The following is a 144,179-nucleotide window of genomic DNA, read 5'->3' on the forward strand; positions in this document are numbered from 1 at the left end:
AGGCACAATGTGAAGTTTATTGCTATTAATCACGAGTGGCCATATATTGCTATTATTCTTCTACTTAAGGAAATAAGAAAATAAGTGTTTTTAAACATAATATTATTAGCCATATGCAGTAAACAATAAGAACAATTAAAAAAAAAGTCCATATATGTTTGCTAATATAGATTAAAAAAAGTAAATACATGTAATTTATGCCAACAAGGAGGAATTTTGTTTTGTATCCATTATTCCATCACAAAAAATGATTTTTGAAGAAAAAAATAGATCTCATGGAAAACCATTCAATGCCTAACTATTATGCAAGATGATTTAACATTTTATTCAAATGTTCCTTTTTATACAAATAAATTAATAATTCAAAGGTCATTCTTTTTTATACAAATAAATTAATAATTTTTTGGAATTTTGTTTTCCTCTCAACGACTAGTATGGTTAACTTTAGTGGACATTTAAAGGGAAATATGCCAAATATACAAACGTAGAAATTCGTACAAATGACCTTGCATCTATAAATAGAAATAGAAATATCATATATATTTTCTATAAATAAAAATACAAATAACCATATGTTCTTTTAGTTTTTCATTGGATAAATTTTTGAAAATTTATTATTGAAAACTTATTTTCTTATAAGATTTCAAACTTTTCTGTGTGTGTGATTTATATTATTATTGTTTAATTAACATATTCGTATTTTTATTATTTTTGTAATGAAATTTTCAACCAAATATGATTACAAAAATTTTATAATTTAATTTTTATAAATTTTGTGAGCATTTAATTATAAAATAAAATAAAATTATAACAAACCTTCCAAAAAAAACCAAGATCAAAATCTTTGGAGACAAAAATGGCTAGAAAACAGGAAAAAGAAAAAATCATCACTTTTAATAATCATGAAGATTCCATTTTTTCCCTTTCTTCCTATGCACTTTTTGCTAGTTATTAATAGAAATAGAGACGAATCACATGTATTTTCTATAAATAGAAACACAGAGAACCACATGTACTTTTAGTTTTTCATTGGATAAATTTTTGAAAACTTATTATTGAAAACTTATTTTCTAATAAGATTTCAAACTTTTCTTAGTGTGTGATTTATATTATTATTATTTAATTAATATATTGGTATCTTTATTATTTTTGTAATGAACTTTTCAACCAAATATGATTATAAAAAATATGATAATTTAATTTTTATAAATTTGGTGAGCATTTAATTATAAAATAAATAAAATAAAATGATAAAAAACCTTCCAAAAAAAACCAAGATCAAAATCTTGGGAGACAAAAATGGCTAGAAAACAGGGAAAATGAAGAAATCATCACTTTTAATAATCATGAAGATTCCATTTTTTCCCTTTCTTCCGATGCACTTTCTGCTAGTTATTACTTGAATATTCCACCAAAATGATTGCCATATCCAAATCTGACTTTGCTTGGGGTTGGTCTTTGTTTGAATCAGAATTTCTGATTCATGGCTCTCTTTGTTTGTGCAACCCCATTTGGTTAATCATGAAGATTCCATGTTTTCCCTTTCTTCAAATCTGACTTTGCTTGGGGTTGGTCTTTGTTTGAATCAGAATTTCTAATTCATGAGCTCTCTTTGCTCCTGCAACCCCATTTGGTTAATCATGAAGATTCCATTTTTTCCCTTTCTTCCTATGCACTTTCTACTAGTTATTACTTGAAGTTGGTCTTTGTTTGAATCAGAATTTCTGATTCATGAGCTCTCTTTGTTCCTGCAACCCCATTTGGTTAATCTCAAAGATTCCATTTTTCCCTTTCTTCAAATTTGACTTTGCTTGGGGTTGGTCTTTGTTTGAATCAGAATTTCTGATTCATGAGCTCTCTTTGTTCCTGCAACCCCATTTGGTTAATCATGAAGATTCCATTTTTCCCTTTCTTCCTATGCACTTTCTACTAGTTATTACTTGAATATTCCACCGAAATGATTGCCAGATCCAAATCTGACTTTGCTTGGGGTTGGTCTTTGTTTGAATCAGAATTTCCGATTCATGAGATGAGTTTGCTTGCTTGGGATTGGTCTTTGTTTGAATCAGAATTTCCGATTCATGAGCTCTCTTTGTTCCTGCAACCCCATTTGGTTTTTCTTACCATTTTGTGCTGAAGGAATTCCTTCTTAAGTCCTCTCCCCATCATGGTAAATATTTTTTTACTAGTAATTACTTTCCATGTTATGATTACCCTTAGTATCTTTAGAATGGATATCTTCCTCAACTTCCTACTCTGATTCTGCAAAGTCAATGTGTTGCTAGCCTTTCTTTTTCCGAGCTTCCCCCTTTTTCTTCTTCAGGTGTTCTTTGGCCTATGGACATGAATGAATACTATAGGTGACCTATTTGAAAATAAATGCAACATCTAAATGTTGTATTTTCATAATCCAAATTTTGGTTCCATCCATATTTTCCATTTTTCAGTAGTATGTTGTATGGTAAGCCTTTGCTCAAATCTATGTCTATACAATTCTCTTCCCAAAAATTTGTTGTGATTAGATCTTTTGGAAAAGAGCACTCTCCTTGCAGGAATTCCCTGAGGAAAACAAGTCCTACTGCAGGGTACCCCTTTGATAGGGCTTGTATAGATTCTGATCCTTCAAGCTCCTCAAATGTATTCACTAGAACCCAATCTGCCTTATTCTGGATTTCTCTTTCATAAACTTGTGTATGAAATATGAGATCAGAAGAGTATTCCTCTCGATAAAAAGAACGAAGATCTTTTGGCAAGAGTGGCAGGATACCTGGTAGACAAGTGATGAACTTGGTGGGATTTTTTACATCCTCTGCTGCAAAAACAAACAGGGGATAATCAGTGATGTTGAGATTGGAATTGGGGAAGCTTTGGAGAGTTTCTAAGGCTTTATCAATGCACTAGGGTTAGCGTGGAATTCTCCGTCTTTACTGAATTGAAGATGGATGTCGCATAATTTCAACAAATGATTTAATATAATATCGAATGTCTAGTTTGTTTGCCAATATTTAAATTAAGCAGTGTGGATATGGCAATCATTATTACAATACAAGATATAAGACTGATTTAAAGATTTGTGCTTTCTCTGCATCACTCAAAAGATTTCATGTGTTTCTTTTTAAAGCAGCAAATGTGTTTTGTTTGTTTTGTTTATGATCGGTGCAGCTATGGATGGTATTTCACCTTTATACAAGGATGGATCATGGTGGGAAATAGGTGGGTTTTGGACACAAATAAACCCTCCTCCTGATTTCTTTAGGGGTTCTCTGCCCAAGCTTCCATGGGAGATTATGCCCCCTGCTATGAGTCTTATCTAAGTGTAGAGTTGAGTCTTTGGGTCGTAGAGTAGGAGAGGGCTCTGCAGCTGAATGCGTAGAGGCCTAGTAATCCGCAGCTGAGTGCAAAGACCCCTACAGCTAAGTGCGCAGGGCGAGTTGAGTCTGTAACTTTTGGAGAAGTAATAAAGAGAAGTTTTACATCATTTCTGTGTATCTTTTTCTTGTTTTGCACATTGTATGTATCGGATATAAATTGCATTTATATTGTTTATATGATGTGTGAATGTATATGAATGTGTTAATAAGGGAATATACAATAAAGTATTTGTTTATGCGAAGATAACTAATTGTTATAAGAAGATAAGTAAGATACGGGGTGTAACTTGGGGAAGTAATGCAAATCGCTGCTTTAGTAGCGCAAAAGCACCTCACCCCCTAGTTAGGGCTACACGAAGGCAATTATAACAAATCGTGAAGGCCTCGCATGTCAGGATAGTGCGCGAAGTGACCTACGCGAAGGTATTCACAGTTGGACTAAACCGACCCCTCAGACATCTCAAGGGTGTGAAAACTTGGTTCCAACATCCCCCCATACTGCTTTGGGTGAGACCTCAGTGCGCGCTCCAGGAGTTGTTACCAAAAAGGCCAGTAGTACAAGGATTTGTTTGGCTAATTCACTCCGAACCTAGGTCAGGCCCCCTCAAGCCAACAGAGTTAGTTTGGGATTCTGTTGAGAGAATATCTCAACTTCCTTATTCATCTTTGGAATCTATTGGATCTCAATCCAACTATATATTTCTATAATATTTGTAAATGAGTTAGTGTGAAAAATAATTTCAAGTGTGCAATCCGATTTTCTAGTATTTATGCAAATTAAGTGAACATTTTTACCACCTTCAAATAGTGCCAAATAATGATATAAAATATTTGGTTCAATATAATAAAATATCTTTGAAATGAACAAATCAAATATGGTACATCCATAAATAAATAAAAATAAAAATAAAATAAATAAATAATATGATGTCCTTGTTTCATATTTTGTTATACAATACTTATAAGAAAAACAAATTAGTATATTTTATGTATTAATAATAAACAAAGTTTTCTCAAATAACCTAAATATTCATTTTATAAATTTCTCTTAAACTATAATGTGCACTTCATCCTCATAGCAAGTTTGGATCTCTAAAATGTAATGCTTTTTTTCAAAGAATCACTATGCAATTAATGACAGTACCTCTTAAATTTTTTTTGTTAAGAATTTAATTTCCTAATTTTTTAATTCAGTGTCAAATTGTATTCATATTTATTAGAATGGAATTGGATCAACCATCAAAATTTACTAGCATCCATCAAAATTGGATTGGATGAGGATTTTGGCCATATTCATCATCAAAATTTATCCATATCTACTCAAATTACATTGAGAGATGGAGATAAAGGAACTAACATATCTACTCAAATTACATTGAGAGATGGAGATAAAGCAACTAACGTAGTTATCAAGGTACTTTATAAATGTATTTATTAATTTTTGTTTTTCGTCAAGAATTTATTTCCCTAACTTTTTAATTCACTGTCAAATTATATGTCATATTTATTATAATGGAATTGGATCAACCATCAAAATTGGATTGGATGAGGCCTTTGGTCATATTCATCATCAAAATTTATCTATATCTACTCAAATTACATTGGGAGATGGAGATAAAGGAACTAACATAGTTATCCAAGTACTTTATAAATGTATTTATTAATTTTGTTTTTATTAATTTTTTGTTGGATGCAGAGTATTACAATTTCCAATTTATTTTTTACTTACAACATTTGCTTTTTGAAGATCACATTGAGATTTAACTAGAATATGAATTTATTTTTATTAATATAGCCAGCAATAATATATAAATCAAAATTGTCACTTATTAATTGATATTGATCGAGTGGTGTGAATATCAAATACACTATTACTTGAAAATAAATTTATCAACCTCAAATTTTCTAGAAAATCTCAGCGTGTACCTTTAATAATAAAGCATAGTTTTGACACGCAAAATAAATTTATCAACTTCAAATTTTCTAGAAAATCTCAGCATGTACCTTTTACAATAAAGCATAGTTTTGATACGCAAAGGAGTCAAAGAATTTACCTTGTATTTAGAAAATCCAAAGAAAAATGGACAAGTACTTTGACCAATTTGCAGATATATAGACACTTTGACAAGGACTAGGCAACCAACAATAGGCTAATAATTGTTGTGTATGCTACTATATATACTCCAAATATGAGAAATATATCCCAAGTTATATAACATTTGTTAATATATTGATTTTGCAGATAGATAGACACTTTGACAAGGACTAAGCAACCAACAATAAGCTAATAATTGTTGTGTATGCTACTATATATACTCCAAATATGAGAGATATATCCCAAGTTATATAACATTTGTTAATTTGTTGATGGGTGCATAATGTTTACCCCTCCACAAGTTTGACTTAATCAATGCAAGTCAAACTCATTATCTAAAGCCCAATATTGTAGAGAAAATGTTATCATATGGGTAATGCTTACATCATTATAGGTAGGTTTTAAGGAAAAAATGACTTATAATAAAGATAATATTAAAAAATCAATCATAAGAAACATGTTAGAAAGTGGAATTTGAACTTAAACAAGTAACAACTTATTTCCTCTTAATAGATAGTTAATAGAGTTACAAGATTAAATATCTTTATTCATATGAAAAATATATTTTGATATACCAAGTATAATATAAAAACTAATATAAATATATTTTCATATACAAGTATAATATAAAAACTAATATAGATGGGAGGAAAAAAAAATACCATATTTACCATTAACAGAAATACAAATACTAAAAAGATAACATTTTCATAAAATATTGTTATAATACAGGTAATAATATTAAAATAATAATCAAAATTAATGTGTTTATATATCTATATATTTATAAAATTTATAGATAAAATTTACCTAAACATAACAGAATAATAATTTGATGTTAACAGAGTTACATTCAATTAACCAAATATCTTTATTCATATGAAAGGGAGATTTTGATATATAAGTATAATATAAAAACTAATAAATTTATATATAAAATTTACCTAAACACAACAGAATAATAACTTTATCTTAACAGAGCTACATTCAATTAACCAAATATCTGTATTCATATGAAAGAGAGATTTTGATATATAGATATAATCTAAAAACTAATAAATTTATATATAAACTTTACTTAAACACAACAGAATAATAACTTTATGTTAACAGAGCTACATTCAATTAATAAATATCTTTATTCATAAGAAAGAGAGATTTTGATATATAAATATAATATAAAAACTAATATAAATAGAGAGAAAAACAAAGATAATAGAGTTCAGGCTTTTGTGATCCATATCAAGTTAAGAAAGATTCTTCGGCGAAAATCACATGGAATATCATTTGTCGACGCGTTTCGAACCAACTAGTGTGGTTCATCGTCAGGACAAGAAGAAACAGATCCAGCTTAGCATGATAAATAGTCTGAGCAGAGTCTCCAACGGCTAAATTAACGGCTAATTTTGACCTTAGGACCCAGGTCAAATTCTTATTTACTAATTTAATGATATTATTATAATTATAATTATTATTATCTTTCTTATGGAAATAAGTTAAATTAGGTAAAAAGGTTGGTTTAAAAAGGGAATCTATTTATTTATTTAAATTATATATATATATATATATATATATATATATATATATATATATATATTAGGTTATAAAGGTAGGATTAATAATTATAATGGTTGGTTAGATAATTTATTTATTTATTTATTTTTTATTGAAATTATTAAATAATTATTATTGGTATTATATATATATATATATATATATTAATTAAAATCATAAGTTGACTAGTATTTTTATTCATATTATAAGTTGACTAGATAATAGAATACCTAAAAATAAATATAGAAATAATAATTTTATTTATATTAATTTTAAAATAATAATAATTTTATTTAATTTTTATTAATAGATAAAAGGTAATTAAGTTAGAAAATCAAAGATAACTATTATAAGTTAATGGGAAAATTAGTAAATGCCTCAACAGAATATATAAATAAAATAATGTTAATTAAAAGAATCATTTGATTAATAATTTAAAGTTAGTTAAATAAATGACCTAAAATAATAATTTTATTTCCATTTTATTAATATAAAAATAATAATTTAATTTAAATTTCATTAATAAATAAAAGGAAATTATTACCATAAGTTAAAGGAAAAAGATATAATAAAATAAATTAATATTATTTAGAAGAATCATACAGAAAAGGTAAAAAAGGACCTTATAAGAACAAGGAGGCCAAAATTGGTTAAAAATGTAAAGGACATCAAAATAAGAGGGCTACAAAATATCAAAAGTTAGAAAGAAAGGAGAAAACAAAATAAAAACTACACTAAAATAAAATAAAAATAAATTAGAAAATAAAGAAATGAATTAAAAAATAAAATAAAAATAAAAATAAATAAATAAATAATAAATAAAATAATTATATATATATATATATAAAATAAAATAAATTAGTTAAAAATAAAGAAATGAATTAAAAAATAAAATAAAAATAAAAATAAATAAATAAATAATAAATAAATAAATAAAATAATTATATATATATATATAAAATAAAATAATAGTAACGAAAAACGACAAAAAAAACAAAGATATCATAATATAATTAGGAATAAAATATTTATACTTATAATATATTATATAAAATAGTGTTATAACACAAACATAAATATTTAATTAGTATGTTTATATCTCTATATCTTTATAAATTGTGAAGTTTGATTTCTGAAAAGTTGAGTGAGACTACAAATCTCACCGGCCCATATCCATTTTATATGATTAAAAAACTGTATTAAATATGATCTACTTTCCGAATTTTGACTGATAAAATTGAAATAAATCCACCTACAAATATATCAACGCACATCTCAAATTTAACTATACCAAATCAAACTTATGACGAAGACCAAGAATAACTTGGTAAACACTATTAACCCAAAATCCACTTATCGGCCCCGAAAATCTCGTTTAATGCCAATTCCAGCCAATTCCATTTCAGAATTGCTATTTGGCAATAAGGTGGAAAGAACACGAACATCAAAATTAAAGTTCTTTTTGAAGTATCCACCAGTGAATCCCAGCTCGACAATCTTGGTTTATAATTAATTGAAGTAGATTTAGCAGCATTTTTTCACTGCAGAAACTTCATATCTGGTATCACTGGATTCATTATATGTGTTTTATGACTAGACTAGTTTAGGCCCTAATTCTGGACGTCTTTTATGACGCGAGTCCTTCCCCAGCATTTTATAATAGAAAGGAATGGGTGGAGGATTTTCGACATAAGAGATAAAGGGGGAGAAACTAAAGGCAAGACAAGGCTTGAACTCAGTGCGGCAAGCCATTTGTATCTATACGCGTAGTGCTTGTTTCAAAGTCTTTTTCTTTGATTCATCCAGTGTATTATTAACCAAAAAGCCTAATCTTCTGCACCAGAATCTGCATTTTTCTCAAAATGAAGCAAGTCAGTAGATCGAGAGAGCCAACGTCCAAGACTCGCCAGAAGCAGATCTGAGTTCATTGAGCTGTAAGAATGTACAAAAAGAAAGCTATATTTCATGATTTCAAAGCTTGATTTCGTCATGAGAAGCTTTATTCTTAGTTCCATACAATTTCAATGCACGGGAAGAAGGATTTCACATAAAACAACAATGTGAGCCTCCAAAATGTGATATTCGTAGAAAGTTAGGGTCATTTTAACCGGCCGTAATCCTCGATTCAACAGAGCCGCCGCCGCCTCCTTTTTGATCCGTCATCTTTCCTGTACCCCATCATAAATCTGGGCAAGCTTAACAGAGAATTCGCTCTGGTCAGACCATCCAGAGCGGACCATTCATCTGTAGCAATACATTCACCAAGGCTCCGACGCGCATCTTTATCATCGTGACTCTCTTTGTCTAATAGCTTTTCTGAATCAGTATTGTTAGTACTCGTAGCAATACATTCAGCATTGTTTCTAGAAGCATCGGATACCTCTTGTATTTCTTTAACATTTACATCTTTTAGTGTCAAATCGTCAGAATTGCCATTTGCAAGAGGGGAGAGAAAAGATTCCGAGTCGACATACAAGCATACAACCGCACAGTCATCGGCCCTCGAGGTTGGGAATTTACGTTTCCATGCACGAACAGCTGTCTCAACAACCACTTTTGCTGCAGTTACCCTAGAAGGTGCAGAAGAAACGATGCTAACAACTTCTTGGTTTGATAGAACATCCCAAACCTGTGCCATTCGCAACATTCTTTGCTAATTTTACCAAAATATCCAATCAAAGTGAACATATAATGCAGTGCTAAACTAAGATGAGTGGAAAAAACAGCATACTTAGCCAAAGAAAAGACAGGCCAAAGTTAAGGTTTTACCCCGTCTGTTGCAAGCACAATAAATTGGTCTCTATTCGTTAGGCGTCTGCATGTGACTTCTGGAACAGCAATGACTCCGAAATCTTTCAGGCAGAGATCTCCGAAGGCTCGAGCCATAGCAAGACCTGGGGAGTCATCATCCGGTAACCATACTCTGTGAACTTCAGGTTCATCTTCTAAAGCATATACTCGACCTCCACACTGCCTTATCCGTTCTTCCTCCTCTGAAACCAATGCACGTAATCTCAGCTAACCATGTAGAATGCAATATATCATATATATCTAGAAAGCAATAAAATCATGTATTACTTTAGAGAACTACCATCCTGCATCTTCAAGTGGCATTAAAACGTTAGAAAGATTACATGCCCTTCCCTAAATTCAGCAATGACAGTATAAATTCCTTCTAAGTTCATCATCCTGATCTTGTTACACTCTGAAAGCAAAGCTTCATGAAATACTAGTCAGCAATATCATGGACATCAAATTACAGAGGCATAAACCAGGAAATAAGAATGGTGCAAAACTACTCTTTTAGTACCAAAACACCTGAAAAACACCTTGGTAGTAGACAGAAAACAGTAAAGAGCTTACTGGGTAGATTTGGCTTTAAATCAACAGTCAACTGAACAGCCATCAGCCTCTTATCATCAGTCATAGTTCCCATAATAGCCCGAGAATCTCCAACATTTGCAATCACCAGCTCCTGACCCTGATACATGATCACCAGAGGAATAAGATAACACAGATGCCAGGATGCTAATGAAGCTAGAGTGTAATAGTGGAAAAAAGCACGTCTAGAAAACATGTTTAAGAGCCGTTTTCTCAGTTTGCCATACATGCCAAATTTAGATCATATAAAATTCTCAAACCATTTGACTGTCTTGTATTCATCATTTAAAACCTTTGGAACCATTTATGATCTGCCATCCCAGGCGGTACAGAGGGACAACAGCCAGTATCAGGTATTCAGATGCTGCTAAAGAATAGAAAGTCAGAAAACCATGAAAGGAAAAATGTATGAGAAATGCAGATGCAGAAAATAAACCCAGCAACAGAGCATGGACAGTGAATCTCAGAGGATACATGGCTTTTAACTGGAGAAACCCTCATGGCAAATAAAACTCTAGAATGAAATTAGATCTGCTGTTAAAAAGCTGCCATATCTGATTTGTGGCAAGGAAAACAAATGTGTCACGAAATCTGGGATACCTTCAAGAGACTTTTTGGGACGGTGAATACCAGTCAGGTAAGGATACTCGTAACTGAGCTTTCTAATCTCAAGATGGGTGACTTTGATAGCGTTCAGGATTATATTGCAAGGTTTAAAAGCAGAAGGTTTGCATCATTACATGAGGTGGAAAGCTAAAATCAGATTTAGAGTATGTAAATATTGTTCTAAATAATCTATGTTGTTCGAATCCTTTGCCATCATATTTATAGAATTCCCCCTATTTGTGAAGAATTACATGGTCCTCTTTCTTGAAAAGGTTCAATCTCATCCAACATTCCAGCATCAAGTCCCATTGAGGAAGATGGGAGATTCACCCTAAAGGTCAAGCTCATTCAAAAGCTCTCTATGCCAACTAAGCATGAGTTGGAGAAGGCCATGTGATCCGGAATAAATCATTAAATTATTTTTCATCTATCTTGGTACTTTCTGGGTGGAAACATTGGAGGAATTGACTTTACCGCCATATTAGGGGTAGGTCCCAGTTTGATGATCTGGGGTCTAGAAACTTCTAGAGCCAGTTTAAGGCATCGAACAACATTTTTTGGAGTCAAAACTTTGCATAGCTCCCAGCCCCTCGACACAATTCTGCGGAATAAAATCTTTCCAAGAGTGTGAAAATCACCTCAATTGGGTTTATATGCAGAAGTTATGCCTCTTGCAAGTTAACCTAGCCTATTGATCACCATGGTACCAAGTGGATGCCATGTCAACCCCTATTTCCAAGAGTGTGGAAATCACCTCAATTGGGTTTAAATGCAGAAGTTATGCCTCTTGCAAGTTGACCTAGCCTATTGATCACCATGGTACCAAGTGGATGCCATGTCAACCCCTATTATCCACATGCGTGGGGCTAGTCACATCTGGACTTTCAAGAGATTCTAGAAGATCCAAAAAACTAACACTAATTGAAGGTTGAGGCATGCAAAAGCCCTAATCGTTGACGATGATCAAGCAACATTAAATACTAGGCAGCAAAAAAAAGGAATGGGCTCCATTCTCTTGGTATTGTTATTGTTCCATAGTTGAGCAGAACATCTAGGAGTGGGATACTGAAGCATAATAGCTTTTCTCCAGTATTGGGTTTTCCAAAGTTACATATTTAATACATTTGGGTGGATAGTGTGTTCATTTGCTTGTTTTTTTCATTTCGATTTCAATTATTTCCATAATTTTGTTTTATTTTTGTTCGCTTGACCCATGGGGGATTTGAACCTTGAATCTCATGTTTTACATAGTACTTGATTACATGGTGATTGCCAATTGAGCTGGTCCCCGTGAGCTCTTTAAAAATGTTATCATATTTATTATGTAAATAACAATGTGTCTATAATTTTTTAGTGAGGCGAAGCCATTACAACAATATCTATCAAGGCATTATAGCTCATCATGTCATTAGAGGGAATTTTAACTTGGGTGAGGAAGATAATAGCCATTTCACCCAACCAACCAACATAACCCCAATTGACAATTATTTCCATAATTTTGAGCGCAACGCTAGTAATATTAAATCCTAGATCTAAGGTAATAAATTGCATAGTAAAATATTTGAGAACATTGAAAAATGTGTTGGGACGAATTGTTCCAATAGAATATCTACAACAATTTACAGATCATAATGGTATCAAAACAATTTTCATTGGAGTTTCTTGGGAAGTTGCAAGATCCAAAAGTAGGCTTTGTTGCTGCAAAATCTAGCATGTCTTGGAGCTGGGTACCCTACAAGGCTATCCCTAGACTAAATGACAACAATAAAGTAGTAACCCACTGTCACCACAATCACTACCCCGTGCTCTTTATGGAATTTACCCAATGGGAGGAGTCTTGGTATCTAGGTCACCTAATAGATATTCTAGGATTAAAGGTGTAAGGTGACTAAAAAGGCTCCTAAGAGAGGCATGATTTAGGTCCAAGACCTCCAACTATGAAGAGGAGGCAGTTCGCTTTCCTTATAGAGGCCAAAACTTGGCAATATAAGACCTAGGGTTTGATTGATGTGTTGTGAGTTGTGATGACCCAAGGTCAAAATGTCAAGAAAGAGTTCCCCACAATGTATTTCGACTAGGGTATGCGACATGAAACCCTCAAGAAGCCCTCAAGTTGAAGATAAAACCAGACTAGGGTTTGATCTCAGAGCAAACAACTAGGGCAAGAGAAATTATGGAGGAAAATGGATTGAATGCCCACCAAAGGGAATGATCTTGAGCCAACCACCACAACCCTTGATGTTTAGACTTTCCAAGATATCTCCCTTCCTAGTCAATTGCACTAAGCCCTAGATGGTCGCTTGGCCTTTAGAGAGTCGAATTAGGTAAGAGAGAGAAAGGTTTAAAGTTTATGGATAAAATTGACTTGATTACTACAAATGGATGGCCATTGCCTAGTCCTAGGGTTGATGGAGTCTATGGATTCTTTAGGTTGGCTAAAACTTGCAAAGGAGTAAGGATATTTTGATGCCCTAACATCAAAACCCTAACTATTACCTTTGTGAGGGATCAAAATTCACTTGGGAGAGCTAATGTAAGATCACCAAGGGGATTTCCATTCACATATCATACAATGAGTAATGCATGCAATAATATGACCTAGCTTCCATAAAATTGATATTCAACAAAATTAGGGCACAATATTTAACCTAGATCACCAATTTATTCCATACATTAGACATGAAATCAAAAATTCCCAATAAGAGGCACATGCATGTACAATCCAATCATTAATCCAAGGCAACTTCTCCAAAGAAAAGAATATAACTCCAAAGACAAAATAAGCTCCATAGATCACATCTTTCCAATAGGTACACGAGGCCAAAATTCTCAATTCACAAACGATGATGGTGAAAAATGAAGAAGTCCTCTCCTCCATTTATATGAGGACAAGTCTCTAATTAGCCTAAAATCCCCTAAAATACAAGTAAAATCACAATAGAACCTTAGGTTAAATCACAATAGAACCTTAGGTTACAAGTCAACCCAACTAACTTAGACATAAAATCAAATGAAAGCCCACACATGTGAGTCGTGAGGCCTCATAAAGCTGGCGTCATCCATGAAATGAGCTCCAAGTGGTAAGCGTTGAGGCTTTTGAGTGCCAATTGTGGTGTAGAAGACTCTAAAAAACAACATTTGAGGGTTGGCCCTCAAATTCCCATCAATATCCCTCTATGGTCCATGAAATCCACTTGGTGTACTAGAAAGTGGTCCCCTGGGTCTCCAACAGCTCAATAGTCCATCTCTACTCCAACGTTGAGGGCTTTCCAGGTTCTACTAGCCCTCCCATGTGTCTGAAGGCAAGATCATCATCATTTGGGTCCTGAATCAGTGGTCGCACTTCAAAAGGTGTTAAGGCCAGCCTAGGAGCATGTTGGTCCAGGTGTATCATCCTAAAGAATCGTCAAATGTAGTGAAAAGTGGTAGAATGCCCTGGGTGTGAGAGGTGCCCAAGGGTAGGTATGATGTGATGTTACTGCTCGAAGACCCAAGGCTCTTAATGCTTCAATTGTGGGTACCAATATACTTCTCTAGGACCTAGGTACTTGTGGGTAAGGTTCCTAGGTCATGGGTTGCTAAGCCACCTAACAATTACAACATAAAGTCTAGTGAAAGAAACCAGTCATTGGGGTTAATAATAATTTTTGTATCTAAGTGAACCAAGCTTGAATGTAAAGGGTTATTTAATACTTCAAATAAGGCTTCCCTTCCAAAATTTGGGGCCTTGAACTCGCAACGTGTTTCGTCCCTAGATAGAAGTGGCTAAAGGGAAACCCTATTAGGTATTTCCAGCCCCCAAGTGGGAGTAACATTTCCTCAATCCACCCTTCAATCGATAGGTGTTCGCGAATAATGATGGTACAGAGAAGAAAAGCCTTCATGGCCAAGTGCCATGGTCAAAGGGACCAACATGATGGGGATCCACACCCTAAGCGTATAGATGTGAGGAGGGAGCAATTGTGGATGCATGAGTAACCAACTCAACCTTTGTTTTTCCACCCCTATTGTGCGCCTTTTACTTTTGCTTTATTTTTCTTTATATAACTGCTCGTAGCTCAAAGGGTTAGAGCTTGCTTTGAATGATGTATAGATGTTGTATTACCCCTTAAGGATGAGTCATTTCATTGTTCATTGAGGTTGGGACATGCAAGGGTTCCTTTTATGATGTATAGGAGCAACATGTGCTTGGGAACCGAGTGATGGCCATAATGAGTGTGTGAAATTTCTGGCTATCTAGAAGGTGCTATTAACCTAGTTTATTATTTTTATTACTTATACACAAGACATTTCAATCTTCAACTAAAAGTAATAAATAAAAACATGAAAACCATTCACCAAATTAAAATTGTAGCGGAAAATGCGAGAAACCAATCATACAATTAACACACAAGTATTTTTGAACAAATGTCCCTAGAAAAACCCCAATGTGGGGAAGCCAGTTTTCAGTCTGAGGGGTTTATTATTATCTTCAGTGAAAACTACTGTTGAAAAAATACAACTACTTGCCTCTCATTGGCAAAGCTCCAGCAAAATAATTGATCTTCACCTCTGCTAATCAAATCAACTAGGGAAATAACCCTTCAGCCCCTATCCTGCAATGTGCACTGCCTCCAACAACTCGCACTAGCACTTTGGCAATTCGCATTGGCTATCTAACAAACTCGCACTACTTACACATGCAGCCTTCTGAAGCTTGATCTACCTTCCTAGAAACTCAATTTGTCTTCCAAGCAATTCACACTGCCTCCTAGTAAACTCACAACTCCTCTTGTATCCTCGCACTTGCTCCAGAAAATTAACTTGGCCCTCATCTGCAAAAAATACACTGATAGCGAAAACTCCCCCTGAAACTCAGAAGTTGGAAGTCTCTCAGATGAAGAATAACTCCGGAAAATATCTTCCCAATCACTACAGCTGAAAGCCTCCTAGTGTCTTACTAAAAACTCACCCAACTCAAATGATCTTTGTGATCTGATTTGTCAAAAATGTTGCCCATCAATCTCCCTTTATAATCTCTCATCCACAAATGAATGGCCATGATTAGAAGTTAACTCGATCCAATCGATGGCTAATCAAATTAGAAACTTTCTACAAGCTTCTAAAGGTAAATCGATCTTATCTCAACTAATGTCAATTAATTATCCACTTTGCCTAAGTTTAGGCCTAGGAAATATTTAAAAAATCAATAATTGACATAATTAAGATATTTTCCTTAGGTGAAACTTAGGAAAATTACATGGGCTTAGAGAATTAATTCCTTTGTGTTCCTAGCCTCAATGACACATCTTAAGGCTAGAACACCTGTCTGAGCTACAATATTTAAACTCCCTCTTAGCGAGGAAGGTGTTCTCTACAACACCCAACTTGTCCCTGAAGAAAACAAATTTTCCTTTACCCAAGGTCTTTGTCAAAATGTCTACAACTAGCTTATCCGTAGGAACATACTATAGTCGAACTGATCCACACTGTACACAATCCCTGATGAAATGGTATCGTATGTATGTTTCGACCGATCATGGAATACTGGATTCTCAGATAGCTTGATGCAACTCTGATTATTTAGAGTGAATGATGGTTGACTTTATCCTCTAACCAAATAATGCCACTACCACCTTCCCAAGCCATATGGCCTCACATGCTACCATGATTATTGCCATGTACTCTCCTTCTGCAAAGCTTAATGCAACAGACTTCTCCTTCCTATTGTACCAAGAGACAACCCCTAATCCCATGTTGAAGCAACGCCCTGAAGTGTTTTTAAGGTCCACTACATTACCTACCCAATCTGCATCAGTATAGCCAATCAACCTGACATCGTGACCTTGCGTATATTTCAACCCATACTCAACTGTACCTCGTAGATATTGCAGCACATGCTTTGTCATTGTTTGGCCCTATGTTGACCAAATACATGAGAGAGTCAATAAGTTGTGTATATAAGGTGGTGTCCATCACCTCCTGCTTTAATGCATCAATCTTCCTCCAATTGGTTACCATAGGTGTGGACATGGGTCTACAGTCCAACGTCCTGAATTTCTTCAAGATCTCCAAAGTATATCTCCCTTGACCAAAGAATATTTCTCCACCTGTTTGCCACACCTTGAGTATTAGAAAATAGTGCATCAACCCCAAGTCCTTCATCTCGAACTCTACTGCCAAGTCCCTCTTGCAGTCTTCTATGAGCCCTGGGGACCCAGTCAAAAATAGATTATCCACATATAAAACAAGAATGAGAGGTTCACCTCCAACCTTAAGATAGTAGAGGTTTGGATCTACCTCACTTTTCATGAAGCCCATCTCCTGCAAGTAGCTATCAATACAACCATACCATGCTCTCGGAGCTTGCTTGAGTCCATATAGCGCCCTCTTCAACTTGCATACATGGGTTTCCCTCCCATGCATCTCAAAACCTTTTGGTTATTTGATGTACACTTCCTCTTCTATAACTATGTTTAGGAATGTTGTCTTGACATCCATTTGATGGATCTTCCATCCGATGTGTGTTGCAAGTGAAATCGCGACCCAAATGGAAGTATACATGGCCACAGGAGAAAACGTATCCTCATAATTTATTCCCTCCTTCTAAGAATTCCTTAGCCACGAACTTGGCTTTGAATTTGTCTATGTTGTCGTCTGCAACGTGCTTGATATTATAGATCCAGCAAGAACCAACTACTGTCCTATCCAATGGTCTAGGCACCACCTCCTAAACAATGTTTTGCATGATGGAGTTGTACTCCTCTCTGCCACACCTGATGTTGTGTAGCCTCTTCATAGTTGGAAGACTCATTGTCAATGAGCTCACTCATCAACTCCTTGTATCCTGAATCTCTCTGGTGGTCTCCTATCCTTGGTGCTCGATCTAGGAGCTCCCACAAACCCCCATGCATCCCTTAATGTCTGAAGCACCTTGTGATTCCTTCTCCCAACTGTAGTGAGTGGAGCTTCGAGCTCCTCATCATGTTGTTGCTCCACATACTGCAAACTCTCAACACCTGTACTTGTGCCCTTACTAGTCACTATACTCATACTTGTGCCCTACACCTGAGATTGTTGTTCAACCCTTAGAGATTTTACTTGCTGACTTTGATCAAGTGTTGGCAACTCGCGAGATCTCTTGAAGGCTTTCTCCTCGTGAAACTTAAGGTCTCATCTCATGATGATCTTCTGAGCCCCTGGAATATAGATCATGTATGCCTTGGATGTTTCGTTGTATCCAATGAAATACTCCTTTGCAGTGGAATCTAGCTTGGTACGCATCTCGGTCAGAACGTGACAATAAGCAATATTGCCAAAAATCTTGAAATAACCAACTTTTGGCTTCTTCCCTGTAAATGCCTCCTCGAGTATCATCTTTTCCAACACCTTATGTGCTACATGCTTCTGCCCAAAGATATCTAGGCAAATCCTAACCATATAGCATGGACCTCGCTGCTCCAACTATGGTTTTGTTCTTTCGTTCTGCAACCCCATTTTGTTGCGAGTTGTATGGAGTTGTCCACTCTCTCTTGATTCCCTCATTGGCATAGAACTCCTTGAAAGATTTCTCGATGTACTCACCCCCATTATCTGTCCAAAGTAACTTTAGCTGCTTTCTTGTTGAGGTCTCCACAAAAGCCTTAAACTCTTCAAAGCGACTGAAGACTTCATCTCGTGTCTTCAAGAAGTAAATTGAGGTCTTCTTGTTGAAGAATGTAACTAAGTTCGGTCTTCATATTTGTATTTGAGTCTTAATGAAATCTATTTATCAAAAGAAAGAAAAAGAACTTTTTTATATTTATTAATAGGACTTATTAAAGCATGGGTTTCATGCTTGGGTCATCATGTTTTTGGTCAAAGTCCCCATTGAGGAATTCTAGGATTTATACGAAGTCATTAGAGTCAGTGTCCATTAAAAGAAACCCTTCTTGGGCTTTTGAATCATGTAAAAAGATTTATTATTGAGTCAAATGAGTTATTTGTCACCTCCACACCAAGTCAGCCTCAAGCAAGGTAATTCGACCTCACCAAAAGCCTATATATTGGAGCAGTTTGATTCATTTGGAGCACACTCACTCATACAAGTATGATTTACAAGAAGAGGCAGCCAAAAAGTGCTAAGTTGGAAAAGGAGGAGAAGAATTGCAGGGAAGTTCAATATCAAAGTTTTGGGCCATCTATCTCTCACACGTGTGAACTTTCTAGGAAGATCGAAGTCTCTACTGTTGCATCGAAGTTGTTGTTGCCAAGTCGAAGTTGTTGCTACTAGGTCGAAGTTGCTACTTCCAATTGTTGCTGCCAGGTCGAAGTTGCTACTTCTAGTTGTTGTTGCTAGGCCGAAGTTGTTGTTGAAACGGTTATCATCTATGTAATATTCTTAATTAGCCATGGCTAAATGGAATATTCGATTTTGCTCAATTTTGCCTTCTATAGTTATTTATAAATAAAAAGGTGAGGAAAGGGGGGCATAACTCACTTTATGAATAAAGTCACTCCCTAGTAGCACAACGTTGTAACTTAAAAGGGGAGCCAAGGGGGCCCAAGGACCACGTAGAGAAGGGGCCTACGTAGACACTTGGAGGGACTGCGCAGATGGAGAAGGAACATATGGCAAGAGAGAGGCTACGTTGGAGGAGGTGGGCCTTAGGGTTTTGAGAGAGGCCAACACTATAAAGGAGAGAGGAGCCTCCTCATTTTGATCATTCGATTATGTTGCATTTAAGCTAATCACTTCGACTTAGAGCACGCTAGCTATTTAGTCTGTCTGCAGCACTGTTTAGTGCATCGAGTGTCTCCATTCGGAGATCTCACCCTTAGCCCCGGGGGACTTCAAGTGCCTACTCTGGCAAGGTAGTTTCATCAGTATTTTGCAGGAGGAGCGATTTCTGGAGTTGAGGAGGAGCTGAGTATTTCGATGACTGCGCAGTCTTGAGAAGGGAGGACGCAGTTCTTTTGGTAGGAGCTCCGGGTTGGGTTTTTGTGGAGGATTTGAGCTTGGAGTTTGAGCAAGGGATCAGCGCTTGCATATTGGAGGATTTTGGCAGAGTTTCGGGTAGAGTTTGGGAGGATTCTCTTCAGGAGCAGTGCAGAGCCTTGAGGGATAGCGTAGATCCTCAAGGGGGTGATTTTCGGGGGTCAGCGATTTTAGAAAAGCTTTTTGGGCTTTTCTGGGTTTATTGAGCAGAGGCTGATTCCAGAGTTTCAGCATTTTCTGAGGAGGGAAACAGCCCCAAATCCTCGTTTGATTCCAATAGTAGCAGCAGCACAACAGTTCTCCGACAGTTTGGACACAGTTCAAAGAGAGGCCATTTCCTTACCATTCTGAGTGTATTTCTTCACTTGCCTTGTGCAAGTCGAGGTGCTATCTTGTTTATCACCTCTTGAACTCTTTCCATTACTCAGTGTAATAAAATGGCTTAGCATTTATCTCTGCATTTCTCGAGTTTCTGCTTATATTCCATGTACACATTATTGTATGTTGCATTACTGTTATTTCTCTGGTTGGAGTTTGCTTGTGATTGAGGGATATCTCTGATAAGGGATATTACAGTGGTATCAGAGCATAGATCTGGCTCAGCCTGTGGAGCTAGCAGTCTATCACACCGAGGGAGAAGCCCTACATCTGTTACAGAGATAGGAAATACAAAGATATTGGGCGTAGGTTGGAGAACACCTACAAAGAGGGAGACTGTGTTCGGGTGGAGGACACAGAACAAGAGGAGCCTGTGGTGAACACAGAACAGGAGGAGCCTGTGGTGGACGCAAAGCAGGAGGATCGATGGCAGACGAGGACGGGAAGAGATTTGTGGACATGCTCCTCAAATCAGTGCAGGATCTGTCAAGGCAGATCGAGGTGATGGGGCAAAGATTCACGGCGGTGGAGGCTAGACAACATGAGAACCCACGGGTTTTCCAGGTTGGTGAGGGATCGGGTACATCCCACCATTTGCCAGAGCAGGGTGCCACTCAGCGTGATACTACTCAGCAGATGGCCTCACATGGCCCTACACGCTCTACCATGCCCACTTTCCTAGGAGCAGACACAAGGGCCAGAGCCCAGTAGGAGGCAGAGCCCGGTCATATGGGCGATTATTTTGAAAAGTACCAGGCCTACGGGCAGGAGTTCAGGGATGCTCTCTCATTCAGAGACTTTGTTCAGCTCCAGTGGATAGTAGACCTCGCGACCATCACAAAGGGTACCGGCATTATCATGATGGAGGCACCCACCGCACAGCTAGTAGATTCCACTTGCATACGTTTGATGGCTCGTCAAACAATTCAGCAAAGTCTTGGGTGGAGAAATTGGACATCTATTTCCAGCTTAACCAGATGTCGAAGACAAAGGCCATCAAGGTGGCGACATTACATTTGGATGGTGAGGCCCAGGACTGGTGGTTCCATGGGTTGGTTATGCTCGAACACTCCACAGTGACGACATATGCCGAGTTCACCAGGAGACTGATAGAGAGGTTTGACCAGAGGGATCCAGAACAACACTTTGTTGCGTTGATGAGGCTCAAACAGATAGGGAACCCAGAGACCTACATTGCAGACTTCTTGAGGGTTTCAGTGATGGTGCCAGATCTATCCGCGGCACGGAGGATCTACATGTTTGTTGAGGGGTTAGCAAAGCCACTTCAGGGTCTAGTCAGATCCACTAGACCAGCGACACTCCAGGATGCTATTAGCAAGACCCGGGACTTACAGGATACCTTACCCAGGACCTGGACACCTTACCCCCAGAGACAGGCTTTCCAGCCTAAGGGGAAGGATGTGAGGATTCCGCCTCCAAAGGGAAATCCAAGACGGGCACAGATTGATGATGATGCCAGGGGGGAGCTGAAGAAGAAGCGGTTGTGCTTTACCTGTCAGGAGCCATGGGCACTGGGGCATAGATGTGCTGCTAGCAAAGCACATTTTATTGAGGCCTTCTCCGAGAGTTGCGGGGAAGAGCATGAGGAGGATGATGTGGAGGCAGGAGATAGTCATGCCGCGCAGGATCCTTTGCCACCTCCACCACCAGCAGCAGGTGGTGCAGCTTTTGCACCTACCGGAGGGGACCTTGCAGCATTGCGAGGAGTTCCCAAGTATTTGACGCTGCACATACGGGGGACAGTACGTGGCCAGCGAGTATCAATTTTGGTCGACAATGGGGCAACCCACAACTTCATCGATGCAGAGATGGTTGAGCAGAGAGTTATACAGATAGAGAGCTTCGATGGCTTTTCAGTTTTGGTTCTAAGAGATCAGACCATGGTGTGTGCTCATTATGTTCCAGAGTTATCAGTGACGATGGCCACCTACACACTGACTAACCACTTTTTCGTGGTCAATATTCCAGACACCAACATGATACTGGGTGTTCAGTGACTTATCACTCTAGGGAAGGTCACGACAGATTGGAAGGCCCTAGAGATGGAGTGGGATGATGCGAAGACAGGGAGGCATGAGAAGATACGGGGACAACACACATATCCTCCTCAGACTGTTTCGGCTCATTGGATGGAGGCAGTTTTCCGGAAGGGAGACGTCGAGTGGGCAGTGGAGCTGCGTGCATCAGAGGCTGGGACTACAGGGCAGACGGTGCACCCAGAGATACAGTCCATCCTTGACCATTATGCCACAGTGTTTGGGGAGATTCCGCCGGGACAGCCACTGGACCGGGGGTTTGAGCACACCATTGAGCTTGAGCAGGGCATACAAGCAGTGATTACTACCCCCTATAGGCATCCCAAGGCCTATCGGGATGAGATTGAGCAGGCCATTCAGGAGTTGCTGGCTCTTGGGCACATTCGGCCGAGCACGAGTCCTTTTACTTCTTCCGTGGTGTTGCTGAAGAAGGACGGCACATTGAGGATGTGCATTGACTACAGGGCACTGAACAAGAAGACCCTGAAGAACAGGTAGTACCCCATACCCAGGATCAATGAGTTGATGGATGAGTTGAGAGGAGCACGGTTCTTCTCAAAGATTGATTTGAGATCTGGGTACCATCAGATTCGCGTGAGGGAGCAGGACATTCCCAAGACCGCCTTCAGGTGTCACTATGGGCACTTTGAGTTTTTGGTGATGCCCTTCGGGCTAACCAACGCCCCAGCTACATTCCAGTCCAGCATGAATCACATCTTCCGTAGTCACTTAAGGAATTTTGTGTTGGTGTTCTTTGATGATATTCTCATTTACAACAAGACTTGGGAGGAGCATCTCCAGCACATTGAGACAGTGTTGCGCATCTTGGAGGAGCAACAGTTCTATGCCAAGCTCTCCAAGTGTGAGTTTGGGTTGACGAAGATGTTGTACTTGGGACACATCATAAGGGTGGACGGAGTGAGAGTCCACGAAGAGAAGATCGGGGCCATCAGAGATTGGCCGGAGCCGAGGAACGTGATAGAACTTCGGGGATTCATTGGCATTTATACTTACTACCGGAAGTTCGTCAAGAGTTTCTCACAGCTTGCTGCACCCCTGACAAATCTGACGAGAAAGGGGGCATTAAGTTGGTCGGATACAGTGCAGCGAGCCTTTGACAGGCTCAAGGAGGTTATGAGCAGCTGCCCAGTGCTTGTATTGCCGAATTTTTCACAGCCGTTTGTTTTGGAGTGTGATGCGTCAGGAGAGGGGATCGGCGCAATGTTGATGTAGGGAGGTCACTGTATAGCCTTTGCAAGCCGAAAGCTCCTTCCGCATGAGAGGTTGTATTCTATATACGACAAAGAGATGCTGGCCATTATGCATGCATTGGCCAAATTCTAGCAATATTTAGTGGGTAACAGGTTCAGGGTGAGGACTGATCACAACAGCCTCAGGTTCTTTTTGGAGCAAAAATAGCTACAGGGGAGGCAGCAGAAGTGGATCAGTAAGATCCAAGCGTATGACTAGAACATTGAGTATGTCAAGGGAAAGAACAACGTGGTAGCAGATGGCCTTTCACGTAGACCAGCCACATTGTCTCTTATGAGCTTGGACACAGACTGGAGGGCTCGAATCTTAGTAGAGTACTCCAAGGACAGATTTGCATGTGAGGTTCTGGATGGGCAGGTGGGGGATGACAGGTACAGGGTAATCGATGAGATCATCTACTATAGGGATCAGATCTTCTTGACTGAGGGATATCAGCTCAAGAAGAAGATACTTCAAGCATCACATGATTCACCATGGCCGGCCATCAAGGGTTTACCAAAACCTACAGGGCCATTAGAGAGAGGTTCTCATGGAAGGGCCTCAAGGAGGATGTACTCCAGCATATCCGATAGTGCGATATTTGCCAGAGGAACAAGGGGGAGATGAGCCATCCCGTAGGATTATTGCAGCCTCTTCCCATTCCAGAGGGGAAATGGGAGAGTATTTCGATGGACTTCATCACAAGGTTGCCCATGGTGCAGGGCAAGGATTGCATCTTTGTCGTCGTTGATTGACTGACAAAGTACGCACATTTTTTCGCCATATCCGCACACTACATAGCAGCGCAGGTGGCCGAGCTGTTCTTCAGAGAGGTCTTCAGGCTACATGGTCTTCCTAAGACCATCATCAGTGACAGGGACAGCCATTTCATGGGCGGGTTTTGGCAGGAGCTTTTCCGGTTGGTGGGGACGGAGTTGACACCGAGTACCAGTTATCACCCACAGACGGACGGGCAGACGGAGATAGTTAACAAGTGGCTGGAGGGCTACTTGCGTAACTGTGTCAGTGGGCAGCAGCGAACATGGCTGAAGTGGCTGCATCCAGGGGAGTACTGCTACAACACTACACATCACATGTCCATTGGTATGTCACCATTCTATGCTTTGTATGGATATCATCCTTTATCTTTTGCTGACGTGATGTTTGGTGCTAGCAAGGCTCCGAGAGCCAAGATATGGATCCAAGAGAGTCAGGATATCCTCCAAGCTCTCAAGGATAATATGGCTACAGCACAGAACCAGCAGAAGTTGTATGCTGACAGGGGTCGGGTGGAGAGGCAGTTTGAGGTAGGGGACTTGGTCTACCTACGATTACAACCATACCGACAGTCGTCACTGAAGCAGAAGGGAGCTGATAAGCTTAAGCCCCGCTTTTATGGGCCATACAGGGTGATACACAGGATTGGACAGGTTGCGTATGAATTGGAGCTGCCCCAAGGCAGCAAAATTCATAACGTTTTTCATGTATCATGCCTGAAGAAGGCATTGGGGCAGCAGGTGACAGTGACAGATGTGCTACCACCCACAGATGATGAGGGGCATTTGGTGTTGCAGCCAGAGGCTATTATTGATACCAAGGAGAGGCAGCTACTGAGCAGGACGGTCCGAGAATTCTTGGTGAGGTGGAAGAATTTGTCGGATGATGATGCCACTTGGGAGAGTGAGAAAACTTTGCAGCATCCATCACTTCAGTTGCTTGAGGACAAGCAACATTTTACCGGGGAGACTGTAATATTCCTAATTAACCATGGCTAATTGGAATATTCGATTTTGCTCAATTTTGCCTTTTATAGTTATTTATAAATAAAAAGGTGAGGAAAGGGGGACATAACTCACTTTATGAATAAAGTCACTCCCTAGTAGCACAACGTTGTAACTTAAAAGGGGAACCAAGGGGGCCCAAGGACCACATAGAAAAGGGGCCCACGTAGACACTTGGAGGGACTGCGCAGATGGAGAAGGAACACATGGCAAGAGAGAGGCCAACACTATAAAGGAGAGAGGAGCCTCCTCATTTTGATCATTCGATTATGTTGCATTTGAGCTAGTCACTTCGACTTAGAGCACGCTCGCTGTTTAAGCCTGTCTGCAGCACTATTTAGTGCATCGAGTGTCTCCATTCGGAGATCTCACCCTTAGCCCCGGGGGACTTCGAGTGCCTGCTCGGGCAAGGTAGTTTCATCAGTATTTTCCAGGAGGAGAGATTTTTGGAGTTGAAGAGGAGCTGAGTATTTCGATGACTGCGCAGTCTTGAGAGGGGAGGACGCAGTTCTTTTGGTATGAGCTCCAAATTGGGTTTTTGTGGAGGATTTGAGCTTGGAGATTGAGCAAGGGATCGGCCCTTGCATATTGGAAGATTTTGGCAGAATTTCGGGTAGAGTTTGGGAGGATTCTCTTCAGGAGCAACGCAGAGCCTCGAGGGATAGCGTAGATCCTCAAAGGGGTGATTTTCGGGGGTCAGCTATTTTAGAAAAGCTTTTTGGGCTTTTCTGGGCTTATTGAGCAGAGGCTGATTCCAGAGTTTCAGCATTTTCTGAGGAGGGGAACAGCCCCAAATCCTCGTTTGATTCCAGCAGTAGCAGCAGCACAACAGTTCTCCGGCAGTTTGGATGCAGTTCAAAGAGAGGCCATTTCCTTACCATTCTTAGTGTATTTCTTCACTTGCCTTGTGCAAGTCAAGGTGCTATCTTTCTGATCACCTCTTGTACTCTTTCCATTACTCAGTATAATAAAATGGCTTCGCATTTCTCTCTGCATTTCTCGAGTTTCTGCTTATATTCCATGTACATATTATTGTATGTTGCATTACTGTTATTTCTCTGGTTGGAGTTTGCTTATGATTGAGGGATATCTCTGATAAGGGATATTACAATCTACAAAAGGAAGAAAGGGTTGACTTGGCGTGGAGGAAGTTTGTGTCTAGGTCAAGAGTCTTGGATTATCTCATGAAACTATTGAAGGACAAGTTGTTGACTGGGTTTTCCCCTAGAGAGGGGTTTTTCCCTGGTTGTCCGCCTACATCTGGTGTCTTTGATCTTTGTGCTATTGTTTTGGTAATTGCTTGATGAACTAAGATAAAAGAAGAAAACAAGAAAGATAATAAGATCATAAGAATCTCACAAGTAATTATCAACATAAAGAAAATCTTTCTGCCTTTTTGATTTTCTAATATGGTATCAAAGCTAAGGTGAAGGAGAAGGAAAAAAACAGCTTGAAGATCTATTGAAAGGAGAATAAGGAGTTTTAAGAAATTTGAATAAGGGTCATCAAAAGGGTCATATAAGAAGTCAAGCCTAGCATCTTCAAGGACAATGTCTATCTCAATGAAGGGAGAAAACAAATTAGAAGGAGCAACCAACTACAGAGCATGGAAGAAGAGGATAGACCTCATCCTCAAGAAGAATAAAGTATTGGATTTAGTCAAAGGAAAAGTAAAGAAGCCTACAAATTAGTCAAGTGATGCAGAAAAGGCAAAGTTCAAGGAAATAAAAATATTGGCCACGACACTAATGGTGGATGGAATAAAGGATAACCTCATTCCATATATATCCAACATCGATTCTGATCAAGAGATGTATGAGGCATTATCCAAATTATTCACTATCAAGAATCTTGATCAAATTGCAAGTCTTAAGAATGAACTAAGATCTATAAAGATGATAAAAGAAGACATTGTGGCATCCTTATTTGTGAGAATCAGTGTTGATAATATCGGTATCGGGAAAATATCGGCGAGGGTCCAAAAAATATCTTATCGGCAATATCGGCGAAAATATCAACAAAATATCGGCAAATATCTGCGAGCATAAAAAATGCATAATATATTCATTTTTTTCATATTTTTAAACATATAAAGCAATAACAACATGAAATAAACACATTGGCACATAAATATGAAGAAAACACTGATATATATGATGTCAAATAGAAATGATACATCAAAGGCGATACCAAATCCTGCTGATCCCTGATAATTGTCCATTCAAGGACTCAAATGTGGAGAACCAATACAAAATAACATCACATATATAAAAGTATCTCATCATCATGAGTTATATGTAGCACAACAAATAAAACTAGCAGCTATCTATCTGAAATCACTGCCCTCTCCCCCTTTTACGGGAAAACATGATGGGTTGTTTGTCAGGCCTGCCCCTAGTAGTAGGAGGCCCTGACCCTGCCTCTGCACCTAATGTCAAATAATGAGTGCTAGGTATGGGGCTATGCTCTCCTATATCTATAGCAGATGGTGTTGATGCTGATGCTTCCGCAATGTCCTCCTCCTCCTCCTCCTCCTCCTCCTCCTCTGAGTGTTGCTGCTCCTCTGACTCCGAGGCCTCCTCTTGCTGCCCCTACTCTAATGGATCATCTGCCACTGGCTCTAACCATGAAGGTAACTCCTCCAAGAGGGGCTCCTCAGACTCCACCCTCCACGGAGACAATACATCAATATTGTCTAAGCTAAGTCACATGACACGAGGACACAAGACACGGAGGACACGTAAATACGAGTATTCAATACGAAACACAACGACCTGGAAACAAGACACGGGGGACACGTTTTATATATATATATACCAAAATATAGTTTTTTATCCATATTAAATTGCAGGTTGCAGCTTATCTAATCAAATTAAAATATAATTACTTCTCAAAGTTCATAGTTCACTTTAAAAAATAAATAGAATCAAAATATACTATTTAGAAATTAGAATGTGATAGGCTTGGTCTTGATTCTTGAATATTCAATGTTCTTTGTTCATGTACAACTTACAAGCACATAAGAAAATAACTAAAGTCTAATCCTATTGATTTCCTCTGCCCCTCTTGCGAGAAAATGCCACAGCTTTCCCTTTCCCTCTAGATGTAGATGCTGGTGTTGGTGGAGTTGGCAGTGGAGTTTGCTATGCTCTAGAAGCTGAAGAACTAGAAGTAGGAGCTATAGGAGGTAGACCACGTCCTCTACTGGTGGCAGGGGTAGCCCGGGCAGGTGGTGTCACCTGGAAACATTACAATCTCCCAATCCTGAAATCCTAAAAAACTGATAAGTCTACTGCATTTTGAATGAAATCTAAAATTCTACTTTCTCCATATGAAATCCAATGAGGCCGGAACCACTCTCAAACATCCTGAGTCATTTCATGGTAATGTTAAAAATTTAAGTAAAAGGATGAAAATGAAGATTAAAGAGAATGTCACTTTTACTTTAAGAATTTAACATTACCATGAATAGCATATCAATACTAGGGCCTAGAACGCTTAAACCCTCCTTGGCAGCAACCACATAGCTCTCCCCTTCCTTCTCCAGCAATCAGAAATGAAAATGATATGAAAAAAAACCAAAATCGAATTTTTATAGGTCGTGCAGAATTTTTTTACAGCCACCGGGCGATATTTTCAATTGTCGCGCGATATTTTCCAAAATATCGTCGATATTTCGGAAATCGCGCGATATTTTCAAAAGCCGAAAATATCGCGATATTTTGTCGGCGATATATCGGCTCGCCGAAAATATCGCGATATTTCCGAATATCGCCGATATCTCGGCGATATTATCAACACTGGTGAGAATTGCTAGAATCGGAGATGAACTCCAAGCAATTGATGAGATAGTACCTGAAAAGGAGTTTGTAATCACTGCACTTCTAGAATTACCAACATCTTGGAGTGTCGTTTCATTAGGTCTCAACAGCTGGAAGGAAACTCCTACATTCAAACAATAATGGAATGCATGCAGTGAAGAAGAAGTTAGAATTTCTCTGGTAAGCAACAAGGAGACTGAAAAGGAGAAAGTTTCAAATGCCTATTCCACTCATCACAAGAACAAAGGAAACTTCAATAAGTCTAAAGGACCTAGAAGGAAGATAGACCTATCCAAAATCGAATGCTACAATTGTCACAAAATGGGTCACTATAGAAGCAATTGTCCCGAAAATCCTAGAAATAAGATGAGAGAAAGGGAATATGCAAATGTTGTTGATGAAGGACCACCAAAGAAGAACAATAAGGAAGAATCCAAAGTCAAAGACTTATTTGCTAGGGACTCTATCCTTCTACTCTAAGTTTTTGAATTGTTTTGTATTTTGATGTTTAGTACTTATAGGTTTAACATGCTTTGGAAAAACATTGTTGAATTGTTTTGTTAAAGTTATAGGTATCCCTCGAGATTGGATTAAGAGGGAGCCCTCACCATTTTCCAAAGATAAGTATCTTACTCATATTATCTTTCATATTTGGTTTTCCTTTTCTTATCTAGATGTGTTTATACTAGATGCTAATAACATTTCTTTTTATATTTTCCTTGTTTAGGAAAAGCTTGATGATATGCTCAAGGGCTATGAGGAAGACCTCACAAGACAAAGCATAGAAGTTCTATTGGAATTGATGTCCTATAAGGTTTGTCTAAACTCAAAGGTATGTCTTAAACTATAAGTTTTGTTTCTCTTCGTTATAAAGGTATATTCATTCATTCTAAGAAATCTGCTTTACATTACTAACAAGTGTTATGTCTAGGACCTTTGAATCATAGAGATTCTTGTTTGGGTGATTAATCATTAGATTAAATCTACCCTCATTAAAAACATTATGTTTGTGGAACCCTAATAGGTTCTCTATAAAACCCTAACCTAAGGGTATGTCAATGCTAATGTGAAAAACCCTAGTCTACTTAGGGTTACTAATGAAATCTAGAAAATACTATTATTTTGATGTTTGGGGTTTTTATGGTAATATCATGTTTGGAGTTTTAGTATTGTTATGGAAACCCTAATCCTTTAAAGTTGGATGGTAATGTGTTCCTATACCTTGAGGTTTTTGTAAATTAAGGGGAGTAAAACCATTATGTGTCGAGAGTAAAGCTCCTAGGAATGAAACCCTAGGTGTATGTTTGTCCATCTGATCAAAACCCTAGCCCGTTATATGCCTGACTTTAAATGTATTGATATTTATGTCTTGGGTTTACCTAATAAATATTGTTGTGATATGCTTATGCATGAGTATGAAATCTTAGATATATGTGCCAACCAAATTGTTAATAGTGTGTGAGTTCTAGTGTTTGTAACTTAAGCCCTAGTAGAAGTTTGACATTCTGGGATATGATGATATTGTTTCCATTATGATGATAAAATCTAAGGGTTTACAAAAGGGTTGGTCATAGTGTTGAAACCTTAGATTGTGTTGTGATTGATTTTGATTGTTGTCATCTAAGGCTCAGTGTCTCATGTATGGAATCTAGGGTTTGCATTAAATCCTAGTAGTAGTCTAACATATGAAATCTAAAGTTGATAGATGCATTGTAAGTGTACTTGTTTCTAGGGTTTGCAATATATTATAGTAGAGTATGCCATATCTCAGGAAGAAATATTGAGACCCTAGATATAATGAATATTATTATCCTGATTTGCTCAAATGTCTTGATGATGAAGTCTAGGGTTTATGACAAAACCCTAGCAAGAAGTTGAAGTATAAAAGTATGTGTCTCTTGTTGTTTGTGAACCTAACTAAGTTTAGGTATTTGATAAAGTCTAATGCTTTCATTGTTGTATGATTCTGATATAGTTAAGTTCATGCTTCTATATATGTATTTGGTTGTACTTGTTGTCTAAGTTGTGCAGGTACATAATCTTCAAGATGTTGAAGATATTCGTAAGTAAAGGTGATTTGATTGATAAGCATGATGAAGGAAGTTATATGAATGATGATGATCAAGAAGAATGGAAGCCATGAAAGATTCTTCGATATCATAAAAGGAAATAATCTCCCTAAGTTAAGAGGGAGCCTGGATAAAGGAAAGAGTATAACTCCCAAAGTTGAGAGGGAGGGCATATTATAGTCATGATGGATAACTTGAAGAAGAAATTGGAGAATGAATGATAAGGTGTTGCTGAAAGAAGGAAAGTAGGATCCAGTTGTAGAATATGTTGCTGCAGGAAAGGAAGTTGTATGACTGAGGAATCTTTTGTCAAGATTTGTTTGAAGCCTCTAAGTCCTATTGTGATAAATTGTGAAGCAACATCAAGATGTCTAAAGAACCCGAAGGTTTGTGTTTACTCATGAGTATTTGAAAAGTTGTCACTGATTGGGGATGTGACTGTTCAAGTAAATCTCTCGAAGTTTTCGAAAATCATGCTCGAGGTTAGAGAGATTTGATGTGTTGAGGCATTGTGTGTGTAAAATGCCTAGGAGGACATATGGTCGGCATATGTGTTGATGTCTAGTTCCCGAAGTAGTAGGGAAGGTAGCGTTGGCCATAGAGCTCTGACCCTGCATTACGCACCTAGTTCCCTGGGTTGATGGGTAGCAAGTAAGCCTAATGGTACCCAGAGAGGCTAAAAGCTTTAGTCCATCTTAGTCCCACCTAAATAGATTGCCCTTGTCAAGAATCTAGTCTGCGGCACCATAAGTGCCTAAACTCTTCATGGTTCATGTGTTTTGAGATCTTCCATGTACTTTTATATGTAAGTATGAATACCTCCCTAGTTAAGAGGGAGTGTTGAAGAACGTAGATAGGTTTCGTCTTCATATTTGTATTTGAGTCTTAATGAAATATATTTATCAAAAGAAAGAAAAAGAAATTTTTATTATTATTAGTATGACTTATTAAAGCATGAGTTTCATGCTTTGGTCATCATGTTTTAAGTCAAGGTCCCCATTGAGGACTTCTAGGATTTATACTAAGTCATTAGAATCATTGTCCATTAAAAGAGACCCTTCTTGGGCTTTTGAATCACGTAAAAAGATTTATTATTCAGTCAAATAAGGTATTTGTCACCTCCACACCAAGTCGGCCTCAAGGAGGGTAATTCGACCTCGGCAGAAGCCTATATATTGGAGCAGTTCGATTCATTTGGAGCACACTCACTCACACAAGTTTGATTTACAAGAAGAGGTAGCTAAAAAGTGTGAAGTTGGAAAAGAAGGAGGAGAATTGCAGGGAAGGTCAAGATCGAAGTTTTGGGCCATCTATCTCTCACATGTGTGAATTTTCTAGGAAGATCAAAGTCTCTACTGTTGCATCGAAGCTGTTGCTGCCAGTTGCTGCCAAGTCGAAGTTGTTGTTGCTAGGTCGAAGTTGTTGTTGAAACGATTATCATCTACAGAAGGAAGAAAGGGTTGACTTGGTGTGGAGGAAGTCTGTGTCTAGGTCAAGAGTCTTGGATTATCTCGTGAAACTATTGAAGGAAGAGTTGTTGACTACGTTTTCCCCTAGAGTGGGGTTTTTCCCTGGCTGTCCATATACATCTGGTGTGTTTGATCTTCGTGCTATTGTTTTGGTAATTGCTTGATGAACTAAGGTAAAAGAAGAACACAAGAAAGAGAAGAAGATCCTAAGAATCTCACAAGTAATTATCAACATAAAGAAAATCTTTCTGCCTTTCTGATTTTCTAACACTTCTTGAAGAAATCATCAATGAAGGTCAAGAAATATTCGTAACCCCTGAGAGATCGTGTGGATAATGGACCAAAAATATCAAAATGTATCAAATCTAACACACCCTTGCTCTACTATTACTCCTTGGAAATGTTGCCTTTGAAAATTTTCCAAGTACACACCCTCTACATATGTCATCATGTTCTTTACACACCTTTGGAATACCTATCACGGTCTCTCTGAGCAACTTAAGTGCTCCATGATGGATATGACCCATCCTCCTATGCCATAGCTTAATCATATCTCTGCTATTGTTGCTACTAACTAGTGCCAACTTATTTCTTCTTACCCCAATCTCTTCTACTGACTTCCAATCCTGGTGTTTTAGATACACCTTTTGTCCTCGAAAGTACACAAAATACCCTTATCTTGAAGAGCAAAAACTGAAATCATGTTCATTCCCATACCTAGCACGTGCAACACATTTGTAACATGGATATTTTTGCCTGACTCCCTCTGAAATGTGACTATCCCTCTCCCAACTAGAGTACACTTGGACTTGTTTCCCATTTGTATCTAGAAGCCTATCTCCTTTGCTTTGTAGTTAGAGAAATACTCTCTAACTCCTATCATGTGACATGACACCCCACTATGATGTACCAGACTCCTGTGGTGGTTGAGCTAGATAGGAAAGCTATGAGAGCGAACTCATCCTCAAGTCTTGAAGACAGTTCATCAATATCCACTAAAGTTGTTGTTTGTTGCTTCTTCTTCTTTTCACCCTTCTTTCTGTTTGGACATTGACTAACATAGTGTCCATGTTGACCACAACCAAAACACTTGATTTTACTCAAGTTTTTCTTTTTCTTCTCTCCTTTGGGGTTAGGCCCCTCGCTTGAGCCTTTCTTGGATTTGCCCTTTCCTACAAGAGCAACATTCTCATCATCCTCAAGCTTCTGTCTTTTATTGTTGTTTCCATTGACAAGGCTCAACCTAAGCTCTTCCTAAGTGAGATCGCTCCACATATGATCCCAGTCAGGCAACTCTTGTCATCCATTTATCGCTTGGACAAACACGTCCCACCACTTTGAGAACCCATTTAGAGCAGTTCTCATGAGCTCATCATCATCTATTTTCTGTCTCACAATTGCTAACTTGTCTTTGACTAGTCAAATCCTAGTGAAATAACTAACATTGCCTTCTCCCTGGTTCTATCTGGTGTTTCTTAGCTTCTCTCTGAGGATCAATTTCCTTTTCGCAGTAGCATTCTAGAACAACTTCAAGATTGCATCCCACATCTTCTTACACATATCCAATTCTGAAATATGGGGAATGATATGATCTTCAACCTTGTCTTGGATAATACACCTAGATTTGGCATCATTCTTGCGTTATGTGGCTAATTGCGTCGGATCTGTTGGTATGACAACAATATAGGTTGCATATTCCTTCAGTGCATGCTCCTCCAACAATAAAAGAATTTTGAATTTCCAAATACCAAAGTTCGATGCACCATCAAGTTTGTCCTGATCTCTCAAACCAACTGAAGCCATTTCTGAAACCCTCGAACAATAAACTCCAATAAATCTGAAGATATTTGAAAATCGCCTTGCATTAATACCTTTGATTTCTCTTTCAAAACCCTCATGCTCAGATAAATGAAACCTCAACATTGTAGCTGCTCTGATACCATGTGAAATTTCTGGCTACCTAGAAGGTGCTATCAACCTAGTTTATTATTTCTATTACTTATACACAACACATTTCAATCATGAGCTGAAAGCAATGAATAAAAACATGAAAACACCATTCACCCAATTAAAATTGTTGCGGGAAATGCGAGAAACCAATCACGCAATTGACACAAGTATTTTTGGACAAGTGTCCCTTGAGAACCACTAATGTGGCGAAAACCAGTTTTCAGTCTAACAGTTTTATTATTATCTTCAACAAAAACTGCTATTGAGAAAATACAACTGCGTGCCTCTCACTGGAAAAGCTCCGACAAAATAATTGATCTTCACCTCTGCTAATCAAATCGACTAGGGAAATAACCCTTCAACCCCCTAAGAGTCTAGTCTCCAACTTGAAACTTTCTCTTGAATTTATTAGAGAAATATATGAGGAGGAGAGACGTGATGGCTAGGGCTTCACAGTTTCTCGGATTCCCTTACGTTGTCGGCTTTCCTCAGATCACAAATCCAACTTCTACGCCATCACCAAAGCAAGGTGAAAGGTTTCAAGGTTATGTCGAGATCATAGGCCAACACTTCGTGTTGTTATTGATTAGATGGAGGTATTTTATCACCAATCTTACTGCTCGAGGGATTGTTAAGGGAGCTTGTCAATGGTCCAAACCCTGGTTTCGACATCCTGTGCTAGGAAGGAGAACGATAGTCAAGGTTTTTGTAAATATCATGCATCCTCTTTCTGCCATAGCATTTTTTATTACTCCTTCCATGCATGATGGCTCAGATGGAAGAGACGGGCATTGTATTCATGTGTCGGGATCGGATCTATACAGGAATGTGGCAACCCTTGAACAGAACCCGATTCCCTGTCTGCTCTTCGTCACAAGGGAAGTATTGGCTAGATCTGAAGGAAAACCCTTAGGTTCAGAAAATAATCTTTTACCTAGAATGTTTCCTGCCGTAGATTCGTTGTTCAAGCAAGCGAATCTAGAAGTTCTCAATCCTTGACGCAAATTAAATGTTGAAAAGGAGCAGATGTAGATCAGCGGTACTAGCTCTGCCTCTCGTCGAAACAATATTTTTCTCCAACAAATCAGGTGGATTCGATGGTCGAGACATTGTTTATGCAGACATTTTCTCCATTGCCACCCCTTCCACTCCTCTTTGATCCTTACCTCGATATTGAACCGGCTAACAATTTGCGCGATTGTCATGTATGGGATTCGGATTTGAGAACCAAGACATCCTTCCAAATTTTTATTAAAACTCCACATGGAAAATCAAAATTATTTTGGGTTCGGGCCTCAAATCACGTCAACCAACTAAAGCAAAATATCATACACATTCTGGGTATTCCGATGCTCCTATAGAGCCTGATATGCGGAGGAAAATCCATGCAAGATAAACTGAGGTTACAAGATTACAACATTCTTCAGTCATCCACCATCATCTTAAATTTGAGGCTTCGGGGAGGCTCTTCTGGATCAAGCAATCAAGAGGGAGCAGGAGGAGTGTTTGGATCTAGTTTCCCCAAAGGAACATAATCAAATCAAGGACAAGTAAATGGAGGTCCTTGATTCAAAGACATCCTCAGAGGGAAATCTGCTGCATCAGCAAAACCAGATCAAACACAATAACCTCAGCGCCTATATAGTGGAACACCTGAATCAAATACCAGCAATCACTGTAGATCTATCAGAAACAAATGATCTATACACAACCTATGAATCTCAAGCAGTTATATGCAGATTCAATGGTTTCCGGCCAAAATCAATGGATCTTTTCCACTGCATTTTCACAACTTGGACAACAAATTGTGAGATTCACCTCTGCTCCAGGGGCTTTTTCATAGTAAAGTTTGCATCATCAGAGGAACACGAATATATATTGTGAGAGGGCCCATGGTTCTGGGGTTCTTCGGGACTCTATTTGTCACCCCATGGTTCCCAGATTTTGATGCCAATACAATGGTGGTATCAAGAATGTCGGTTTGGGTTAGATTGCATAATCTCCCCCTACATTTTTGGCACCATAAAGTGCTAGAAGGCATTGGGGACCTCTTAGGGAGATACATAAAGACAGACACACAAAGAGTCAAAGAACGAATCTACACTTTTGCCAAAATTTGTGTGGAGGTGGATCTCAACAAAGGATTGTCGGATCATATTCTCTTGACACATAACAAGCAGTGTTGGACACAATTTCTAGATTTTGAGAATGCAGCTTTTAGATGCCGAATATGCCGACAAACCAAACATCTACAAAACTCATGTCCTGATGCTAAGGAAGTGCTTCGAGGTCAGAAGAAATCAAGAAAGCAACCCAAGGGATGGAAATTCCCACAACAGCTGCCTAAAGAAGAAGAGGATGATGAAGAATGGAGCCCCCTACCAAGGATGAAACCTCAGAATCCACAAGACAGTGTAGAAAAGGAAGGAGTTAATCATGAAGTTTTAGCACACACATCGCGGTAGGAGATGGTCCCTGAAGCAAAGGAGACAAGAGGCTCAAAATGTCATCATGTATCTAAAAGTTTGGCTTCAGATAAGGAAAATCCAAGAATGAATGAAGGGACCTAGGTAGAACTTTTAACGACCACTCCATCCCAAGGAGAATGGCGAAAGGTAGAAAAGAAGAAATGGAGAGGAGGGTAACCTGCGTACTTCCATTTCGAAGTAGTTTTTTGTCTATGTGAACGCCGGTTTCGACTAGCATGATTGAACGCATTGTAAGCATCTACAACATGTAATTTTGTTTTCATTATTGAAATTACGATTTTTCCTCAGGGGGAACCCTTCAGCGCCTTTCATGCAATGCACACTGCTTCCAACAACTAGCATTAGCACTCTGGCAATTCGCATTGGCTCTCTGGCAAACTCGCACTACTCACACGTGGCCTTCTAAAGCTTGATATACCTTCCTGGACATTTGATTTGTCTTCCACGCAATTTGCACTACTTCCTAGAGAACTCGCACTTGCTCCAAAAAATTAACTTGGCCCTCTTTTGTAGAAAATAAACTGATAGTAAAAACATCCCTCTGAAACTCAGAAGTTGAAAGTCTCTTAGATGAAGAATAACTCTGAAAAATCTCTTCCCAATCACTGTTGCTGAAACCATTTTGGTGTCTTACTGAAAACTCATCCAACTCAAATGATCTTTGTGATCTAATCTGTCTCCAATGTTGCCCATCAATCTCCCTTTATAATCTCTCATCTAAAAATGAATGGACATGATTAGAAGTTAACTTGATCCAATTGATGGCTAAGATCAACTTAGACACTGTTTACAAGCTTCTAGAGCTAAATCGATCTTATCTCAGCTAATGTCAATTAATTATCCACTTTCCTTAAGTTTAGACTTATGAAATATTTAAAAAATCACTAATTAACATAATTAAGATATTTTCCCTAGGTGAAACTTAGGGAAAAATTACATGGGCTTGGAGATAATTAATTCCTCTGTGTTCCTAGCCTCAATGACACCTCTCAAGGCTAGAACACCTATCCAAGCTACAATATTTAACCGAGTAAGGTAGAGCCCATGCTAGGTTTTTACCCACGTGCTAATTTGTATGTCTCAGCCATCTTTTGCATTTTGATAATTCTTTTTTTATTTTATTTTGTGGCGATGATATGCTCTATATTTTTTCTTTTAGTTGCATAACCCTTCCAGAGAAAATTTCCAGGCCCAACCCAAGCATGTGAATGTATTGGTGCCAAATCCCAAAAAAACCATGGTAAGTTGAACCCGAAGAATGGAGTTGGAATGTGGGCTTCTAATGTAAGATGGAAATGGTGAGTATGGAAGAGGTATAGATGGAACTACACTATCTTAATCAGGGCTTCCCAAGTAGTGCCCCTCCTATACCCGTTGGGCCATTAGGGAGGTCCCATTGGATAGGATCAATGGTTAACCCCCCCCCTTTAAAGTGAGGGAACAAGATCATTGTCAAAACCCTCTTTCTTCTGGGTTACCCCATAATCCATACCAAAATACCAAATACAAACAATCATAAGTGCCCAATTGCAGAATGAATAAAGTACCTTTTGATTGGAAGCCCACCTTTGTCTATGTGCTCTTTCCGAATGGGTGAGAGAGTATATCACTGATGCAGGTGTCAGAGATAAAATGGCACGTGATCAGCTAGTGGTGGCTATTAGGGGCTACATGGTTGGATGGTTGGATGTGAAGAACAGGAGAAAAGTTCTCCTATAGGGTCACCTATTTTGATGGGTAACAGACTTAAGAAGGAAGCCTCAAAACCCTAGCCACAGTGGATGAGCCCAATCATAACAACCCACAGTCAGTGCTTGGAAAAATACAGGTTGGAACCTGGAAGATTGGAGATTGGTGTCTTCATCTAGGGTTGGAGCCCTACACTATATTGTACTTATTGTAAAGAGAGGATTGAAGTCCTTGTTATTCCTGATTAATAAAAGTATTGATTCTTATTGTTCATTTTGTGTTCTAATTATAAGTGATCTAACTGGTAAAAATAACAATTGAAAAGAAAAACTGATTCACCCCCCTCTCAGTATTTCCAACAACGGGATCCTGCTGAGCCAAAAAAACTTGATAACATCTCTTAACCAAATAGTCATCTCTCTAACATCCCAAAACTTATTCATATTCTCTGGTAGCACTGAACGGATTTGCTCCTTTAGGGGGAGAGTAGAGCTGAATTATTATGTTGACCTTCAATGGGCAGGGAGAGTGATTTCCACTGCTGCCAGCTGCTGTCATTTTCTCTTCAACTGTTGATTTTCCCTAATGCTAGTTATTTCTAACTTTATAGCAGAATTTGGGCTCTCTTGGTCCTGTTCGATTCTGTATCTATCTCTTAGAAAATTTAATAATTTGCTGATATCGTCCTTGAAGGTATACTGCTACTTGTATGTGGCATCTTCAACTTTAATACTTGCTCCCCTGTTTCTCATGTTTTCTTGTAATACTGCCACCCTAACCAATTACCCCACCAATTTATCATTGGGCATAAAATTTGAATGATAAATACCTCAGAAGGTCCCTTCTTTGGAGCAGAATTCCTAAAATTAGAAACACTAGGAAAGAGCAGCCCCACTATTAACTAAATCAGGCCATGCACTCGCAGCTTTGCTTCCACATCCTCTCAACCAAGGTATATAGGATCAAATACCAACAATTGGAGAACCTATAGTGTGATGAGAAAATATTGAATTTCCTGGTGTGTGTTAGTCTGGTGGAGGTAATACAGGGCCCAGGCACATTACCAGAAGGAAGAAGCGAGCTCTGTGTGGCACGAAAAAACTGCAGACGCTGACAACTGCTATTTAGGCAAAATATGAATATATGCACCCAAATCATTTCTCTTCTTCTGAATGTGATTTCCACCTTTTCCATTCAAAATTGGCATATGACTGTTAGCAACCAGCAATCAAGCATTGATCACTTGTTGCTTTTTGTCTGTGGTATCTACAAGATGTAATTTAACTGCTGGTAATTGTTGAAGAATGACAAAATAAACTCTAAGGAGAGCATCCTGAACAGAACAAACAGTTAATTCTCGTTCTCATTATCATGGTTTTTAATAATCTTAACATGTGAGCTGAAGATGATTATCACCCTTCATCAGCCCCTCTGCCTGGAACACCATCTGCAACTTTGATCTTCAAATGTCTCTTATCTAGTCCGGAGAACATATTCAATAACACTTCCTACAACATTACCTCATCTAGATCAATTCAACTAGTTTTACATTAACTACTCTGTAAGTATAGCACAGGTGCATTAAAATAAGACAATCTTTCAGTTAATTCTTCAAGTTTTAGGACAAAATATCAAAACGGAATCTGGATATATATTATTTCAACAAGTTAGCAAATAAGAAGACATGATCCTAAGCCTTACTCCACTATTTTCTGGAAAGAAGAGTCAAAATTTGATCCTTAACCACACATGGTCACTGTCTCAACTCTAAAATAAACCGCACCTTTATACACTGACATGACCACTCAAAGTTCTAAATCATGGATAGGCTCAGAACAATTTCATTGTTTCTGAAGCAGCAGAGAATCACTCAGACAATTATGTTCATTAAAAAAATTCATCACATACTATGATATATCTGATATTACATAGGCACGCTTTTAGATTGCAATAGAATAAATAACACTAACCACTTACGGAATAATCGACAAAGCACAAACTATGTTACTGTTCAGGATCACTTCCATTCATTGCAATAATTCAAGAAAATTCCCTCTTTTTTGAGATAACTTGGTATAGAATCATTGTTTATAAATACTCAAAAATCTAAGCATCTATATAGATCAGAAAAGAAGACTGCAGCAGGATGTTACTAGACAGAAGTATTCAACTGAGCCTTTGATGTATAAAATTTGGGGAACAAATGTATAGACTAGTGCAAAATCTAGAAGAAGCCCCAATGCAGGGGTGTGCAAGGCAAACCTTATAACGAATCGAGATTAAATGAGACTACAATAGCAGTAATTGATGAGAATAGAAACAAGGCAAGAGGAGAAGAAAAGACTCTTCCTACAGTATCTCATAGAGGGAGAAAAGCAAAAAATTAAAAGAATGTCTCATAATTCTCTGAGTTGAGTTCCTTGGTATGAATGATGTCTACTTATGGCACTACCTTCTCAAAGAGATGATTTGTTCGAGAGATTGTGTGACAATTAGTTTGGGACATTATAGTCTCAATGATATGATGATGCAAATACATGCAACCTAACTCAGAGTATATAACAATAAACCATGGAAACAACAAAAAACTCAAGGAAGCATAGCAAAAAACCCTTCTTTATTATTGCACGTAAACAAAGTTAGAAACCAAAACAGAGCTAATCTACTCATTACATTACAGCCTCAAAAACGTCATCCACTGGCACACAAGCTTAGTGTCATAGATCTACTCTCACAAACTTTACACTCTACATCCTTTCAACTTCCACTCTTCTTGCTGACCTTGAACTCCACGTTCACCAACAGCTCTCTAAACCAGTGTTCCATGGGAACACCTCCCCATTGGTGGGGGGCACGCCCCCAATGTTTCCCACACTCCGGGGTGACAAGGACAAGGGGGGAGGGGGCATCTAGGGAAATGTTTCCCCCAAAACTCAGGGAAACACATGGGAAATATTTCCTCAATGTGGGGGGAACATTTCCCCAAAAAGGGGATATCTAGGCACCCCCTCCCCACTATATTTTTAGTCCAACCACCCATGAATATAGAACAAAGATGGGGGATAGAGCTTTAAGGAGTTTGTGACCTTGGTAATTAATGGTAGTACTAAATTCTTAAGGTAAAAGGATAACATGACATTCTCCTTTATCTTACCTTTTCTATCATTTTAAAGGATAGAAAAGGTGACATAAAGGAGAATGTCACTTTATCATTTTACTTAAATTGTTAACATTACCATTGATTGTCTCAAGATGTTTGAGAGTGGTTCCAACCTCATCGAACTTCACAGTTCATACAGAGAAAGCAGAATTTCATATCCCATTCAAAATTAAACTAAATTTAGTAGTTTTTATGTTTTCAAGATTGGCAGAATGATAGTGTTTCCACTAGATTGCACAATGATGAATTCGAATGGGATGAATTCTTATTGTTGGGATTTTATCACTTTTATTTTTATTTTTATAATTTTAGAGAGAGGGACCCCTATATTAAGGACACTCACGTCCCTGCGCTCCCCTTGAATTTAATTGGAATTTGGGGGTGCTCCCACACATCCCTCTTGTGTGTCTCCCTACTCCCATAATGCTTACCCCTAAAACTTGGTGGAACATAGCTCTAAACCCTCAGCTACACGTGGACTTGAGATCTTCTTCGCCAATCTACATTGTCAAGATCTCTCTCTCTCTTTCTCTCTCTCTCTCTAATTCTCGTGCAATCCCTTCTCATCTTTGCTTGGATCACCTTCCTCCCATGAGTTATCCCAAAGCTTCCAACTGTTACTCAAAGCTACCACATATGAATTCAAGTGATCCTTTTGTAGGCACTAAACCTCATGGAAATCTACTAATCAAAGTTGAACATGTCAAATAGCTCCACATCATTACTAGTTGGTCACAGTTGACCAACTCATCTTGTTCCCTTCACCCTTTGTTAATACTAGGAACTACTACTAGAACTCAACAAATTGGAAACCAAAATGGAAATATATTTGGGCCATGTGAGATGGCCTACACACTAGGAATGCTCTTCCATTAGAGTCCCCTAGTACAAAAGGACATGACCCTCTTGCTCACAAGGTTGTTGATAAATTGACAATTGCTTGTTTTTGGACTTCTTTTTTCTCTTTACAATCCAAACTCTATACCTTTTCTATTTTGCATGTCCCATCTTGACTATTTCCTTACTCATCGAGAATATTTCCTTACCCACCGAATTCTTCACAACACAATATTATTTTTATAAGAGTACCTTACTTTCATGTCATGTGCTACAAATTCTTCATTGTTAGTCGAAGTCCTCATCTTTATCTCAATAAGTTGTTGTAAAACATGTCCAATATCGCTCATACCTTCTTGCACCATATCTTTGCTAATGGAATTATCTTCTTCAATTCACTCTCCACGTTCATCCATCGATTTTCTACATTTTCTTTACTTTGTGGAAATGGCATTATACCCACCACTTTGTGGGTGATATCACTAGGAGAAAAAAAAATCTCTAAGATGGTCCTTAGTCGGAAGCCAACAACCCCTTGCGGCTACCAAATAGCTTGATGTGTCATTTTCTCTGCCACCCGAGACAGCCTTGTGGTCCCTCGCCCATCTGTTATGATCGCATGTTTGAAGGTGGGCCTCCCGACCCCGAAGGTATGACTTTTCATTGGTTTAGTTGACTAATTTTGTTTACTTATCATGGACATTTTTGGGCATGGATTGGTGGGAGGATTTGGTGGGAAGAGTGGGCTAGGTTTGTACTCTTGTCTCCTCTGCCCGATTCGGTAGTTAGCGTTTTATCCTAGTCCCGTGGGATCTCCTTTACTGGCCATCAACCTTAGCGCTGGCACTACATGGGAAAGCCCAATTTTGGTTGCGTGATCCCGCTTCCCGACACCACATACATCACTCCCCTCCGCTCATTTAAACCTGATTCATCACTTTTCCCATCCGAGTCCACATAGGGTTAGCCTCCCCCTTGATCCAAGTGGATGTTGGTGGCCACCCACCTATCCCACTTGGACCCCCACAACTGTCTCTTTCAGTTTTTCAATTTCCGTAATTGTAGCACAATTTACTATTTTTAGCAGTTTTTCAGGTCCTAAACTTTCAGAGCTGTTTTGAGGCCCTAAACAACGTTTTTTGGGAAATCTAGGAGCAACATGGGTCCATGGACCGATGTTGCTCTTCCCAAATTGTAGTGCTCGGATCAATCTTTCTAACGAGCTATTGTACGCATCAAAGAAAGATCGGGTGCCAAAGTTACAACCCCGGGAAGTTGATGTACCAACTTACCCAAAACGAGGCCCACAATTTGGCGTTTCATCTTCTAGGGTTAGGTTTTTGGATGTTAAGGGTTTTCCATTGTTTATCAACAATAAATAGGCCTTCAAGCCTCATTGTAACACAATTCAGAGGGATTAGCCGCCACATCTCTTCTCAGAGATAAGCTACCATCGCCCTAGCTGGTTTATTTCCATTTTTGTTTGTAAGCATATTTCAGTATTTTACATTAATGAAATGAAGTATTATCTCCGCTGCATCTCTGTGTTTATGGTTATCTTTGTAATTTGTTATGTTCCTGTTTAAATCCGGATCACCCCTCCCCTTGTCCACACTTTGGGTCGAGCCTAGAACGATGCCCAGAAGTTGTTGCAACTAAAAAGAAAGGAAAAGGCATAAGTTGGCCACTTCAACAGAAAATGTACCACAAAATGCAAAAGATGGCCAAGACATACAAATTTAGCACGTGGGCAAATGCCAAACATGAGTTCTACCCCTCATTCATGGCCATCACCCTGGTTCCTATGGGCCCTAGATGAGCCCTCTCCACATTAAGGAACCCATGATTGTCCCAACCCCTAGTGGGCAATGTGCTACCCCACCTTAAAGCGGGTATCTACTGCTATATTCTACACACCATGCTCTCATCCCCTAAAGCCCCGAGCAGTTATGAAGAAAATCAATCAAAGGCAAAAGGCATATGAAGAAGGGTGGAAAAACAAAGGTCGGGGTAACTACCACGATTTTCTCCCTCCTACACTCATATACCCAACTGTGGGCTTCCCTCATCATAGCTACCCTTGTACCATGACATGTGGCTTGGAGTCTTCCCCTAATCCCCACTCCATAGCACTACTATATCACATGCCACCTACCCATTGATGGATGTATCATGGACATGTCACCCCCTTTAAAGGATGAAACCACCTAATAGGGTCCTTGGTTACCTCCCTTATTGAGCTTCGAGACACCTGTACATGCCAAAGCTCACTATGGAAGGGAATGCCACCATGGATTATCCACTTGATTCCATGATTTGTGAGCTCTTTTACATGATTACTCTAATGATTTGTTGCATTGGAGGGCAAGGGGACGCATTAAATATTATGCACGGTTGCAGGTGGGTGTCCATTTGGATTTTGGTCTCCCTATACGGGGTCCAAGCCCTCCAGAGGGCCACATCAACACTTGTAGTGTGAGCGTTGAGAGCCATGGACCTCCACCATAGAAGAGAGTACTTCATGGATCCCTAGCACCATTCAATGATTGCTAGTGTTCCACCTTTTGAATGAGGATGATGCACTTGGTTCACCATGCCCAGTCAACTCAGCACTTGCACCATACACTTGGCAGATGTTCCAGGGTCCAAATGAGGATGTGTCTCACTACAGGAGACAAAGGGAGGCTTATGTCATCGTCCTAGCCCGTATAGATGGTTTACAGGCATTATCGATCCACTTGGAGACCCGTGAGGATGTCATTGCACCCCCACACCCACTTGGGAGCACCACATGTGACTTGCTTGGAAAACAAGGGGCCAACCCCTTGCCCACTATGTTTGGAGCCTTTTCACTCAACTTGGCACATTTGGACTCCATTAGCCCTCCTCAATGGCCCAACGACTCGTCATATTGATCATTTTTCCTTCTTAAGAGGCTATTCTTTGTATTGTTGAGCTATCTTGGTGGGCTTGTCACCAAGTCATGTCATTATTATGTATTATTTTATTATTTGGGGCTAAATTAGGCCAATTCGGCAACTCGAATCCCCTTTAGAGTTGTATAAATATGAAAGAGGTTCATTCTAACCTCTCATCATCACTTGGATTGAATTAGTATCTCTTGAGAGATTTTTGCACCTTTTGTCGGAATAAACTTTTGGAGCTTTCTTGATGCACTATGATGTTTGGAATTTTCGCTATTGTCTTTGGAGCTTCTTTATAAAGTGAAATTGATAAATGGATATACTCTCTCTCTCGTGTAAATCGAAATTTTGATGCCATTCTTGTTATCTTACTTGTCAAATGCATGTATCTTGTTATCATTGTTCTTGTATGGGCTAAATGAAATGTGAAATTCTTTTGGGACCTTGAATAAATGATTAAATGCATCCATTGAACCTTGGGGGATTGGGTGAGTGTTCCTAGAGGCACCTCTTAGGTTGAAGACCTCAAAGCTTAGTCTCTTTCGCAAATTTGAAGTATAAATCCCTGTTGACCTAGTTGTTTCCCTTGAAGAGGCTAGCAAAGATCAATTAGGGCTCCTTAGCTCACAAAAATTCTTGTTCTATGTGTATCTTGAGTCCATTAGGCCCCAGCAATAAGGATTGATCCTCGTATCCCTTCGGTGGTCAAATTTACCTCTCTTTCTTCACTTTCCAAAGTCTAGGCCTAACCCTAGAGGTTCACCTAGGGCATTCAACGAATTTTATTGTAGCCATTCAAACCCCTCAATTTTTGGTCCACTACTGCGCTGGAAGTTTCCCTAGAGGTCCTCCAAATTTCAAGCAAATCTGACGATGGAATCCCAAGATATAGCAAGCCCTAGCCGAAAGACCAAATTTTGCCCTAGGTTGATGTGGGTTAGTGTCCTCACTTGGATCATTGCATTCAAATCTCAAAAGAAAACTTGTCCTTCAATCCTATTCTTTCCCCTAATGAGGTCAAGTCCCTCCTTGGTTGATCAACTCCATACCCTTGACCTAGTCAGGGTCCACTCAGGTTGTTTGTGGTCCCACAACTCTACAACTCAAATTCCACAAGGATTACATAGAATCCATTTCTTCACAAGGATTACATAAAAGCCAAGGAAGCAATGTCAAGGCATATCCTCCAACCCTAGGTCTAGGTCAAGGCATGTTGCCTCATGTTGGGGAACTCTCCTATCACATCTTAGTCTTGAGGTACCACTATCATTTCTTGAACACATTTGACTAGTGAATAATCACAAACTCCCCCACTATTTTCCTAAAACATTGTAGCATTCACATTGCTTAGAATTGTCAAATATATGCAGAAATTACAAGCAACCTTTATTTCATCCTTTTCAAGGGCATACTCAACTTATTCGTGGTCATTGATCGTATTGTCATCCTTATAATATTCAAAAACATTTAATCATCTTTGTCATACATCCCCACAAGTAAATCAAGAAAACACATTATAGGAATCAAAAGTTCCCACATACACCTTATGCAATGGTATTTTCTCTTCAACTCCATTTCCCTACAAATCTTCTTCTATATTTTCCATTGTAAGCTTCTCCCCCATTATTTTGGCATACTCACAACCACATGCTCTTTAGGCTCGTATCTAGTTTTCTCGACAACAATTTGCGAACATTCTCTAGCAAATATTATTTCTAGGTTGCTACTCATAGTAGCTTGCACTTCACATAAATGATCTTCAAATTAATACTCCATATTGTCATCATCAACCTAGCAATCCCCTTTTATTGGTATCATTTTCAACGCATTAATAAGTTCTTCACCTTTATCATTCCTTCTCCCTTTACACTCCGTTGTCTTCTGGTCAACATTTAAGACAAGCTGGCGTGCCCCTTTAGAAGTTACCTCCTCCCACATATCTTCACTCCCATAAGCCATTTTATTTGGCTTTCCTCTCCATCAATCCTCCTCCATGGCTTCCAAGCATTCAATAAATCATGCACCTCCTTTCTAACCTCATCCTCTTCTCTAGGACATATGCCCCTACATCTTCTTAATAGTTGTTCCTTTCTATGCCATATTTTCCCTTTTCCTTACAACTCACTTGGCAAATTTCTCAACACTCCCTTACTCTTCCAACAACATCAACCCAGTGCACATGTTGGAGTTGTCTCTCTCCATAGATAACTCTGTTATCAATCTACATGGCTAAAGTTGTCCCCACCATAGGTTCTCCTTGTTGTGGTACTATTACCACTCAATCTTGCAGGGGTTCTAGGAGGGGTTCCAAACATGAAACTACTAGACCAAGTGGCAACAATGAGACAAAGACCCACTGTCACCTCAATCAATGTCCCCTACTCTTTATGGACTTTCACCGATGAGAGTAGTCCTAGTATATGGGAAATCACTATGAATGGTATATCAATGATGGAAATATAGTGATTTCAAAAGCCCATTCATAGGAGAGACTCAGATGATAGAGCTTACTTGCTCAAGAAGCAAGGTGTAGGGATCTCCAAGAAAGGCTTAGAAGGAAGCCTAGACCTAGGGATTCGGGGATATTACTGGATAATGGATGCCCTCGACCTAATATTCCTAGGAGAAGAGGGCTTCTAAGATGGTCTTTGTGAAATTAGAGTGAAAAGGTATGGGACCACAAAGAAGCCCAAGTGAACCCAAGCAAGGCCTAGGGTTTTGGGTGAAACTTCAAACAAAAGGTCTATACCAAGCAAGGGGAGAGAAAGGATCAATGAAATTGGAATTAGCTTGATTTGTGATACAATGACCCTTAAGGAAGTCACTAACCAAGGAACCCTAGGGGCAAGAACGAAGTTGGAGCTAGGGCTTGGGATAACTCCAAATCTAACTACAGAAAGTTCTTCAAAGTTTGTGAGGGCCTAGAGAACACCCCAGTGCAATTGTAACGCAACTTGCTCTTGAAATGGATGGCTATAATGGATTTCACTTGATGCCTTAGGGAACCTTTGGGGTTAGAGCTTAGAAAGAAGGAAAAGAGGTGAAAAAAATATTCGATTATGTGATCACCAAGGATAGGATCAGTGCCTAGCCTATTGGGTTACCAAAGGAATTTATACTTCTAGTTGCAACAATTTGATGACTTCTCAAGGTAATTATGGCTATAATGTACCCCTAGGAACATTCATTCACTATAGCCAAACATGTAATATATGCAATACCCCTAGGAACATTCATTCACAATAGCTAAACGTGTAATATATGCAATACCCTCGCAAGATCAAAATTTGACTAATTCATAGTAAATTAGGGCAGAATTTCAGACTTTATGAGTGAAAATTCCATACTTTATTCGTGTATACAAAAGATAGAAGAATAGACCATGAAAAGCACTTACAAGTATAGCGAATATATCCAATTATCAAAGAGAGACAAGATCGAAGCTCCAAGACTAAGAAAAGTTATCCAAACATCAAAATGCATCAATGATTCTCCAATTCGTCCTCTAATAGGTACAGCGAATTTCTCAAGAGAGAGAGATACCAATCCAAGTGTTGATGAGGAATATAATGATCCTCTCATCAATATATATGATCCTCTAACGGTTCAATTTGCCTAATTAAGCCTAATGATGCCCCTACAAATAAAATAATGTGTCAAATAACATTCCTTGGTGACAAGCCCGCCAAGATAGCTCCATAACATGAAAAATAAGCCTCTCAAGAGGGCCAAAATGATAGATAAGTAGTTAGGAAAGCCATTGAAAGGCCTAGTGGAATCTAATATGTGCCAAAATGTGTGGAAGGGCTCCAAATATAGTGATAAAGGGATTGGCCCCTTGATCTCCAAGCAAATAACCTGTGGTGCTCCCAAGTGGCTGTGGGGGCACAAAAACATCCGCATGGGTCTCCAAATAGATCGATCAATCCCGTATCCCATTTGTAAGGGTTGGAACAATGATGCAAGCCCTCCCTTTATCACCCATGGTGAGACACAACCACATTTGGGCCCTCAATCAACCACCAAGTGTGTGGTGCAAGTGTGTAGCCAACTAGTCAAGGTGGTTCAGGTGCATCGTCATCATCAAATAGGTGGAACATGAGCGAGCAATGGATGGTACTGAAGGATCCCATGGCATGGCTACCTGCTCTCTGCTATAGTGGAGGCCCATGGCTCTCAACGCACACCCTACAAATGCCAATATGACCCTCTGGAGTGCTTGAACACCATATAGGAAGACCAAACCCCAAGATGAAGACCCAGTTGCAATCCTGTATAAGATCCAATGCGTCTCCTCACCTTCCAACGCAAAAATTCATTAGTGTAATTGAGTAAACGAGATTACAATTCATGGAACCAAGTGGGCACTTCATGGTGGCATGCCCTTCCATAATAGGCTTTAGAATATACAGGTGTCTCCAAGTTCAACAAGGGGGTTAATCAAGGACCCTATTAGGTGGTCTCAGCCTCTAAGGGAGTAACACGTCCATGGTACATCCATCAAGTGGTAGCTGTCATGTGATATAATGATGAAACGTAATGGGGCATCAAGGGAAGGCTTCAAGCCACATGCCATAGTACGAGAGTAGCTATGATAAGGGAAGCCCACACTTGGGTGTATGAATGTAGGAGGGAGCAATCGTGGTACATGAGTTACCTCGGCCTTTGTTTTAACTTTTTCCACCCTTCTTCATATGCCTTTTGTGGCTTGCCTTTCACTGATTTTTCTTTTATAACTGCTTGAGGCTCCAAAGGATGAGAACATGATGTGTAAGATAGAGCAATGAATAACCCCTTAAGGTTGGGCAGTTCATCGCTCACCAGGGGTTAGGACAATCATGGGTTCCTTAATGATGCAGGGGGCCACTATAAGGGGCCCTAGGAACCAAGGTGATGCCCATAATGATGGGGGTAAAGCTCATGTTTGGCTTTTGCCCACCTGCTAAATTTGTATGTCCCGACCATATTTTGCATTTTGTGGTACATTATTTGTTGATAGTGGCCATCTTATGCTTTTTACTTTCTTTTTAGCTGCATCAACCTTCAAGGCATCGTTCCAGGCCTGACCCAAAGTGTGGTCAAGGGGAGGGGGAGGTTAACTCCTTGTGGACCCAATAGACAAAAGTGGACCCGGATGGGAAATATGTTAGAAGGGGTCATAATGAGCGAAGGGGAGTGATGTACGTGGTGTCTAGGAGTGGGACCACACAACCAAAATTGGGATTACCATGTAGTGGAACTCCTAAAGCTAGTAGCCAATAAAGGAGATCCCATGGGACTAGGATACTAGGTTAACCACCAAATTGGACAAGGGGACAAGAGCACAAACCAAGCCCATTCTTTTTGTCGAATCCCCACAGTAATACTGATACATGCGCAAAGGTGTCCATGGTAAGTAAGAAAAACTACCCAACTACATCATGAAATTCGTACCTTCAAGATTGGAAGGCCCACCTTCAAACATATGATCATAACATATGGGCGAGGAAGCATAATGGTTGGCTCGGGTGGTAGAGATGGTGGCACATCGAGCTATCTAGTGGTTGCAAAGAGTTGTTGGCTGCCGATTGAGGACCATCTAGGAGGAAAATTTGTCCTATGGGTGTCACCCATAGGTGGTGGGTAGCAAGTACCAAATGATACAACTACATGTTGTTTAGCTCAAACTACAAGAGAATAAACCATGGGAGAAAGCAATATTCAAGGAAGAATCATAACAAAGTTCCTTAATATAGGAACTAAACTAAGTTACATGATATAAGAAAATTGGTATTGTGTTTCCGAAATGGAAACACATTGGAAACGTTACCCCCAAAAAAATTGGAAACGGGGAAACGTGCTCTCTCTCTATATGTGTGTGTGTGTGTGTGTGTGTTGACACCTAATAACAGGGATTGGGTGAACATTTGTAAATAATGGAAAAGGAAGAGTCATCGGGAGGTGAAACCCAAGAGTCACTCCCTCATGTATATAACCATGAACAATCTAAATGAATAAACACAGTTGATTTGAGGAGTTACCTCCTAGCCTAACATGGTATTAGAGCCAGCTCCATTTTTGGCTTCCCTCTCTGCCCTTGTAACTCCCTCCTGCCTATGTTCTGCCTATTTTGCAGAACTGACAACTCTACCATGCTCATGAGGCTTGAACCCACCTTCCATACACTATCATATGTGTTTTCTATTCCCTGCCTGAACGTTGGCCCAAACTCATATTCCTATTCCGGCCTCCATACTCATATCCCTTGGAATGTTGTGTATCACTGGCGTGGAATGTTGTGTATCACTACGCACAGTCACACATTTTATGAATTCGCAGCACCATTCTGCTCACAGCAATTCCATCTCCCTTGGCCCTCCGACCCTCCATTGCCTCGATGGTATCGCATTGAATTGTGCTCACTGGAATCGTTGGAATCGCTGCTCTAAGGACACTGCCAACAACTTTGCTCACGAAAGGCGACAGGCTTGAGATCTCTCCAGTTCAACACGAGAGCTAGCATCGTTGGTCATGTTGCCCATATGCGTTGAGAGTGGTATTTGTATACAGTATATACTGCTCATATGGCCCCTCCTCCAAATACATACGCTGTCTCCATATCATAGGTAATAGCGCTCTGAGTTAACACCATACCATTGACGCGCTCGGCCTTTAATACCACCACTAGTACCATACGGCCCATCCATAAATCCGCTCTCCGCCATATCATATAAGTAACGTTGTCCATATGCATTTGATGTCTCATGTGATTTTAATATATAACCTACCCCATATACACCCTCCCCCAAATAACACCTCCCTCAAATATACCTCTGCCATATATATATCATAATTAGATTTTTACCATTAGGAGTAAAATTTTGCAGCAAAAGTATTTTTTTTATAGTACATAGATTTTACAATGCATTCATTGATATCTATTGTGGGAGTGGTTCTCACCGGGAAGGAGAATTATCCAGAATGGTCGCGGAAGATCAAACACACTCTCATTTTTAATGATCTATGGAAAGGAGTTTGTGTTGGAGAAGGAGAGAATGAACCAAAAAAGTCTACCTCAGACAAGGAATTCGCCATTTGGGAAAACAAGAACAGCAATGCCTATGCCTTGATTGTAGCATCTGTAAATGAAGAGGTGAGTCACCATATTTCACCATTTTCGAATGCTTTTGAAGCCTTACAAAAATTGAAGAAACTCTATGACTCATACTCTGTGCTTGAAGTTGTTCAACTGATAATTAAATTGTTCAGCCTTGAATTACAAAATGATGATCGTCTTGCTCTTGCATCAGAAGTAAAATCTATTGTGCATGATATCAAAGTTACTAATGTTGAATTAGACATTCCTCTGATAGCTTTTGTCAAGGCACTTTATCCCACTTATTCAAATTATCTCGAGTCATTGCAAGCAAATGGAAACCTCAAAGAAATTACCTTTGACTCCCTTGTGAATAAATTTGTTGAGAGAGAGAAAGCTTTTGGGAAGAAGACAGCTCCTCAGTCTTCTGAAGAGGCTATGTGTCTTGCACATAGAGAGAAGAATCTTGCTCAAGATTCTTCTAAAGGAAGAGGTGGTCGAAGAGGAAGAGGAAGAAGAAATTTCAGAGGCAGGGGGGGCAGACTCTCTCAAGGAGAAAAGTCTGATTTGCATTGCATACGTTGCAATAGAGATGGATCACATGATGCATCCACATGCAAGTTGCCTTGGGACAAAATTGAGCAAGAAAGAAATCAACCCAAAGGTAAAACCAATGACAAAGAGAAAGATAAAGCACCTGAATCTGCTCACTATGTTGTGGCACATTGTAATATTGGAGTAAATGAAGAATTGTTTAATGCTTCACTTGCTTCTTGGAAAAATGATTGGTTGCTTGATTCAGGAGCAACTTTCCACATGACTTTTAGAAGAGATTTTTTTGAAGAATTCATTGGCAATGTTGATGGAGCAGTATACTTTGCAGACAAATCAAAACCCAAGCCATCAGGACTTGGCACAATCACGCTCAAATTGCCTAGTCTTCTAGACTTTCTTCTGCATGATGTCTAATATCTCCCACAGCTGAGGAGAAACTTGTTGTCCTTGGTCCACATCCGCCAGTAAGGACACTCCATTCATATGTTTGATGGCAAGGTTGAGGTGAGAAAAGCATCAGATCACTCACTTGTCATGATGGGGATAGAAGAAGAAAGGCTTCTCAAGCTGCAAGGTACCTCTGCTCGTGCACAAAATTTCTCATACAATTCTCATTATGATGAAGGTACATTTCCATCAAGTCTATTATGGCATGCTAGATTTGGACACTTGAACTATGACAACCTTTGCTTGTTGAAGAAAAATGGTGTTACTGGTTTGCCTACAATTCCTAGAAAACTTAAGCAATGTGATGCTTGCATTCTAGGAAAGCATAGCAGACAGTCTTTTCATGATTCACATTCCAGAGCACATAGAAACTTGAACTCATTCATTCAGATTTATGCGGTCCAATGCCTGTTCCTTTTGCAAATGGAAATAAATATATGATGACATTTATTGATGAATACACCAGTATGTGTTGGGTTCATTTATTGAAGAACAAATCTGATGCTTTTCAAACATTCAAAAACTTTCATACATGGATTGAAAATGATGCACAATCTCATATTGGCTCTATTCGCATTGATAATGGAAAAGATTGTCCTATTCGCCAGCATGGGATCAAGCATCAAACAATTGTGCCTTATAATCCCCAAAAGAACAGAGTAGCTGAAAGAATGAATAGGACAATCTTAAATATGGTACGTTCCATGATGTTTTTCAAGAATGCAAAATTAATGTTTTGGGTTGATGCAGTTCTCTTTGTTGTATATGTAAAGAATAGATGTCCATCTAATGCTATTAGAAACAAGACTCCTTATGAAATGTGGTATGGCCACATTCCTTCGATAAAGCATCCTAGGGCTTTGGTTCCACCTGTTATGCCTTGATACCAAAAGTACATAGAAACAAACTTGGTGCAAGAAACCGTGAGTGTATCTTCTTGGGGTATTCAAATACCTCCAAAGCATAACGTCTTTATGATGAAGTTAATAAGAAGTTTGTTGTATCTAGAGATGTAATCTTCCTTTAATCTTCCAACGCTGACAATGGTTTTGAGCGGCAACTTGATCGCTTGGATAGATTCGGAAATACAAAATCATTTCAAGAATTTGATAATCAGATTCCACATCTTGAAGGGGGGATTCCTATACTACATCAATCTGTGGAATCTTCTTTTGAAGTACTCTCTCCCCCACATGAAACTCCAACCACTGATGATACTTTGAGTGATGTGATTGACAGAATTGGGAGACTCAATCTTGATTCAGTCCCAACTCAATCAACTGAGCAGCCTGGACCATCTCAGAAAGGTCCCCCAAAGTGGCTGACAAAGACACTTGAAAGTTTTCATCCTGATGAGGTTGGAAAGATAGGAACAAGAAATTCAACTACACAAAATGGAGGTGATGTACATGATTCTGATTCACCTATTGATATTGATGTTTCTTATAATTGTGAACTGAATTTGTCTACAGATTTTGAACCAACTTCCTTCAAAGAAGTCGCTTCTCATGATGAATGGAAAGAAGCGATGCAAAAGGAGTATGATGCCTTGATAAAGAATGGCACTTGGAAGCTGGTTGATCTTCCATTGGGAACCAAACCAATTCGTTGCAAGTGAGTCTACAAGAACAAGTATAAAGTTGATGGCTCTCTTGACAAGCACAAAGCCAGGCTTGTGGCAAAAGGTTTTGCACAGAAGGAAGGGGTCGATTATGAGGAGACTTTTGCCCCCACAACAAAATGGGCTACCATCCGGACACTCTTTGCCCTAGCAGCTCACAACGATTGGAAAGTCCATCAAATGGATGTAAAAACTGCTTTCTTAAATGGATATCTAAAAGAGAATGTTTTTATGTCCCAGCCTGAAGGATTTGCTGTGAAAGGACGTAAACATAAAGTATGCAAACTTGTGAAATCCTTGTATGGCCTCAAGCAAACACCACGACCCTGGAATGAAAAGTTAACTGAGCATCTTCTAAAACTCAACTTCAAACATTATGATCTTGATGATGCAACTTTGTTTGTCAAGAAAGTTGAAAAAACAATTGTATATCTTGTGGTATACGTAGATGATCTTTTGATGATAGGGAACAATGAGAGCCACATTGCATCCATAAAGAAGGAATTGAGGAAAGGTTTTGAAATCACTGATTTGGGCTATGTCCATTACTATCTTGATATTGAAGTAACTCAACATCCGAAGTCTATATACCTTTCTCAAAAGAAGTACATGGAAGATCTGTTGAACAGGTTTGGCATGGCTGAGTGCAATCCTCTAACTACTCCAATGGAACAAAACTTAAAGCTCACATCCATTGAAGGAAAAGAATTTGAGGATGCAACAAAGTATAGACAGCTTGTAGGAAGTCTCAACTACCTGACTACTACCAGACCAGACATTTCATTTGTTGTTGGAATCCTCTCCAAGTTTATGCAAAAGCCTTGTGAGGGACATTGGTCTGCTGCAAAAAGAGTTCTAAAGTACTTGAAGGGAACTCAAGACTTTGGACTCAAGTATACACAGGTGGGCAACTTCAGCTTGATTGGATACTCTGATTCAGACTTTGATGGAGACAAAGAAACTAGGGTATCTACTTCTGGTTATGCTATGAGTCTTGGATCAGGAGCTGTCTCCTAGAGATCACGCAAACAATCAGTTCCAGCAGATTCCACAACAGAGGCAGAATATGTGGCAGTAGCTGAGGCAACAAAAGAAATTGTGTGGCTCAGGAAAATTTTGGAAGATTTGCAGGTAAAACAAGTACATTCAACTCCACTCATGATTGACAACACCTCTGCAATAAAGTTGGCCAAGAACCCAAAGTTCCATGATTGAACGAAGCACATCAATACAAAATACCATCTGATTCGACATCATGTTGAGGCCAAGACAATCCATCTACGCCATTGTTCCACTAATGAGCAGATTGCAGACATCTTCACCAAAGCGCTTGGAAGAGAAAAGCTTGAAAGATTCAGAACGATGCTTGGACTCACCAACATCCCTTCAAATTAAGGGGGGGAATGTTGACACCTAATCATGGGGATTGGGTGAACATTGTAAATAATGTAAATAATAAATAATGGAAAAAGAAGGGTCATCCGGAGGTGAAACCCAAGAGTCACTCCCTCATGTATATAACCATGAACAATCTAAATGAATAAACACAGTTGATTTGAGGAGTTACCTCCTAGCCTGACAGTGTGTGAGCAAGAACATTTAAATGACAAACATAAATGACAAGCAATGTTGCACCATCGCTTATATTGGGCCCTCATCATTTGTATCATTTTTTTCTTCTATCTCAAATCCTTTAGGGACATCAATCAACACCACCCAATTTTGACAAAAGTATCTAATCCAAGCTTTAAAATATGGTACGAAAACCTTAGCATGCCTAATCAATGACTTTGGTTTGAGTGAAGAGTACATTTTTGCTAAGGACACAATAAAGTAATCTAACAAGAAATATCACTAACACCAAGGTACATAAAGGGCTTGGTGCTCTTGATTAAATGCCAATTCTATACCCTCATATATGATAAAATCTAATGTAAATGCTACAATCCTACCAATCCTTAAAATTGTTAAGTCTATTGAACTTTGAATGGGATATGAAATTTTACTTTCTCCCTATGATGTTAGATGAGGTTGGAGCCACTCTCAACTTCTTGAAAAAATTAAGGTAATGTTAAAAGTTTAAGTAAAAGGATGAAAAGGAAAGATAAAGGGAAACACATTTCAGTCGCATATCATCGCTTCGATACGAAAATGCAGCTAATACACCTAGGGGGGCAAGTTCCCTGCAACATAAGCAAGAATTATCTTGTGCTGCCTTTGGGAACGGGGGCGTGAGTTTCTGGTACGACTAGAGAACACCCCCAAATTTTCCAAGGAACAACAAGTTAGGGATGGCAATAATATATATATATATATATATATATATATATATATAATTTTAAATTCACCATGTGCATATAAATAAATCATAAATAATAAATACATCATTACAATGAAAGTATAAATATTGAACTAGCTAAGACATCTGAAATTCATAATTACAAAACCAAATACATAATCTCAAATCTAAAATTCAAGTTGAAGTTTTTAGTTGAAGGATGATGAGTTAAGAGCAGTGTTGAGCAAGTGAACTATTCTCCTAGTGTGACACATGGTAGTTAGTTGGAGGGTATCCATCTATATGACGGTCCAAATGGCCTAGCACTAAAACACTAACTCTTGCTAGTTTGACCTTTCAAAGACCTAATTTGTCTTGTCATAAATGTCAAACCAAAAACCTAGGTTGAATTACTAAAGCTAGTTGTCTTGCTTGATATTTTTGGTCAATTCCAAAATCAGATTCAGTTTTACTATTCTTGGTTGACATTCTTGCATGTAAACTAATTGGCCTTATTATCCCAGTCGACAAGCATGCTAATTTGTCGAAATCAAACCTTGGCTCAAATTCCTAATATTGTCAATCTCAACACCTAAATTGACCTTCCCTATTGTAAGGTTTGTCAAATAAAATCCAAGTTTGACTGGTCAACCACATTAGGTATTTTCCTAATCCTGTGAAAACAAAAACGGCCTTTCTTACAGTCGCTGCTACTAATATGGCCAAGTTAAACAAATTCAACTTCCTTGGCATAGTTAGCAAAGTTTTGAAGTGTGTTAGAGCCTTAAACATAGTGTGGTTTCTTTACATCAATCTGACATGTATTAGTCTTGAATCCTAGTTTATTATTCTTGGACAAAGTAAATGCAAAGAACAGTTTTGGAAACATCGATCTTAAGAGAAAATGTGCTAAAATGAGTCATTGTTGGCAGCCTTTACTTCACACAAGAGGTTGTATTCACAAATAAGCATCCATACAACCTTCACTATTTGAGGGAAAAAATATGTGGCTGCTAGGACAGCACACAACAAAGCAACAACCCAATAATTCCTTGCAAACAGTGCTAAACACAGTTCAACAACTTGCTTGTAGGATAGGAGTGGGTTTAGAAACTTGTTAAATGTGCCACACAAGAACATACTTAAAGACAATGTACTTCACTTTCAGCACAAAACTAGAAGGTTTTCATCAACAATAACTATGTCCCTGATTCATGCCACATGAAGTAAAGGTTGGCAAACTTCTTAATTATTTCTAAATGGATGTCGTTTTTAAGCAACAGTAATTATAGGCTGAAGTCCAACACTGAGGGTTATTTCTTTAGACAGTTAAGTGACAGAGAGAGGAGAAAATAAATGCCAACACTGAACAAGAGTAATTTTAGCATTTATCTTTGGAAGTTAGCATATACAACGACCTTTTTCACACTAAAATCTCATCCAAAACAGCAAGAAACGCCATCCAAAAAAGAAAAGTATACCCATTCAAAATCAGGTCAGACATGTCAAGTTTTCCTCAGGCACAATGGAACAACGCCTGAAAAGTCCCCAAAATCTACTCGGGACAAATTGGGAACAGCTTGGAAGTCCCCAAGTCCCTGATTCCCTAGTGTTAAGAAATCTAGGGCATAGCAATTAGGTGATTTCTCTTCTAATGATAATTGTTTGTGAATGCTTTTTACTTCTTTAGATTAGGATCTTCTCTTTACTTAGATTATTATAGAGTTCTTCTTCATCAAACAACTACCAATGCATAATTTTCTTCTAATGATAATTGTTTGTGAATGCTTTTTACTTCTTTAGATTAGGATCTTCTCTTTACTTAGATTATTATAGTGTTCTTCTTCATCAAACAACTACCAATGCATAAACAATAAAGAGACAAGAGACACAGAATATAGGCAATCAGCCAGGGCCAAAACCTCTCCAACTTGAGAGGAAAACCCAAACGAATTCTTCTTCTTATAGAGACTTCAATTGATGAATACCAAGACCAAGACCCTTGACACAACCTCTCCAAGACCAAGTCACAAACCCTTCTTTACTGCTTCTTCTTGACCAAGTCAACACTAGTCAAACTGATTTCTAGCACTACTAATTTCGGCCTTCTTCCACAGACCTGCAACTCTCGGCCTATCTGTACCCTTGCAATTCACACGTGTGAGTTGATTTGGAGTGGTTTGGAGATGCCTTCCTTCTTCGCTTGACTAGGAGTCTTATCCTTGTGACCTCGGCTAGTAAGTATGCTGATATAGAGACCTTCTTCTTGGCTTCTTCGCTAGCTGACGAAACACTATTGCAAAACCCTAATAACCGTCACACGTGCGAGGAAAAGTGACCAAGAATAGTGCCAAAATACTTCGGATTCTCTTCTTTCTTCTTGCGTTTGATGAGAACCTTTTATATCTTCCTTTCTCGCACTTCCTCATGTATTTTAGATGCATGATCGAATTTTGTCTCTAGGATGAAGGTCGAGCTTCATATTAATAGTGGTTTTCCCACGTAAATTAGTCGACTTGACTTGGAGACTAGGCCGACATGCCTTTTGAGAATCATCTTATTCTCTTTTTGTAAGCCAACTTCAAGGGATGTTTGTGACAAGGTCTTGGAGGGCTTATGACAAATAAATTCTCTTTTACAATGTGTAACATACCCAAATGAGTCTTTCATCTTTGACATTAACTCTACAAAATTTTATGACATGATGACTAATCCTAAAGGCGCACAATGGGAGCCTTAACTAAAATAAAATTCCTTGCTCATGAAACCCATGAGACGAGCATTACAAAAATAATTTTATTTTCTTCTTTACATCAATTACATAAAATCATGATTACACATGTCATTATGAAGACCGAACCGAGTTACACTTTTCAACACCCGGAACGTTGTAATGTCGGGTGTGAGGGATTTTTTGGCAGGGACAAGTCCCAATGCAACATAGGAAATAAACAAAGCTACTCTACTCATTACATCACAACTCCAAAAATGTCATTTATTGGCTCATAGGCTCAACTTCATTGCATATACTCTCAAGGACTTCATGCTCCAAACCCTTTCAACTTCTATTCTTCTTACAAAGTTGATTCATCTCCACAATCAAACCCATGATTCCTAAGAACTCTCTAAACCCTCAACAAAACTTGAACATAAGCTCTTCTTCTCTAGTCTCCTTTGTTAAGAGATATGTCTCTCTTTTCCAAATCCCTTTGTAATCCCCTTCTCATCTACTTGGATTGTCTTCCTCCCTTGAGCTATCTTAAGATACCAATTGTTGAGCTACTCAAAGTTGCCCACAAGTAAATTCATATGCCCCTTTTGTAGACTCTAGACCTCCTAGAATTCTACTAATCAAAGTTGAACATGTCAACTAGGTCCACATCATCATTAGATACTTGACCATGTTATTTGGTTGTCTTTTCCCTTTGTTGAATGCTAGGGACTTGTCACCCTTCATGTTAGCAGGGGTACATACAGAGTTTTGAAGCATATTTCACCACCATTGTAAGACCGAGGTCATAAGTCAAAAGCCTTGTAACAACCATGTGAGGCCTTGTATTTACTATTAGGTGCCCTAGACCTTTTGTTTGGTGTGACCATGGTCGATCCCTTTGGGTTCATCTTTGGCTCCTTTCGTCTTGGATAGAATTGGAGGGCCCTCGATGGGATTATATGAAGACTCGTGGTTTTAGAGGAACCTGTTTTTGTAGGGGTCATCACCAAACTATGGGCTAATCCAGCCTATGTCAAAGTGCACCTATGTCATACCATATGGTTATGTGTCTATAGAGCCAGTTCGTGCAATATCCCTCAGACAGTTCTCCTACATGGCAATCTCACACAAAGAACAATTCACATTTCGTAACTCAATTGGTCCCAAAATGTCAAAATGTCAACTTGGTCTCATTTTGTTCAGCTTGATGAGAGGATGACATGCCACACAAAAAAATTTCAATCAAAGAAGACATTGGCAAGTTACAACTGGTCAAAGGTGGTCAAACAAGTATTATAGGTTTCTACATGGCAAAATAGGGTCAGCATTGGAAAATTTGAAGCATGCATCACATAAAAAATAGTCTACATAAGAAGAAGAACAAAACCCAAGTCTCAAAATCCTCAAATTCCTCGAGGCATTAGAGAACCAAAACAAGGGCATGATGACATGGACAAATCAGTGATGATGTGGCTAAAACAGTGCGAAACACGCATGTAAAAGAATATCGAATGAATTAATTCACAAAGAGCAAACAGCTCAATGATAATACAAAGATATTTACAATAATAGAAACATCAGGTTTCTATGTACAAACAGTTTCATCTAAGAAACTGCTAAAAGAATAAAAATAGCAACAGCTAGAAGACTGAGCATTAAATACTAAATAGACATATTATAATACCCTCCCTTAATGCTCAATCTATTTACAACACCAATAGACCCTCTGAATTTTACAAATTTATCAGGACCAAGAGGCTTGGTGAAAATGTCGGCGGTCTGCTCTGTTGTGGGAACATATTGCAACTGAACTGAGCCGTCTTCAACAAGCTGGCGAATGTAGTGGCAATGAGTTTCCACATGCTTTGTTCGTTCATGAAAGACTGGATTCTTGGCAAGTTTGAGCACTCCCTGATTATCACAAAACAAAGGAGTAGGCCCTGTCTGAGAAACATGCATATCTGCAAGCATACGTCGAAGCCAAACTGCCTCACAGGATGCCTTAACTGCTCCTCGATACTCTGCTTCTGTTGAGGAGAGAGCCACTGCCTGTTGCTTCTTACTAGTCCAAGTAACAGCACTGGATCCTAGACTAAACACATACCCTGCTGTAGATTTACGGTCATCAACCGAACCGGCCCAGTCAGAATCAGTGTAACCACTGAGTATAGGATTGGAACTTCGAGTGTATAGGAGACCATAATCAGAAGTGCCACGCACATATCGTAGCACACGCTTTGCTGCTATCCAATGATCAGCTTTAGGAGCTGACATGAAGCGGGAAATATAGCTTACTGCAAAACTGATGTCAGGTCTGGTAGCAGTAAGATAGATGAGACTGCCCACTAATTGCCGGAATAAGGTTTCATCCACAAGGGGAGAGGATGACTGTGCTGAAAGTTTGAGCCCTGGTTCCATAGGAGTCGTGGCCGGTTTGCAATCCTGCATTCTGAACCTGTCCACAAGATTTTTGGCATACTTGGACTGAGATAGAAAGATCTGATTTTCAGTCTGCCAAACTTCACCCCCAGACAGTAATGAAGAAGTCCCAAGTCTGTCATCTCAAAAGTTCTGCATAAATCTTGTTTGATCCCATGGATCAAATGTACAGAGCTGCCAGTAATGATAAGGTCATCCACATAGACAACCACAAACAAGATATCATCACCAGTATGCTTGATATACAGGTTTGCATCAGATGGGCTCCGCTGAAAACCCTGATCTGTCAGGTACTGGTCAATTTTCATGTACCAAGCCCGAGGAGCTTGTTTCAATCCATAGATTGCTTTAGCTAACCGACACACTTTCTGTTCTTGACCAGCAACCTTAAATCCTGGAGGCTGCGTCATGTAGACTTCTTCTTGGAGATCACCATTTAGGAAAGCACTCTTTACATCCATCTGATGAACTTTCCAATTGAACTGAGCTGCTAGGGCAAGCACAAGCCTTATGGTACTCATCTTGGCTGTAGGAGCAAAAGTCTCCTCATAGTCGATGCCTTCCTTCTGTGAGAACCCCCGAGCCACAAGACGAGCTTTATACTTGTCTATGGTTCCATCAGCTTTGTATTTCACTTTATACACCCATTTGCAGCCTATGGGTTTTTTTTCTGCAGGAAGATCAGAAAGTGTCCATGTATGATTCTTCTGAAGACTCTGGAATTCGGCTTCCATAGCCTGTTCCCACTCAGATGTACCTTTAGCCTCTGAATATGTTTGAGGCTCAAAAATACTGTGTAGGTTAGCCATAAGAGCAAAATTGACTGTAGACTGTTGTCTGTTCTTATGTCTAGAAGTTCTACCTTCAAGGAGCTCATCATCCCGGAGATCACCAATGGTTTTAGCCCACCATTTTGGCCGAAGAGTAGAAGAACCAATATCAGGAGTAGAGGAACGAATATCAGGAGAAGGTGGAGAAGACTCAAGAGCAATAGGAGCCGCAAGAGGAGGGTTATTTTCTGGAGGAAGCTCAGATAGAGTATTATCAAGTACTGATGCTACATCATCCCTCCCATCAGGTGGACCGACCGGAAGAAGAACACTGTGAGGCTGATCCTCAGAACACTGCTTAGAAGAAGAAGACTGAAAGAATCCTCTGTCCTCATCAAAAACTACATCCCGACTGAAGCTAAGACGACCAGTGGCTATATCTATCAGCCTATAGGCCTTGTGATGATCACTGTACCCTGTCATCATGAGTTTCTGGCTTTTGGAATCCAACTTAGAGCGCTTAGCAGCTGGAATCCAAACATATGCAACTGAGCCAAACACTTTGAGGTGACTGATCTTAGGCTTACGGCCGGACCAAACCTCTTCAGGAGTCTTCCCTGTCACAGCCTGAGTGGGTGATCGGTTAAGAAGGTAAACAGCAGTAAATACTGCTTCAGCCCAGAATCTGTTTGGAACACTCATGTGTTGTAACATGGAACGAGCCATTTCAACAACCGTGCGGTTGCGGCGCTCGACAACACTGTTTTGCTGAGGAGTGTAGGGTGTGGTTAACTGATGTTTGATGCCATGAATATCACAGAAATTGGCAAAAGCTGAAGAACAAAATTCCCCCCCATTGTCGGTCCTAAGAGTCATGATGTTACAGCCAGACTCTTTTTCAACTAAGGTTTTAAACTTCTAAAAGGTACTAAGTGCATCAGATTTATTTTTTAGAAAATACACCCACATCTTTCTACTGAAATCATCTACAATAAGTAAAAAATATTTGCAAGCAGTGATAGAAGCTGTATTCATAGGACCACAAATATCAGCATGAAGTAACTGGAGTACCTTAGATGCACGCCAAGATTCTCCATTCTTGAATGACGACCGATGTTGCTTTCCCGCTTGACAGGCGCCGCATACCCCCAACTGCTGAGTCTGAATATCAGGTAATCCTGACACAAGTCCCTCCCGGGAGAGCTGAGAGAGATACTGCATATTTAGATGCCCATATCGCTGATGCCAAAGAGTATTGATGGGAGAGACACGTGCTGCTAGAGCCACTTCTGGAGAGTCATCGGTGTCAAGTAGCCTGTATAGACCATGGTCCTCTAGGCCAACAACAACGGTTAGACTAGTCTCCCTGTCAATAATGGAGCACTTGTGTGCACTGAACACAACATCAAGCTGAGGAGAATTCCTCATAATCTCGCTGACAGATAGCAGATTAATTTCCATACCAGGAACATAGTATACATTCAGAAATATGAGTGTGCGCCCACCAGACTGAATTTGAATTGTACCTCTGCCAGCTACTGTGTACTTTTCACCTCCGCCAAATACCACGGAATCACTGAAAGGTGAGAAGTCAATAAACCAGTCACGCCTGTGAGAGAAATGGCGTGATGCACCAGAATCAATGTACCATGCAGAAGAAGGAACATGATCTGAAGACTTTTTAGCCATAAAGGCATAAAAGGCTTGATTTCCTTCTAACATTAGATTGGTGAGCGTGGCCATTTTTCCAAAGTCAATACAAAAGTCTGACACACAAAAAAAATGTAGCTGCCTGCTTAAAAAAATTCCTTTCAAGATGACTGTACCAAACCTTAACACATTCTGTTGTGAAAGAAATAGGCTTGCACACAAAAGATTACTCAGATCTGTATCAGTGTACCAGATCAAAAAAAAACACTAGACCAAAAGAAAAAATAACTCAGATCTGATCACGCCACTTTACAGATAACTGTGATGTTGTTTTGATCAAAACACCAGATCAAAACCAGATGATAACTGTGATGCTGTTTTGATCCCACTTCAAAAACTAACTGTGATGCTATTCTGGTCCCACCGCTTCAAATAAAATCACAATAAATTTTAATCCAATTGCTAAGAAAACACGTGAATCTGGAAAATACCTTTACGTGAAAATGTCAGATATTTTCAATGTCGTCACTATAATCTGGAAAATCCCGTCGCGTGATACAAGCTGGGCTTAAATCACTGGAAGATCTCGATCTGTGGAATACACAAGCCAAAATACGTGAGCCAAAATGATGACGCAAACACTTCAGTCTTCGGTTTCCGCTACCGCTTCCGATTCTGAGTTAGGCTCACCGCTTCCGCTTAGCACTTTGATTCCCGTAACTGTAACTGCGATTCCCGTAACTGTAACTGTAACTGGGACGGCCGCTTACTGTAACTCCGATTCCCGTAACTGTAACTGCGATTCCCGTAACTGTAACTGTAACCGCTTCCGATTACTGTAACTGCGATTCCCGTGTGGTGAAGACTGTGGAGACAGTCAATAGATTGACATTACCATAACTTGCTATGTTTTGGGCGTGCAATTCCCGTGTGGCGAAGACCGAGTGGGCGTCGGCGTGTAGACTGTGTTGCCACGTTCCCGTGTGGCAAAACCCGTGACTGTGTTGTTCACGTTCCCGTGTTGCAGAGATATGTTATTTCCACGCCAATACAACAAATGCAAACTACCGCAGAGAATTTCGATCGATCAAGTTCGATCTATCAAAACATATATTCTACCGAGATATGAACCACAAATGATTGCCGAAGCTCTGCAGAAGATTCGTAAGCGGGATATACTGATGACCAAAGAAATTCAAAAATGCTATTATCAGAAATCTCGATATCCGGAGATTGGTCAATATCCGGAGATTGGCCGACGAGTTCCCGAAAAAAACTTTGTCGATAATTTTTAATAAATCGAGAGCCGACTGTGCCAGAGATTTCGGCCGGAAAAAGCAGTCCCTCTAGAAAGACAGCTTGACAGCACCTGTAGGGTTTGTTCAAAGCCCGTGGATCGAAAAGAAGACCCGAATCAGCGAAGCGGGTGCCGCTGAGATCAGAAAATAAATAAGCCGATAGAAATTGAATGTTTAGATTCAGCGCATCAGAAAGTCGGGTTCTTTCAGCAATAAGAAAGCTCGGTCCCTTTCACCAACGACTTGGCCAACAAACACAAATGATAGTTTCTTCAATTTCTAATTCCTCAGAAATGATAATACAGGAGAAGAATCCATTTCTGTATCGAGATAGACGACTGTAAGCTTTTATCACAGTGAGCAAAGCCGAGGCTAAGACTCAGTGAAGGCTACCTGGCTTACAGAGGGCTCGACCTTAGAAAGAACTCAAGAGATTAGGATACGAAGAGGATAGCTGATCAAGAAATCTACAGACCCTGAGAGCAGTTTCGAAATGAACTACTGAATTTTTCAAACTATGAAAAATTATTTCGAAAAAAAAAAATCCCTGTGCTCTGATACCATAAAACAGTGCGAAACACGCATGTAAAAGAATATCGAATGAATTAATTCACAAAGAGAAAACAGCTCAATGATAATACAAAGATATTTACAATAATAGAAACATCAGGTTTCTATGTACAAACAGTTTCATCTAAGAAACTGCTAAAAGAATAAAAATAGCAACAGCTAAAAGACTGAGCATTAAATACTAAATAGACATATTCTAATAGTGGCAACGCTAAGCAGGATATGGAAAATAGAAGGCATACCCCAATCAGATTAGGGCAGCTTTCAGCACACCCATGTGTTAGGATGGTCAAAATCACAAAGGTATTGAAGATCTAGAGCATAGGTTGCCAAGTCGAGTTTACTAAAGATTCAACTAGCCATTTGAAGGGTCAAATTGGCCGTTGGAGGTATCTTCGAATGGAAAGTTATGAAGTCAAAGGAACATTCCAAGGACCACATTGAATTCTCTCCCAACCAAAGTCAAATCACTATGGACCAAGTTGGATGACTGGCAAAAGAAGAATTTTCTAGAGGAAGAGTGCAATTAGTCATTCGTTAGTTGTTAGATTTTTATAAAATGCTAGCCTCCCCTCTAGCAATGTTGTTGTTGTCATGTGAGATTAGTGCCATTAATAAAGAACTTCATTTACAAACCAATGTAATATCTTTGCATTATTGGGTTCGTTCTTACTATCTTTTGTTTTCTTGATTGTGGTATTCATTTTCATCTAATATTTTTTCCAACTAGTAATATCACACAAATTGAGGGGCTAGATAGCCACGTGGAGGGGGGAAACTAGGGGAAAAACCTGTGTTTTTTCTTTCTTTTTTCTTCTTTTTATTTCAAGTGGATGATTGCAATGAGGGTTAAACTATTCCAACAAGGACCACCTTCAAGCGGGAAGGGAATTTGTACTTCATCACACACTCAAACCGAAGACCAAAGAATGCCACTAGGGGTTGCTCTTAGTTGGTTTTGAACATTGGAAAAATATTAAGCCACAAGTGGAGGTGATTTCTCTTGCAAACCAATACCACTTCCCTGATAATGTAAAAAATCAACTTTATAAGGAGTGTGTTTCACAACCTAGCTCTGCAATTTTGGTACAAACTAAAAATTGAAACAACCACTTTATTTACAAAACTCAAAAACTTTTGTCTTTTTATTTCTATTTTAGTATAGGAAATTTACTTGTTGATTTTCATATTTATAACATAAACAACAAAATTGTTTACCTTGGGATACTAAATATAAAGCCACATCTAAGCCAAGGGTTGATACATTGAGTTGGAATTATTATTGGATGCCTTCAGATCTTTGTATCAAGTGATTTTATTGCATATCTATGCATTTTATTGGTTGTTTGTGAAGAAATCTGCACCATTCTTCAAGTTTCTCTGCTCATACCAAATGAGTTATTCATTTAGAACTTTGTACATAGACTCTAATTTGAATTCATATTATTGATTTATAGATTTAGAGTCAAAAACACACATATTTCCAAATGTTATTAGAGTGAACTTAATTCTGGAATTTTTTTAGCATATCACCTACTGAGAATTGATCTTAAGAACACAGAAATACAATTTCAAGCTTGCTGAAAATTGATTTTTGTTGTTGTTCATAAGCTTGGAAGTGATCTTTTAAGGTCTATCTAACACCTTCCAACTTCTCCAACCCTGGATCATTGATCTAGGACCCTAGATCATTGATCTAGGAGTGCTTTGGCACTCATTGGGTGGTTTGCTTGAGTGAAACAGGTTGTTATGCCTGCAATTTTCTGTAAATTTAGCAATCTGCAATTATAGGATAGCAAGCTGATTTGCTCTGTAACCCCTCTAACAAACAACCCAAACTTGGAAATAACTCCAAAAATGGTTAGTATATTCTACATCAAACTTGAGTACTCACATGCCATATCTGGTAGCATCCCACTGTTTTTAGTTTTTTGCTGCATACTTACGTATAGAAATCAGCAAGACAGACCTCATAATTAAATCCACCTCTTATTGACCCCATTTAAGGCACTGGTCTTATTTGGAATTGGTTGAGGTATTGAGTGAAAATCTTCCCTCAGCCTTTCAAGAGGAAATTGGGCCTATAAAGTGGGGGTTTGGGTCAAGGTGACAATGGGCGCCAACCCCTGTGTGCCCACCCTAGCAGGATCGAATAAATAATAGGACTTGTTACCCACCAAAATGGGTAACCCCATAGGAAAAAATGTTTCTCCTATTCTTGATAGCCAGTCGGTCAACCACATAGCTAGCAACCCTTGACAGCCACCACTAGTTGATGATATGCCATTATATCTTCGCCACTTGCATCAGCCATATGCTTCTCACCCATCTAGCATGAGCACATGGACGAAGGTGGGCTTCCTCTCAAAAGATACTTTAATCATTTTGCAATCGGGTGCTTATGCATGTTCGTTTTTCGGCATTTGACATCAAGTATGGAGTGATCTTGAAGGAGAATGGGTTTTGACTGCGATCTTGTTCTCTCACCTTAAATGGGGGGTTAATCTTCGATCCTAGTCCAGTGGGACCTCCCCTAATGGCCCAATGGGTATAGGAGGGGCACTACTTGGGAAACCCTGATTGAGATAATGTAGTTCCATATATCCCTATGTCATACTTAACACTTTCCATCATACATTACAAACCCATTATCTCACCTCCATTCTAACCATTGGTTCTTTGGGATTTGGCACCCATATGTCCACATACCTGGGTAGGGCCTAAAAACTTTGCCCTAGGAGGTTGATGCAGCTAAAAGAAACAGAAAGAGCATATCATGGCCACAACAAAATTAAAAGAAAGAATATCAAAATGCAAAAGATGGCCTAAGACATATGAATTAGCACGTGGACAGAAGCCTAGCATGAGCTTTGCCTCACTCATTATGACCATCAACCGATTCCGGAGCACATGTTGCTCCATTACATCATAAGAAGGAACCCTTGCATGTCCCAACCCCAATGAGCGATAAATTGTCTCATCATTAAGGGGTGATACAACTACCACATCATTCAAAACAAACTCTAACCCTTGAGCTATGAGCAATAACACAAAGAAAAATCAAAAAAAGGTAAAAGGGGCACAAGAGGGGTGGAAAAACAAAGGCCAAGTTGGTAACTCATGCATCCACGAATGCTCCCTCCTCACATCTATACACTTAGGGTGTGGATAACCCCATCAGTGAATCTCTTTGATCACAGAACTTGGCCATGATGCCTTATCCCCTCCACTACCAACATTATTATTCACTAAAACCTATCAATTGAAGAGTAGACTGAAGAAATGTTACTCCCCCTTAGGGGTTGGAAACAGCTAATAAGGTTGTCCTTTAACCACTCCTACGGAGGAAACACTACTGCGAGTTTAAGGCCCTAATTTTGGAAGGGGATCCTAAAATGAAGTATTAAATAGCCCGAGACACTCAAACTTGGTTCACTTAGATGCAATAATTATTTTTATCCCCAATGATTGGTTGTTTTCACTAGAATCTATGTTGTGACTGTAAGGTGGCTCAGCGGCCCATGTCTTGGGCACCTTAATCACAGGTACCCAACCCATTAGAGAAGCATATTGGCATAAACAGGTGAAGCTTTGAGACTTTTGGGCCTCATAGCAGTAGCAACTTATCACATGTTTTGGGGCTCCCCCTAAAAGAAACAGAAAGAGCATATCATAGCCACAACAAAATTAAAAGAAAGAATATCAAAATGCAAAATATGGCTTGGGATATACGAATTAGCACGTGGACAGAAGCTTAGCATGAGCTTTGCCTCACTCATTATGGCCATCAACCGATTCCGGAGCACATGTTGCTCAATTACATCATAAGAAGGAACCCTTGCATGTCCCAACCCCAATGACCGATAAATTGTCTCATCATTAAGGGGTGATACAACTACCACATCATTCAAAGCAAACTCTAACCCTTGAGCTATGAGCAATAACACAAAGAAAAATCAAGAAAACGTAAAGGGGCACAAGAGGGGTGGCAAAACAAAGGCCGAGTTGGTATCTCATGCATCCACGAATGCTCCATCCTCACATCTATACACTCAAAGTGTGGATAACCCCATCAGCGAGTCCCTTTGATCACAGAACTTGGCCATGACGCCTTATCCCCTCCACTACCAACATTATTATTCACTAAAACCTATCAATTGAAGGGTAGACTGAAGAAATGTTACTCCTCCTTAGGGGTTGGAAACACCTAATAAGGTTGTCCTTTAACCACTCCTACCTAGGGAGGGAACACTATTGCGAGTTTAAGGCCCTGATTTTGGAAGGGGATCCTTAAATGAAGTATTAAATAGCCCGAGACACTCAAACTTGGTTCAATTAGATGCAACAATTATTTTTATCCCCAATGATTGGTTGCTTTCACTAGAATCTGTGTTGTGACTGTAAGGTGGCTCAGCGGCACATGTCTTGGGCACCTTAATCACAGGTACCCAACCCATTAGAGAAGCATATTGGCACAAATAGGTGAAGCTTTGAGACTTTTGGGCCTCATAGCAGCAGCAACCTATCACGCATGTTTTGGGGCTCCCCCTAAAAGAAACAGAAAGAGCATATCATAGCCACAACAAAATTAAAAGAAAGAATATCAAAATGCAGAAGATGGCCTGGGAGATACGAATTGGCACGTGGACAGAAGCTTAGCATGAGCTTTGCCTCACTCATTATGGCCATCAACCGATTCCGGAGCACATGTTGCTCGATTACATCATAAGAAGGAACCCTTGCATGTCCCAACCCCAATGAGCGATAAATTGTCTCATCATTAAGGGGTGATACAACTACCACATCATTCAAAGCAAACTCTAACCCTTGAGCTATGAGCAATAACACAAAGAAAAATCAAGAAAAGGTAAAAGGGGCACAAGAGGGGTGGAAAAACAAAGGCCAAGTTGGTAACTCATGCATCCACGAATGCTCCATCCTCACATCTATACACTCAGGGTGTGGATAACCCCATCAGTGAATCCCTTTGATCACAAAACTTGGCCATGACGCCTTATCCCCTCCACTACCAACATTATTATTCACTAAAACCTATCAATTGATGGGTAGAGTGAAGAAATGTTACTCCCCCTTGGGGGTTGGAAACACCTAATAAGGTTGTCCTTTAACCACTCCTACCTAGGGAGGAAACACTATTGCAAGTTTAAGGCCCTGATTTTGGAAGGGGATCCTTAAATGAAGTATTAAATAGCCCATGACACTCAAGCTTGGTTCACTTAGATGCAATAATTATTTTTATCCCCAATGATTGGTTGCTTTCACTAGAGTCTGTGTTGTGATTGTAAGGTGGCTCAGCGGCGCATGCCTTGGGCACCCTAATCATAGGTACCCAACCCATTAGAGAAGCATATTGGCACAAACAAGTGAAGCTTTGAGACTCTTGGGCCTCATAGCAGCAACAACTTATCACAAATGTTTTGGGGCTCCCCGTGCACCCAGGACATTGTACCACTTTACGTTGGATTTGATGATTCTTTAGGATGACACACCTAGACCCAACATGCCCCCAGGTCGGCCTTAGCACCAAGTGATGGATGGCAATTAATTCATGGCCCAAATGAAGATGGTCTCACCTTCAAAAACTAGGGAGGGATAGTTGCACCTAGAAATCCCTCAACGATGGAGCAGAGATGGACACATTGAGCAGTTAGAGACCAATAGAGACCACTTTGTGGTGCCCCAACTGGATCTTGGGACCACAGAGAGCCATTAAGGTGCCTTTGAGGCCAACCCTCAAATCTTGATTTTTACATGATTCTACTTCACATTTGGCACTCATAGCACTTGGACATGGCATTTGGAGATATTTCATGCATGACATCAGCCCTAGAAGCCTAGCAACTCACACGTGTGGGCCTATTTAGGCATTTATGATTGAAACTAGTGGGTTCGCTTGAAACCCAAGCATATGTTGTCAAAAAACTTGTTTTTAGGGGCTTATTAGGCTAATTAGATGTCATCCTCCTCATATAAATAGAGGAGAGGATCATTCATTCTAATCATCATCACTTGTGACTATTTCAGCCCTCTTAGGAGATTTCAGCCTCTTTGTATCTTGGAGAAGATGTGATCTATGGAGTACTTTGTCTATTGGAGCTATTTTCTTAGCATTGGAGAAGTTATCTTGGATCAATAGTGGATTATACATGCATTTCATCTTGTAAGTGTACCTTGTTATTGATGAATTTTTTTATCTTAGGTCTATTGTATGGAATATATTGGTTATCTAGGGTTTTTCTATTGCACCATTGATTATTGGATATTAATTGTATAGAATCTAGATATCCTCATTGTATGCATTACTCATATATATGGAATGTGGATGGTGATCCCCTTGGTGAACTTTTGTTGTAGCTCTCCCAACTGTCTTTGATCCCTCACAAAGATAATAGCAAGGGTTTTATGCTAGGGCATTAAAACATCCTTACTCTTTTGCAAGAATTAGCTAATCTATAACATCCATAGACTCCATCAACCCAAGGACTAGGCACTGGCCTTGTCAATTTGGTGATCAAACCTTATCTCATCCATAAATTGAATTTCACATTCTCTCTCTCTTAATTTGACCCTCTTAAGGATAAGCAGCCTAACTAGGAGTTGGAGTGAGTTAATTTAGAAGAGTATTTTTTGGCGGTGGAAGGATTCAACATTAAAGTATTACATGATTGCCTCAAAATCAACCTTCTTTGGTGGCTAATATTTCCATTTCGCGACTTGATTCTCTTGCCCTAGCTAATCTTCCCTAAGGGAAACCCTAGGTTGGTTAAGCTTCAACTTGAGGACTTCTTGAAGGTTTCATATGTGGGTTGCTAATATTCATTGTTGGAAACCTTGTCCTTGGCACATTGACCTTAGGATATTCCATTTTGTATGTTATTTCTCAAGCCCTAGGTCTAGCGTGCCCGAATTAGGCCTTTCTAGAGGATGTGTGAATTGCCCTTTTTCATTGGTTGAGCCTTCCTTTAGGAGCCTATTGTGTCACCATGAACCTTTAAGCCTAGAATATCTCTCACAGGTGACCTATATACCGAGAATCCTCCCATTGGTGAAAGTCCATAAACGGCAGGGGGTAGTGGTTGTGATGACAGGGGGCCACACCTCATTGTTGTCACTTAGTCTAGTGCTTGCCTTGTAGAGAACCCCTCTATAAAACTTGCTAGATTTTGCGGCAACTGGACTATTGTTGGAATTCAACAAACTGAAAAACTAAAATGGAAGGATTTTTGAGTGATGCAAGATGGCCCATATGCCATGGATGCCTATATGTCATATCAATTGTTTGAATAGCTATTGTGAAACATTATTTTTGTAATGAAAATACCATCTCAATATATTGTTCTCCATCTCTATTTCAATTATGATAAGGCAAAATGATTGTTTGCTATTAGGAAAAACACTTTCTTAAACCTCAAGGATGATTTTCAACCAAATGAAAAGAGGTTTAGTTAATATGATCTCAAAGAATGTTTGTTTTTTTTAAGAAGTCAACCTAGTGAAAATTTGTTTGAATAGCTATTGTGAAACATTATTTTTGTAATGAAAATACCATCTCAATATATTGTTCTCCATCTCTATTTCAATTATGATCAGGCAAAATGATTGTTTGCTATTAGGAAAAACACTTTCTTAAACCTCAAGGATGATTTTCAACCAAATGAAAAGGGTTTAGTTAATATGATCTCAAAGAATGTTTGTTTTTTTTTTTAAGAAGTCATCCTAGTGAAAATTTATTTCTTGATGAAAATATTATCTCAACAGATGATTCTCCATAGCTATTTACATTGTTATGATGGGGCAAAATAATTGTTTGCTATTAGCTAAAACACATTCTTAGACCTTAAAAGGGGTTTAGTTAATATGATCTCAAAGAATGTTTTTTTTTAAGAAGTCAACCTAGTGAAAATTTGTTTGAATAGCTATTGTGAAACATTATTTTTGTAATGAAAATACCATCTCAATATATTGTTCTCCATCTCTATTTCAATTATGATAAGGCAAAATGATTGTTTGCTATTAGGAAAAACACTTTCTTAAACCTCAAGGATGATTTTCAACCAAATGAAAAGGGGTTTAGTTAATATGATCTCAAAGAATGTTTGTTTTTTTTTAAGAAGTCATCCTAGTGAAAATTTATTTCTTGATGAAAATATTATCTCAATGGATGATTCTCCATAGCTATTTACATTGTTATGATAGGGCAAAATAAATGTTTTCTATTAGCTAGAACACATTCTTAGACCTTAGATTTTCAACCAAATGGAAAGGGGTTCATTACAAAGAAACAATGCATGATGATCAGAGGAGTGGTTTATGAACCATGATATACTGAATTCGTTAAATTTACTAGAAACTTGCTGCATTATCTATCACACAATATTAAGCTAGGATAAATATAACATGTCAATGGCCTCAATCTAGCTAAGGCTTTTTTAAATGGAGAATTGGTTCAATTCATCTTGACCTCCTTGCCTTTATCATAAGAGATAAAGACAATAGTAGAGAGCAAGGAATGTTTTGTTATTTTTTGCACTAAGGCATAAGATTGAGAAAAGAGATGGCGATGGGTGCAAAAGCATTGAGATTGGTAACATTGGGGAATTTAATACCTCTTGGTACATTATGATTTGGGGTTAAAATGGTTCTATGCTAGTTCTAATAAAACTAAACGATAACCGAGATGACTATACCAAACCGTTAACATGGTACAAACCATTTTGTAAATAAATAAAAAATTATAAAAGGAAATACCCAAGCTGATCAGAAAACCATGGGCATTCTAAATCTCGACATAAATGTAGATCTTACTCATGTTTGTTATCAATGACCTTAAAACTAGTTAAGGTTGTATACTCTCTTCCTGATTCCCGTTAAATGTAGATCTTACTCATGTTTGTTATCAATGACCTTAAAACTAGTTAAGGCTGTGTACTCTCTTCCTGATTCCTGTTAAATGTAGATCTTACTCATGTTTGTTATCAATGACCTTAAAACTAGTTAAGGTTGTGTACTCTCTTCCTGATTCCCATTATCTCAGGAGTGTCAAAAACTCTTTTAGCCTTTGACTCTACACAAGGTACAAAACTGCCATAAAGGTTCCTCATCATGAGGATATCTCCCCTATTTCAATCCTCAAATCACAGGCATATTTCTTATCATAAAACTGCTCATAAGATGCAAACTGGAACGGCTTTTAAAATTTATATTGCACAATTAAGTTGCTTAAAATCAATGGCATACAAATTCAACCTATTAGATAAAAGCTTCCCTCGTTTATAAAACTGATAAGTATAAGCAACAAACAGGTCGAAGCAATAAAATATGCTACCCTGCTCATAAATATAAAACGATATTGCAAATAAACTAGCTAGCAATGGTAAAATAATACATAAAGATACAAGTAGCTATGTAGCGAAGTAAACAAAACAGAAGCAAAAAATCTGAAATTAAAATCATTGTTCGAAACAGTATGCATCACAAAACTATACTGCTTAAAACGTAAAAAGGGCACCCAAATTGGAAAAATGTGGCACTCAAGCTTGATCGCTCTCTTTCATGGAAACCATCACTAGCCACAACACAATATCAATGATCGCTCTCTTTCATGGAAACCATCACTAGCCACAACACAATATCAATGATAAAAGCATTTCTTGAGATCAAAATCCATAAAGGCAAAAAATATGAGTTTTGTTTGATGACTATTCAACTGAATAATGCCTTACCTGCTTAACAATGGTTACAGCAGTTGTTCCACTGCAAAAGCAATCCAAAGCAGGATGCAATTTGAGCTCTTTATCCATAACTTTGAAGGCTCTCAGATGTGACTCCTTCCATATGGCCAACATTTGTGATTCATCCTTGCAAGAACCAGAATCATCTTTTGACTTGCTTTCACTCTCTTTGTCAGGATCCTCCAACAAGTCCCCCTTGGGAGAGCTAGATTCCTCTGAAATAAGCTCGTGCCATTGATCTATTAGTGTTGAAGGTAATGAGTCTCTAACTCTCCTTGACACCAAATGTCCATATGGACCGTGGCCATCAAAAACACCGCAGAACACTGTATCTTCACGAGATCCAAAATCCTGTAATGACGATAAGAACATACAATGATGAAGCCAAAACACATGTTAAATATCCCTAAATTGTTCGCATATCTTTATAGGGTCATGATACAAACATCTATCACTCAGCCAGTTAAATAGACATTTTTAATGATTGTGAAACTATTTTGCTTCATTTAATTTATTAATTGAAAGAATTACATGAATGCAAGAGTATGCAAGGAGTGGAAATTATAGCCAAATACCTCCCAAACAACCATGCAATCCTGGTTGACTCCCTTCTTCCCTTGCTGTGAGTAAATTGATGCAACGTCACTGGATCCATTTACACACATTCTGCGGGGAAGACAAGCCAGCTGCTCGTCCTTCTTTGCTTCTGTTTCTAAAGCTTCTAAAGCCTCTTTTTCTAGAGGTCGTCTCCTCGGCAAGGTATGAGTCACTTCATCGCAGGTAGACAAGCAGGACCCCATACTGAGGACCAGAGAACTGTTCTCCAAGCAATCCACTGTGTTCTAGACCTCAAACAATATAAATATAGCTATTTCGGATGTTGCCGTGGCCAACTGCTTAAAGAGGGCAAAGCAAGACCTCTATAAAAGGATTTTATGGTGAGTCAACTCCAGCATGGCGGAATGAAGTCCCAGACTTAAATTTCACTTGAAAATAACGAATAAACTCGGTACATTTAACACGTTTTGCACGGCTACCGGAATGCACTAAGACACTTTTTACAACTGAATAGAGGATCAGCTGCCAAAAATACTGAAACATTCCAGGCTAATAGAACAGTGATATTATTCAAGTTTTTCAGGGCTTACAGATTACAATATGACTAGTTTAACATCTTTTGGTCACATTTAACGGTCAACAACCTTGCAATTTTCATGTGTCACTCCTTATGAACAATATTCACGGTAAGAATGCAGTGTACTTGGATCGCTTCATTGACTTGCTATCTTTCCATTATTTCTTCATACATTTCCAATAGGGAGGAAAGAAACGTTAAATTTCATGCTTCCTTCAACTATGTTTAGCTCAAACGCAGTGCCAATGGGACTTCGCCCCGAAATGTTCGATATATCTAAATGCTTATCTTATCCAAGCTTAGTAGTAACCACTAAGTACCGCCGGAAGAGATTGCACCGCAACCGCCAAAGGTTGTAGATGATTCGGACTAGACCCGCAAAGGAACACCTTCCGAAACTTCATTTGTAGAATTTCAAACAGAACTCTTCCTTTTCGAAGAATAAGGACCAGACTATGGCCGACGTGTCAGGCGTGGAGAGATACGACATCAAGAGCTGCAAACAACGGAGAATTTAACGTATCACGGATCAAAATTTCACAATTCAAAAATAATGAAAGTGCGTCTAACTTTGCCTCATTCAAAGAGCTACAGATTCACCGAAATAATGAGCAAAAAAAGCTAAAGATTCTCACGAAAAAGCCTTGCGTGCAAATTAATGACTGTATAGACCTATAGATATCCAATCTTTACACTCATTTAGTAAAGCTTACAAGAAGATCAAACCTAAATGCTCGGAATTTCACTGAATCATCAATGCCTCCACATTGAGCTTCATTGACAGGGCTTTCACAGTAATAAACGTCTATGCTGCTAAAATCAAAGCGAGCGTCGAAGATTGAGACTAAACGCGACGTATTTGCAGAGCAAAGCCCCGACTCTTTCAAACCCTGGTTCTGACAGGAGGTCAGCAACAACCCAAGAACCATGATCGGTGTTATTCGCGTTATTAATTATGATTTGACAACGTGATCACTTCCAGAAGGTCCCACCGATCCTCGCTACCGTTTGCAGTACACGCGGTGACGCGTATGCGACCGTCGGCACATGGTTCTGTTCTGTAACAACGAGCTGGTGCGCGAGGGCACCGGGAAGTTTCGAACCGGTGACGTCATTTTGCTGAAGAATAGCTCGTTGACTAGCCTAGGCGGCCGACAGCGCTGCCGCCCCCCGACGCTCTGTGACTAATTTCACGTGTCCTCTCCATCAACCGCCTAAGTAAATAAAGAAGAGAATTTATTATATATAGCTTTATTAATTCAAATATGACATGGATAATTACATTTAGACCAGTGACGTGTTTGTTATGAGTTTTTTCTTATTTGTAGTGATTGGTTACCAATTTTACTTGGAGGATTGAAAAATAAGCAACACGTGTGTATTCATTCAAATGGGAAAAAATGATACTGTGATTTTAAATGTAAAAAAATACAAATTGTTAATTTAAATTTTGATTAGTTCATTTATTATGTTTTGGTGATGTGTTGTGTAGGTTGAAGTGATAATGTTTAGGTGATCTTATATATAATGATAACGGTTATAATCAACTTTGTATTAGGCGAATATTAACCTAGCCTAACTGGATTCATCTAGAAGGAGAAAAATTATAAATACATTTGAATGAAATGTTTTTAAGATTAAATAAGTTTATATAGGTGAAATTTATAATTTATTTTTAAAAGTGAAAAACATTTTTTCCAAATTATGTTGAGATAATTATAATAATTTTTATCTAATTAATAATTTGTATTTTGATTTTACATGTGAAGTTAAGATAGGTTGTGAAAAAAAGTATATGACTATATAATAGATACTTGTTTTCTTTTGAAGATATATTTGAGTTAGAATTATTTTTTATTTTTAGAGTAAATTTTAAATTACTTTTAACTAGATTAAGAGATTTTTTTTAAGGTAAAGAAATATGTTAAACAATATAAAATCCATAAATATGTAGTAAGAATGGTAGTCTACTCTCATATATATCAGTAATAACTAATTATAGTAAAGAGATTTTGTTTTTTTAAAAGATGCAACTATACTTCAATATAGATTACAAGATGCTACTACTTTCATAAAAAACATTTTCTTACTAGAAAAAAGGAAGCATAATAGCATTCATTGAAAATTAATGTCACACATGTTGAAGTATTCTATTAATGAAATCATCTAATTTTGTTTTTAATTTTTCTTGTCTTTTTTTTGTGACTAATAGAATTGACAACGAGGCAGTATGTGAAGGGGTTGAATCCGTCCACTACCACTATAACCACTACATCTACTACACCTACCCCTAATATAAACATGTGTTAATGAAGAGATCCAACCAAAAACCTCGTTATATTTTACATAACACATTTACATACTTTGCGAAGTAAACCATTCTTCAAAGATTAATCATATAACAAACTTACATTAAATTACAAAAATTAAAATTTAATAATATAAGAAATTAAAATTTTCATTTATTCAAAACTTTAATATTTTTTATATAATTTTATAATTTTAAACAAAATCTCTAAAATTATACACTAATATTAAATCATAATATAACTTTATTAATTCCTAAAACTTTTTTAAATTTTATATCAAACTTGTAATTAAAAAAGAAAATCCTTCACTACAGTATTAACTTACTCTTTTTATTAATAAGATTCATGAAAGATTAAAAATTGAGATTGAATTAAGTGAGCTTTGGAGCTTTGGTTAGAATTTATATACCAGTGTAACCAAAAAAAAATTTCTTATTTTTCAAATATGAAAATAATGTTTTATTTGGAAATTATGGTTAGAATTCACATATTACTAAAACTTTAACTAATTTTTTTTTTTTTGCTAGGATATGCATAGAGGTAGACCTCAATAAAAGTTTGTCAGGTCGTATTATCTTGATTCATAATAATATTTAGTGGTCCCATTAGTGGTTAAGAGTTGAGGTAGTCAAACATAACCACTAGTAGGCTATCAGGTTGTGTTATAATTGGGCCATTGGGAGGAAAAGGGATTCCATTCTTTTGAGTGCATTTGTTCCATAGTTGAGCAGACATCGCTAAGAGGGATAGGATATAGAGCACACAAAGAGGATTTGTGTATTGTAGCATCCCATAGGCCACAAGGCATACTTATTTGTACTCACAACCATATTTCCATTCAAAGAAAGAGGGCAAACAAACCTCACCTTCCAGCTGGTTTTTTTTACCGAAAGGGTTTCCCAGAGCATATCTTGTGTAAAATATGTGTGTGTGAGCTTTTATTTTTCCATTCTCTATTTTTTGCATAATTTTCATTCACATGCATGCACTATTAATTGTAAATCTACAGATCCATAAATCTAATAAAACTGTAATAGTGTAGAATTTCATATTTTGAATATAATATTATCATATCTATTATGACGAACTGTCCAGTGAAATATCCATTGTAGTTTACAGATCAATATGGGAAGGTATCCTTCTCATTTTTCTTGGATGCTTTGAATCACTCATCGTACTGTGAGCTTTTCTATTCTCACTCACTATGTTATTTGCTTGCTTTTTATCCCTTCCTACAATGGAGTTTCTCGGAAACCAACCTCTCTTTGTGGGCTTCCCATTTGTTGATTTATGGTCCTTCTTTCTATTATTTTCATTGTTTGATGCATAGTGCCTTGGCCTTGGTAACAATGAGAGGGGCATGTTGGTTGGCATGTAGTTTCAAAGTATTTTCCTAGTTGCACTTCCTCAACCCCTTGGCAACCTAGTCTCTTAATCCTTCACTTTTCTTTCTTCCTACAATCATCATGACACAATAACGTGTGAGATGTCATCTTAGTGGTGGGGGATGAGGTTCTTTGGGTGGCACACAAGCTTAGTTTCATGTTGAATCTTCTACTAATCTCTACCATGACCTAACTTCGTTGAAAGTGTAGCAAGAGTTTACCGGATCAGGACATTTGAATCAAACTTTAGTTTCGTTCAAGTACAAAGTTTTTGAAGGAGCTCACTACCTAGGTGTTGGATATTGGGCACACATGCAATGGAAAAAACTAGTATTTCCACACAATTAACTTGTATTAGCAACTTAAGATGCTCCTTGACAAGGTCTTACTAGAACACCACGCTATAAGGAATACCATTCTGGTGTTGCTTGAAGAAACTTAGTTGCAATTGGCCAACATATAGAGAAGCCTCGCATGCATTGAAGTGGTCCCTACTCTTGGTTCAGTTCCTAATACCAAAATCAAGATGGCACCCAAATCAATTGAGGTGGAAAACTCACTCTCCTCTTAAATGTTATGTTTATGCTTTCTCTAAGTTTTTTTTTGTCTTGAATGTCTCTAGTTTCTATGATAAATTTTGGTTTCAAACTGGTCCTCACAAGAATTGGATAACTTGTAAACATTGTAGTTTGATATATTTCATTTTGTCTTTGTAACCGCCTTTTACTGATGAGTTATTACTCTGTCGTTGGTCTAGTTTCCCATGTGGCAGATGAATAGTCAATATCCACTTGTAGTCTGTGTACTATTTTTTGTTTATGAATGAAAATTTAACTTGCAAAAAAATAAAAAAAAAACTTTCTTTGTCACACACTTGGGAAGTAGTTTGTTGATAGCATTTCTTAAAGATTAAAAATCATGATTGGATGAAGGGAGTCTTGGAGTTATGGTTAGAATTTCTAGAGTTTTTGTTTTGTTTTGAATTTAGCAAAATTTTATTACTAATATACAAAATGTGTTACAAAGGGGGGCAGTGGTTGGTGGTGTTTGGTGATCTTTGGCCCTGGAGGGAAAATAGAAGTTACTTGTTCTTAAAGCTTGGGACAAGTCACCAACAATCAAGCCAAATCACACAATCTATTACAAGGTTTAATTCAAACCTCAACTCAAGCAATCACTAAAATAAATATTGTTAGTGATTCTAGAATCACATTTGGCCACCTTTGTAAAGGGACCAACCCGATGGATGTGAAACTAAGGTTAATTTAACTTGAGTTAGGTTCCTCCTTTCTAATTTTACAAATCACACTAATTATCATATGTTAAGACAAATAATCAATAAATAGTGTGGCAAATAAGGGAGTTGAGTTAGAAGTGGGATCATTGCTCATTAATGTGTAAAATATCCATCAATCCATTCCATGATATGGTGGATGGGTGGCAAGAGCATAAATGGACGCATAATCCAAATGTTAAAGCCACATGTGAGGTGGCAAGACAAGGATGAACATGTTAAACTCTTTGTATGGCTCGAGAGTAGGCATTTCATCTACTTTGTGGTGGTGAGGTATGACAATAAGTTAATGAAAGTTGCCTCGTTGATGTTTGTGGGAATATTCTTGCAGCAAGAAGGGCGTTGGCATGAATCTCCCATGTAGAATCTATGGGACAAAAAGAATTGGCACACTGGGGTGATGACATGTTATCATAGTTGGTGGTGGTTTCAAGGATTAATCGATCTGATTCATTATCATAGAAGGTTGCAACCAATACGACCCCCATGGAAGGCGATGGTGATGCTCAAAGGTATGGTGGCACTTCGTTATCCATTGTCCTAAGTTATGATTTGAAGCATATCAACACAAGAGGATTATAGGATGATGAGTATTGTGAAGCTTAAAATAGAGATTTAGGAAGTTGTGCTTGTGGGTTGATAACAAGCAAGGAATTTGCTTTGAGGGAAAGTTGGTATGGACAAGTGAGGTGAAAGGAAGGAAATTTGTTTCCTTGGATCTATATTAGAAGTATCTTAAAATATTTGCTTCAAGAATTTTACTACTTGATTTGAGGCTATTACAACATTAAAAAGTGATAGTGAGGGGGTTTTGTATTGAAGGTTCTAAGCAGACTCAAAGGAGATTACATGAACTTTGGAATCCAATGGATAATTCACAACGGGTCAGGAAGGAAAAGACGCAGGGGTTGGAAAGAGATGTCAAATCAACTGCAACGGGAAGTACTCCAACTACAAGTTAGGCATAATAAAATAATGTTCACCTTGAAAACTATGATGGAATTGCTCGTGAATCATGTAGTTCAATTATGGTGAAACGAAGATGAGATAACCAACCTTTGACAACAATCAAAAGATCTGCATTTTAGCTTGTCAAGCCAACAACAATTAAGAACTCTTTCGTTTGGAAATTCAGTTAGTCACATTATCAACAATTTGCCTAATCTAAATGCACCTATGCTTCCTCGAGAGGACGAAGAAATCTATCATGTTGATATCTCAAATTCATAGCTTTAATGTAAGATATGCAATATAAATATTGTAGGATTCTAGAAACTCCTTGAAGGATCTATGTATCCATGCATGTAAGCTTTGTAGTATGTTGGTTATGAGCTCTGTTTCAATTTATGTAGCACAAGCAAGATGATATTTATAACCAAAGACTACATTTTTGTAAATTTTGTCATATGACCATGCCCCTAAGCATGGATTTTTAATACAAAATTTAGGTTATGGTCACACATGTGCAATGTGCATGTGTGTGACTCTCACCTAAATTTTTGTATTAAAATTTCGTGCTTGGGGGCATGTCCATAAGACAAAATTTACTAAAATGTTTGTGTGTGTGTGCAAAATGTGTTGCATGCTATCTTTATTATCATTTTTTCCAAAGAAAATAGGGTTACATTGTTCAAAAAATACTAGGACTATTTTAAAATTTGTCTTGTCCTATAAAGGGATTTATAAAAATATAAACACAAGCCAACAGTGAAATCGAGTATGACAAAGGGTTCTGCCTTGCCTTATTCCTTCACCCTTATAAGCCATTCATCCTCATCCATATCCTCACTCCCTACCTCCACCACCCAAATGACACTAATTGAGTTTTTGGACTTGTAGTCCAATTGGTCCAGTTTCACAAGGATTTCCTTTTGCTAGGAGCCTCTTACTTCCATAGTGATGGGAATGTATATCTTCATATGCTAGCACATATCCACAAGCTTCAAATATTTGATGTCTCAGCTATGTAAAAAATGAATGTATGGAAGCCAAGGGAATATCTCCCTCATCTAATCTAACACTAAAAGTCAAGCCCTATTTTTCGTTAACCTGAATTTTTATATCCTCTACTTCCCTCTTTACTTATGTAAAAAAACAACTATTGTAAGATGCTTTTGCTTCCACCTTTGAGGGTGTTGCCTTATTCCTTGAGTGACTATGATGAGGGACGAAGTTCTCCTTGTATTTCCTTGGCCACTCTTTGTGCAACTCTTGATCGATATCCTTTGTCTCATACTACCTCTTGCTCACCATCCTTTCCAAACAAAAAATTCTCAAGCTAGTTGTCCACTTTGAATGCTATTAAGACAGAGTGTGTCTAATGAACTTAGAGTAGCTACCCAAAGATTGGCATGTTGAGAGAAAAAATCACATGATGAAGAGTAAGACTATCAACCAACTTTGCAAGCATATAAACCCAAAGCCTTTGAAACATATAACCATATCCCCACAAAGTAGACCAAACCCATTTCTTATCTCATAATTCCTAATTTTCCTCCCATAAACCATCATCACTAATTCAAAAATATCCATGCCCACTCCTACCATAATACTCTTAATCAAAACTTGTGCTTAGTGATACCAAGCAACATTAAGTTTTGTGTATAAAAAGTGAACCATGATAATATTGGGTTTACACAACTCCTTGCTTATCTTCCCATCAACCTCAACCATACTATTTTAAAAAGGGAGGGGCTAATTCCCAGGAGAAGCAATATTGGGCCCTCTTTTTTGTACATATATACATATCAGTCAAGCTGATAACTGTCAAATCCAATCCGTCACATCAACCGGAATACATTCGCAATGAAACAGCATAGGCTGCAGCGCAACAACACAATGGAGGATCAAACGCAGGCGGGGTGCGAGTTAACCGACTACCCCAACTGCTGAGCCGTGCACTCATGTGCTACCTCAACCATACTATACATCCTTCCCATCCATATTTCCCAAAACATGTATTATGATTCCTCTCTAACCTCCTAACACTTTATTCAAAACTTAAAAATTTAACCTTTTTCAATTATAAAATCAAATTATTATTATTATTAAAACAATTTTTCCATAACACTTCGCATCATAGAAATTTATAATATCCACACTTTTAGACAACTCCATTTACTAAATTTTTTAAAATCATTTGACCCAATAAAAAGGTTGATTCAAAAAGAGTTATTGACAATATGTTCTATTTATCCCTCATAATAAAACCCTGACAACGAAATTTGAAATTACCATTAATACCACCCAAAAACCTGACCAGATATTAAATGTTGAATTTAATATAATAATAAAAAGATACCATAAAGAGACCCCATAAAGTGTGACATTATTAAAAACGGAGAGTATGCCAATTTATTATCTGGTTGCATATGCATCTCACATTTCTACACTAATAAATCAAGGGAAATATCATTGGGCTATCATGCGTACAATACTCTAATAATAAATCAAGGGAAATATCATTGGGCTATCATGCGTGCAATACTCTAATAGACCTCAACTCAGTCTTCAAATAGAAAAGTTCTCACAAGATCTTCTTTTCGTTCCTTACAAGTTAGAATGTCCCCACTTCCGGAAAATAAAAATAAAAATTAGAATGTCCCCAAGTGGATTTGGATTCACTTCATTCCTTACTTTAAATAGCTAACCCCTTTATCCTTCACTTGCGTAGAGAATGTCCGAGCATATATATACATATTATATTTCTCATACTTTATGTCTATCTATATGTATCAATACACTTTTTTTTTTGCACTAACTTCTTCTTTTCTTTGGTTTTAAATGGTTATATATATTATAATTCAGAAATAACTTATAATTATATAATAACATATTTTATAATTGTTAATGCGATAGATTATAATTTATAATATAAATTTATGTATTTAATTAAATATAAAAGAAAGAAAGAAAGAAAAAGAAATTATTTTAATGTTTACCAAGTTAAAGATAGTTTATGGGATAGATTGCTTTTTCATTTGTTTGATGTATTCAATCATTTTTCTGTGAAGCTTCAAAATAAATGCTTTCAGTTTCTCGACAAATCTCTCGCTAAATAGATTATCCCAAGAGCTAGCTACCAGCATATCTACCTAAGGCCTCACATTCTAAAATGAAATGTTTTTTCGTTTCGACTTTTCTGGAAGAACAGAAAATGCATACTCTTTCCTCCCACACTTCTTTTGGCCTTTTCCAGTGCCCTGTTTCATAACGGAGTTGATGAGAATTAGTCCTTAACTGAGAAATAAGAATTTTGGCTCTCCAAGAGATATTGGCCTCTATGTATGCTTTTAGTTGATGACTATGAGTGGGATTAAACACTTCAATATAGTACTTTTTCTTTCTTCCTAGCTTTTTATCCCAATTACGCTTGTGGAACTTTTCCAGAACAAAATAATTGTATATTTAAATAATAATTTAATATTTATAAAATTAATTATATTTAAATTATTTTTTAATGTTATACACCGTATTTCATTATTGAATTTATATTTTTATTTATTTGTTAGTAAAATTATTGAATTTATTGGTGGAGATTTATCTATTGTGAATATTTCTTAAGATTCTTTGGGCGTATATATGGGAAATAATATATTTATCTCTGATGAATATTTGTGGGTAATTTTTTGGAGACTTATTTGCATTGAATGTTTGTGGTGTTGTAAACATTTATCTATTCAAGTATATGCTTTGCGGTGTATGCATTACAGTGATAATAACTCTCTAACAATATACATGTAAGAACTCTGTGGAAGTATATTTTGCTACTCATAACCCCCATGTATGAGTTATTTTTATTTCTTTCCTTTTCTTTTTTCCTTTTTAAATTTTTTTCTTTTAAATTATGAGCACTTTACCATATATGTGAAGGGAAGGTGGAGTAAAACCACCCTAGAAAGTCTTTATGATCATATGGATTCATTAGAAAAAATGAGAGAATGGGTTTATTAGAAAAAAAATCACAGAATGAATTCATTAGAAAAAAATGAGCTACAATGCTAATCCAAATTGTTAGAAAATAAAATATTAGAGTTCTAAACGCAATTGCTAAAAAATGGAAGATAGGCTACAAGAAATGAAAAGTAAAAAAAATTACGAAAAATAAATTACAGGAAGTCAATTGGACATAAAACCCATTAAAGATGAAATGTACAAAATGGAAGATAGGCTATAAGAAATGAAAAGTAAAAAAAATTACGGAAAGTAAATTGGAAAGATGAAACGTACAAGAGTTGAATCACGAGGGCAATAAAAAAGCTTTGAATTTTATAATTGCTAGTATAAAAGAGAAAAAAAAATGAGGACACATTAGCAATAGTAAAAGAAGAACTAAAAAATAAGTCACAAATTGAAACAACTTATCTCATAGAAGCAAGAAGGTTGGGAAAGATACTCAAGCATAAAGATAGACTGATTTGTGTTAGGGTAAGTTGTAGTGACCATAAATTTTGCATACTCAGTAAATCTCCAACCTTAAAAGGGACAAGAATCTTTATAAATGAGGATCTCATTCTCGCAGGCCAAGTTGAATTAAGGAAGGAAGTTCAAAAGGTAAAGGAAGACAAATGGGCAATCATTAGAAATATGAAAGCTATTATTAGGGATAAACTAAAATGGGAGCAATAAATAAAAATTTGAAATACTCCATATCCTTTTTGGAACTATCGTGGCTTTCCATGGTGTAAAGGTCCTATGTTAAGTTCGATATCAAGTGAAATTGATATTGTTTTTTAGTTGAAACTTGGGAACATGATGAATCTAAGGTGCCTCACATAGATTAATTCATTTTGTGGTTAGCATGGAATAGGAAATCATCTTGTAGAGGAATTGAAGGAATAATTTATTATATAAAAAAGAATGTTTCTCCTCACAATCAGCATCATAAGATATACCCTCTCAATCTATACATTTGGATCAGAATCTCTTACAATAACACTAAGAGGATTTACATTGCAATTTGTCATTTCACACCTATTAACTCTAATTTTTATAACAATAACAATCTAGATAATAATTTCACTCATAGTATCTTAAAATAGGATATTCATAGTCTAAGAAATGAAGTTAATGTCCTCTTGTTAAGAGACTTTAATGCTAGGACCACAACTAACCAAGCTATTCTTCTAAACAATGATTCCAACCCTAATCCTCTCTATCTAGATGAGGACCTTGATTTAGCTAGTGGATACAAAACAAACTCTACAGACCTAACCGAGAATTTATTTGGTACAGAGTTACTAGATCTATAGTTCACATGACCTTATAATTTTCAATGGTGTAATCAAGTGACCAAACTCAAACGAAATTACTTGTATTCATTGGTTTGGCAATAGTGTCATGGACTATGTGATATATGATATTTTTGTTTCCAAAAAAATATAAATTTAGACCTTGTAAATGACCATGAGTCCTATGGGGATGTGGAATTGGCATCCTTTTAAATTCATTTTCCTATCCTTTATTTACCCTTTTCTACTCTCAAGGCCATACTTTATCATTGTAACAACCAATATCAACCTAAGTATGTCCCTTTTTATATGTTATCCTTATGATCTAATTATGCTTGTAATTTGGCATGATAACTACTGCTTAGGCTATTTTTTTATCATAAAACTAACAAATGGGTCATTTTAAGGTATGTGGTATGTTGAGATGTTGTTACAGGATTACACTTTCCAGTTCTTCCTCACTAAGGACGGGACAAGGACTCGCTAAATTTTGTTGATACACACGAGACTTATTTTGGACACATTGATCTCCTTCAACAGATAATGAAGACTGATATGGAAAACTATATCATCAAATTTAGTTCAATCGTCAAAGGAGATAGTCATGGACAACGCAATTGAAACAATTAAGATTTTCCATAGATGAATTATTATAATATAGAACAGTTGTTACAACTTTGTCCCAACCATGGAAATTGTTATTAAATTGTTAATGTGTATTCTTGAATTAGATCACATGAGAATCAATACATTCTCATGATGATCTTATCTTTGTAGTCTGAAATTACAAAGAGGTGTGATCTCTGCCCGAGAATAGATATAGATAGACATAGAGAAAAAAGAAGGATAGAAAAGGAGAGCATGAACATTGTAATCATGTATATTTCATTAATCAAAATCTCAATCATTCGTGGCGCCATACCTTTTATGTTGATTAGCTTTTGTGTTGTGCAGTTTACCGACCCTTGCTAGGGAGGGCCCTCATTCGTGGCGCCATACCTTTTATGTTGATTAGCTTTTGTGTTGTGCAGTTTACCGACCCCTGCTAGGGAGGAAGGGCCCTCCTTAGCAGGGATCACTGCTTAGGAAGGTATTGTAGCAATTTTATTTATTTCTGCTTAGTTATGATTCATGTATGATTATTTTTATTGTCATTGTTGATCATGTTCATGCTTTAATGATTACATAATTCTAACCTTTCTATCGTGTAACAACATAGGTCCTGGATTGACCCCTTTGTTAGTGTGATATTTATTTAGTTCTTGTTACAGTTTGGTGGTGTGTTTATTTTATTTAAATGTGTGTTCCAACATTTACTTGAGTGAATGGTTTTTAGGAGTGTTTTTTCCTTCTAAATAAGAGTGATTGTGTGACAAAGTGGTTTATTTTGCAACATGTGTTTATTTTTTGAAAGTGTGAGAAAGGTTTTAGAGTGTAACAACCAAAGTGTTGGATTTTTGAGAGTGTTATTATAATGATTAGGTTTGAATTCATTAGCTCTTATCACCATTTTTCGTTGCATATACTTTGTGTTATAGCCTTGAAATAAAAAGCTTACCCATATTAATAATTAATGTGAGAGTCAGATTTGTTGCTCTGGATTAAAAGAAAAATGGGTCCACCCAACATTTTGGCACTGTTGTTGGGGAAGGCTATTAGAGGTGGATATGTGTGACTAGTTGATCTGCATGCATTGATTGAAAGTGTGGTATATGTGTTCCTAACTCTGAGGTTTTCGGGTGGTAAGACGAGAGGTAAGAACCTGTGCATCAGTTCAACATATCAAAGCGGGCTCAGCCTCGTAGGAATCAAGACACACAAGATTACAATGCATGAGTAGTGAATAAGAAAAATATGGTGCCCCCAAATAGACTAACCATGTAGGTGGAAGAGGATGAAGTAGGAAGAAGAAGAATCGAGACTTGGGAAGAGTAACTTACATATAAGATACCATTTCAAAAGTTGAAGCAAATTCATCTACTCAGGGAAAGGTGACTAAGAAGAAGGAATCATGCAAAGCTGCTCCATGAAGGCCAACATCTCCTTCTTGTGAACCTTCAATTCCATAAACCAATTTCAAAGTTTTCAACCTCTCTATATCAGTAGAGGGTAGGGATCATGATTTGAAAGAAGGATATGGGGATACATATGAACATTATTGGGAATTGATCCATGGAGAATGATTACTTGATTAGTATACCTTGGAATTTGGTAGTGCAGTGAAACAAACTGCTAAAACTGTGGATTATCCGAGTTCAGATTACAAAAAACCAAACCACAGAAATCTGCAATCCATTACAAAGGGTGTTGAAAATTCATTAGGACTACCTAAACCATATGAGAAACTTGAACAACCTGAATATCCTGAGTAATCCCCATCACCAAAAAGAGAGGAATCTCCTTCACCAGGGAAGCCACCTGTAATAATGGTACAAAACCTGCAACAAAATCAAATGGAAAGAAGATTAGTCATTGCTTTTGATTTCCCTATTGGGAATCTCCAAGGATAGGCCCTAATGAAGAACATTCCTTTGTTTGCACTCCCTACTTTTCAAGGCATGATTAAGATTATCCAGACACATTTCTTTTTTAATTTGATGTCCTTTGCAGAAGTTATAATTACACCACCAATGAACAAAAACTAAAACTATTCCCAGCTACATTAAAGGAAGCAACATTGAGATGATTTATGGGACTCGGTGGGGCATCCATTAACTCTTGGGATGGGATGAAGAAAACTCTTTTAGAAAAGTATGAGGATTATTTTCGTTCTAGAGATCAAAAGGATGAACTATTCATAATCACCCAAACATCAAATGAATATTTGGAAGAATATGTTGAATGTCTTCAATATAACTTACAAAGAGCTCGACATAAGAATATGGACTAGGAAATAGTAAAGACAACCTTGATTAAAGGAATGAGGGATGGCTGCCTTGACATGCTAAATATTCTGGGGAAAGGGGATATATCCAAGGAACCTTATGATGAGATTATTCAACTTTGCCAAAGAAGTTCCAGAGGATCAACAAGAACCAAACCTTGACACATGATGCCTCTGCTAAGATTCTAAAATCAACTAACACTGGAGTAACAAAATTGGGAACCTGCTGGAGAATTTTAAAATTGATATTATGAGCTCGATGTCCTCTCAGTTGGATGTATTGCAAGAAAAGACAAAAACAGATGGAGGTAGAGTAAGATCTAGCCATTTTTTACTCTTAGTGTAGGAAGAAACATCCTTTGATGGAATGCCCACTCAACAACTATACCATATGTGAGAGGGACCACTCCACAGAACAGTGCCCCTCATTAATTGGAATTAAGGAAATTTACAAGGAAGTAGGGGAGAATGTTGAAGCAATGCATTTTATTTCTACTAAGAATCCTTGGCAACCTAGGTCATTAAGTATGATGCAAGAATCCTTCTCACTTTCCAATTCTTGGTTTGGTATGTATAATTCCCAACAAACACCCCAACAACTGCAATATTCAATAGCTCCATGGAAGCCTCTCAACCCTCCTTTGGTTCAATACCCTACACCCTAGCCATAGTGGCATGTCCCTTCATGGCCTCAACTATAGCAAGGGCATGATCACCTTAACCAAATTCCTATACAAATCCCAATGCAACAACATCAGTCACAACTTCCTTCTAATGTACCCATGAGCAGTCCTTCGTTGCATCCTCAGCTACCTATACAACCCAACCCTAACCTTAATAATAAGGCAATGCAATAAATTTATACTCTAATTCTCCCTACCTATTGTATCTCACACGTGGAATGTAATGAGATTCAATTATGATCGGGAAGGGTAGTGACCCCCACTATCTCTCATGTTATAATAAAGAATGAGGAAGAAAATTCATGAAGGGAAGAAAACTTAGTTCAAGGATCTTTATAAAAGCAACAGGTTGTAACAACCAATGTTACCATTAGTACTGAAACAATTGATGAAGTTGTAACAACCGACACTATTGTAACAACCAGTAATACTGTAAGAACTAGTATCACTATGACAACCAATAGTACTGTAACAACCAGTATTACTGTAGCAACATATATTACTTCGGTTACAAAACCTGTATCAGCTGCTACAAATGAGACTTATTTTCCCCCTCCTTACCCTGAAAAATTAACTAAGCTTAAGGATACCCCTCAAGTCGAGTTTGAATTCCTAGAGGAGTTAAAGAACTTATTTGTTAAGATCCCTTTACTTCAAGCAATATGAGATGTTCCGGTTTATACTAAAACAATTAAGAAGCTATGTGTTAAAAATCCATGTAGGAAACCTCGAGATCCCCCTACTGTGCATGTCATCGAGAAATTATCATCACTAATATTGGGGAACAATGTACCTGCCAAATATGAAGATCTCGGGAACCCGCCCGTAACTGTTCACATTGGTGGAACAACTCTCTCGAATACCTTGATTGATTTAGGAGCAACAGTCAACATAATAATTAGGGAAACTATAGAACTACTTGGGCTTACCAATATGAGACTGACCTCTACTATTTTAGAATTAGCAGATAGGTCTAAGATCTTACCTGAAGGAATTTTGGAGGATGTTATTATTTCGATATATTCTTGGCAGTACATAATAGATTTTATGGTGCTTCATCCCAAGACATGCCTAGGAGGACATCCTTTAATTCTAGGCAAACCATGGCTACCTTCTACATATGCCTTTATCGAATGTAGGTCTAGCTGCATGACTATCTTCGATGGTCACACTACCAAGGAACTTGTTCTTTACCTTGCAGCTAAACCAAGTTTGGATTTTGAGAATCCTTCATGGTTTGAGTCTGACTTGGAAGAAGCTTGTATTTCAAAAATGAGACTGAAGACCATATCATTAGCAACTTTATTAATGTCCCTTCTGTTGTTACACCATCCGAATCTCGATTGTTAAGTTCTGTGATAGACAATTCCAATGAGAAAGAAACTCTTGATGATCCTGTTACACAAGAAATACCTACCAAGGGTGTACTTGGAAATTGAGCCTAGTAAAACCCTAAACATCAACCTTAATTTATCCCTTGTGAAAAGAGAGAAATTAGTGTTGTTACTTAGAAATAATAAGGAATCATTCACATGGGATTATAAGGACATGAAGGGTATCCATCCTACTATGTGTACTCATCACATCTATTTAAAGGAAGGATCCTAACATGTCAAATAACCTCAACGAAGAATGAATCCAACATTAAAAGGAGTTGTTAATGAAGAGCTTTAGAAACTCTTAGATGCAAATTTCATATATCATATTTATGATAATCAATGGGTATCTCCACTTGTTATTGTTCCCAAGAAAAGTGGAGAATCTATGTGGATTATAGGGAGCTGAACAAGGCCACTCAATAAACCATTTCCCATTACCTTTTATTGATCAGGTCTTAGACACTCTGTCTTGTAAGAAATTATTTTCTTTCTTGGATGGATTTAGTGGCTATAATCAGATACATATTACTCCTGAAGACTAGGAAAAAACTACTTTTACTTGCCCTAAGGGTGCATTGCTTATAGGGTCCTACTTTTTGGACTTTGTAATGCACCTGGAACATTCCAACGAGTAGTGTTGGGAATTTTTGTTGACATGGTAAATGACTATTTGGAAACCTTGATGTGTGATTTTACACCCTATGAGAATGAGTTTGATGAAGCCCTGCACAACCTTGAGAAAGTACTTGAGCATTATCTACAAACCCACCTTTGTATCTGTTGAAAATAATACTGAGAGGGGGGATGAATCAGTATTATCAAATTCTTTTCAATATATCATCCAGATTTATACTTTAAGTTATTCTTCAGATATTGATCGTTAGTTTGTATGTCAGTACCATATAATAATGAGTAAGAACAGGAAAAACAGATAATCACACCAAAGAACACCAGATATAAGGTGGAAACCCAATGTGGGTGAAAACCACCTGCTACAATATGTCTCTATCTTCTTTCAATTAGAAACTTCTTTTACAATGATTTTGTACTGGTGCAGTCCTTTACCAGTACGCAGGCTGCAACCTGCAGAGAGCTACAACCCTCTCTCGTTTTCTAGTCTCTCCTGGAAGGGAGCTACAACCCCCTGCTTCTTTTCTTCCAAGGACCACTTTTCATAAATTTTCAAACTGGATCCATGAACATCAAATAATCATCAAGTACATGTAACTCACCCAATCAACTTTTTCAATCAACCAATGAATCAACCAATAACTTCTCAGAATGCAGTAACCAGATCAGCAATACCAGTAATCTAAACCCAGAACTCTTCAGCAATAGATAAAAGACAGCCAACAAATGTTTCAAGAAAGGTCCGCAACTTCACCAATAGAGGCCTGCGAATATCCGCAGCTCTTCTGTGTCTAAACTGCGCAGATCCGCACCTAGTCCTTCTTCTGCTCTGCGTACCCCCGCACCTACTCCTTCTGCTGCCCTGCGTACCTCTGCTCAGATCCGCAACTGCACTGTCTGCCTGACAGCGTACCTCCGCACCTGGTCCTTCTGTTCCCCTGCGTACCTCCGCACTGTGCCTTCTTCTGCACTGCGTACCTCGCACCTGCGCCTTCTGCTGCGCTGCGGATCCCCGCACTGCGCCTTCTGCTGCGCTGCGGACCTCCACACCTGCACTGTCGATCGCCTGCAGACCTCTGAATAGAGCCAAATTAACAGTCCTCCAATGTGCCACAGACAGTCAGATCCACAGATCTGATCATGCGCCCGAGAGATCACGACCTATCAATAGATTCGCCTTAAAATTCACCTTGATTTAGATCTAGCTTTTAAAACCGATCACCCAAAATTTCAGATCTTAAGATATTCAATTTTCACAAGTGTATAGCCAAGTGATCTCCTTTCCTTTTTATAGGCAAGCCCTTATTCACACCATGGGACAAAACCATCAAAAACCAATACAAGGGATCCAAACCGGGGTTCAATACTTTAGATCCTATACCACGGACCAAAACCATAGGATCATGATCGACGGGCTAAATACCAAGGGCCAAACATAAGAAACCCCACGTGTGCGCGCTTCTCTGCATTGGAGTGAGTGAACTAGGGTCCGCACCTTCTGAACGGAGCACCTGCGGATATGTCCGCACTTCTTGGTCGACGTACCTGCGGGTCCGCAGCTTCTCTTAGGATCACCTGCGGGTATCTCATTTTCTATGATTTTGAGAGCCTGAACAGAGATCTGCCACTTGAGTGAGTTTCCATCAAGTACAACACCTGTGCCATAGCGCCAAACCTGAACCATACTGCCAACAGTCTCAACACTAAAAAGTGTCATATAATGATGACTGAAGGCATTTTTTTAGGTCACTATCTCTTTGCTGCAGGTATCCAGGTCGATCCAGCAAAGGTAGAGGCAATTTTGAAAATTCCTACTCCTAAAATGCAGAAAGAGGTACGTAGTTTTATGGCCAGACAGGTTAATAAAGACGATTTATAGAAAAAAATTCCAAAATTGAATTTTCGTTGTTTGCACTACTAACAAAAGATAATGAGTTTGAATGCACTGACAAGTGTAACAATGCTTCTGCGGAGTTAAAAATATGTGTAACAAAAACACATATTTTAAGAGGACCTAATTGGAGTATGTCATTCCACATCTCCATTGATGCTTGTCATATAACTATTGGAATTGTGCTTGGACAACAAGAGGAAAACAAGTCATATGTCATTTATTACATCAACAAAAATTTGGCTCTTGCGAAGGTAAATTAAACAGTAATAGAAAAGGAGTTTATTGCTGTTATTCATGCTATTAATAAATTTAGTCATTACATTCTGGTTATCAAACTTTTGTGCATACTGGCCATTATGTTATTTGATTCTTAATGAATAAGCTAGTTACAAATGTTAGGGTTATTAGGTAGTTGTTGTTACTCAAAAAATTTGATATTACCATTATAGATAAACATGGGAAGGATAATGTTGTTGAAAATTTTCTTTCTAGATTGACTCATGTTACTGATGATCTGTCTATAGAAACTGATAGAGTTGCAAATGCTCAAGAAATTTAATTTAAAATCAAGAGACACAATTCTACTCTATTGATCTATGGAATGAAATTCACAATTTAGAACAACATGCATAGACATGCAATAAGAAAAACAACAAATATACAGTGTAACAATGCTTTTGCGGAGTTAAAAATATGTGTAACAAAAACACTTATTTTAAGAGGACCTAATTGGAGTATGTCATTCCACATCTCCATTGATGCTTCTCATATAACTATTGGAATTGTGCTTGGACAACAAGAGGAAAACAAGTCATATGTCATTTATTACATCAACACAAATTTGGCTCTTGTGAAGGTAAATTAAACAGTAATAGAAAAGGAGTTTATTGTTGTTATTCATGCTATTAATAAATTTAGGCATTACATTCTGGTTATCAAACTTTTGTGCATACTCACCATTATGTTATTTGATTCTTAATGAATAAGCTAGTTACAAATGTTAGGGTTATTAGGTAGTTGTTGTTACTCAAAGAATTTGATATTACCATTATAGATAAACCTAGGAAAGATAATGTTGTTGAAAATTTTCTTTCTAGATTGATTCATGTTACTGATGGTCTGCCTATAGAAATTTGATAGAGTTGCAACTGCTCAAGAAATTTAATCTAAAATCAAGAGACACAATTCTACTCTACTGATCTGTGGAATGAAATTCACAATTTAGAACAACATGCATAGACATGCAATAAGAAAAACCACAAATACACAGTGATTTCTAGGGGAACCCAACTGGGAAAAACCCCTCAAGCCTATTTGCATTAATCAATGAATTGAGAAACTATTACAATTGCTAGCTCCAGCTCTGAGCTCAACCTGCAAAAGAATAATTGTTCTCTTGCTCAATGAACAAGCTCTGGCCAACACTTAGCCAAATATTTTCTCACCAAGGCCCCTATTTCCTTGCGCAAATCCTGAGGAAATTAGCCCCTATTATTTAGGAATTTCCTCCAAAATGATTGCACAATTCCCAAGGATTGATCACTGATTGCATGCAACACCTATACACTCAACACTAGTTTACAATTGATGTTACACTGCCTTGGAATCTCCACCACAACTGAGAAATTCGAATTCCTTACATGCATGAGATATTTTTAGTTGATTGATCAATTAACTGGATGATATCTGAGTTAGACTATTGTCCCACTACACAACTGACCTCCAACTAGTTCTATTAATTGTTAGAACTAGTTTAACTGAGTACAATTGGAAATAACTGAACTGGATTGCTATAAATTAGCAATCACACATGCATAACTAAAATCCAAGCCCTCTAACTCAAATTTACTGAGCTAACTGAGTGAAAAGATCCATGCCACCTCAGTTACTGCCTCCAAGTTATTTGTTGATGTGGAAATTTCAAATTTTCTCAATTTGACCAAGGCTAAGCCAAATTGAGCCTTTCTTGCTACACTTCTCAACACTCCCTCTTAGCAAGAAAGGGATTATCAACCACCCCTATCATATACCTGTGGAATTCGAACTTCCCTCTTGGCAAATCCTTTGTAAAGATGTCATAATCTTGTTCTTGAATCAGAATGTTCATCCTCCTATGCACATAGTCCTATAAATGATGATACCAGATATCTATATGCTTGGATCAATTGTGAAATACTGGATTCTCAGAGAGCTTAATGCAACTCTGATTATCATAATATATCACATTTGGATCCATCTCCTGACTAAACAGTGCCACAAGTATCTTTCTCATCCAGATTTCCTCACATGCTGCTTGACTTACAACCATCTATTCAACTTTTGCTGATTTGAGCGCCATAAACCTTTGCTTCATGTTGTACCAGGAAGTTTCTGCAAACCCAACATTGAAAATTGAACCTAATGTACTCTTTCAGTCAAATGGAATCCCCACCCAATTTTCATCTGTGAATCCATGCAAATTCACTCCCTCTGTTCATATGTACCATAATCCAAATTGGGTAGTGCCTCTAAGGTACCGTAAAACATGCATGGCTGCCTTCCAATACAATTTGGTCGGCCTAACCATAGCTTGGCTCAGTTGGTTGACTGCATAGAACATATCTGGTCATATGTTCACAAGATACATATGTGAACCCAATAGTTGCCGATAAATGGTAGCATCAACCTCTTCACCTGAAGTGGCATTATCCTTCCTCTAATTGGTCGCTAGAGGTGTCTCCATGGGCTTACAACTCTCCATGCAAAATATTTGCAATATCTCAGTGGCATACTTTCCTTGAGACACAAAAAATTCCCCATCACCTTGCCATACTTCTAGCCCAAGGAAGTAGTGCATGAGACCCATGTCTTTCATCTAAAATTCCCTTGCAAGGTCCTCTTTGAAAGAGTTGATTAGATGCTCATCACATGTCAATATTAAATCATCAACATGTAAAATAATGATAAGTAATTTACCTTCTACCAAAATATTATAGAGGTTCGCATTTGCTTCACTTTTGTTGAAGCCCAATCCAGTGAGATAACTATCAATCTGAGTGTACCAAGCTCGGGGTGCTTGTTTGAGACCATACAATGCTTGCCTGAGTCTGCACACATGAGACTCCTGATCAAATGTCTCAAAACCTTCTAGTTGCTCTATGTACACTTCCTCCTCAATAACACCATTGAGAAATGTTGTTTTTACATCCATCTAGTGGATCTTCCACCCCATCTGTGTAGCCAGTGCAAGAATTGATCTAATGGATGAATACCTTGCTACGGGAGAAAATATTTCCTCATAGTCAATTCCCTCAACTTGAGAGAATCGTTTGGCCAAAAATTTGGCCTTATACTTCTTTATCATTGTGTATGTTGCATGCTTAACTTTGAAGATCCATTTCAAACCCACAACTAATTTTTTTGCCAGTCTTGGGACCACTTCCCAAACACTATTCTTTATGATGGATTTGTATTCTTCCACTATTGCATAAATCCAAACTAGTTTCTCAATTGTTTCCTCAAAAGAGGATGGCTCAATATCTACAAGCTCAGTCATTAGATCCATGTAGCCAATTTATCTCTCAGGTGACCTCCTTTGCCTATGCAAATTTGAAGGAGCTCCCACATTCTCCCTCGCATCCTACACCATTTTTTCATCTTTCCTGGTTCTTTTTCTACCTTCTTTGGATGGTTTTTCCTGAGTGGATGTGTTCACTCTACCTCCTCCCTGTTCCCCATTAACGGTTTCTCCACAACTTCCTCGGGCTCCTCCTTTGGAGCTAAAATCTCCTCTTATGGTGGGATTTGAAACTCCCTCTCAAAAGAGCATCTCATTACTTTCTCCTCATCAAACTTTACATCCCTTCACACAACTGTCATTCTGAGGGAAGGTAAGTACACTCGGTAATTGTGTGGATTTTTGGTGTAACCCATAAAAACTCCCAACTCTATTGGCGTCTCAAGTTTCTTCCTCAAATCTTTGGAGACATGGTAGTAAATAGAGGCTCCAAAATTTTTGAGATGAGACACATCCAACTTTATCCCTGAGAAGGCCTCCTTTAGTGTAATCATACTAAGAATTCGATGAGGACTCTAGTTCTGCAAGTAGATTGTTATGTTATGTGCCTCTACCCACAAATGCAGCGGCAAGCCTTAGTCATGTAGCATAGCTCTTGCATCTCCCACAATGTTTCAGTTCTTTCTCTTAGCTATCCCATTTTATTGTGGGTTGTGGGGAGTTTTTAGTTCTCTTTGAATTCCTTCTTTGGCACAAAATTCCTTGAATTCATTCAAAACATACTCACCTCCATTGTCGCTCTTGAGATCCTTCACCTTCTTGCTAGTCTCTTTCTCAACTAGTTCCTTGAATTCTAAAAATTTTGAGAATGTCTCATCCTTCTTCTGCATGAAGAATATCCAACACTTTCTTGAGAAATCATAAATAAAAATAACATAGTATTTATGTCTGGCAGTGGAGGCTGTCGAGAAGGGTCCACAAACATCAGAGTGGACTCTCTCCAAGACTGCATTTGCTTTTTTGTCTCGATCATGGAATGTGTATTTTACATACTTCCCCAAGGTACAACCCTTGTAGACATCCTTCTACTCAAGTGATCCTCTAGGGAGGTCAGTGGTTATTTACTTCATAAGTTTGACAACACCATGGTGAAAATGACCAAGTCTTCTATGCCAGAGTTCACCAACATCTCGACTCTACACTTTCTCTGCCTTATTGCTTAATGCAACACAATCTTCCATGTCAAGTTTGTACAAGTTCTTCACACAAACCCCAATTTGCTTCACCTTCATAGTAGTTATGTGTCTCAGAAAGGCTTTCCCTTCATTGAAAATAACATCATAGGCACGATCTTCTAAAACTGCTACAAAGATGAGGTTCTTCTTCAACCCTATTACAAACATGCCATCTTTGAGGCAAAGAGGCGAACTTGACTCCCTCTTAAAGGTTACTATACCAATCATGGTAGCACTATTCCTTCCATCATCCCTAATCTCAATATGCATCTGGAGATCTTTCTCCTATAGGTCACTCAAAAACTCTCTACACCGTGTCATGTGGAATGAGGCATCTGAGTCTAAGTACCACACACTCCCCATCACAATGTTGGCCATGCATACGATCAGGTTGAAGTCTAACTCAAACTGTGAAGCCAATACTTCACTTGTTTCTCTTCCTAAGCTGTTCTTGTTAGACCTTTTTTGTGGACACTCTTGTAGCATAGTTCCTGAATTCATGACAATTGAAGCATTTTATTTTGGAAAAGTCTTTCTTCTTGCCCCCTTGGATGGAATCTAGTTTGGTTAGAGATTTATTCTCTTTTCCATTCTTTCCCTTCCTAACCAATACAAAGTTATATTCATCCTCTCCCTTGGATGAACCTCCATATTTGGTATTTCGCCTGATTTCTTCTTGTACCAAATAGGACCAAAAGTGTTCCCAATTCGGTAATTTTTCCCTTCCATTCACAAAGTCCGAGTAGTTGTGCCAAGATTTTTCAAGGCTTAGAAGAGCTATTCTCACCAAGTCATCATCTGCAACATTCACACCAACCCCTCCAAGCTCATCCTGAACTTGTGTAAATTTAGTGAGATACTGCAAAATTGCATCAATTTTTTTACATCTTAATGTTTCGAAGTTTGTCTTTTAGGGCCAATTTTCTATGGTCATTGTTATTTTCGAATAGCTCAGTCAGTTCCTATTATGAAACCAGCTCAAGAAAAGATAGAAAAGATAGATCAACGCCTTAGAATTCAGCCTCTTTGAGGGGGCAACCTCCTTTACATTACATAAATGAACAATTCTTGGATGATACAAATGACAAAACCTCCTTTCTATATATAGGAGTCTAAGGAGTCACAATATAATCCAGCCGACCTAACAATAATAATATAAAGCCACAAAAATAACAATAGAGGGATTCTATGGGGCACAGAAATAACAATATGGGGGTAATAGGGGCACAACAATATAAATAAGGGGTATAACTACAATAGTAATGGGGTAATCACTAGTATTATAGGGACCCAACATGCCCCTCTCCTTCAAAAAAGTGTTGTCCTCAACGCTTGAGTAGTTCTGGATACTTCTGCATAAAATTCTCATCCTCCCATGTGGAATCTTCAGCGGATAAGTTCTTCCACTTGATAAGATACTCTGAAATTGATCGATTTCGTAGCTGTCGAGTTCTTGTTTCTGTGACTGCTTCCGGTTCCAATATAATTTTTCCTTCCTCGTCAAGTTCTGGCAATATTGTTTGAATTGGGAGCTTGTCACCTATAACCTTCTTTAAACATGAAACATGGAAAACTGGGTGCAATCGAGAAGCTGCAGGAAGCTCCAATTTGTATGCCATAGTACCAATCTTTTGCAACACCTTGTACGGACCATAATACTTTGGTGATAATTTATTATCCTTCTTAGCTTGCTTTAGGGACATTTGCTTATATGGTTGTAGCCGTAGGAATACCCAATCACCTACATCAAAACTTCTTTCACTGCGATGTTGATCTGCCTGTTGTTTCATTCTATTTTGTGCCAACACGAGGTTATCCTTTAAGAGTTGGAGGACTTGTTGTTGATGTTCGATGTGATGTTCCACTGCCTGAACCTTAGAATTTTCTCTTAAATATGATGTGATGGATGGTGGTTGATACCCATAAAGTGCCATAAATGGGGTCATTTTTGTTGCTGTATGGAAGGAAGTGTTATACCACCATTCAGCCAGAGGCAACCATTTGACCCATTGTGTCTGTTTATCAGATACAAAGCAACGAAGATATCCTTCCAAACATTTGTTTACTATCTCAGTTTGCCCATCAGATTGAGGATGATAAGATGAGCTATGAGCTAACTGAGTACCAAGACAAGAAAATAATTCTGTCCAAAAATTTCCAGTGAAAATGGGATCTCTGTCACTTACAATAATCTTTGGGTTTCCATGTAGCTTTTGAATTGTTTCCATAAATGCAGTAGAAACTGTACTGGCTTTAAATGGATGTGATAATGCACAAAAGTGTGCATACTTGGTAAGTCTGTCAACTACCACCATGATGACACTCTTTCCCTCAGACTTGGGTAAACCTGTGATAAAATCCATTGAAACCTCCTCCCAACGTTGGCTTGGAATGGATAAAGGTTGTAATAGACCCGGTGTCTTAATTGTTTCAACTTTATTTTTCTGGCAAACCAAACATTCCGCCACAAACTTTTGAATATCTGATTTAAGGCCATCCCAAAAAAATTCCTTCTTAACCCTGTGGTAAGTTTTTAAAAATCCTGAGTGCCCTCCTAAGGGAGAAGTGTGCAATTCCATAAGAATCTTTTGTTTTAGCTGGGAATTCTTACAGAGGTATAAGCGATCTTTGTACCATAACGAATCATTTTGCCAGCTAAATGTATCAGAAGTACTGGAATCTTGTTGTAGCTTTCGAATAAGTGCCCACACTTCTTCGTCATTCTTCCATTCCTCCCTTGCTTCGTTTATCCAATCTGGTTGGATAATAGAAATGGCACACAACAATGCTTCCACATCCTCATCCTTTCTTGAGAGTGCATCTGCCACCACATTTTGCTTCCCTTTTTTGTAGATGATTTCAAAGTCATAACCCAACATCTTTGTGACCCACTTTTGTTGCTCTTCAGAGGATAATCTTTGTTCTAAAAAGTATTTAAGGCTATCATGATCCGTTTTTACCTTGAAGTGTCTTCCCATTAGGTAGGGTCGCCATTTCTTAAGTGCATGGAGTATTGCCAACATTTCCTTCTCATAAATAGCTTTGCTTAAAAACTTTCCCTTGATTGGACGACTTTCAAAAGCAATGGGTCTTTCATCTTGCATTAGAACAGCACCAATTCCATTTCCTGAAGCATCACATTCCACAATAAAGGTTTTTGTGAAGTCCGGTGTAGCTAAGACCGGTGCTTGGCACATTGCCTCTTTAAGATGTTCAAAGGCCTTTGTTGCTTCCGGAGTCCATGAAAATGAATCTTTCTTCAATAATGTTGTTAGAGGTGCTGCTATTCTCCCATAATTCTTAACAAACTTGCGATAATACCCTGTCAACCCAAGAAATCCTCGCAGATGCTTTATGGATGTGGGGATTTTCCATTCCTTAATGGCTTTAATTTTGCTAGGGTCTACCTTAACTCCTTCATGAGATACAATATGACCCAAATATTCCACCTCCTGGACTCCAAAGAAACATTTGGATCTTTTTGCATATAATTGTTTCTCCTCCAATAGTTGTAGCACCCTGTCAACATGTTCAACATGATCCTTCCAAGACTTGCTGTAGATTAGTATATCATCAAAAAATACTAACACAAATTTTCTAAGGAATGGTTTGAAAATTGAATTCATCAAACCTTGAAATGTTGAAGGTGCATTGGTAAGGCCAAAAGGCATGACCAAAAATTCATAATGACCCTCATGAGTTCTAAATGCCGTTTTCGGAATGTCTTCAATCTTCATTCTGATTTGATGATATCCCGAACGAAGATCCAACTTGGTGAAGTAAATTGATCCATGCAATTCATCCAGTAATTCATCAATAACAGGAATGGGGAACTTATCTTTAATAGTGAGCTTGTTGAGCTCCCTATAATCCGGACACATGCGCCATGATCCATCCTTCTTGTGCACCAATACTACTGGAGCTGAGAAAGAACTTTGACTCGGTTGAATTATACCAGCCTCTAGCATTTCTGCAACCATACGTTCAATTTCACTTTTTTGGACATAGGGATATCTGTACGGCCTGATGTTTGGAGGAACACTTCCTGGAATCAGATGAATAGCATGATCATGATCACGCATAGGTGGGAGACCTTGGGAGTCTCAAATACCTTGGAATGATTGTCCAAGACTTTTTGGAGATCTGGAGAAATAGATGATTCCAATGTGGAAACATCTAGCGAACATAATTGTGCAATTACACCTCTTTGCTCCTTTTTTAGAAGCTTTGTCATACCATTAGAGCTGATTATCTTTCCTGGTTTCCCTGCAATACCCCTTAATTCAACTTCCTTTCCTTCCGTAGAAAATTTGATGAAAAGTTCTTGAAAATTAAAAGCTATTGTACCCAAGGATTGTAGCCATTGGACTCCTAGTACAACATCAGCACCTCCCATTGGAATGGAAAGCATTGGGCTAGTCAATACATATTCTCCCATGGATAGCTTGATATTATGGCACTTTCCAGAGCAATTTATTGTTCCTCCATTTGCAATCATCACTTGACACTCTGGTGCTGGATATAGGAAGCAATTCAATTCTTTTGCTACCCTACAATGAATAAAATTGTGGGTGCTTCCTGAATCAATCAACACTATTACCTTTTTCTTCTTGATTTGTCCTTCTATCTTGATGGTTTGAGGAGTGGTAATTCCCGCCAATGCATTACAAGATATGGTCGGATTTATTTGTTCTTCATCTAGGCTTTGTTCCTAAGTATATCTTCTTCTTTTGACCTTTCTTGCTCCTTTTCTTCTTCCTCTTCACAATCTATGTAGAATAATTTCTTCTCAGCACACTTATGACCTTTAGTGTATTTGCTATCACAACTGTAACAAAGCCCTTTTGCTCTTTTTTCTTCCAATTGTTGTGGTGTCAACCTTATAGGTTGTGGAAGACTAGGGGCAACAACACTTCCGTCTTTATAGTTGTGAGTGGTATGCTTCCTGGTTGCCATAATTTTGCTTTCCATTTTTCTTGCTAACCTGAATGCCTTCTCTAATGAATCAGGTTCCCAAAGGCGAACATCATGTTGGATATTATCCTTTAAAGACCCTATGAACACATCAATCCTATGCTCCTCTGGAATATCTTTTACCCTTATGTTCAATTTTTGGAACTCCTCAATGTGCTCCATTATTGAACCCTTTTGTTTGAGACTTATCAATTGGCTAAAAAAAGTGTTGCTTTTTGTATCTTCATAATGTGCTATCAATTCTTCCGTAAAAATTGCCCAAGTGATAAATTGTTTACGAGAGCAAAGCCATTGATACCATACAAACTGATTTGGTTCCAAATATACAGTTGCCATACGTACCTTTTGTGTGTTTTGCACATTATTGAGATCGAAGAATTGCTCCATCTGTAATATCCATGTGGCGGGATCCTTGCCATCAAACTTCCTCATATCGATTTTTGGAATATGGTGATTCTTCGATCCAACATTAGCGTCTATGGAATCATGATTAACATTTCTTTTGTTCTCATCATGAGTTTCCTTTACTACCTTTTCACCATTAGTGACCCTTTCTTGTAGCAACTTCTTCAATTCTTCCATGTCTGTCTTCATATCTATCTTCAAATCTGCCATGTCTCTCTTCAAATCTGTCTTCGAATCATCCATCTTAGCTTCCATGCCCTTTATCTTAGATTCCACGCCATTTATCTTAGATTCCACGCCACTTATCTTAGCTTCTGTTAGCTTTTGTGAGCGTGACATTTGTTGCACTTGTTCTTGTAATTTTGATATATCATGTAGCATTTCTTCCTCTTCTTCATGAGTCATGCTAGAGCTTTCAGGTTCCTTACTAGGTGTTTGCATTTTCTTTCCTCGGGGCATCAGTTACCGATAATAATGCTTTACTATGCCCTTTGAATTCCGTTAAACCAAGCTTACACAAAAATTAAAAAAAACTACACACCTTTTTTCACTTTATAGAAGCCTGATATTGAATCTGATGTATCTCTGTAATTTCGGATCATCCAATTCTGAAATTGCTACCTGTAGTAGCCTTCTGCGTCCTCTTTCCAATGCCACAAGTCTGAGCCAAATTGGATTCTCCAAGGAAGAGTTATGTGAAATCTCCCACAGTGACCTGTTTTTAGACTGGTTCAGTAGAGCGAACTTGTACGACGTGCCACGAGTCACTGTTTCAACCTTTGAATCTGAAACACACACACAAGAAACTACAGTCCGTCCTCTTTCTGTACCTTCTTACGAAATTTCAATCTGATCCCCAGAGAGAAAGTTATGACGATTTTCCCCAGGTCACCTGTTTTGAATGTAATTCAGGAGTCTGCAAAAAGACCAACTTCCTCAGATCATATCTCCGCAAATATCGTGCGAAAAGCTCTGAAATTCGGACCCAAGGTTCAGCGCGATTTCTTCTCAAATGGGTTTTTTTTGCGACTTCTGAAACGTCACAAAAAAAAAGTTATAGCGAAAATGCCACGATGACCTGTTTGGAGCAGCGAAACCCTAGAATCCAAAGCTCTGATACCAAATGTTATGAAACCAGCTCAAGAAAAGATAGAAAAGATAGATCAACGCCTTAGAATTCAGCCTCTTCGAGGGGGCAACCTCCTTTACATTACATAAATGAACAATTCTTGGATGATACAAATGACAAAACCTCCTTTCTATATATAGGAGTCTAAGGAGTCACAATATAATCCAGCCGACCTAACAATAATAATATAAAGCCACAAAAATAACAATAGAGGGATTCTATGGGGCACAGAAATAAAAATATGGGGGTAATAGGGGCACAACAATATAAATAAGGGGTATAACTACAATAGTAATGGGGTAATCACTAGTATTATAGGGACCCAACAGTTCCTTCCAAATGGAAAATGGTGTCTCTTTCCCATGTAGATTTGAGACAATGTGGTCTCTCACTCCCTCCGGGATTATTCTCCTTGCCTTGGCTACATCTTTCTTTCACTGGGCTAGGTTCTAGGCATCAATTGATCCTAGTTTTGGAATGTTTGTCTTGACATAATCCAAAAATCCAGTGTCGTCAAGCACTTCCTCCATGTGATCCTTCCAGGCAATGAAATTCAAGCTACCTTCCAAGGCATACTCTAATCTCATACCATTGAAGGCCATTCTCCCAACTTTGAGGAAATCCTGCTACACTTAAACTACAAATTTGAACCTCCTGAGGAACAACTCCGAAATTATCAGTCTAATGTGAATCCTACTCTGATACCATGTAGAAATTTTATAGAGTTACAATTTTTCAAGAAAATGAATCTAAAATCAAGAGACACAATTCTACTCTACCGATCCGCGGAATGAAATTCAACATTTTGAACAACATGCATAGACATGCAATAAGAAAACCACAAGTACACAATGATTTCTAGGGGAATCCAACTAGGAAAAACCCCTCAAGCTTGTTTTCATTAATCAATGAATTGAGAAACTATTACAATTGTTAGCTCCAACTCTGAGCTCAACCTGCAAAATAATAACTGTTCTCCTGCTCAATAAACAAGCTCTAGCCAACACTCAACCAAATATTTGATCACCAATGCCTCTATTTCCTTGCGTAAATATTGAAGAAATTAGCCCCTATTCTTTAGGAATTTCCTCCAAAATGATTGCACAATTCCAAAGGATTGATCACTGATTACATGCAACACCTATACACTCAACACTAGTTTACAATTGATGTTACACTGCTTTGGAATCTCCACCACAATTGAGAAATTCGAATTCCTTGCATGCATGAGATATTCTTGGTTGATTGATCAGTTAACTGGATGATTTCTGAGTTGGACTATTGTCCGACTATACAACTGATCTCCAACTAGTTCTATTAACTGTTAGAACTAGTTTAACTGAGTACACTGGAAATAATTGAATTGGATTACTATAAATTAGCAATCAAACATGCATAAATGAACTCCAAGCCCTCTAAATCAAATTTACTAAACTAATTGAGTGACAAGAGCCATGTCACCTAATTTAACTACCTCTAAGTTGTCTGTTGACGTGGAAATTTTGAATTTTCTCAATTTGACCAAGGCTAAGCCAAATTGAGCCTTTCTTTCTACACTTCTCAGCACTTCCTATTGAAGATTATTTTCCAGATGAGTATCTCTTTGGAGCATCCACTTATTCACCTTGGTACGCAAAAAATTCCAACTACCTTACTGTAAGAAAACTTCCTCATCACTTTTATCCTACGAGAAAGAGAAAAATTGTCCACAAAAGTGCCCAATATTTCTGGTTGGATGGTGACCTTTTTCACACTAGTTTTGATCAACATATTACAAGGTGTGAGGGAGGATGAGGTTCATGACATTCTTAAATATTGTCGTGACGGACCTTGTGGAGGACATTTTGTAGATAGGAGAACAAGTCACAAGGTGCTGTAGTTGGATTATTTTTTGCCTACTGTGTTCTGAGATGCAGGAAATATGTGTAAGGATGTGATAGTTGTCAGAGGATGGGTCAACTTACTCAATCAGATGAGATGTTGTTATAGCCTCAGCTAGTGGTGGAACCTTTTGAGAGATGGGATTTAGATTTTGTGGGACAAATTAATCCACCATCTCAACTAAAGACCCATATTCCTATGCACAAACTATGACACTAAGGGGGTAGAAGTGAGAGCACTCACTAGGACAACTAAACGTGTTGTTTCAAACTTTTAGTTTGAAGAACTTTTTGCTTGGTATGGTGTGCCAAAAGAGATAGTTACAGATGGAGGAGCACAATTTACCTCTCGACTAATACAAGACATTTTAAAAAATTATAGGATTCATCAAATAGTCACTTCACCTTACCATCCACAGGAAAATGGGCAAGTGGAGATTACCAATAAGGTACTTAAATCTATTCCCACAAAGATTATGGTAGGTCATCAAAGGGATTGAGTGGAGAGACTCCTTGAAGTATTATGGGCATATAAGACTACTTGAAGAAATAATACATGATTCTCTCCTTATGAATTGGTCTTTGGTAAGAATCCTATATTTCCCATTGAATTTGAAATCAAAACACTTAGAATTTCCTTGGAAGTAGATTTAAACCTTATTACAACTTAGAAACATCGACTAGAAAAACTAAATGAATTGGATGAGAATCACTTGGTAGTTGTGCAACAAAAATATATCATTAAGCAACAATGTGCCAAGTGGCATGACAAGTTTATTAAGAAGAAGTTGTTTCATAAAAGTGATTGGGAACTGTTATATGATTCCATATTTAAAGATTTAAATGACAAGTTGTGCATGAGGTGGCTACGTTCTTATGAGGTAGAAGCAGTCGTTGATAATGGGTCTGTAAAATTAACAACCATTGATGGCTCCCAAAAATATTTTCTTGTCAATGGACATCGTCTTATGTTGTATCACAAACCTACCTCTAGGGATTAATTTGTTAGCATTGTCTCAATTGCAAATTCATATCTTGAAGTTGTTGGGGCAGGGTAAACTTTTCCTATGTTGCCAGCCACTTAGTTTATATATATATATGTGTGTGTGTGTGTGTGTGTGTGTGTATATATATATATAGATATAGATACACACACACACACACACACACACACATATATATAAAGAGAAAAATAATAAAAATATCCAATGGTTAAAACCCTTCTAGGGCACCATTGGAGAAAAAAAAAATAAAAAAAAATGTCTAATGGCGAAAACCCCTTTGGGGCGCCATTGGATGACTGTGGTGACTGAAAACCAACTTGCGGATGGCAAACACACCCTTTTATTTCCTCTGTAACAAAACTTTGATTTCTCTTTTTGTTTGTAATTTACTATTTGAATCTTTTGTTGTCACAAACTTCATTTTGAAACTCATCATAAGCTTCCATGTATCGACTTTGACTGTTACAGTTCTTTAAAATTTTGTTGATGCAACTAAATACATGAGCAAGTCATCTCTATAGTTTCACATCATTGATGCTAGTACTGATTAAAGATATTCTTACTTGTTTTCCATCGCAATCATACTGTTATCACCCCAAGAAACTCACCTAGGTTGTATATCAGTGATGCTCGGGAACATTACAAACAGAACAAAAAGTTGGATAAATTGGTGGATGAATGAAACAAATGCTGCATATTCAAGCCAGATAACCACTCCTACTATGATTGAACCCAGACATGGGTGAACACCCCCAGATTACAAGGCTTTTAACCACCAATTACTCACAGTTTGAGGATAAGGTGATAATGGAGAAAACTGATCACACCAGCAGATGCACAGGACCCTGTGATGGCCAGCTGCAACCAGTTTAAAGGTCTGTAAATCTGTTCTCTAATACACAGATAGGATGACAACTCTCTGGCATTAAAACAACAAAAACCTACAAATAAATTCAATGATGCATGCTAAATCCTAACACAGAGGTGGGATGACAGCCCCTCTAATGTTAAACATTAACAACACATGAACAACTGCAAAACAGGAACAGCCTGGAACAAGAAGAAGAAGTGGAAAGTGAGCAATTAACAAAAAAAGAAGCTTGTATTAGCTGGAAATGCAGACCAGAAGCTGCGGGTTACAAAGTAGTTATAGTCTCCAGAAGTTGAAGCTTACAACAGAATAACACTCATCAACCTGATAACATCGTTTTTCTGGGTATATATAGAATTTGTTTACAAAATTACTGCTATGTTATGCGTGGAGGTGTCTTAATGGACCACCAACCGGATTTATAGTTAGATATGGGTCTTCTGCTACAATCTGAATGTTTTAATGAACAAAATGGCTCTTTATGCGCTCTGGTGTACTCCTTGAACAGGTGGAAGTTCCCTGCATAAATGTTCATAACTGCTGAATGAATTCAACTGCTCGAGGCAGTGCTTTCTCATCCTTGACCGTGTCATTCTTGAATGCAGGTAGCTGAGGGTTAAATGTGTTGAAAACTGGATCATTTCTTGCTTCTTTGCGCGCCCAACATTGGCCCAAAAACACAGCAAAATACATAAAAAATGGACGAAGAGCCGAGGAAGAACATTGGCCGTTGGATGGATCAGATGGACGATCTAGATCTGATGGCTGGAGGCAATGAAAAACACAGAGGCAAGATGGATTGATGGTAGCCGTCGGATCGCAAAATCGGATGATGGATATTAAATGTTGGAAGCCATCGAGAAGGAGTTTGAACGGAGGATTGTGGACCATCAGATCATAATCAGGGAGATCTGACGGTTGACGGGCGGCGGAGTTGATCGTGGGTTAACGAGGGGGGGGGGGGGGGGGGAGCTGTACCGGCAAGGCGGTAAACGGTTTCCCCGCACCGCTCTTCGGGAAAAGGTGGTATACGTACGAGGCAACGCGATGCAATAAGATTAAGGCACGTGGCAGATGTGATGGCGGGGAAACCACTTTCCTCGCGAGCTAACGGGTGTGCAAGTTACGGGAGCGGGGACTGCGACTATCGTTGGATCATCAAGCGGGCGTGATCAGACGGTTGAGGTAACAAACATGTGCTCTGGGGTTGATGTGACAGGCGCAGGCGGGCCCGGGCTTTATTAAAGCTTAGGGTTAATAAATTCATTATATGCGCGGGGTTATGAAAACTATCGGGGCTTATCAAGGGTAATCAGGGTTTAACACAAAACGCCCAAAGCCTTTAAATAAAGTTTAAATGGGTTAATAACATTATAAGAAAAAAGCGCCCGAGAGGTTATAGGAACATGGTTTTAGGTGGGTTTTTGTTAAAACGACATATGCCTGGGAGCCAAGGGAAAAAGAATTACAACGAGTTTATAAGGATAATAGAGAAAAAGGCAACAACGGGGTTAAGGGAGAGTAGGGAAAATGAAAGGGAAGGAGGAAATGAAGGTGGCGGGAGTTATAAGGGTAAAGCAAATGGAAGGGGAAAGATTGAATGAACTGCTGCTAGTTCCTCCTTTTCAGAAAACACCACGGCCAAGCTGTCCTTGACCCTAAAAAATGCTTCAAACATGTAGCAGTGCTAACATTTGGCTCCTTCTGGGGATGAGATCCTCCCTGTGAGGTCTCAAGAACCTGCAGATCAATGCCTTCCTGATGAAAACCAATTAGCAAAATTCCTAGTGTTCCATTGGGCATGGAGTCTAGCTAAGCCTACACTAAAGCTGATAAAATGAAATATTTACAACTTTTAAGGCCAAAGACCTTAAATCATATAATTTTTCAGAAAACGCCCATTAATTGGGCCGTCAAAAACTGGTTCTCCTCCCATACTTTTTAGTATGAAGGTGTTGTTCCCTTGAACCTGTGAAATGATAAAAGGACCTGTCCAGAAAGCATCAAACTTTCCATGATTGCCTTTCTTTTTCTTTAGTGCATCCCATTTCAGAACCAAGTCTCCAACCTGAAAATTATCTATTTTTGTCCCTTTGTCAAAAGCATCCTTGATTCTTTTTTGATGTGCTTCAGCCCTTTCCACCAACTGTTCTCTAATATGATGTAACTCTGTCAAATCAGTGATTCTTCTTGCCATGTCTTCTTCCTCATTTTTCTCTTCTTGAAGGAACTTTGCCACAGGGAGAGTTAACTGAATTGGGAATACAGCCTCAGTGCCATACACCAGTTTGAATGGAGAACTCCCTGTGGATTTCTTGATGGTCACTCTGTCAGCCCACAGTGCATATTTGAGCTTTGAATCCCAATTCTTTTTATTGTCCTCTAACAACTTTTTAATTATCTTGATCAGACTTTTATTAGAGGATTCTGCTAGACCATTTCCCTGTGGATAATATGAAGTGGAATGGATAAGTTTGATACCCATTGAATCACACATTTCCACCAGTTCTTTTGCCCTGAAAGCTGCTGCATTATCTGTGATTAGTTTATGTGAACATCCAAATTTGCTGAAGATATTCGCGGTCAAAAACTTCATGACCACATTATGATCAGCCTTCCTTATAGGGACTGCTTCAATCCACTTAGTGAAATAATCAGTGGCTACCAATATCCACCTGCGCTGGCCACTGGAATGTGGATTGATTTCTCCAATGAAATCCAAGCCCCACTGCTGAAAAGGTCCTTTTGCAATTATTGGTTTTAGGGGCAGGGATTTCAACTGCTGCCTTCCTTCAAATCTTTGGCACCTGTCACAAAATTTAACAAAAGAAAATACATTAGAAAATAAATTGGGCCAATAGTACCCAGCTCTGAGAATTTTATGGGCAGTAGTCTTCCAATAATGGTGCCCTTCACACATGCTGTTATGAAACTGCTGAATTATTGACTGTTCTTTGTCCAGACACCTTAGAAATATTCCAGATGGATCCCTCCAGTAGAGCAGATTGTCCATAATGCAATACTTTGCTGCTCTAAGTTTTAAAGTTCTGGCTTGACTTTGAGTAAATCATGAAGGGATCTCTAGCTTCAGCAAGAAATTAATTATTTCAGCATACCAATTACATGAAGCTAGATTCTCGGCCACTAATTGTTTTTTGCTTGTTTCTACTATTTCCTCTTCTTCTGCTTGACCATTTTCTGCCATCGTGCATAGGAAATCAATGTCTAAAGACCTACAATTTTCTTCAGCTAATAGCTTGGCAAGACCCTGACCTCTGACCAGTTTAGTGGGCTTCAGCTCTATGTCAAATTCTATCATTTTAGTGATCCATTTTTCCCTCCTTCCATCAGCATCAGGTTGTGTCAAGACCTCTTTAATTGCAGCAGAAGGCACATATGCAATTATTTTTGAATGCAAGATATAAACTCTGAAAGCTTTCAAGGATTTAATAAGAGCATATGCCTGATTTTCTATAATATCATACCTTAGTTCAACATCCCTCAAGTTCTTGTTGAAAAATGCCACTGGATGTTCTGAACCTTCTTCATCTTGCTGCAATAAAACTGCTGCAATAGTATCTTCAGAGGCAAAAGAAAATATGTGGAACTCCTTGCTGTAGTCTGGACTTATTAATGTGGGAGCCTCCATAATAGCCTCTTTGATGGAATCAAATGATTTTCTTGCTGTTTCAATCCATCTTACCTCTGATCCTTTCTTCAACATGGAGGTCACATGCTTCACTAGTTCAACAAAATTTGGGATAAACCTCCTTACAAAATTTATTTTGCCCAGAAAGGATTGGACATCCTTCTTTGATCTTGGGACAGACAAAGTCTGTATGGCTTTTACTCTTTCTGGGTCAATCTGAACACCTGCAGCAGACACAATATGTCCTAACAACTTGCCTTCATTTAAAGCAAATTGAGATTTTTTGGGATTGACTGAAATTCCAAACCTTCTACACTTCAAGAACACTTTTTTTTAATGTTGTAAATGATTTTGATGGCTGTTGGAATAAACTGTAATATCATCAAGGTAGATAAGCACAAATTTGTCCTTCTCTCCCACAAATGCTATATCCATAGCTCTCTGAAAGGTGGATCTAGCATTCATCAATCCAAATGGCATTTTGGCATACATAAAAGTGCCCCAAGGAGTGGTAAATGCAGTCTTTTCTTGATCATCTGGGTGCACAGTGATCTGATTAAAGCCTGAAAATCCATCTAAAAATGACATCACTTTGGCTCCTGAGACCTTCTGCAATAAATGCTCCATCTTTGGCAGAGGATAGTTGTCTTTCTTGGAGCATTTATTTAAATTTCGGAAATCAACACACAGTCTGATTTCACCACTTTTCTTCCTCACCACCACTAGATTGGCTACCCATTTCGAATATCTGAGAGGTACTATGATCTTGGCAGCCAACAACTTTTTAATTTCTTTTTCAATCAGTGGAAGAAGCATAGGATTTATTGGTCTCAACTTTTGTTTGAAAGGAACAGTGTCTTTCTCCAGAGGGATTTTATGCTGAATTATGTTCTTGTCATATGTTTTCAGATCACTATACTCCTAGGCAAACACATCAGCAAATTGCCTCATTAAATTGCAGTATTCAGCACTTTGATCAATAGACAAATGAGTGGACAAATTCACATACCTAGGCTGACCTGGACTTCCTATATCATGCTTACAGACTGCAGATTGGTCTTCTTTTTGAGCAGCTTTGTAAGGCACATCATTTTGGTCAAATAGTCTTTCAAGAGGGATTAGGCCCTTAGGAATATGGTTACTAGGAAGTTGGACAATGCTGTCTTTACCAATCTTATTTCTAAGTTGGGATTGGGGGTTTTCTTCCAAGGCATCATTCTCTTGGTCAATTTGCATCTCAGAAAACTCATCAATGACTTGCAAGAACCTATTCAACTCATCATCATCATCAAAAACTTTCCAATGGTGGACATTGTCAGGCAAGGATGGTCTGTATTTCACTTGAACTTCATACACTAGTCTGGGAGGCAAAGGAGGTATAAATAGACTAGCAGAAACAGCAAGGGAATCAACAAGCTGATTTTGGGCTCTAGGAATGTATGAAATACAGAAAAAATCAAAAGAGTCTCTGATTCTCCATACCTCATCTCTGTATGCTTTCAGCCTTGGGTGCTTTGCCTGAAATGTTTTATTTACTTGCTGTATAATCAAATTAGCATCTCCAAACACTTTCAGATTCTTGATTCCTCTGTCTTTTGCTGCATTAAGGCCCAATAGCAAAGCCTCATACTCTGCTATATTGTTTGTGACTTGAAAAACCAGCTTAAAAGACAGCTGAATGCTTTCTTGTTGTGGAGATACTAGCACCACCCCTGCTCCTGCAGTTTCCCTGGAACATGCTCCATCAAAGAATAACTCCCAAATCTGACCTCCTTGCTCTTTCTCGGCCTGAACTATTGGTTTTCTAATCTGCATTACGGCCTTCTGAGATTCTTCGATTTGGAGGATACATGCTCCAAAATCAGTGTCCACTGCATATATAGGATGATTTGTAGGATTCTTCTCATCACTAATGATGTATGACAACTGTGCTTCTTTGTACAATCTCCTGCTTTCTCCTCCAAACACTGGGACAGTGGCATAAGATAAATCATTATGTAATGTCCCACCTAGTCTCTTAATCCACCCTTTGGACAACAACATGGAAAACTTAGGAGGGAAATCTGCTACCACGATATCCATCATCATACTCTTCATGGGCAGCTGAGTTAAGGTAATAGCCAGATCTTTAATCAATCCAAGACACTTCATCTTCCTTGAATCAAAAGAGAACAAATCATGATAAGGTCTAGTGATATCAAGGCCTAACTCTTCCATGACAGCTTTAGGCATCAAATTATGGCTGGCCCCTGTGTCTAGCAAGAAGTTGTGGAGGATTTTGTCATGAATGGTCAATGAGACATAAAAAGATGGGGAATTATTATCAAAAGGCTCAATCATGGGGCTGAGTATAATGGCAGGTTTGTCATCCTGCAAATTAACAGAGTTAGTGGAGCTTTGTTTGGTGTCTAGCTCAAGGGCTTCAAGAATAGGATTCCTAAATATTTCACTCTTCACCAACTCAACCAGAGGCACAAATATTTTCAATTTCTGAATTTTTGACTCAAAGCTGAAAGAAGAAGATGACTTATCAGAAATTTTTACCTCTTGAAATGGAGTTTTGAGGATGACTGGATCAACTGCTGGTCTTCTCTATTTGACATTCTGAGATTCTGTTTGAACAACAGTTCTTTGGGCAAGATTTTCTTTGACATTCTTTGCATTAGACCTCAGATTATATCTCTGCTGTTGTTCACCAGATTGTAGAACAGCTCCTCTGTCCCACTCTTGACTGTTTTGTTCCTGCAGCAATGATTGTTCATACTCAGCTAATGTCAAAAATGCAGCACTGCCTTTATCTTCCATGCAATGAATTTCATCCTCATCTTCTTCAAATTGTTCCTCCTCCATGACTACATTCTGAAAGGGAGCTTTAACTTTCTGATCTTCTTTTGAATCTTCACCCCTCTGCATAATTTGTAACTGCTCATTTTCTCTTCTGAATGGATTGGGGTTTCTTGGAGCAAATGTGTTATGCTGCCTTGTTTTCCCTGAGTTCTGTTCCACTTTCAGCTTAGAAATTTCAGCAGCCAATGGCTCATTCATCTTAGTCATTTTGTATAATTTAGGCTCTGAAGATGAACTAGAGGAAGTAGAAGCCTAACTTCTCTGTCTTCTCCTGTTAGCTTGACTTTTGAGCTTTTCTGCTGCCATAATATTGGACTCTACTTCTAAGGCTGCATCCTGCATGTCTGCCAGCGTAGCACATCTCCTTTCTCTCAATAACAAGCAGAAATCAGAGTCAAAAGCATTTGCATAAGTGAGTTTGGTAGATGTAGGAGTAGGCTTTACCTCAGCTGGTATCTTACTATACATTCAATTGAATCTTTTATTAAAATCAGGTATTGATTCCCCATTTTCCCTCTTCAGATTACCAAACTCTGTGTGATAATACAACAAGTCCTTTTTATCTCCCCATTGCTTCAAAAATGCATCATCTAATGCTTCAATATCTGTTATAGATCTCTGGGGTAATTCTCTGAACCACTTCCTAGCCTCTCCATCAAGGCTCTGGACAAAAACTCTCATCCACACATCATTTTCACTTATATCTAAATTATCAGCATAACTGTAAAAAGCTTCAAGATGTTCTTCTGCTGTTACTCCCTCTGTTCCAGTGAATTTAGGCATATATTTTTGATATTCTCCCACAGGCATAGGATTTAAAGGCACATGCAACACCAATGGTCCATATCTAACAGCTACAATTCTTTCTATCCTCATAGGTGCTTGCTGTCCTGCCATGATTGAAGTATTTGGAAGAATAGCAACAGATTGAATGGTAGGGATTAATGTGATGGGTGGCAGAGATAAAGGGATGTTTTGGAGTGAAATGGAAGCTTTATTTGGACTGAGATTCAAAGGGGAACTAACTGTACAAGGGGCTAAACTAATCTCTGAAGGTTTTTCCTTACTAACAGTGCTGGGCTCTAAGTCTTCAAATTGTAAATCTTCAGCAATGACTTTATCTTTCAGAGATGAATTAGATTTCTTAGGCTTACCTGATCCTGATGCCCCTTTCTATCAAGATTTCTTCGATTTAATAGTCATCTCAGGTTCAGGTACTAGTTCAGCTGGTAGCTTTTGAGGATTTCTTCGAGTATTTCTCACAAACTGAGCCAGAACTTCAATGTGGAGTCGCCAAAGGATGGTATTCCTCCAATGGAGTCGCCAGACAGATGATAACAACCAGAAACTGTGTTCAAACCTTGTCTGTCATCAAAGCTTGAAGCTGAGTCATTCTCCCAAGGAAGCTGAGCTTCAATTCTCCTCTCCCTGGCAACGGCGCCAATTAATGTTATCACCCCAAGAAACTCACCTAGGTTGTATATTAGTGATGCTCGGGAACATTACAAACAGAACAAAAAGTTGGATAAATTGGTGGATGAATGAAACAAATGCTGCATATTCAAGCCAGATAACCACTCCTACTATGATTGACCCCAGACATGGGTGAACAACCCTAGACTACAAGGCTTTTAACCACTAATTACTCACAGTTTGAGGATAAGGTGATAATGGAGAAGACTGATCACACCAGCAGATGCACAGGACCTTGTGATGGCCAGCTGCAACCAGTTTAAAGGTCTATAAATCTGTTCTCTAATACACAGACAGGATGACAACTCTCTGGCATTAAAACAACAAAAACCTGCAAACAAATTCAATGATGCATGCTAAATCCTAACACAGAGGTGGGATGACAGCCCCTCTAATGCTAAACATTAACAGCACATGAACAACTGCAAAACAGGCACAGCCTGGAACAAGAAGAAGAAGTGGAAAGTGAGCAATTAATAGCAAAAGAAGCTTGTATTAGCTGGAAATGCAGACCAGAAGCTGCAGGTTACAAAGTAGTTACAGTCTCCAGAAGTTGAAGCTTACAACAGAATAACACTCATCAACCTGATTACATCGTTTTTCTGGGTATATATAGAATTTGTTTACAAAATTACTGCTATGTTATGTGTGGAGGTGTCTTAATGGACCACCAACCGCATTTATAGTTAGATATGGGTCTTCTGCTACAATCTGAATGTTTTAATGAACAAAATGGCTCTTTCTGTGCTCTGGTGTACTCCTTGAATAGGTGGAATGTTCCCTGCATAAATGTTCATAACTGCTGAATGAATTCAACTACTCGAGGCAGTACTTTCTCATCCTTGACTGTGCCGTTCTTGAATGCAGGTAGCTGAGGGTTAAATGCACTGAAAACTGGATCATCTCTTGCTTCTTCGCGCGCCCAACATTGGCCCAAAAACACAACAAAATACATCAAAAATGGACGAAGAGCCGAGGAAGAACATTGGCCGTTGGATGGATCAGATGGACGGTCTAGATCTGATGGCCGGAGGCGATGAAAAACACAGAGGCAAGATGGATTGATGGCAGCCGTCAGATCGCAAAATCGGATGGCGGATATTAAATTTTGGAAGCCATCGGGAAGGAGTTTGAACGGAGGATTGTGGACCATCAGATCATAATCAGGAAGATCTAACGGTTGACGGGCGCCGAAGTTGATCGCGGGTTAACGGGTGGGGAGCCGTACCGGCAGGGTGGTAAACTGCTTCCCCGCACCGCTCTTCGGGCAAAGGTGGTATACATATGAGGCAGCGCGATGCAATAAGATTAAGGCACGTGGCAGAAGTGATGGCGGGGAAACCACTTTCCCAGCGAGCTAACGGGTGTGCAATTTACGGGAGCGGGGACTGCGACTATTGTTGGATCATCAAGCAGGCACGATCGGACAATTGAGGTAACAAACATGTGCTCCGGGGTTGATATGATAGGCGCAGGCGGGCCTGGGATTTATTAAAGCTTAGGGTTAATAAATTCATTATATGCGCGGGGTTATGAAAACTATCGGGGCTTATCAAGGGTAACCAGGGTTTAACACAAAACGCCCAAAGCCTTTAAATAAAGTTTAAACGGGTTAATAACATTATAAGCAAAAAGCGCTCGAGAGGTTATAGGAACATGGTTTTAGGCGGGTTTTTGTTAAAACGACATATGCTCGGGAGCCAAGGGAAAAATAATTACAACAAGTTTATAAGGATAATAGAGAAAAAGGCAACAACGGGGTTAAGGGAGAGTAGGGAAAATGAAAGGGAAGGAGGAAATGAAGGTGGCAGGAGTTACAAGGGTAAAGCAAATGGATGGGGAAAGATTGAATGAACTGCTGCTAGTTCCTCCTTTTAAAAAAACACCACGGCCAAGCTGTCCTTGACCCTAAAAAATGCTTCAAACATGTAACAGTGCTAACACATACATACATGCTTCTATACCTTCATATTTGACAACATAGTCTTGAAGTTGATACACCAAATCTTGTTGTCATAAAATTTTTCTTTCTCACCACATCATTTCAAGTTCACCAATTGACATGTGCCACACATGAGACATTGTACAACATTGATCAAATCAATTCACTTGTATAGCCCTACGTCATCACAATGGTAAGCCAATGATATGTATGTTTGATTGTCATTTACTTGTAAGATTTGGATTCAAAGGATGACATGAATTTTCAGTTACACGTGTTGAGGATGACTATTATAATTAAGTTGGGAGGAGGAGTGTACCATATCTATCATACAATACACCATGACTGCACCCCAATTTGGTAATTACTACATGATTGGCATATGATGTACCTTTTCTTAATCTAGTAATTACTGATTTTCGTCATTACTCCTATTGTCATTTATGAAAATGGATGTGACTGCCTGAAATCATTCCTAATAGCTGTCATTTATGATGAAAATAATGAATTCAATAAAAATGGTAACCATAACCATTTCCAAATTCTATCTGATCGATATTCTTTACCTTAGCAAGTGTTTTCATGTACCCTGAGTAATCATAGTTCTTGAGCATCCATGAGAGGAGTGGCAATGTGCCATGAACCAAATTCCATTGATGTGTTGTTACACCATCCAGAATCCTTAGAAATATTTTGAAATACAAGGTGGTTAACCTACTTTGAGAGGCTACAGGGTTTCAGTGAACAAGTTGGCTTAGAATTTGCATAGGCTCTGAATGAGTAGTATTCATAGGTTAGAGGGTTTATAATTTTTGTTACATAGGACATAATCACCAAGGTGACAAGTTTACCTCAGACATGGACCTGCAATCCCAACAACCAAAGCAACATTTATGCAGCTAGGATAGGAAGTCAGGAACAAGGGAAGAGGCATTGATTAAACATCCCTTGCTCGTCCTTGGGATGATGTGACTTTATTCATCTAGAATTTCATCACATATGAGGGACAATTTGGGATAGTATTTCATTATAATTTTATGTTATTGGCACATCTTGATAATAAATAGTTCATAAATTTTCCCTACTACCTATTGAAGTCTTTACAACATATGGCAAAGTCGGTGCATGTGGCAAAACATCCAAAGATTTGTTTAACCAACCATGCACTAATTAAGTTGATTATAATTCATTCACTACAACAACAGGGAGGCACATGGACTAGTTTTCTAGCAGGGTTGCATGTACCATCTCCTGAGACAAAGGAAAGTGAAGGCGAAGAACAGGAGGAAAGTACTGAGACAACACCAAATAATAAAGTAGTTACACCTCCTAGACCTTGTCACCGAAAACATAAAATATGGACTTCCATAAGAACATCTATTGGTACATATGTTAAAGGAAAAAGGGGATGCATTGAGGAACCCATGGATGTATCCAGTGGATGGTATGAGAGAAACAATTATGAATGCCTTAATGAAGAACAAGGGCCTGAAGCGTAGACTACTGAAACAAGGACACATGGAACAACTTCAGCTGAAGTAGGGGTTCCTAAAATAGAAATGCCCGTGGAATTCAAGGAAGCATGTGAAAAATAAAATCCTTTGAAAACAAGGATGAGAAAGAGGTCATTTGAAGAAGTCTTTGATTTGAAATTGGAGGAGCACTCCTCCTATAAAAAACAATCATCCTCTGGCACTTTGCAAGTTATCAAAGTGGGTCTTTCAAGGTAAACAAGTTTCACAACCTCTTCAAGAATGTGAGTTAAGTTTTCACATGAACTTAAAAGAGAAACAAATTCACATGCATCTAAAAATGATAAACACGAAGAGAAGAAACCAACATTTGATGGTGGAGTTCACTCCTCCTGGGCTACATCTTCGGGTCTGCTCCAACAACTATACATCTCTATTGATTTTAGCAGCAAATATGACTCCCTACAACAAATCATGAAAATATCAACATAAAAAGGACTCTCACACAATATGTCCTTGTACTCCATTTGAAAATCAAAAGCATAAACATGTAACTCCTTCACAATGACGAGTTAAAAAGGGCTTCTCTCCTTAACACATTGAGAAAAGACTGAAAATAACCACTCTACTAAAGTAACAACTGCTATAGATAAAACTGGAAGGCTGGGAAACCTCTAACTAGGCTCTCTCCATGGTAAAAAATGCCTCCATACTGCTTCAAATTTGACTTTGCCTTTAGCACTAAAAGACTTCATTCTGCAAAAGGTCCATCATAAAGTGCTCAAATCAGAAAATTGAGGCTTCCATTGAGTCTAGGACGCTAAAAAATCCACATCTAGGCTCTTCTTAATCTAAAAAAGGTTAAAAATTGAGGAAGATATTCTTCTCCAAGCCTAACTCTGCTATATGTCCTACAAATTGGCAAAACCTGCTAACTACGTGATAATTTAGCCCTTTTCTCAATACACCAAGCGCTAATTTCATTTGGGACTGATGAGATTTCCACTGCAAAAAGTGCAATTTGTTGCCTCTTTAATTTTTCCAATAATCCTATGTGTTGGATCAAGGACACATGGCCACCCTCGTTGGTTTAACTCCTTTTTTGTCGGGGTGTGGTCATGTCGTGGCAATGTGGCTGGGGGTCGGGGCCAACTGACTGACCCTGCTATCGGAGCCCCCTCACTTTTCCTTCGTTGGTCGTAACAGTTTCAAATGGGACCAGGGATAGGGCCATGTTCCCCGCCTCTCTCGACAAAACTCCTTCGATGGTTGTGTGGTGGGCACATAACCAGGGGCTAGAACTCTTGCTCACCCCTCTCCTTTTCACCGTAGGTTGTGGTCCTGTGCTGGTAATGTGACCTAGAGCTGGGGCTACCAACCCTCTCTCTCCTCCAAGTGCCTTCGCATGGTCATGTGGGTAACACCGTGACCTAGGTCCAGGGCTAACCGCCCGACCTCTCCTCCTAACACATAAACCATGTCATTAAATATAACCCACAACCTATAGTTGTTAAGAACCAACATGATGGCATGATGGTAGGGTGCGGATTTGTTACCTCATTTGACCTATCACCCATCTTTTCTGTTTTAGATGTTGATGACGAAGTGGACGATAACTCAAGCCAACCACTTTTACCAATGGGCACATAAAGAGAATATTTCATATGTTGACAAAAATCACAAGCATCATCCTCAACATAGGGTCCATATCATATGTACGGACCATGTCCACAAATTGAATTCATCTTAGAGGGATTCTTTGTTGCTTCCAAGATGGAACTCTCACCAATCTGTTCCTTCACTACATGCTGCAATTGAGGCACATTTGCATTTTCTCCTCCTCTGCAATTTCAAGCAATCTGCTCAACTCACATTCTCCATTCGAAGATATAGATTAATATCCTCCAACTCTTGGAGTCTTTCACACTTCAGTTGCTTGCCCACACCTGCAACTTTGTCAGAACCTGCTCTAATACCACCTGATCTGGAAATGGAGGAACACTCCTATAAAAAACCGATCGTCCTCTAACACTTTGGAAGTTATCAAAATGGGTCTTTAAAGGTAAACAAGTTTCACAACCTCTTCAAGAATGTGAGTTAAGTTTTCACATGAACTTAAAAGAGAAACAAATTCACATGCATCTCAAAATGATAAACATGAAGAGAAGAAACAAACATTTGATGACGAAGTTCACCCCTCCTGGGCTACATCTTTGGGCCTGCTCCAAAAGCTAGACTTCTATATTGATTTTAGTAGTAAATAAGTACATACAACTTGTTGATAGTAGAGTTGCTTTTTTCTCCTGCAAAGAAACATTCTTCTACAAAGAATTCTCACTCAGAAAGATGACTCCCTACAACAAGTCATGAAAATGTCAACATAAAAAGGACTCTCACATAATATGTCCTCATACTCCATCTGAAAATCAAAAGCCTAAACATGTAACTCCTTCACAATGAAGATTTAAAAATGGCTTCTCTCCTTCACACATTGAGAAAAGATTGAAAAGAGTTTCTCTATTGAAGTAACAACTATTGTAGATAAAACTTAAAGGTTGGAAAACCTCTAACTAGGCTCTCTCCATGCTAAAAAAATGCCTCCATACTGTTTCAAATTTGAATTTGCCTCTAACACTAAAAGACTAGATTCTGAAAAAACATTCCATCATAAAGTGCTCAAATTAGAAAACTAAGGCTTCCATTGAGTCCAAAACACTAAAAAACCCCCATATAGGCTATTCTTGGGCTCAAAAAGGTTAAAAATTGAGCAAGATATGCTTCTCCAAGCCCAGCTCTGTTATTTGTCCTGCAAATTGGCAAAAGTTGCTAACTGTTCAACAATTTAACACTTTTCTCAGTCCACCGAGTGACAATTTCACTTGGGACCGATGAGATTTCTATTGCAAAAAGTGCAATTTGTTACCTCATTAATTTTTCCAGTAACCCTATTCATCAGATCAAGGCCACATGGTGCCCATAGGGTTGGGGGTCAGGGCCAATCGCCCACCCTCCCCAGTTTAGCTCCTTTTCTGTCATGGCATGGTCATGTTTTGGAAATGTGGTTGGGGGTCGGGGCCAACTGACTCCCCCCACCACCAAAGCCCCTTCTCCTCTTTGTCGTTGGTTGTGACGGTTGGTGATGGGACCAGGGCTAGGGCCAAGTGCCCTACCCCTCTAGCCAAAGCTTCATCAATGGTTGTGTGGCACATAAACAGGGGCTAGATCTCCTACTCACCCCTCTCCCTTTCACCATAGGCTGTGGTCCTGTGTTGATAACACGACCTAGAGCCAAGGCTACCACCCTGCCCTCTGTGCCAAGCACCTCCACGTGGTCGTGTGGGTAACATTGTGACCTGGGATAAATCATATGCCATTAAATAGAACTCACAACCTATAGTTGTTGAGAACCAATGTGATGGCATGATGGTAGGGCATGAAGTTTTTATGCAGGAGGTCTGGGGGGCGAACCTCACCAAGGCCTTCGGGCCTTTATAATTTTTTTTTACCCTCTTAACCTTTGGGAGGCTAATCCTAAGTGGACCTAATGGACACATGTTGACCTAGATGGGAAAATAGATGAATGGAGGTAAAATGAGTGGAAGGGGAGTGATTTAGGTGGTATCGGGAAGCGGGACCACGTAACCAAAATCTGGATTTCCCATGTAGTGCCAACCTAGAATTGAAATGGTCACTAAAGGAGATCCCACGAGACTATGATGCAAGGGTAACCAAGAAACCATGTATTGGATATAAGAATACAAGCCTAATCCACTCTTTCTGTCGAATCCACCCACCAATTCACAGAGTACACGTAAAAAAGCAAAAGAGCATAACACACAAGCAAAACAGCCAGAAACACTTAGGAATTTTAAGTAGAAATTTAGGCTCTTTTTCACTCTGCCTTCTTCATTTACTTCATGAGCTATATATACAAGTTTTTTTGCATAGAGAAGCCTCCCTTCGTGGAAAAGTTATCCTCGTGCATCCCCTTTAAAATCTGTACCTAAAGATTTACACAATGGAGATTCTGTTTGAAGAACCCAGTAAAGCCGCATAATTGTACTCAAAATATGTACCTAAAGATTTACACAATGGAGATTACATTCAGAGAACCCACTTAAGTCGAATAATTGTACTCAAAGTTTGTTACACCGAGGAGATTCTGTATGGGGAACTCTCAAAACCCAATTATTGTACTTACAAAAGGTAGTATTCACATGTGGAATCTTAAAAGGAATATATTACAAGATTACATTATGTACTAAGGTCAAAATCATAATTCGAGTCACTGAAAGCATTTTCGGGACTACAAGTGGCTTGTCCGAAGTCGAGTACAATGCCTGGAACAATCTGATTGAGCCATGGTGGAGCATGTTGGGAAAAGCACACAAAAAGTGTTGAGAAATCTATGTGAGGTTCTAATTGATCTGGAGGGATACTAAATTCACCAAAGGAATTAACAGTTGTATAAAAGCTATGACTAGATGGAGCAAGAATGTCTTTTTCAATTAAAACTATGGTTCCTTGGAAGACAAGATCAGATTCGAAGACATTGTATGATAATGCAACTTCTTCCATTTCTTTCTAGAGAATAGAAAGGGTCCATTGGCGACTAGCATTGTTAAGGGAAGTTGTTCTGGGAAAGTACTGTGTCATGAGAAGATTCATCCATGAGCTCCACTGTCTGAATGGTGAAACAACATCTTCACAGTACATAATAATGGAGACTCTCTCAAAAGCATGAGAAAACTGATGTGTCCCATAGAATTTGATCCAACTTAACCATGGGTCAAAATTATATACTAACCTCTGATATGGGTATCTCATATGACCAAAGTAAACATGAAAATTATTAATATTGTTCCAGCTGATATTATAATTATGGCGACTTGTTAATGAATTAAACCATATTTCCAAAATCATCCCTTGAATTTCAATCGGTAGGACCTTTATCCTTGAAGTAAAATAATCCCAAAAAAAGGCGTATGTACAACAAGGACACAAATCAATGGAAACTTTTTGCATGGAGGAAGAAATTTTGCCAATCTCAAATTTATTCAACTCAAAATACTTTTTGGGGGTTGCTCCTTCCCAGGTGAGCAAGTCTGCTAAGTAATTTTCTTTAGACAATGTCAAAATCAAATCCTTCCAACCATAATGCCCATTTGAGAATTATCGAGTTTCCTTATTCAAGTAATATTTTATTACTAAAAATCCCTTTCATGTGCTTTAGATTAGCCTTAACAGTGAAATGAACACTCTTAAGGAAGAGTTTGACACGTTTAATACCCTTTTTGACTGCAATAATTTCTTTATGTGAGGAGGGGTGTTTGAGTTGAGGGTTTGAAAATGTACCCGATGCATAGGCACAAAATTCCTCTCTTTTGGGATGCTTTTGCAGAATTATTACATCCTAGCATGTGTCAGAAGCATCTATCTCAAAGATAAATGGAAGATTTGGTTGAGGTAGAGACAATGGCGACAACTGTTGCATTTTCTACTTAATTACTTGGACAACTATATTCATTTTAGATGTCCATGAAGTGCCTAGTTTGAGCCGTTGTCGTAGTATTAAAGTGTCACGAGCTTGCTCGACATAAAACTATCTAGTATAATTTAGTCCACCTAAGAATCTCTGCACTTCCCGGACATCTGGTAGCTGGTCAAGAAATTTCAAAAGAAAAAGCAATAAGTGGGGTTGGAGTTCAATGTTACCTTGTGAGATTGTTAGACCAAGATAATCAATCTTTGTTTGCCCAAAGATAAATTTATCAGGAGAGGGAGACGAAACTAAACCATGTTTATGTACAAACTGGTAAAAGATTTCTACATTTTGTCTATGTTGCTGGATATCTTTACTAAAAATCAACAAATCATCTATATACACAATGACAAATGGTAAATCTCGAAAAGTATCTTCCATCCATTTTTGAAATTAGGATGGGGCATTCTTTAACCCAAAAGGCACCACAATCCACTGATATTGTCCGACTGGTACCACAAAGGTTATTTTAAACCTGACTTCTGGAGCAATGCTGATCTTCCAAAATCCACTCTTCGAATCAAACTTGTTGAAGATATTGGCTTTAGCAATCTTAAAGAGAAGGATCTCCTTGTTTAGTAAGGGATACCTTATTGGGAGTAATGCATCATTAAAAACTTTATAGTTGATCACCAACCTTTTATTGCCCCTTTTTTTCTCTAAATGCTTGTTTCTTTTTTTTAACCACGTGGTGAATCAGTAACTACCAGTCCTAATCTATGGGAGACCTAGGATCAATCCTCGTAGCTGCCACTATAACACCAAGAGTACATCCAACTACCTGCAAGTCGATATACTAAGATCCTATGATCTTAGCAAAGCGAAACTCTTGTGCTGCCAAGGTGGGGGGGGGGGGGGATCTGCTCTCGAGCCGCCACCATAGACGCAGGACATGCCCATGGGCTCTTGCAGGGCTCAATGAGCTTTCTCTCAAGTAATTGTTTTATTTCATTTTTGCAAAGTTCTCGTTCAGAGGGACTCATGTGATTGGTAGATGCTTTCTATGCTTGACAGGTTTGATCAATGTTAAAAGGAAAATTTACAAAATATTTCTCCCTAAACCAAAAGGCATCAGGATGTTCTGAAGTGCAATCCTTCTAGAGTTTTGAGACAATATATTTTAACAATTCTTGGCCATGTAGGTTAGCATTCTTGATTATCTTTTGGATTTTAGCCAAGTCCAAAACAAATTCTTCAATAGTCTCTGGAGTATCTGCCTTAATTCAGATTGCATATTTACTTTTAACTGGAACTACTATCTTGGCTTGCTGCACAATGAATGTAATAATATCCTTTTCAACTATGATAGGAATATATCTTTTCATAAAATCTTGTCCCAATAGCATATCACAACCAGTATCATAGTTATATAGGGTGACATATACAATAGTAGATGCAAGCAATATAGGAAAATCAGGGGAAAAATAAGAAATCTTCATGAGTTGTTTGTTAACAACGTTGAAATGCAACTGGTTAGGCTGCCAAAAGTAGGATGGAATGGATTTATACTTGCAACAACTGCACACAACTCCTGTATCTATATGTGCATCCAATTCATATTGTTTATAACCATTAGTTTTGATCCCAATGGGAATGACCATCTGATCTCATATATAACTGATGTCAAGAACACATTTAGGAGATGTTTCTTCTACTTTAATTGCTGGTATATATGCACAAACTAAGACAAAAGCCGTAAACTTTGAATTCATTTCATCAAGTCTCTGAACTTGAAGTTGAATATAGTAAGCTAATTCCATCATTTGCTTTTATTTATTTTTTATATCTTCTATTGTCTTCCGGATTTCGGCCAAAATCATTTCTTCCTCGAAACATGAGGAAGGGAGCGGTTCTAGGACAAAAGCATAGGAGGGTTTATACCACTCTTTAGGATCTAATTCCTCTTCAGTAATCTGCAATTCCAAAAACTCTTTTAATTTATTTATCCTTTCTTGGAGTCTTCGTCTGGGAATTACCAATCTTGGAGCAAGAGCACCTTTTTGTTTTTGGAGAGACTGAAGCATTTATTTAGAACTTTGTACAAAAAACATAAGACAATCTGTAATATATGTACATTCATCGCTGCTTCAAGAATATGCGATAGACATTCTATGGAAATGATTTTCTACATGAGAATCAAAATCACTATATACAAAAAAAAATCATAGTCAGAATCTGATTGTTAAACCAAATCCCAATCGAAAGGATTGTGTGTGGTGGTGAATAACTCACAGATTTTGTTTTGAACCCCTTTCTTTTTATCGGGACACTTATTAGCCCAATGTCACTTTTTTCCACAGATAAAACAAGTGGATCCTTTCACTGGCTTATCTGTTCTTCTAAATACATGTCTGGATCTAGGAGACATTTTAGGTTTTTGGGAACCTTTCTTGAAACAAGCTCTCATTTGTCTAGACCCTTGAGAAGAATAATAACACTTATGGTTCTGGTTTTTCTGAGAACCCTTCTTGGAGGATTTCTTATAGCATCCAAACCTATAAGTCTATGTAAAGGAGTCACAAATATTGGGATTAAAATGCAACTGTTTTTTCACATTCTTTTTTGTTTTATATGCAACACATTCATTTCCTAGAGTAGTGAGTATATGCTAATGCAATGCATCCAATGAAAGTGTTTCTGTAGAAATTCCCTGAATAGAGAGGGACTGATGAAATAACTCAGGAATTTTCCCTGGCATGGAAGCAAGATAATGTCGTAAATAGGCCACATTTTGGTAATCATGAATCTTGTAGAAGATATTCTGCATGGTGCAATAATAGTTTGAAAGCAAGTCAAGACTACACAACCTTTGGCTCATAAATAACTGGGCATAATGATCTGCATAAGTTGGGATGCTCCCAAGAAATTCATGAGAGAGGGCTTCAAGTATAGCCTGCAGAGGATCATCATGGTCGAGGATTTCTAATTGTTTTGTTTTGGTAAGTTTATCCCACCATAATCTAGCATTACCATTTAGCGCCCCAAGTGATTTGGATGACCACATCCTTCCCAGATGCTTTAGAATATGCTTTCTTTTGGAAACCCCATACATTTATCTTTTGAAACAATATCAATTGAAAAGGAGTCACAACAAACCTTGTATACATGCATTTCCCTACCTAGCTAGTGATTGTTGTGGTTGATTTTCCTATGCAAATTGGTACACATTATTGATGTACAGTAAGGACACTTCTACAATAGTAGAGGTCCAAGACATTATTGGACCCTTGTTTGAGATGAGAAAGGCATTGAGGGTGGGGAGGGGTGGGGGGGGGGGAGAGGTGTCGTAGGGACCTCTTAGGCCTATGTAAGTCATCATACTTATATGAGTAAATGTATGTAATAAATGGTAAAAGGTAAATGTATGAGTGATTGGTTGGAGTGGGTACAATCACTCCAACCACATCTACTATGTATAAATATGCATGAAGTTGGAATAAGAAGACAATTGGAATTCCTTCCTAAAATTTGTGTATTATGTATGTTCTTGTTGTGTTCTCATGATGTAGTTCATTCTAGCTACATGTGAAGGCTCTAACTTCAACACATCATTTAAAGAAAATATCAAATAATGGCTCAAGGAATCCTTAACACTGATTCTTAACCCAAAATAATTGCCAAAAAGTGGTTAAATAGGAAATGCTCTAGTCCTAGTATATATATGTCAAGACCTTGATGCAGAAGGAACAATATAATTCCATCCACCATTCCTCTCCAAATTTTGTGAGTGGATTTTTATTCTTGATGTAATTTCCCTTCTTTCATCCCAATCTTTGATTATTTGACAATATAAAGTGTATTGTTCATTTGTAAAGTTGATCCCTAACTACATTTCTTCTTTTCTTTTAGGTTATTACTACTATTTAATTTGGTCCATGAGAGCCCCATCCTAGTATATTTGGATGAATGCATTTTCTTTTATTGTTGAAGTATCAAGAATGGTGTGCTGTGTGATATAAATTCACTTTACTCAAACTTAAAATTCAATTCGTAATATTTTTTACTCTTGCAGGCAATTGTTTTAGGAGTTCATAACATTTGTAGTTTCAAGACTTATTTTAAGCATGTGATGCCATGTATGTTTCTCTTATGCATTGTGATTTTAAATGAATGGAATAATTTAAATCTCTCTAAAAATTTCATCCATCAATATTATTTTTTGTCTATCAATATTGCTTCAAATTTGTTTCCTTCATTATGTGAATAGACGGATGTGATGGAATTAATTTAGTTATTTTTCTTTGTGAGGTTATCAACTTTAAATTGTCATTTATCTGATACTTTTTCTTTTCAGCCACCTAGGGCACTGTCAAGGGTATATGTATTGAAAGCTTGATTTTATTGTTTGCAATAGTATGTTGAATAATTGAGTGAGAAAAATGTAGAGGGAATCTTAATAATACCCTAGGAAGTTGATTCTTTTCCATGATAGGAAAATAGATCCACAAGAGGTCAAAATCAAATTAGATGACCTGTATACATGGGCTTGCTAATAGTTTGGTAGATTATGCTATTTTTGATATCCCTATATACAACCAAATTGGTAATTTCGACATCTTAAGTGATCATGATTGCAGATTAAATTACACACCCTTAATTTTAACTCTAATCATTTTTGTAAATAAAAATCCCATGGAGGAAAATTATAATTATGAAAGCATTTTGATAGAAACTAAGCTGATCATTTTCTACATGGTTTAAAAAATTACTTAAATTTTCCAATAATTAACAACAATATTAAAGGTCTCTATCATAATTTTATAAAAATTCTCTCAACTTATATGAATAAGTTATATTTTAAAACTTCATGTAAAATGGAAAATTGAATGACTAACCCATGGCATGACAAAGATTGTAAGAGTTCTAGAAAAGTTATAATGTTATCCTATGATGTGTCCCTAGATTCTATCAAGATGAAAGATTCCAAAACACTAATTAAAATAAAAAAGAGAGATAATATAAATGAAAAACAAGAGAAGCTTTTACATCTTTATAAATTCAATTCTAGCTAGGAAATTATGTGAGGTAAATTCTAACTTAAAAAACTAAAGAAAAAGCTTTATGAATTGCCTAATATTTTGGAAAACATGAAAACCATTTGCATCAATGAGAGGTTTTACTTTGGAGGGCATTGATTTTGGGACAAAACATCTTGGAAAAGGGAAATCTAAGGACACCAAAGTTTATCAATTTGAAATCCTAAAAAATAGAAGCTTTATTATTATCCTTGAAATTCATAAGATTTTATGTATGTGAATCACATATGGTTTACCCAAACAATTAACTCAAAACCTCATTGTTCCTATTCTTAAAAATGGGGACAAAAACAACCCCCTAAACTATATGATCATATGATTACTCTTCTAGTCAAGTTCTATGGAATTATTCTAGAAAAGAAGATTAGTATATATTTTGAAAGATTAGTTAGCATAGGATTTTTCTTAAAAGAATGTTGACATAATAAAATCAATCTTAGATATTCCTTATTTGACTTTAAGAAAAATTTCATTACGACACCTTTAAATGACCTTTGCAATAGATTAGAAGAGACAAATGTTCCTTTTAGATTGAGAGTTCTTGTGAGAAGGCTTCGTGAGAAAGTTATTGCTAAGTTTAGGAATAATGAGGCTTGGTTAGAGGAAATTAATTGTAATACAAGGGTTAGAATGGTTGTCCATTCTCCCCTACCCTTTTTGGCATTTATATTGACAAATTAGAGGCATCTTTGGAAGAAGCAATTCATGTTAAGTCTATTTTAGATAGAATAGTTATCATCCTTCTTCTTTACGTTGGTGATATTCTTCTGGAGAGATGCCCATATAACCTTGAAAAAAGACTAAGAATTATCAAGTATTTGTGTTATGGCATCAATACATCAATAAATAATGATAATATAAAGTTCATGATAATTATATTCAAGAATATCACTTGCACTAATTTGGTGTATGGCAATAAGAGGAAGTTAATTCAAACAAGTATCTTAACTATAACATTAATAAAATGATTAATGGACGATGGAAACTCTCTTTTTTCTTGAGAATAATTGTAAATTAGCATATATATAACTATGAAAAAAAAAGAAATTCCTCTTTGAGACATTTTTTGCTTCAACTATCTTGTTTAAATGTGAAGTTTGGAGATGCAACATATTTGGAGAATTTTGGAGGAAAATCGAGAAAATCCATGAGTTTTCCACCCATTAAGAGTATTCTTATAATAGGCACTTAACATATAAGTGCAAAAATATAACTAACTTGAAAGGCAAGAAGCTTCCTTGCATTGCTTCAAATTCTAGTCAAAATAACTTGTGGCTTAAGAAAAGGTGGTATAAAGATGTTAATTCTTGGCTAAACCATTGGAGAATAGAAAAGGAGCACACTCTATGAAATATTGGTGCAATTAAGAAATAGAAAATAAAATAAACTTATATATTGTAAAGAGATCATTAACTCTAACATACAAGATCAAAATTGTCTTTTTGCTAGCTCTCTTAAAGAAGAAAATCATCATCGTTAAAATAAAGAATGAACTCTCATAAGCTTCACAGTGAAACTTAACATTGCACAAATCCTAAAACTTAACACTATGAAAGTATTTGTCATATATATATATCAAATAATGTCTTGCATATTCCCACATTAGATATCAATTTTATAATATTTGTAACACTACCGAGCTAAATAACTTGTACGCTCATTAAAACCATGGAGATTTGTTTTTTTCTTCACAATAATGGATATCACTTATATTAGAAGATGTCATAGTTAAACTAGATTGTTTTTTAATGCAAGAACAAAAGAGATGGTTGAGGCTAAATGTCCAAAATTCCAATTTGACTATTTATTTTCTAAGACATCAAAATTATTTCTATTTCTACCTCTAAAAACCCAACAAATGTAATGTAATTCCTTCCCTTGCCAAGGTTCTTCATGTAGATACTCAATATGGCTTCTCTTCAACTTTGAGCATGCTCTTCTCCTTGAACTATTAGCGACAATGAACATCTCACCTATATCATCCATTATGTCCAAGTCTCGGGTGTGTAGTCTCCCCTTAATCACGACCTATATGTTAACTTACCCACTGGTCTATGTCTCAACTAGGCTTACAACACAATTTGGATTTTCTACAACACAAAACTTACTTCTGCAAATTTCAAATTTAGCCTTTCTAAGAGGCTTGGTGAATATGTTAGCCACATTTTCATCTGTATTACAATATGTTAAAGCAATTTCTTTTGATTGCACTTTTTCTCTTACAAAATGACATTGTGTGTCTATATGATTTGCCCTCGCATGATATACAAGATTTATTTCCAGTTTGAGAGTGCTTTGATTGTCACATCTTATTACTGTAGGTGCTTTTTTTGTTTCTCCAACATCTTCAAGTATCCTTTTAAGCCATATTGCTTCACAGGTAACATTGATTAATGCTTTATACTCAGCTTTTATGGATGAAAAGGAAACAGTTGGTTGTTTTTTACTGCTCCATGATATCGCTCTTAAACCTATATTGAACACACTTCCAATAGTAGATTCCCTATCATTTGGATTTCCAGCCCAGTCAGAATTAGAATAACTTGCCAATTCAACATCAAATTCATCAATATACATAATACCAAAATTAAGCTTTCCTTTCAGATATCAAAGGACTTTCTTTACTACTTTCCAGTGGTTTTCACAAGGCTTAGCCATAAATTAACTAAGTATGTCAATAAAATATGCAATATCTGGCCTATTAGTGGTGAGATAGTTCAGACTTCCTACTAGTTGATGATACAAGGTTCCATTCACCTCTTTGGTTCCATCATCACTGTACAATTTAACATTTTGTTCTAAAGGAGTAGATACTACCTTGCATTCAATCATATTGAACCTTTTAAGGATTTCCCTTATATATTTTCTTTGTATTATTAGTCTCTTGCCAGATTCCCTCCAAGTTCAAGGCCCAAACAATAATTCAATTCACTAAGATCCTTCATCTAAAATACCCGTGACAACTAAAATTTAATTTTTTTAATCAACTTGGATGCATTTCCTGCTATGATAAGATAATCAACATATAAATATATCAAAGCAACATTCCCATCTTCATCTTTCTTGATGTACAAGTTATGATCATTTTTGCTTCTCATAAAACCTTTCTCATAAAAGAAAGAATCAATTTTCACATACCAATATCTTGGTGCTTATTTCAAACCATATAAATCTTTCTTCAACCTATAGACCAGATACTACTGTCCCTCTTTTACAAACCCTTCTGGTTGAACCAAATAAACTTCTTCTTTTAACTCATCTTTCAAAATGGAAAATTCGACATCTAAATCATCGATTTTCCAATTATGTTTTGTAGCTAATGCAATCATGATTCTAATTGTGTTCAAATTAGCCATAGGTGAAAAAGTATCTTCATAATCAATTCCATCTTTTCATGAATAACCTTTTGCAACCAATCTCGCTTTATACTTATCAATACTTCCATCAGCATTAAACTTGGATTTATACAACCATTTGCATCCTATGAGAACTTTACTTTTAGGCAATTCGGTTAATTCCCATGTATCATTCTTCATTATAGAGTTATATTATTCATTCATTGCATCTCTCCATTCTTTATATTCTTTAGCTTCTTCATAACTTGAAGGTTCTACAACATTCATTACAAGAGACATTAATGCATAATCTTTATACCTTATAGGTGCCTGAATTTGACGTGATGACCTTCTTGGAGTTTTACTGCTTTCATCTTTCTTTTTTCTTTGTGGAATCTCCTCTCCTCTTCTTGGACAATAATGACTGCTTGATACTCCTTTCTCTTAAACCTACATATGTTCCCGTGCTTGTTCCTGTTCTTGTTCAACACTTGTATCTATTTTGACATAATCATCAATATCATGCCATACACTAGTATTATTCATTTTATCACCTTCATATGCATTCTCATGAAACACCACATCCCTATTTGCAAGCAATCTATGAGAACTGAGATCAAACAACTTGTATGCTTTTTGATCATCACAATAACCAATAAATATGCACTTAATTGACCTTGCATCAAGTTTTCTTCTTTCATCCTTTCGAATATGAGCAAGTGCCTTGCAACCAAAAACTCTTAAATGACTCACTTTTTGTTTATACCCATAAAATGCTTCAAAAGGTGTTTTAAGCTCTAAACTTTTGGTTGTGTTGGGGTCTTAATATATGTTTATAAATTCAGTCCCTCTTACATTTATTTGTCAATCCTGGGTCCGTCTCGTTATTTCAAGGTTCGTGCAAGGTCTATGTAGGCTGTAGCTTCCCTACCCAGTATTGAGCAATTACGAAATACAAGGTCCAAAGAGTTCTACAAATCGAGTAACAACAACTCTAACTAACATCAATCTAAAGTAACAACAAGATAATAAAGAAGCAAGAAATGAAACAAAAATCATAAAGCATTAATGATACAATTGAAATTCATACCTATCCACATGAACTGTATCCAACAACACCTGATCGAAAGAGTAGGCCCAACTCTCCGATCAGGGTTGTGACTGAGAATTATGGACTACACCGAGTTACGATATGCTGATATTCTCATTAATTCATAAAAAGGAATTACAAACTAAAGTTCTGCTATTACACACAAAAGGAAGATCCTTCAATATCTGATCTGCTCCATATGTGTTATCTCTTTTTTTCTCTTTGATTTGTGTCTTTTAAATACACAAACAACAAAGAGAAATTTACAACAAACTGATTACAAAATGATTCCCCTTACAATTTATATTGATTACAAAATCTCAATAAGCAAGATGAGATCTGAGAGATCTTTCCATCATGATTCAGCTGGAACAAGTCGAATCTGGTATTGCAATTGGGGCAATTTGGAAAACGACCAGAACAGAAAATCTATGAAAATGTCCTTCGAAGAATATTGATTTTCTCTCAATCCAGAAATTTTTTTGGAAAACTGTTAATTGGAAAACTAATTTGGTTCGTTCTGCACAAAACTATGTCTCATATTTTCAAGATTCTTCTTCATTTTCCCGAAATGTTCAACGCAAAACTGTCACTTACTATCCCACCGAATTTCTAAGTTGGAATATTTGATTATGAGATAAAGATCAAGTTTGCAATCTCGAAGATATCATAGAGGCTAAAATGGTGAGTGATGTTATAACAAAACCATCATTGGCAAAATCATGCATAATAATCATCAATTTATTAAAAATAAAGGAGAACAAGTATTACTTATCCACAAGAGCATAAATAATTATGAAATGGAATTATATGATGAATTATGATAAATAGAATAGTAGAAATGGATGAAATGGATGTTAAGAAGTGATAATAATAATGATAAATTAGTGGCCCAACATCTCCCCCAAATTGAACATGTTGCATGTCCTCATGCAACCCAATGCCTCTGTATTAACCAAGATGTAATACAATAATCAAAATGCTCACCCCAGCTCATGATATTGATGTAACAACAATTTCTTCCCCAAATGATTCTTTAAAACAATAATTATTTAGTTCTAACAATGTTGGTGAATTTGTAACAATTTTCACATTGACTTTCAACCATATGTATATGAAGTTGTAGCAAAATATGATACAAGTAACAAAAAATTTCATTAGCCATTTTCTCAAAAACTACAAATCATATCTTGCTAAATTTTTGCAGGAAGATTTGTACTATATTAATACCTCTTCACTCCAAAAATCAGAGCTATATGATCCACAGATCTCGAGATATAAGCATAATGGTTGTAGGTGACAGTGCATGATTTCTAGAGTCTTACAAACTAGTTTAGCTTGAAATTTTTTGGGTTTGTTCATTTTAATGATACCTTCTTGCTATCCAAAAATCACAAGAATCTAGTTGATAGTTTTAAAGATATACATAAATCAATTTATGCACTGTATAAAAGTGAAATTGTATGCCTTAAATGAGGAAGAAATGAGAAAACATCCATCATGCATAGCAACTCCTCCCCCAAACTGAACATGTTGCATGTCCTCATGCAATACACTAGAAAAAAAAATTAAGGTGGTTGTTGTTGAAATTCTTGCTTGGTGTATAGAAACATGGAATAAGGGAGGTTTTGAGAATATGCCCATTTGGTCCCTAAAAACATGATTGTCCAGGCTAATTTTTTAGAAATTTTATCAAATGTGCAAGCCATAAAATATGATAAACAAGATTTTTTTTTCCAAAATGATGATGAGTGTTTGTAGAAATATGATTTTCAATATAATATGTCTACATACACAAAGAAATTCAAATATCTATCACCGATATTGATTTACACAACATATTGCAACAAACACAACCCTTTTTACATATAAAGAAATTTATTTATTTATGTACTTATTTATTTTATTTTCTAGAGTAACCTACTCTATTTGAAAAAGATGAAATATCTACGTATAAGAGTACTTCCAATGGAACTATTTTTGAAATAAGGCCTCAAGTATGTACATACCTAAATTTGAAAAATTCATGTTAATAAATACTAAGGAATGAGAGACCAACTTCCACCAAGAGATCTAGTTTGCATAGGTCCACATACATCAACATGAATTAATTCAAGCATTTCCCTTTGTCTTTTTTCTTTATGTACAGGAAATTCCTCCCTATGTTGCTTGCCAAGTACACATGCTTCACATTCAACATGATCATTCTTCATAACAGGAAGGCCTTCAACCACTGTGTTCTATTGAAGTAACATTAAATCATTATGATTCAGATGCCCATCCATTTGATGCCATAACTCTACTGTTGACATTGTTGTAGATGCCAATGCTTGATGACATCTCCTAGTCGCATTCAACTTATACAAGCCTCCAACTCTAGTACCTGTGGCAATAACCTTGTAGTGATTTTTAATGTCTTTCACAAAACACTGTGATTTAATAAATTCCACCTTCAAATCTTGGTCAACAATAGTAGAAACATAAATTAAATTCTTTTTGATACCAAGAACATACATCACATTATGGATCTGTCTCTCTTGTCCATTAGGCAAATTCACACCTATTACTCCATAACCTTGAACTTTAAGTGATTTGTTATCTCCTAGATAAACATATGTTCTATAAATGTTCTCATAATATTCATCAAACCAATCCTTATTACAAGCCATATGAAGTGATGCACCAGAATCAATGAACCAAGAATTCACATCTTCAGTTTCTGCAGACAATGTAGCATCATAAACAAAAAATCTAAGTTTTTTAAATCCATCACTGATTTAGGTGTCTTGGTCCACAAAATTTCCAAAATGCCTTTTGTTTCTTTATCTAGAATCATTATTTTTTCTTTTATACCAATCTTTAGAGTGATGACCAGGTTTGCCATAATAATAATAATCATCATTTCTCTTATCAGGAGTTGGAAATTTAGATTGTGCCATACCTTTCTATTTTGCTTGAAACTTGCCTCCTTTCTTTTTGTCCCACAACTTGCCTTTGCATGGCTATTTTCCCTTTGCTAACAATGCCAAATCTAAACTACTAGAGCCCAAATTAAAGCTCTTCATCCTCTCTTCCTCTTGTAGAATAATTGCTGTCAATTCATCAAATGTAAGGGGCTTCTCTCTAGCGGAGAGACTTGAAACAAAAAATTGATAATCCTGCACTAAGCCATTTAATGTGATGGTGACCAAGTCAGTACTAGACACCTTTTCACCAATATATCCTAACTTATCACTTAAATCTTTGATATGAGACATGAAATTGCTTATATTTTCATTTGCTTCCATTTTTATAGACAAAAGCTGAGTCTTCAAAAATAAGGTCATGTTTGTATTTGTTGCTTCATACAGATCCTTGATTACACTCCACATGTTTTTAAATTTCTTGCAATCTCTGTTGTGAGGAATAATGTTGTACTTTATGAAAATTTGCAGCAACACCTTTGCTTTTGTCTCCCATTTCTCCCAATCTAGATTAGAGGTTGCAACAACGGGTTTGGGCTCATCCCCACTCACAATTGACCACAAATTATAACCCTCTAGAATTGTCAGTAACTTGAATTTCCAATTCACATAATTTCATCCATTAAGTTTGGTGGACTCATTCAAATAAGTATCAGCCAAGAGATTTGACATTGCTCTAGAAAAACAAAGGAAATTCTAAAATCTTCAAAAAACACTCCTTATTTCTCATTTTTACCCAAGGAAGAGAAAAATACCACTCACAATAATCACCACAACTTAATCATATGCACCAATATATATATATTACTAACAACTCCTTTTCCTTTTTTTTTTTTAAATTCGTTTCACCACTTAAATATATTTATATATATATTTAAAAACCTTATCTCCTCTAACCTGAACCTATTTTCCAAAAAAATTACACAATTTATGCTCCAAAAGAAAATACAAATTCACACAAAAGAACATCAAAATAATGTAAGGCACCTTAGAATAACTCACATTCACACTTTTGTCCATTCAATTCAAGGATTTTAATATGACTATCTTTTAACAAATATTTTTTTTCACATGTCAACCAAAAGCATAACCGATGGCCCAATACCTTCACATGATTTGCGACTGGAGGCTCGACTACCGGCTCCTTCGTGGCAGAAGTATTTCCTTAGTTGATTTTTGAAAAGATTCAAGGCACGATGCTTCTAAATATCCTCTGAAAATCCTCCAGCAGCTAGGACCATGGACACTTCTAACAACTCAGTGGCAGCGATTGCAACGACATAGAAAACACTTAGAACAACACACAATGACCCTTTGGTTCACGATTGCAACTGCAGTGAAAAAAACACTTAAAACAACACGCAACGTCCCTCAAGCTCTGATACTACTGAAATACACACTACAACTAAACATCACAGCCTCTGGTTGACCTCCATGTGGGAAATGACTCCTCAACAAACCTCAATGCACACCATCGAGCCTTCACAATCCTCATCTCTGATACCATATTAGAGAAGAAGACTCAACACAACAGATTTCAGATTGCATTATAGTGATTGAAATTTATACACAAAGGTAACTGAAGATTCTACAGTGACCTCCGTTGACTGACATTTATTTCTTACCTATACAACTGACTACCACTAGTTAGGGAAAATACTTCGTGATTAATTGCATGTACTTCACCGTCATATGAACTTGTGCGATTATTCTGACATTTCCCTCCTTAAAAGATTTTGTTGAATATGAGCCAATGAAGAAAAGGGTTCTATGTGGTTAACCCATAATCGTGGGTTTGTAGATGACCTAAAACCAAGTGTTGTTAAAGACAAGGGTTTTTTGATGTGCCTCCCTAGAAAAATTTGGTGAAATGAGAAACTTGTTTCATCGTGTAAGCTTCAAGAACAAGAGTCTCAAAGGCTTGCTCTAGATGTTCTAGTATTGCTGGAGCCAAAGAAGTGCTGCAACTTTTGATGAATCATAGCTTTGGATATTGATCCGAATCTTGGGGGATAAGATCAAAGAACCATGGATATTAGGAGACGAGGGGAGGAACATATACATCTACCAAGAAACTAATCACAAAACATTAAAAATACCCAAGTTTAATACAAACAATAACTTTATTAGAAGAAAACCCTTACAACTAGAGTATGGAGGACCAGTTTGTCATTTTGCATGGTGAGGCATGTTGTTTATCTTATTCTTGGTTCCTTATTGACTTACATAATTCAATACCATAGGTAAATACCATGGATGGATACATATCATTCACCTATCTACTGATGACATGTCGAATTTAATCACTCGTGCCTTCACCATGCAATTAGCTATGTGAAGGTGACACCAATGCATTAATCCATTTCCCTTTTCAGATTGCATGCATTGACACTTGTTTGGTAAAGAACACTCACCATATCAATTAAATGATTCTTAAAGTGGTATGATGACAATGCCCCCATTTATATCACAATTTCCCATAAATAGTCTAGTACCCCTATTTACTTACACTTCAACATGTTTATTTTGATAATGAAGGATATGGAAACTTTCAAGTTTTCCAAAGTCTAGAAAATCCTTAACATTTGATGTCATTTTGGTAATTTTTGTAGGAGGAGATTTCAAATAGTCAACATAGAGTCCCCACCACCATTGGCCACCTTACACCTTTGGATTTAAAAATTAGGAGTCCTCAAAGAAGGTCTAGAGATTGAACCTCATTGTTGATTGAGATCTCTATTCCCCATGCAGATTCATGTTTATATTTCTTTCAAGATCATATATGAACCCCCCTACTACTACAACTTGCCTTTGCATGGCTATTTTCCCTTTGCTAACAATGCCAAATCTAAACTACTAGAGCCCAAATTAAAGCTCTTCATCCTCTCTTCCTCTTGTAGAATAATTGCTGCCAATTCATCAAATGTAAGGGGCTTCTCTCTAGTGGAGAGACTTGAAACAAAAAATTGATAATCCTGCACTAAGCCATTTAATGTGATGGTGACCA

General features: G+C 37.8%; 1 protein-coding gene across 2 annotated transcripts; it reads right to left on the minus strand.

The window, feature by feature from the left end:
- Nucleotides 1-8,793: 8,793 nt before the first annotated feature.
- On the minus strand, nt 8,794-79,275 carry LOC149174943 (putative protein phosphatase 2C 34). Of its 2 annotated transcripts, none has more exons than XM_089419461.1 (6): nt 78,868-79,275; nt 77,582-78,637; nt 76,998-77,357; nt 10,384-10,501; nt 9,790-10,013; nt 8,794-9,649 (listed from the first exon to the last, which is right to left on the minus strand). In XM_089419461.1, exons 2-6 carry the CDS (start codon nt 77,804-77,806, stop codon nt 9,146-9,148), a joined length of 1,431 nt encoding a protein of 476 aa, XP_089275587.1. In that variant the 5' UTR covers nt 77,807-78,637; nt 78,868-79,275; the 3' UTR covers nt 8,794-9,145. The 2 variants fall into 2 exon arrangements, with proteins under 2 accessions (XP_089275587.1, XP_089275588.1); XM_089419462.1 differs by having other exon boundaries at nt 78,855-79,275.
- Between the last annotated feature and the right edge of the window lie 64,904 nt (nt 79,276-144,179).

This window comes from Pinus tabuliformis, chromosome 4_1, assembly GCF_031772625.1.
Source record: "Pinus tabuliformis cultivar Carrire ecotype Pingquan chromosome 4_1, CPIR1, whole genome shotgun sequence".
In the NCBI taxonomy this organism is placed as follows: domain Eukaryota; kingdom Viridiplantae; phylum Streptophyta; class Pinopsida; order Pinales; family Pinaceae; genus Pinus; species Pinus tabuliformis.

Coding starts and splice junctions, on each gene's coding strand:
- LOC149174943 (XM_089419461.1), bottom strand. CDS start 77,806: ATGGGGTCCTGCTTGTCTACCTGCGATGAAGTGACTCATACCTTGCCG. Junction 77,358..77,581: donor ATTGCATGGTTGTTTGGGAG/GTATTTGGCTAT, acceptor TCGTCATTACAG/GATTTTGGATCTCGTGAAGA. Junction 9,650..9,789: donor TTGTGCTTGCAACAGACGGG/GTAAAACCTTAA, acceptor CGAATGGCACAG/GTTTGGGATGTTCTATCAAA.